Raw genomic sequence first — 121,896 nt, 5'->3', positions numbered from 1 at the left:
ACATACCCACGACGGGGGATTGGCCAGGGTTCAGTGAGGAGAGCCCAAAGAAGGCCAGTACTTGTTCATAAGGTGCGTAACCGCCGCGACCGACGCTTCGTCTTCATGAGAGCCTTATTCGTTACTTTATCTGGTCTTGACGCAGTTGTTGTCCGCAGTTTTCCAAATGCGTACTAGACATCTGCGTCTATGATGTCTGCCTCTAAATTTGGATCAGGAGTCCCCCGGTAGTCTGGCTGTATGGAACCCTCATCCGTATTTAGATAGCGTTCTGCTAGCTCTTTGATTAGGCCTTCTGTTGTACCCTCATATTTATGTATGAGTCGGTACACCTGAGTTTGTTGCGGGGGACTTGCTGGTTCTGGGTCAAGGAGATGTCTTAGAAGAAACCGTCTTCTTATTTCCGAGTTGTCCGTTCATGCTTTCACATAATTGGTTCCATTGTTGTGCTTGGAGTGCAAGTGCATGTTCTTCGATTCACCTGTCGATGACAGCGACCTTTTTGCGGAGTCGTTTGTTGTGTTTTTTCTTCTTCCAGAGTTTTTCGAGGCCTTTGTGTGCCTCTTATAGATGTAAAAGTTTTGAGTTTGCAATCTGCTCTTCTTTGTCAACTCTGTCAACTTTGTCAACGCTAGTGGAGCTTGCATCCTCATTCAGGGAGCTTACCCAGTCGCTAAGGTTAGTGATCTCATTTGGGGCTGTTTTGTTGCGAAGTTCCCTGAACTTGCCCAATCAGTGGTGCGTATTTATTTAGCTTTGTTTTTGAGTTTTGTCGTGGGGAAGGTAATGCTAAAGATGAAGTGATCACTGCCAAGAAAGATTTTGCCCGGCGTTGACCCACATTTCGTCCTTGACGTTTTTAGAGAGGGATAAGTCTGGGGATGTGTCTACACACGCACTGTCACCTATGCGTGTGTAGTCGCTCATTTTGTTTAGCGTAGTGAGCCCTAGTGACTGTATGGTTTGCCAGAGCGGCTTGGAGTTTTTCTGGTACGTAAGCAAGGTTTCGAAAAGACCGCGAGAAATGCCACACGCTCAGTAGAGGTATAGAAGAGGTTCAGGACATAGAGAGAAGTGCCATTTTTCTCTCCTTCTTCAAAGCTTCAAGCTGTATGGTAGCGCTCATTAAAGTTAAATTTGGATGTCTTTTAAACTTACAATATACTGCGTAAGCAGAAACAGCACATTTTTTTTTGTCCCAAAATAATTAATACAGTGTAATGAATTAATTTTTGTGCAAAGCAATAAGTACTAGTATGGTTGCGCCATCTCACGTGAAGACAGCGCAGCGCACACTTTCGGCGTTCCGAGGCGTCCCCTTCCTTGGCTCTGTGCTCTGCATGTTTGATTTTCGCTGCGTGCGGTGATAATACTTGTGCCAAAGCGTGCCGCCTTTGATGCGAGCGAAACCACTACGTGCCTCGACCTCGTCACTTCCTTCGAGCGTCGTCGCAATACGGCGTCGCCGCATCGGACACCGTGGGAAAGCTGCTTGAAGCGCTGTCAAACGCCGCTGCTACTGCTGCTGGTGCTGCTTACATCGCGATCGTGAAGCCCCTGCTCTCAGCATGACTTCTCATCTTAGATTTGCGCTAGTTTGAGAAAAATACGAGGTGAGCTGCGCTGCGGATATCGTGATTGCTTAATCAGATGCAGTTTCGTTTGGATTGCTAGTCGCGGATCAGCCTCGAGTCGTGCCAGGAGCCTTTGCTTTCGAGTTGCAGACAGCAGATGGGGAGGTTTACGAGGTCGGCGAACGGAGGCACTTAATAATACTCTTGGAGTTTCTCATACGCCTCCTTGTTCGATCCGCTTTGCGGCTTGTTTCGTCGTAATCAGACATCGTTCTATGGGCAACGGTGATCGGAGGCTTGTGCGGAAGCGTCCTCGTTGAACAACATCCGTCTTTGGGCAATTGGAGCAGATCGGCTCGATCAAACGTGTAGGTCGGCAGGCGCCTTGGGTGTCATGATAGCGAGATCGTCGCTTCTTAAGAGCCGCACTGCTACGGGAAGCCTGCGTTTTTTTTTGGTGTGTAAGCATATTGTGGGCTTTTTCACTTGATACACGTTCTCTACTATTATGAACGGGTGCGCGAGTGTTATTTCCGCTACGGTGGGACGCATTTGTTGGTGTTGTTTCATTTTTAGGCCTACGACCCCTCTTGGGCCCCGCGTCTGTATCGTGCGTGTTTTGCTTTTTTGGCGGCGGTTTCGCTCTCTCGGCGCGTGTTGTGTCAGTCGTGATCATCATGCAGTGTACGTTGTGAGAAACTTGTCCGGTTTTGCAAGGGATCGAGTTTTTTTCCGCGATGTGTGTGGGTTTTGAAATCCTTCGTTGATCGCGCTCGTGAATGTGAACGCTTGGGAAAGTGCGGCTTGATCAGCTGATCTTGTCACAGATTGCCGAAGTCAGCTAAGTAACAGCTGGCACCCCTATGTGCGGACGAACTGTTCAAAATCTGTATCATTTTGTTAAACGCTTGAGCTCATCACGGTTCTGAGATCGTGCAGATATTTTTTTTTTTACACGTCTTCTCGGTGTTTACACACTTGGTGTTTGCTTACTGTCATTTCCGAGCTCTTTTGAAACCGTCAGTCTTGAAGCTGATCGGTGTTTCTTTGAGCATGTAAATTGTGTGCAGAAGAAAATATGTGTGTAATGATGTAATTAAAATATGGCAGTCTGCAGTGCAGTGAAAGCACAGTGAGAAAATTTTTTAACTTTCTTTATAGGTGCCAGCCAGTTTGATGCTATACAATGTATGAAAATTTTCATCCTATCTTAACAAGCACCTTTGCTGTGCAAAGCATATCTTGTCAGTCATGACTGCCACTCATCGTTAACATTTTCTTTGGTCTTTCATCATTTGTGCCTATTCTCCGATTTGTCAGTATTGCCTACAAGGGGCTCATCTTTGTTCATTGCCAGTGGTTTAATCCTACTCGTACCTAGAGATGTAAAATTTCAAGAAATTTTGAATGGCATGAAAAAAACCGTTTTTTTTTTTCAGGGTTTTTTTCATGAAAAATTGGAAATTTTGCAAAATGTGACACAAACAGATTTATTTTCAACAGCACAACGATCAATGATAATGCTCCAAGTTCAGTCGAATATGCAGTTATAGATGTCATATTGTGAATCGAACTTCTTGTTCTATTACACCGAGGAGATAAATAATGATTTGCACTTCAGGCGAATATGGAGATATAGATATCATATTTGTGGAACGAACTTCTTGTTCTATTGCACCGAGAAATGGAACATGAAAACTGATCTATAAGTCACTCCATATCGCACTCAGAGTCACTGTCGCTGGGTGCTGCACTATGCGCAGCAGAACCGCTTACGTGCACAGCAGCCTATGTTATTTATGCCGTGTGTGTCGGGCTATAGAATTTGCAGCCATTTTGTTCTACTTCAGCCGTGACTTCAAATATTAGTGTGTTTTTAAGTCAAGCCTGGATCTTATATGTGACTTGGCCTTCAAACCGCGTACTCGCAGCACGAACGTTATAAAAGAACTACCTGGCACCGGCGATGACTTCTCTCTAATCGTTCAACGATGCACGCTGTAATGGTTTTCAAAGCAAAAACAAAAACTTAAACTAAAAGCAAGCAATCATAAAAACTTGAAATTTCATTGTGAAATTTTCGTTTTTTTTTTTTCAATTTTTCCTCATCTGAAAAAAACGATAAAAAACGTTTTTTTTTTCCAAAATTGCAGTGTTTTTTTCAGGCCTTCACATCTCTACTCATACCAACATTTCTGCCAGCAGATATAATATCCTGCATAGCTGAGAAGTTTGTTCGGCAGCAAAAGATGTGTTCGCGACAGAGCGAACCATGTTCTCCTTCATCGCGCCGCTTGTCGCGTCGCTCTCTTTTTCGCTTACATGCGTTCCAGGCTTTATTGGTGAGGAAATTGGATTTAGATATCTTCCAGCCAGCCGATTCAGACTCGTGGTGTCCTTGCCAAAAGTGCGCATTGCTACTGTTTTTGGTGTGAATGCTGATATAGCGTCCGAAAATCAGTGTTGCTACACATAATTTGCTCACGAAATTAGCCACTGGTGCTGACACGTGTATTTCGTTTCTTGGTCTTAGCTTATAAGAACTCCGTTTTTATTGAGAATGGTCTCTCTATGATCAGAACATGGTACCTTATCGATACACGTCAACTTCTGTTCCTCCTCAGTGTCTGTTTAACACTTGAACTTAAAAGCAGCATGAAACAATGGCATAAAGGTACACAGGATATCCGCCATATTTGTTCTTGCTTTGCGTCTGTGCTTTTTGCCATTAGCTTAAGACTATTACACATTAGCTATCCCAACTTACTACCTTTCTGAAGTTACATTACTAGCACAGAAATAGAGACCCCTATTATGAAGCCTTGTGTTACTTGTGTTAGAGTGCTTCTGCTGTTACTGTTCTGCTTATTGACCTAAATTGTGTAATATCATTAATGAATGCAAGTAATAATTTGAGTGTTTAGGCATATTTGGCACTTCACTGTGGGGCACTGTTAATCTTTCCACTCAGTGATGTTAGCAAACAGACCACTAGCATGTTTTTGCCACTTGAATGCATTGAATTCCTCATCTTTCATCGTATCATTTTATTCATTGAGCACTGTACGCAGTTTTGTATGTGTTGGTAGTGTCCACTTTTTTAAACATGATGAACTTAGTGTCAGTGTTCCATAGGTGTCAGGGAGTGAGATTCACAAAGCCAAGATGAGGCATACTGTGAAACCGTGTTTAGTTTGGTTTCGTTAAGTCAACCGAAAAATGCTAGATGGTTTTGACTCATGACATTGAACAAAAGGGCTGCAAAATTGACGTTTCACTTTTTGTACAACCAAATGATGGAAAACCGCACTTTTTTTTTTCTCACAAAGCCAGATAGCGCAAAGCTAGTCTGTGGAATTATTTACTGCCTACACCTGCTCTCAGCAGTGTGATAAGAAGTTTCTTGATGTAAGATTGAATAAGACTTGCAGTGAAAGTGAAAATTCGGAGAGTGGGTACGATGTCGTCTTGCAACAAACAGTGTGAAATAGCTCAGGTGGGCAACGGAAATGAAGAGGCTCGTTGTCCTGTCTTCTATTCATTCTCTTTCTACATTGCTGTTGCTCTGCAAAATGCTAAGATGAATCAGAGTCTTGTGTCCATTGCATCAAGAGTGTTTAAAGTGACACTGAGAACACCGCACACAATTTTTGTTTGAAGAAGTATAACCCAATTGTTTTGCTTTGCGTGGCAGTGCTATATTCGTTCGGAAGTAAAAAATGCATTTATGAGAAAATTGGACTTAAATATCGAAAATATTTTCTCTGGCGCTCGATTCAGACTCGTGCTGTCAGTAATGAAAAGGACTCCGAGATTGCTGTCAACAGCTTGGGAGTGAATGGTAGTGTGGTGTAGCCTCAGAGATGTACAGTCATATGTATTGACGCCATCTCAGTTTTCTTGTGAAAAGAGCCAGTGACGGTGATATCCGTATTCCATTTTATGGCCTTTTCTATGTTTTCAGTGAAACTTGCCTCTGTTATAATTATGTCGTAACCCATCAATACATGCCAACCTCAGTTTGTCCTCAGAGATTCTTTACTGTTTCAAACTCCCCTCTCGTGTTGTGTTGGTGCAGTGGGGCATGGTGGTTGCTCCTGAGGCCCCCCCGGCTGGGCAAGGAAGGTGATGTGCGTTGCAGCAGGGAAGCGACCCCCGGGGTGCCCCGGCCATGCGTGTCCCAGGGCACCCCTTTAGGCCGCGCCGAGAGCACCATGGGGGTGGGAGCGTCATCGCCGGACCCTCCCCAGGTACGGACACCCACATGCCTGCACCTGTCACCACATCATCTGAACTGAGTTCTTTAAATGTATAAGTTGCGGAACTGCAGCTGAAAATTTAAAACACCTCCCGTGCTTTGTTTCCAAGGACTGGGAGATGGAAATGCCCCCTGTCAGCTCTGGTGTCAGCTATCTGTTGCGGTCTTTGCTACTAATGAGCAGACCTGGGTAGTTCACATTAACATCACAGGGTGGCGCTATAATCTGCAAACTTATAAACCTTGGTCTTGTTGGATTATTAGATCATGAGAGATGGAGCTTGTGGGTACTTTCACAACTGTTATGGAGAGCTTAGGTGCAGAGGAGCAGGAAAACATTCTTTTTGGAATTAGTTCTAAAATCATGCGTTTAGAACGTGACCAATACAGAAAAATGATGATTAAGCTATTTTAAACTACCACAAACTAAAAACAATTGTTGCTACCCACAAGCTGGTTAAAACTAATTCAGGCTCCTTCACTATGCCTTGCCTCATAGCTTGGGGTGTAGCCTTGGCATGTGAAGATACGTCAAATGACTAATAATCTTCATAGTACTGCATGCATAGTACAGGTCTATAAAATTTGTTGTGCGTCTGTGGGTGTTATGTGCACTGTGCCAAAACTGCTCACTCTAGAGCTGTGAATTAATTCAACTGCAGCAAGGTAATCCTAGGGTAGAAAATTGCTGTTGGTTTCCAGGGGCATGATTAGCAAAACCTTTTTTTGCGAGACTCCTATTGAATTTTTTTTTGTGAAGGAACGTTTGGAAATTATGATAGGCCAATGTAAAAAGCGCCAGTGATTTGCCCGCATGTAAGAGAAGGTTTTGTAAAATAGTTTTTCCCGAGTTTTACTGTGAGGAGGTTTCATTGTGTTGGTGGAACTCCTCCGTGACAGCTTTGTGATGTAACACCGGGGTGTGCGAGTGTACAGTTGCTGTATATGACCGCGCAAGTTCATGTGATGGCATATGTGACAACGGCAGGCTGCTCCGGAGATGGGGCGGAAGAAGAGGGGGGTGGCACCACTGCTGACGCTGCGGAAACGGCTGGCTCGTCGCCGATGGAGGGCCAGCAAGGGCTTCGACCACGCGCAGGTGTTCAACGACTTCCTCAACTCTGCTGGCTGGACTGTGCGCGAGGTACGTTGACACAGAGGCCGAACTGATGCAGCTCCAGAAGCGCAGTGTGGTTTTGTTGGTCACCTCTTCATATACATCCGTGCAGAATAAATGCACAGCATCTCTTGCATAATTGCAATAGGCACTGAAGGCATGGCTCTCCAAGTCCGGAGCTCTCATTTGATGCCGCTGTGACATATTTTCATCTGCTAATAGGTGTTGCTCACATTTCTGTATAGAAGCAGCGCAGTGTCTGAAGCATGCTGCTTTGCTAAGCAGAAAGTGCTTTGCTCTGGTCTTGGATGCTGCATTTAGCATCAATTCAGTCTCCTTCCAGTACAGTCTTTGTTGTTATCAGAGCTTCTGTGGGGTTATAAGAATGGTTTTTCTGCCTGGTTCCTTTTGCCTTTGCTGCACAATATAGTGGGACACAGTGTCTAAAGTGAATGTATTCGAGAACAAGAACACATCACTGACCACCAAAATGCAGCGTTACTCTCTGCAGTGCTAGCATACTTGTCAACGTCAGTGACATTAACATCACGACACATTTGAGACATCATAGGTCTGTAAGAAGGGAGATGATCATAGCAATTGTTTTTATTACGGATGTAATAAAGAGATTGAACGAAGCCATCAGGAAAGGGGCTTTACTAGGATCGGTTTTTTTCATTTGTAGTGTGTGAATAGTCAAATAGGCTTTATGTCAGACAGACAGCAACGCTTGTGTGCCAAGTTCTGAACCTCGAACTGCCTGTCTTCTGCAGGTGGCAGCCCTGGTTCACGAGTACGAAGCCACCGCTGCCCTCCGTGAGCTCACGGCGCAGGCTGACGCCGCTCGGCTCCCCGCTCGGTCGTGTCGGGCCGACCTTGGACGTCTCCTTGAGTCCCGCCTCTGTGCTGATGTGACGCTCGCCTACAGAGGCACTGCATTCCCGGCCCATCGAGCCCTGTTGTCGGCTCGCTGCCCGTTCTTCAGGGACCTGCTGTCGGAAACGGGAGGAGGACCACGCCAGCAAATGGTAAGGGGAAGAAAAGAGTGCTTTCAGTTCCTTGAAAGGCAACTGAGAGGCTTACAACATATTCAGAGGTGATTTTTCGACTTCCTTTGAAGTAGGTGGCAGTTGAGGTTTCTGGCTTCTCATTGATGTGGACGTCAGCGGGCTGCATTTCCATGTGACTTTGCGCTGAAGCCAGTCTTACTTTCGCTGAACGGACCACACGATGTACAGTCCTGATCAGAAATCTTTAGGCCACACAGTCTGCTTTTGGGTTGCACAGTGGCGCACTCATGGCACTTTTAAAAGCACACTGAGTAAAGCTCCATCCAAGTTTTTGTTCTTCAGTAAAATTCCATTCTATAACTCTTTCTGGGCATGTTAATGTTTTTCCGGCAGCAAAAGATAAGTTTATTGCGTAGAAAATCACATTTAAAGATTTTTTCCCATCACTCAATGGGTGCTTGTGACATCTAAACCGAAAAGGACTCCATGATCATCGTGTTTAAGCGAGTGGCAGTTTAGCCTAGCCTCTGGGACCCGTGCCACAAAAACTGTATCGATGCTTCTCAAGTTGCTTGCGAAATCGGCCAGCGATGGCATCACTGGTGTTTCATTTGTTTTCCTTTTCTCAGCTTTTGAAAGCTCCGTTTTCACTGCAGGTAGCAACTTTGTAGTTATAATGCAATAATCTGCCGATACAGATGAACTTCAATTTGTCCTGAGAGTGTCCCTTAAAAAGCCAGAGAGCCTTGAACAGCTAGGACAAGGATTCCTCTTGCCTGAGAGGAGTTTACAGCTTGAAGCCGCCGCGGTGGCTCAGTGGTTATGGTGCTCGACTGCTGACCCGAAAGACGTGGGTTCGATTCTGGCCGCTGCGGTTGAATTTCTTTGGAGGAGAAATTCTAGAGGCCCGTGTACTGTGCAATGTCAGTGCACATTAAAGAACCCCAGGTGGTCGAAATTTCTGGAGCCCTCCACTACGGCGTCTCCCATAGCCTTAGTCCCTTTGGGACGTTAAACCCCATAAACCAAACCAAGTTTACAGCTTGATGGTTGCCTTTATTGCTCCACTCCATGGTTGGAAAGCAAGTCCTGTGACCTTAAGACCTTTGGCAGGGGGGGCTTTACAATTCCTTTAAAAATTGAAAATGTTGGCACAGTATTTTGTTATCTTTGTTTTGGGGTCAGTTTTGTTATCACTAGGGGTGCATGGTTACTACTATCATTTTCATCTTCGCTTCTAGGGTCGAGTTATCTTGTCATGTCAGGTTATCTAGTCATGTTCCCAGGACACAACACTAATGATCTGCAATGCCAGTGCATATTTCTACACTGCTCAAAACTTACTGTTCCCAGCTGCACATGCTTGCTAGATTATCTTGAGCATACATTGAGCTCCAACTCTTGGTCGCCATTTTCCCAGTGCTGCTTCACTTCTTTACGTGTCTGTGCACATACTGTTTATTGAAGGCTGTGCCTGTGCTAGTTTCTTTGCTACCCATGATAGCAACATCTTGTGATGTGATTGGAGAAAAACTGGAAGATGTCATCAAGTCAGGGCTGTTGATTGCCATCATCCTAGTTGACACATCCGTGCAATGCTGCCAGCCTCATTTGGACATGGCTGCCTCACTGAGAACTGAATGACAGTTAACTTTCCTGTAGAACAACCCGATTGATTGTGGAAGAAGGATTCAGTTACTGCTTTTTCATGCCATGCTTTTTCAGTACGTTGCATTAATTCATTAAAATTTGGTTGATATCATTTGCCTTGTTTGCTTCATAAGTCATGCTGTTCATCGTTTCTTCATTGTTTAAATTGAAATATAGCTTTGCCGCTGATATGAATAGAGATGGAGCGGGTGTTCTAAAGGATTGGAAGTGTCAGGGTTGACTGACGATCTCATAGAGTTAAGAGGTTGGGACTTCACTTGGATTGGGCATCTTGGACAGCTTGCACATCGCAAGTGAATCACAGGTGGCACATCACATGTGAGTCTTGATTATGGTGACCGAAAATTCTGTTAAAGTTCAGTGAAAAATGAAGCACTTTCTTGGATGTTGTTCGGTCTTGTGAGGTGAAGTGTGATGGCAGGTGTTCTTCCCTTCCCCTGCTGCTGCTGACTCCCAAACAGATGGTGGTGGAGATGGACATTCCGGGCGTCGGGGTGGAGCTCTTTGGGGACCTGCTGCGGTACCTGTACACGGGTGAGCTGAGTGTGGCCGGGGAGGCTGGCAGCAGTGCCGCCCTGTCCACCCTGCTGCGGCTGAGTGAGCAGTTTGGAGTGCCAAACCCACTGGCCCACGACCTGCGCAGGATGCTCGAAGGTGGGCCGCCCCCGGGGGGTGTGACTCTCTCTTGCATGCTCGAAGGTGGGCTGCTCCCAGGGGGTGTGTCTCTCTGTCTCTCTTGCATGGATGCAAAGTTGAACACGCTTGTCTCGTACAGCTTCCCACCAGCCTTACTGTACAAGTGGGGGTAGAAATAAAGCGTGGCGCAGCATTCTACCTGTGCCTACATGTCACTTTGGGGACTTGTTACCAGGAATAGTGTGTGCATGTGTGCACGGAGCAACATTGCTAACATGTTTGTACGTGGATATGTTGACACGTTGTGTGTCAACACATTCTAACGTGTTGACATTAGAATGTTAACATTAACATGTTAACACAAACGCTAACGTGTTTGTGTCTGAATGTGTTGACACAGGCACAGACTGTTGTCTGTGCCTGTGTGTTAGCTGTTTGTGACCTTTATGTCGAACTCCTCTAGAGCATACAGCTTGACACTGGTGGTTTTGGTGTCATTTTGACACATTTGGCCAAAGCCTATAGGCTCCGTTGTCAGCATGGTTCCAGCTACATCACCATTTGATGCCATTTGCTGATGCTGTGCTGCATCAGCAAATAGCACCTGGAAGGAGATTCTTCTGTGCTCCCTTGTGAGGCTAAGGTAGATAGGATGGCTAGCAGACACTGTACAAAAGCTTCAGCACTGCAGTATGCAAAATGCAGGGACTTAGCGTAGATAAACTGCCTTCTTAGCTAGTCACCACTGTTTGCTTTACTGAAATGTCCTTCAGCATGAAAGTTCCCTATCGGCATTCTGTGGCATGCAGGTGGGCACCTGGCGGATGCCAGCCTGGTGTGGGAAGTTCCGGGTAGCGGAGGCGGCGTGGAGCAGGAAGCGGAGTTTCCGTGCCACCGGGCGGTGCTGGCAGCGCGTTGCCCCTTCTTCCGTGGGGTGATCCAGCGACGGACTGCTTCTGGTAGTGGAGGAGGAGGCGGTGGAGACGGAGGGGCCACTCCGGGTGGACGCCTACGGGTGGTCCTGGATGCCGGCGTGGTCCCGGTGCGGCATGCGCGTGTCCTCCTGTGGGCCTTGTACCAGGACACGGTGGACCTGTCCATGCTGCCCTGCTCCTCGGGTGGATCCCTGGCCGAGGAGTTCATGGAGCTCTACCAGGTGGCACGGCTGCTGGAACTGGACTCCTTGGCCCAGGGTGAGTAGGCTGCGCTGGTTGCTTGCTGGCTACTGAGTGGTGTGGGAGCTTGTAACATGCCACAGTCATTTTTAACCATTGTCTGTGGTAGTCTTCATTGCACATGCATTTTCTTCTCCCCATTTTTGCTTGGCTCACGTGGTGTTTCAGCTTTGTTTGCTGGATACAACCATTTCAGAAGTGCTTAGCTGTTTATTCTGGGAGTTTGTTCACTGTTAGCCTTGAAGCACCTATGGTGACCAAATGAGTTCACGGGGGACCTCGTATTTGCCCATTGGCAGCATGCATTGCATGGTGCATTGACAGAAACATCCAGGTTTACAGCCCAACACAACTGTGCCTATCTGTAGTTTACTTCGCTGCCCTTTATGTCTGCCCGCAGCACTGCACGAAGTTGGCTAAGGTTTCAGGTCTCAACTTTATTTCATTGTATAAAATTTGATGCAAAAAAAGGCACGACATCTGCGGCGCTTTTTCTTTTCTTGTGTGTCTATTTCTTTTCTCATTTCTCAGTGCTGTGTTTCTTGTCAGTGTGAACAGTTTCCAAACCTGACAACCGTCAGCTTTGTTTTTGTGCAGTGTTGTGCCTAAGTCTTGTCTTGTTGAGTTGCGAGCAAACCTTTCTGCTTTGGTGTCTTGCTCCTCTTTGTGCTGCTGCCTTCAACATCCCACCACACCTTTGCCTTATGTGAGTGCAGCATGTGAGGATGCGCTGGTGGAGCTGCTGGGTCCAGACACCCTGTGCGGGGTGCTGCAGTGGAGTGAGCAGCCCCACGGCTCTCCCTGGGTGCACCGGCAGGCCATGGCCTTCCTGGCCGAGGAGTTCTCGGCCCTGGCCGCCACCCCGCTGCTCTTCCAGCTCACCAAGGGGCAGCTGCTCACCCTGCTCCAGTCCGACTTCCTGCAGGTAGCAGTGGGGCCCTTTTGGGGACCTTCCTGGCAGTTGTGGCGCCGTGCTTTTCTCAATTTTCTCAATAAGGGTGACGGAGTGGATTCGAAGAGAAGGGAAGCGTAGCAGGGGACGGCAGAAAGTTAGGGGGCGTATGAGATCAAGAAGTTTGCGGAGATACGGTGGCCACAGCTGGCTAAGGACAGGGTTAATTGGAGAGACTTGGGAGAGGCCTTTGCCCTGCACCGGTCGTAGTCAGGCTGGTGATTATGATGTTTTTCTTCATCTTGTGTCGTCTTTATTCTAGAGCGTAGCATTATTTCTAAACGACCTCTTGCACCAACTGGCCCAATCGTCTTGACTAGTGCAATCTTTTATGCAGCCAGTGCTTTTTTAAACATCTTGATTCTTGCTCTCTTTCAGAACTAAGAAGTGGCAGTGGTATCTGTGTGTGATCTGTCATGTGTGTAGCTACAAAGTGTCAGTTTTGCTTCCATGTCTACATATTTGTGTTGCAGCAAGGCACAAAATGCACATCACCTAAACTTGTGGCTAAAGCCCATGTTTCTACAGTGGAACCTCGATTATACGACGTTCAGGGGACCGCGCGAAACCGTCGTATAATCCGGGTGTTGTATAATCGAAAATCAAGCGTGATATTTTTTAACGTCTGAACTTCATCGTCATCTTTTTTTTTTTTTTTTCGGAACACAAATGCAGCACATTTTTGCCGGCAGAGGGCTAGTCTTCAACAAACGATAAAATGGCCGTTGAGGCTGCCGTGAGCAGTGAGCAGTGGGGCAGCGGCTCGCGCGGTTTTCTTGATAGGTGGAAAGATTAAGGCGCACCGGTTATCGACTGGCTAAAGTGTGCCTACCGTATCTACTCGATTCTAAGCACCCCCTTTTTTTCACGATCGCGATGCCCAAAGTGAGAGGGGGTGCTTAGATTCGAAAAATCTAAACTGACCCCCCCCCCCCCCCCCCTCCCCGGGCCCCTCTTTTCGCGGCGAAATCTCGATGAAACGGGCGCAAGAAAAAACATTTTATTTAGGAAACATTCAAAAGAAAAATAGCTGCAGACAGTTCTGAGCCGCCATCTGTCTTGTAGTGTCCGAGCACAGCCTCACCCGCTTATCTGTTTTTTCAGTAGCCTCGCTCCGGCTGCGATGGGCGTCTTATCTTTTCTCTTTATCTTTCCTCTGATCTTTTAACTCTTCTCTATCTGCAATTGGCAGCGGTGGTGGCTTGGCTCGAGCCAGTAGGCAGGCCTGTGCAATTTCCTTTTCATCCTTCTCTCAGTCACAACAACAACAACGCGCAGGCCGCGCCTCCTCGCAGGCTGCGCCTCCTCGGGACTCCGACTGCACAGGCTCGACGAAAAAGAGAGCAAGTGCACTTGGCGGCCTCGGCAACGCTCTCTTCCGCACAAAAAAGGGGGTGCTTAGATTCACATGCAAAGTTTTTTTTCAGAAATTTTTTTCCGAAAATAGGGGGGTGCTTAGATTGGGGGGGTGCTTAAAATCGCGAAAATCGCGAATCCCGGCCTGCGTTTGCTGACGACCTTTTTTGACAGACGGTACGAGCCAGACGTCGTACGAAGCGGGGCCCTTCTAAAATTTGCGTCGTATAACCGAGGTTTTTAATGCATTGTCTCTATGGGGGTTTTGCCGGGACCGCACAAATTCGTTGTAAAATGCAGGTCGTCGCATGACCGGGGGACGCATAATCGAGGTTCCACTGTATTTTAAAGAAAACACGACGTCAACGAAACAGCGATGAGAGTCAGCTCAAAGGCATCTCTGTGGAATGCTTGACGGGGACACTTATTGTGGAATGCATCAGCTGAAGCAAGAAAGAAACCAGGGTTTTTTTGTTCTTTTTTTTCTCCTATTGCAGGCTAGTGAGTTGGAGATCTTGGTAGCTGTACTCAAGTGGGGAGAACAACAATTGCTCAAGAGAATGGAGGAGAGAGGTAAGAAGGTGCAACTTTTGATAGTCAAGAGTTGAATATTTCTGTCACGCTAGTTATGTTGTCTGAACTCAGTACCGCGTTTTGTTTCATCGAATTGTGTATAAGCTTTTGACTAACACCTCTGTAAGGCTGGGAAATTCATTTTTGAGTGCTTTGTTTTGATAAAGGTTTAATTCTTTTCAGTGCTTGCTTGTGTTCATGAAAGGTAACTGCAGTAGCGCAGGGACAATGCTCACATTACGCAGTGACTCACTGTCCCTGGCCATACCTGATGTTTGCAGTCTTGTGATTGTTGTAGTATTAGGTGCTAACCAAGATCTCTGATGACGTGTTGATGTGGCTACGGCTCTTCTCTGCAGAACCGAACATAGTCAGCCAAACAGCGCACAGCGTTGCCAGGCGAGGTGCTCGCAGCCGTCGGGACCTGCTGAGTGACACCGAACTGCGGGAACTACTCTCCGAGCTGCTGTGCCATGTGCGGACGGCGCACGTGCTTCCCCTGGGCGCGGACGCCCTCCTGCAGGCCCAGAGGCGGGGCCTGTTTCCCCGCCCACCGCCATGCATGCTGGGAGGGGAGGAGCCTTCTCAAGCCCCGCCTTCGAGGGGCGCAGCCGCGTGGCTGGCCGGACCCCGGCCTCGCCTCTTTGCTCCTTATGTGGAAGAAGCCAAGGTGAAGACAGCTGCTTTCTTTTGTGTGAATTCGCATTTTTGAGCTGTGTGTCATTCAAGGTCATATCTCAGATGAAATCAAAGTTCATTAATGCGAAAGCATTAGATGGCTGTGTCGCGCCATCAAAACTTGTCCACATGATTGTGTCGTCCAGTAAAGATATACCTATGTGCAAAAGTTTGGTTTAGTTAGATAGCACGTGATAAGATCTTGCTGTGGGAAAAATTTGGTTCATGAGTTATGATTAGTTAATTACACTCGGACGTCAAAATAGCCACAGACGTTGATATAGTATGTGGGTGCTTTGCTTTCGCATTGCTCCAATGCGGGTCGCTGCAGTAATCTCAAAGTTGTTCTTTTATGTATGTTTAAATGTGTGTTTAGGTTGAAACTTTATTTCAAAATCTAATTCGTAAATTGTCTGAAGCATTGGATGGCTGTGTCGCGCCATCAAAACTTGTCCACATGATTGTGTCGTCCAGTAAAGATATACCTATGTGCAAAAGTTTGGTTTAGTTAGATAGCACGTGATAAGATCTTGCTGTGGGAAAAATTTGGTTCATGAGTTATGATTAGTTAATTACACTCGGACGTCAAAATAGCCACAGACGTTGATATAGTATGTGGGCGCTTTGCTTTCGCATTGCTCCAATGCGGGTCGCTGCAGTAATCTCAAAGTTGTTCTTTTATGTATGTTTAAATGTGTGTTTAGGTTGAAACTTTATTTCAAAATCTAATTCGTAAATTGTCTGAAGCATTGGATGGCTGTGTCGCGCCATCAAAACTTGTCCACATGATTGTGTCGTCCAGTAAAGATATACCTATGTGCAAAAGTTTGGTTTAGTTAGATAGCACGTGATAAGATCTTGCTGTGGGAAAAATTTGGTTCATGAGTTATGATTAGTTAATTACACTCGGACGTCAAAATAGCCACAGACGTTGATATAGTATGTGGGCGCTTTGCTTTCGCATTGCTCCAATGCGGGTCGCTGCAGTAATCTCAAAGTTGTTCTTTTATGTATGTTTAAATGTGTGTTTAGGTTGAAACTTTATTTCAAAATCTAATTCATAAATTGTCTGAAGCATTGGATGGCTGTGTCGCGCCATCAAAACTTGTCCACATGATTGTGTCGTCCAGTAAAGATATACCTATGTGCAAAAGTTTGGTTTAGTTTATGGGGTTTAAATGGGGAAGATAAACAAGTTCTCCCCGCTTAAGCGCGGCTGACATAGTTCAAAACCGCGCGGACCCCACCCCGTGGTCGCGTACGCTACTGAGCGCACGCCGACCACGGCGGGCCTTGCTCTGCGGGAACAAAGGAACGACACAATAGCTGACACAAACAAGGCATTTATTGCTATAGCAACAATAACGCCAGCTAGCAACAAAATACACTGAGGAATCGAGGATGTCCAACTCACCAGTACGGCTACGAGCGAACGTTCGCCCACGCTAGGGCAAAGGGAATATCTCCGAGGCCGGACGGGTCGAGCTGAGGGGAACAGGTTTCCACACGAGGTCGCCCGCCGACGAAGAGCGAAGCTGCGAGCGAAACGTCCGTTCGCTTCCCGGTGCCGAGCAGAAGAGACCAGATTTTCCCCCGCGCGCGCGCAGCAAAACGCCATCCGTGGCGCTGGTGTCGCTGCGACGCGAGCGCCCTCCCCTGTTAGTGGAAAGTCACCGAACCGAGAGGAGTGCTTTGCGGAGGAGCTAACCACAGGGAACTAGCGCGTTGAGGGAAAGCGAACGCAGGGGACAAAAGCGTCCCCACAAGTTAGATAGCACGTGATAAGATCTTGCTGTGGGAAAAATTTGGTTCATGAGTTATGATTAGTTAATTACACTCGTCGTAATTAACTAATCGTCGTATCGCCTGTGGCAGAGGACACTGCTGGTACCTGACAGAAGCTCATTTGTAGTAATTTATTTGGCCACAGGTTTGACCAGAAGCGTTTCTTTGGCCTCCCTTTGCGCTTTCAGCAGTGGTTTAGCATGTAGTCAATTATTTGACCACTTGCAGGCCTGGCTGGAAGAGCAGCTTTCCCAGGAGCAGGCCCTGGGTCCCGTGGCGCCCAGCCCATGGCCCCCGCACCTGACACACATTCCAGACACACTCTACATGGTGGACAAGGGGGCAGCGGGGGCGTTTCGGGAAGCCTGCCCATGCCTGCCCCATGGAGGGGCCACCGCACCTGCCGTTCGACTACCAGATCCCACACTGCCAGGTGAATGGAGGGAGGGCAGGTTTTGTGGCTCAGATACACAGCACTCGTAAGTCAAAGAAAAGGGATAAAAACACTGTACTGTCGGTACTGTCAAGTGAGTCTGATTTGAAGAAGAGGGTGCAAGTTTAGTTTTGCTTTTGTCATGCCGGCATAGATTTTTAACCTCGAATGCTTTCAAGGTCACTGTCATTAACACTAGCCCATGCCCTCTTTAACTGTTTTATTGGTCACAAAGATGTTGGATTTTGATGGTGGTGACTGTGTTGTGTGTGTGTGTGTGCAGTGCTAAGTGAGGAGCTGCTGCGGCAGATGCGCCAGCGAGAGCAAGAGCTGCGGCAGGGGGCTGCCCGCGCCTACTCACTGGGGGCCAACCGCTGCGCCATCAGCCACCAGCTGCAGCTGCGTGTGGTGCGGGAGGCGGGGCTTCCTGACCAGGCCGCCGCCCTCCTCGCCCAGGCCCCGCCCCCGAGTGATGACTGGGCCCCCGCCTCTTCCTCCTCCTCCTCCTCCACCACTGCGCAGGACCCGCTGGACCTCATGGTAACAAGGCCAGCGGCGTCAGCAGCAGCTGTGGCGCGGGCTCCGCCCAACCCCATCTTGGTCCCGCCCTCACGAGCCCCGCCTCGACGCCTGGCCCCGCCTGCCGACCTCAGGCTCCACAGGCAGCCGCATCTGGGGAGGAGAGCACTACGCATGACTGAGGTGAGTTCCCAAGCACTTCATGTTGTTGGAACGTGGTTTGAACATCCACCTTGTATGCAAGAGGTGTGGGGTTGTGCTTCTTGGTATCCACTGGGTTTTGAGTGGGTACAAGCTTAACATAAGAACATCACTGCTTAAAGAATTTGTGACAGATTAATGTCGTCTCCATAAATGTCGTCCCAGACTGAGTGAAGCACGAGACCTTATACGAATGTTCTTTTTTTCTTTCCTTCGTTTTCTTGCTGTCTCCCAGCTGCAAAGCGAGAGCAGCAATCTCAGCAAGATGATTCCAGACATCGCGATGGCGACAGCCACCCTGGAACACCTGGATCTGGCTGAGTCCGACAAGGACGACTACGGCTGCGAGGCTGACGACCTCTCGCCCGTACACATGCTTGTCTGACCCTTGCCAAGGCCTGTGCCGCCGCGGCGTCGGCACACCGGCCTGCAGCGCCAACAGCAGCAGCCTTCTCTGTTTTGCGTGCAACCGTTCCGGTCGGAGCAGCCTTCTCTGTTTTGCGTGCAACCGTTCCGGTCGGGTGGCGCCGGTCACTCCGCAGGACCAGCAGCCGCGCACACCCGAGAGCGAGAGCAGCACTCGCCGCTCGCCTCGAACGCTGTGGCAGCGTCATCTAAGCCGTCTAATGTGTTCAGCAACCACCACCGCGGACTGCCGTCGTCGTCGCCTCCGCCGCCTCCTGGTTGGCCGCTTGTACAGTCTCGCGATGACAGCTTTGAAGAACTGGAGAGGTGGCACGCTTCGTCATGGCGCTCTAGGGACAGTTTCTCTTCTCTGGGGCGTCGACGCCCGTCGTCCGTCGCGCACTTACAGAGACCGTGGTTTGCGGCCGCATCTGGAGTGTACGACCCGTCTTTTAGGGGCCGAAGACACTGACCGGACCTGTCTTTTCGGAAAACATGATGGTGGCTGGTTTTGTGAAGCTTTTGTTGTGGTTGCCGACATGTAAAGCTCCTCCTTTTTGTGAGAACTGGACTCTGCGAATGCGTGAAAATGCTCCTTTTGTTGCTGTTTTTGTGTGGCAACAGTTCTTTTTCTCTCTGTCACTGCTATTTATTTATGATTCAGTCTTCCAAACTGCTTTGGACTGTGCGTGTAAATTTGAGACCAGAACCTCGTTTTTTTTTAAAGGTTAACTCTTTGTTGTATTTGACATGTTGTACAAAGTGCAGATGTGAAAGCAGCCCTGGAGAGTGGTTTCTGCTGTGTAGGAAAATGTGTGTACAAAGTTGTTTTGGGTTTCAAGATACTTGGGCTCAAGCTTGAATTGCAGAGAGAGAATACTAACGACTCATAGGGTCGGAAAGTAGTTGCTACTTTCTTTGCCCATGAAAGATCGAACATGCTTCTGAATATCGCAGCTTAGAAGCAAAGAGTAATCGGTTGCAACGTCTGTGTTCAGTGCATAATGGCCAAGTTTGGTTGTAAAAAAATCCAAGACCCGAGTCTTGCTGGGGCTTGGTGTTTATCTGCAAAGCATTTGACTTTCTTGTGACATGTACGACAAAAAACAATGGTCCAGCTTTGACGAAAACTGCACCTGTAAAGGAACTGCACTCATTTTTTTCAGTCTTGGGAACATCGCTTTTGCTGGTTTGTAAGTTTGTGATATACTGAGCATATGGTTGAAAAGACGCTCTCAAGGAATCGTCTGTGTATAAAGGCTTGCTGTTGCAATGTAATAATGGTCACAGTGGCCATAAGTGTGATCTGCGACATGGTCGCTTTGTCAGGGGATGCATTTTAAGCAAACTGAGTTGTCTTTGCTCAAGGTTTGAGTACAAAGGCTGCATTTCTTGTTTTTCAAAAAAAAAAAAGTGCATTTTCTTTCTTTTATGTGTGCGTTGTGTTGTCTAACTGGTATTAGGTGAAGTTCCCATGCTGAAAGCATTTTTTTTTACATAAGGCGCCTTTACTCACAGTAGCAACTGTATATTGTACAGAGCCTATTCTCTTATTTTACACTTTTTACATTTACCTTGTTATATTTTGAACAGATGGTAATATTACCGGTTAGAATGAATGGTAAGGCATAAAAACCATTCTTTATATAAGCGCAAGCCATCTCTTGCCTCGAGTTTGTTTTTTTTGTAAATAGCAGCGATGCTTATCACGTACCAGGGTATTATCTGGAGCAATTGCAACGTACAGTGTATCTCGTATGGCTTGCAACGTTGCAAATATGCCTGAATTGAAACTCTAATGCGAGCATGCTAAAACAAAAATAGATGGCACGACATCGGTGTGTATAAAGTTTGGAGAGGGTATTTAAGCCTGAGCTCTGCATAGGCAGTTCATTTGCTGCATTAACGAGTGCGGTTAATGTAAACATGGCTGATTTATTGGCAGCATGGCATCTCTGTTTTTCATCAATATACTGCTGCAAGTGGAAATATACATGTCAGTGCTATCGCTTAAGTTAAGGTGTACATGATACCCTTGCAGTTGAACATGGCCGTAAACTGCTACAATGTTATCATCATTGCATTACTGTGCTCAAGTTCGAATTTGGGCAATTTCGTCGGAAGGGATGCTGTTATAAAACATTGATTAGGCACAGATAAACAGTTTATATTGCTGTTTAAAGGAACTATAGGCACTGATAGGAACGCTACTCAGGTTGATAGATTAATTTTATATAGAGTGTGCAGATTTGGTCAAAATTTGGGGTTTACTAAAAGAGAAGTTAGCATGAAGATCGGCCATTCATAGCGATGGGCCACGCAGTTCTTCACACTATGGGTGGCTGTTTCATTTTGAGTAGGTAGATTGGCGAGTCTTGAGAATTGCTTGTAAGGTATGACAAAACTCGTAACTTTTCACACTTTGTGGCTTGGCCTTTTTTTTTTCATGGTGTTTGAATGATAGAAAGTAAAGCTTAAAAAGCATGAAAATCACAAAAAAGGAGTACGGAGTGGCGTTACCACATATGGCCAGCGCGCTCAAAGCATACATCGGCAAGTTGTATGACACCACTTGTGATGCTCATTTCAATCAGTCACAAGTTGCTTTGTTGGGAAATACCTGAAAGGGAGAATTGCGTCTTGTTCAAGGCCCAACTGTTTGAAACAGTGTGCCCAAGACGCGAGGTTATAGTTCCTTTAATATAAGAACAGCACTTGCCAGCGTCCTTCAAAACATATATCATTAGTGTATGATGCAGTGCTCATCTAAGTCCTGAACTTGGAAGCTAATGAATCAACTAGAAATTTGACATTAGGACAGATCACCAAGCACTTTTATGAGTTTGCAGAATGTGCATAGAAAAACATGGTCAAAATTGATCATTTAAGAGATGGTATTGCCAACAGCAACTTAACATTCCAGAATGCAGAATCGCTTTTAGTTTCCAAAGGTAAAAACTTGCGCAAACAGTAGAAGAAGAAGGAGACGGTACAACAGGACAGAGCGCACACTTTTAGTCCCCTGTTGTGGCAACCGTACGGAGTTTGTTTTTTGAGTTGGGTGGGGGGGTGTGTCATGCCCGTGTACTGTTGTGCTTAAGAGATGCTTGTGCTATACAAGATTATACTGGTGACTAGTGGGCAGTGCAAATAAAATGAAATGTATTTATACACTTTTTGGATGCCCAAAGCGAGTGCATTGTTCTGTTCCAAGCTTTCTTTCCGGGGACTGCTGTTCTCTGTTCTGGCTGGATGGTACAGAACTGGTACGGCACTAGTACCAAATACAAGGAAGAAAAAACTGCACTCTGGTACCAAACAGTATTATAGTTGCTATTTCCTCCTTAGGCTTAGCTGTAGAACACTAGCTTTTGCGCAGCCTTTCTATATCTCGGAATGAAAGTGGTGCATTGTCATAGGATTTTATGGTCAAAGCTTATTTTTGTTTCTGCGACTTTCAGCGCACTGACATGTTGATCAAAATACTATATTGTGAAGTCTCTGACGTACTGCAAGGTGTAGGAATTGCGCGGGAAATTTTTTTCTGTATAGAGTATTTCCTCAGGCATCAACTGCTACATGGAAAGCATTTTAAAGTCTGGAGGTGAATCTCGTTTCCTTACTTGCGTTACTAATTTATATATATATATGTATATGATGGGAGTTTTGATGGAGGTTAAACACAAAGGATGCTTATGCGCTGTGTGATCTTGGTGCACGTAAAAGATTCCCAGGTGGTGGAAATTGAACTAGAGCCTATTACTACAGTGTCCCTTGTAGCACATGCGTCGCTTGAGGACATTTGAACCCCACAATTTACAAATTTGAGTTGCATTACTCTGGGAAACGAGGTGCCATATTTACCCGAACTTAGCACAACCACGATTTTAACATGAGAGTCATTTTCTCTAGCAGTAACCGGAAAAAATATTCTGTTATTCGATATTGCTGATTTAGTTTTAATGCAAGGGACGATATTTAATTTCTGTTGTCACTGAAAAGACTCCGTGTTACAGTTGAGTAAATATACAGTGGATGCTTCGCTCAGTGGAGACAGCACTATCTTCTGTCTCCACTGCCTGTGGTTTAAAATTTGTTAAATAGCCAGTGTTGTATTGACAAAATTAGTTCTGCTGGGTTGAAGTTTTACTGCACACAGTTTAATCGAATGGTATTAAAAATCTCCCACCATGCACTGAGCGATATGGCATACTTCAAAATTCCTGTAAGGTTGGAATAATCACATAAGGTGAAACTACTGTCTCTACAGGTATCTTTCTGTGGGAATGCTATTAGTTATTTGGTGCCGATTTTTACAAGGCAGCATTTCTTGGTAATTCTGTTGAAAAGTAAATGCGATAATTTTATACAGCTCTTGAGTAACAACTATTCTTTCTGAATAATGTCGTGGCGATCTTGAATGGCAGCAGGCACTGTTTTGTTAGTGCAAGAAAAACGGACAAAAACTTAAATGGAAAGTGTTGACAAGTCGCCCAATAGGCCATTCTTCTTAGCTTCATATTCCAGATTTCTGAATAGCAAATCAAATATTCTCCTCAATTTGTTGAACGAATCAAAAGTGCGCATTCAAAATTATTCGAAACGAACTGAACACAACCTCAAGTGTCCTCAATGCTGTAGGCTGTACAGGCTGCAGTTTTCTGGAATGGCAGTTTTCGAAATGGCTCACTCCGACGCTGTATAGCATGCTGCTGTGATTCGTCTGAGTGTTCTGTACTGCAACGCAGCATTCATAATGCTCATACATATGACATTCCAGATTAGCCGGCGTGACAGGATTCGGGCAAGTTTAGTTAAGCCATGCCTTCATGGAAGGCCAGGGCTCGCCCGAAAGACGCGGGTTCGATCCCGGCTGCGGCGGCTGAATTTCGATGAAGGCGAAATTCCAGAGGCCCGTGTGCTGTGCGATGTCAGTGCACGTTAAAGAACCCCAGGTGGTCGAAATTTCCAGAGCCCTTCACTACGGCGTCTCTCATAGCCCGAGTTGCTTCGGGACGTTAAACCCGACAAAACCAAACCAAACCATTAACCGAGATTTGGTGCAAGATTGTTCGCTGTCATCATCAGCAGCAAAAGGTAATTTCCTCTGCATATGACATTACGATAACAGAGTTTATATACTGACTTCATGTCGCATCTCCCTTGTAGAGGTCAGTGCCAAGTCTTTTAAAAGACAGCTTTTACTCCACGAGTTACAGCATTGCTGCTAGTGCTTGGCTATTCAGCATAAATATTTGCACAAGTGGAGAATAATCATGGGAATATTCGACTCGTATTCGATAAACTATTCTAATTCAACTTGGTTTCGAAAAAGCACTATTCGCATACCCCTGTAATGAATAGTTGTGGACTCATTGCTAACTACAAAACAGTAGCAGCATTTGCTGTTTTTGAAAGAATAACATGAATGATATTATAGTTCAGAGTTTGAAAAGTAGCAGTTGCACATTATTATCACAAGGAAGATAATGCTTGAAAGCATATATTCTGAAGTTTACTTGCATTTACACTCTTTCTCTTCAGCTTAAAACTCCACAACTAATATTTATGATCTTGCTTGATTTATTTGTCATGGCCAATACTGGCCCTACTTATTAGAATACAAAATATGTGTACTAAGGATCTGTTCTTAATAGAATAAGGAGAGAATTTAGCCTGCAGGAATGTTATAATTCACATTACTGATGAAATGTTCACGAGATGGGTGACATGAAACAGAGCAACACATTTTTCAGTGTGTTAGGTTCTCACACAAATGCCCCTTAACTCTTCATGATGTCTAGATGGTGTTGGGAACCGCAATATCCCTCTACAGAGCCCCATTTCTTAAGCACTTGCACTCTACAGACACTGTTTAAAGAAGGAAACAACGCCTTTACATATTCTGGTTCTGAGATGCAACAGCAAAACAGGACTTTTTTCTTTTTTAAAAACTTGAAGGTATTATACACATAAAAAGGACACCTGCAACCTCAGCACTCTTTTTTTTTTCACAAAGGTTTTCTCAGCAGTAGTGCCATACGGTGCTCAACTATCGAGAGTGAATTGTTTCACACTTTTTCCATACTCGGTAAAAAGACAGACAGACCTGCATCCTTTACTGGCTGCAATGCTTTCAAAAGAGGACAACTGTAAAAGAGACAACCAGACTCAGCTTTCCAATCCACTGCAAGGCTCCTTTGGCTGGAACCAGACAACACTAAGGTTTTGAATGCAAGGCACTTCATGCTGACAAATGTTCTCAACAAGACGGACAAACAATTTGTTTCTGTATGAAACTTTTTCCCAGTGTGCCCCAAAATTAACCCTTTCAGGCCCAGTGATTCTTCTAATTGGAACTGCCAAGCTTAGGGGCCACCAGTCTTGAATTGAGCGAGAAAGTCCTGCCGTTTTTGCAGTAGTTCCGACATTTAGCAATCCATCTACTTATTTTACCGGCCTTTCACCTGACTGACATATGCTAGTACGCAGGAGAGGGATATAAAAGCTGCATACGCTTTGCTGTCGCTGTTGCCATCGCCTGGTGCTATGTCCTCCCTTGCACCGTGTAGAAGAAAAATCATTTTTGTTTTTCTCTAATCATGTGCAAGGGTACAAGTAAGCCCAGCGTTACTCCTTCAAAATAAATTCTTTCTGCTAAACACATTTAGAAGTGCTAAAATATTTTGCAAATAATGACGATTCCAAATGAAATCACTGGGACCTGGAGGCCCTATTGTAGAACAATCAGTGCAGTCATATTTGAGGTACCTGTCATTGCTTCTGTCGTGCAAACGTTGCCTCTTTCGCAATCTATATCAGCGTAAGCACTCTTCATACGGAAAGGAAAATGTTTCAAGAGTAGCCCACCAGACGTGTTGAGGTGTCGATTCATTAGATGATGAAGAAGTAGTATTCATCGCATGTAGATCAGCAACAACAACAACCCAAAGACAAAGCATGACACAAAAAAACTGGACTTGTACAGAAAAATTCTGGGTGGCTTGCTCTTACTGAAGTGCGATAAGGCAAAAGCCATTTACGCCTCTGTTGCTGCCCCTGTTACTGTGGTGATGACGTCATAGGTGATGTCACGCGTATGCACAGTACATTTACGGTTACAACGTACTACGTCATTTGATGACAAATCAGTTTTTTGTTATTTTTATTTTGTGTTACGACATACTAAGCAATGTCAATGATGTCATCAGTCTTTATTTTTCACTAATTATTTTGACAAATTTTTATTAATTTCATGTTGCGACATACAATGCCATGTGAATGGCGTCATCAGTTTTTAAGTGATTGACAGCTAAGGTGTGACACTTTCGTGTTACGACATACTGCGCCATGTTGATGACGCAGTCAGTTTGACAGATAGGACGGGACAACTTCTGCGGGTGCAAACGGTGGTGAGTCATGAGCCTATGAAGGTTTTTGCCTTAATATCGCCCATGCCAGCAAACAAACTAAGACGATGCAGGGCCGAGCGGTAGTGCAACTACGCGGAATGTTGAAAGCCATACAGCTTTCAACCTCCAAAAAGCCGACCAATTCGCCCAACAGTCCGTGTTGTGCGATCAAAAAAGTTATCACATTGTAGATGCAGCACGATACTGCTGAACAATGCAGAAGTCACGAATAGGAACCCCCACTGAAAGGAACACCTTCACTGCACAAATACTTCAAATGCTTCTGTACCAACTAAATCTTTGAGATCTTTGAGGTCTTCGCATAACAATTTTTTAGTTTGTACATTAAGCAGATGCCGTGAGCTCGAGGCCAGAAATCTAGATACTAGCAGCGTGGCTGCCCTGCCTCTTACACGGCATGTCTAAAAATAACCAGTGCTTGTCTACAACCAGCTCAAGAATTCCACTTGCATAGGACTGAACAATGGCTTGCACACAATGAGAAAATAACAAAGGTACAAGCTGTGTCCCATGCCATTCACACATATTCTTGCTAAGAATCGTGGCATCCTCTTCTCTAACAAAAATTAGCAAAATTTCAGAGCAGTTGATATTTAAATTTTCAAAGAAATCGCAAACCTAAGTATTTCGCACCCTTTGTGTCCCAATGATTCCATTTGGAATCATGCATTAAAAGTTATAAAGAACCGATGAAACTGATTTTCCGACGCTTTAGAATTATCCTCCCCCTACAATGCTAGTTTCTGGATATCGATTTTCTTATATTGAACAGTTTTAAACTGAGACAAAAAGGGTTAAGGTACTACAGATTCGTACCGCTAACATCAAAAGGACACAGCAGTGCAACGGACACAAGGAGCATTTATTGCACCAAGCTCTTTGCATGACCAGAAAGAAAAAACAAGGCTGGAATGGCCAAAGTGGTATGGGTTGCGCACAATCGCAGAGCAGCATGATTATGCGGGCTACATTAGGTCGGGGGCACGTAGGTGGTGTGTGATAAACCGGGGTATCGTTGTTTCTGCTAGAACTCGATAATGTTGACGACAAAGTCCTCTCTCGTGTTGCACATACTGCCACTTAGTGAGGAAACGCCTTCATCGGTGTTTGTGTGTGTGCGTGGAATCCTGATCCATTCACACCACTTTCCTCGCAGCACCGTGACGGAGTCAACGTCTTTCACTTCTCCGAGGTTGGCCCGCCAACACACGGGACACCACGTGTGTGCTTTTTCTTATGTCCCGGGAATGTTCTTTACCCTCACTTTGGCTTCAGTTTCTTTCCAAACTGAAAGGAAAAAAGCACACAAACAGGAAATGAGGTGAGATTCTAACATATGCTGGTGGGCTTGTTAGTAAATCGCATAAACACGCATGACGATACACGATTCACTTGCACCGACTACCTTGAAAATGAACCAGAGTCAATACCCTAGTAAACACAAGACAACAAAAAGACATGACAAGCCAGGACTGTTTAAAATCGGCATCATGCAAACTATGACCACATGATAAATTGAAATGGATGCAATATGTAGTTGGCAAAATACACAGTTATGCCCACGTGACAAAAGACGCCATTAGAGAGTTTTAGCTGAGCGGGTTTACTGTCCGCTCCGCTCGCAGTTCCCAGCGGAGCCACAGCTTGCCAGAAAATGGTTATAAGTAAGCCTCTCTGATATATGCGTGAATAAATAAATAATAGCTGTTTACGTTTGCTGTATGCTTTCTGGTAACAACAGTGATTTGGTTTTAGCAGTGAAGCTTTCGCATTACAAAAAAAATTTAAATGTCTGCCACTGCGAGAGCCAAGCCAAGACACGCAAGTCACCCCTCGCAGCGTGCGCGTGTACGCATTTGTAGAGTTGTCTAGCGTGTGCATTCATCCTCTACGCGTGCGAGCGTCGATCGTGATAGAGTTAAATTTGCAAGTTATCCGACACCGCCTGCAATCTGTTCGCCATGCCAAAAAGTACCCGGCAAGACTGGCGCTGGTGGCCGCCATGTTGAATGTTTATGTTCAGTTCGGCCAGCGAGAGCCCAGAAGGCTTTGCGCGAGGCCCGCTCGTCGGGCCGCTCCGTACTCCGCTTGGCTCGCGCGGCGTGCTTCGTGCATGCGCAGTAGCGCTCCCACTAGCTCGCTGAGCGGAGCGAGTGCACAAACCCGCTCAGCTAAAACTCTCTATTATGGAACGACGACAAAACAAGTACATCTTAGCCCATGCAATGCTTGCAACTATCCAGTGGTGAGAAGTGCGATAATGGGTCCTTTGAAAAGGTGCTTTTGCATTAAATAGGAGGTAGCTAGGCCCGTGAGATATGCGCCTTATAAACGATGACCTGCAAGGAATAGCCTTTAGCCTCTGGTGTGACAGAGCGAAGAGTGGGCGCAGAAAATACGGACTCGTGCTATTTACAGTGCGTAGCTTCTCATGTGAACTGAACCTAAAAAAACTTGCAAGGTAGTCAAGCGATTTACTCAAAATGCTTTAGACCTGTTTTCAATTTTTTTTTCTAAGCCTTCTAAATTTTTAATTTTGCACACGTGCACTTGCACTAGCATAATAGTACACAGTCTTGAGACTAAAAGCATTTTGCAGTCCATCATCATCATCAGCTCAGTAACCTGCTAATCCAGTCCACTTACATGTTGCACTTGTTTACAGGCTGAGATATGCTTTTCCCTCTTCCCCCCAGAATGGCGACAGGCATTAGCTGACAACAACTGCATCAACAAATGCCACAAAATCTTCTATGAAACTGTGCCTCTGAAAATTTCGACTGCACCAAGTCACCGGCACAACTTGGCTGTTTCAAACAAGCAGGACGTACAAAGTTTCATCTGTGGTTACTTGAAGCTAGTGTCACGTACAAAAATGTGCTATGTGCTCAGCTTTGATAAAGTATGCAGCAAGTTTCTCATCAAGTTTTGGCTTGGGCATTGTGAGTTCTGGCTTCAGTTCTGGCTGGAGCTTCAACTCCTGGCTCTGCACCAAAATACAAAGCCCGGTTCGGAGTAAATTTCTAAGGACACCCGCAGTGAGAGCCAAGAATACTCTGCACTTTCTTAATGTTTTTGACCGCTCCTGCGTGAGAGCGACAGGTGACGCCCGACGACAGCAAGCGCACAGAACACGCGGACTTCCCCACAAGACGGGCACGGGGTGTTACGCAATCATGGGCACCTGGCGGCAGCGGCAGCAATGGGCGCTAGTGTGCAAAGCACCGCTTGAAAATGTTGCTGTCGGCATGCAGCAGCGCTGGCGGCCGCACCTTGGTCGAGGAGGAGGACGAGGAGCTGTGCCGCAGGGCGTCAATCTCGTCCTTCTGCTGGGTCAACTTCTCATTCATGCTGGCCAGGTGCTCACTCATGGTGCTCAGCTGGTCCTCGTAACTGCGCGCCGTCGACCGCATCTCGTCCTATCGACGTGAGAAACCCGTTCAAGTATGGCAGGGGGCAAAAGCTTGTTTGCAGACCACAGTAATGTTTCCAAGCAGGGCGGACAAAGATAAGTCCTTCTGTTGAAATGTTGGCTGGAGAACTAAGCCTTTCGTCCAGCTCCTTGTTCACTTAGTACTGACATGAATTCCATCTTTTATGCCCTCTCTCTACCAGTGACGTTTGCAAAGCATATCTGCAAGGCATCATAATATCTGTAAGGCGTCGCATGTCTGTAAGGCATCGTAATGTCTGTGAGGTATGGTCACGTCTGTGAGGTATGGTAACGTCTGTGAGGCATGGTAACGTCTGTCAGGCATGGTAACGCCTGTGAGGCATGGTAACGTCTGTGAGGCATGGTAACGTCTGTGAGGCATGGTAACGTCTGTGAGGCATGGTAACGTCTGTCAGGCATGGTAACGTCTGTCAGGCATGGTAACGTCTGTCAGGCATTGTAATGTCTGTGAGGCAGCGTAATGCCTGTAAGGTATGGTAATGTCTGTGAGGCATGGTAATGTCTGCATGGCACTGTAATCTGCCGAATGGTGAAGGTTCTGGCTTGTTAGAGCACTGATGAGTTGAGTAAAGACAGCTACTAGACTAGGCAAAAAACAAACAAGCACGATATGTTGCCCTTATACATGGCTCTGCCAATACATTTATATAATCATGGCCAAACAGAAACAAGCCCCGCAGAACTCCGTAGAAATAATCACATCTCGTTCCTTGAAATTTTTGCTCTGCAACTGAACCAACATTCAGCAAAAATCTGCAAAACTTATTGCTAATTCATGTGTACATTCTGAGGCCATTATGCTCTACTTGGAAAAGACCATACAGAGTAAAGACCATGCCACAAGTTAGCCTGACAATCATTACACAGTGCTGCTGCCAACTAGCCACATATTTTAACTAAAACAATAAACAGAAGACTTGTTGAAAGCTGAAACTTGAGTCTGTTTGGCCAATCTTAGAGTAACTGGCAAGTCACTACTCAAAGATAAAATGAGCTTAATTTGTAGCCTTGTGGCCAAGAATCATCAATAGGTCAGTACAACCTTCGATGTGCCAGGCATGACAACAGCGCTCTTGTACACTCAGTGGAACACCCAAAGGGCAGTGGTCGTTTACCCTGAGCTGCTGTAGTGTCAGCTGTGTGTCCTGAAGCTGGTTCTCAAGTTCAACCCTGTGCTGCTCTGCCAGGTGCAGCCTCTTCTGCAGGGCCTTGCACTGAAAGAAGAAGACACTGGTATGATTATAAGATGAATGATATTAAGGGAGGGGAAGAGGGGGTCATGTGACCACTCCAAGGACCGACAGACTACAGACATCCATTCAGCAGAACAGCTTTATACTACCTACTTGCTGTAATTCGTTTGTTTGTGTAAACCAAATGTTCCCTTTCATATCGAAGCAACCTGTACCTGTCAAACAGCTCTGCCCCATGAAAGGTTGGCATCTGCCTTTTGCAGCACAGTGACGTACATGGCCAGGAACACATTGCGCACAAACGCAGAACTGTGTTTTTGCCCCATGTGCAGTGCTTTCTAATCGCAATGATTTGCCAACTCATCAAACTTCAACTTCGGGATACACGAATCGCAATATTTTGTTTTTAGGAAGTCAGGATTTTGAATTTTGATCACAGGTTGGGAATAGCTTCGAGATGCATCAGAAGCAAGCTTGCCAGCCTTGAAATGAAATCAACACAGCTCCAGACCGCCCCAGGTCTCCACACCTGGCGCATGTTACTGGCTTGTACTAGCTATCTGTTTCCCTGATTGCACTAGTCACTGCCATCAAATGAGTTATGGGTGTTTAACATCCCAAAGCAACTCAGGCTATGAAGGACGCCGTAGTGAAGGGCTCTGAAAATTTCGACCCTCTGGGGTTCTTTAACGCGAGCTGACATCACACAGTACACGGGCCTCTAGAATTTCGCCTCCATCGATATTCCACCGCCGCGGCCGGGATCAAACCCGCAAAAGAGTCGGACCGCTTACCTCTGAGTAGTAGTAGACTGCTTTGCTATCAGCCAGTTGGTTCTGCCGAATCATCTCCTTCATGCGCGCTTTGAAGTGCTCCGCTATCACCTGGCCATCATGGCCGTCCCCTGCAAAATGTCAGTGTTCAGTTGCTGACCCATGAATCACACTTCTTAACATCGAAGCAGTGTCGGCAAAGAAAGGACACTAACCTTCGCCTTGATTCAGCAACTGCCCAGACACTGGTAGCATGTCCTGCAGAAACGTGAAAAAAAAAAAAAAACGATACTAGATTGATAAACCTAGCATCTCACAGTGGGCTAGTCAATATCCTGCTGTGGCAGTGTTAAAAATTTGTGATAGAGGGCCTGGCTGAAATTGTATCCCTGAATTGAGCCTGTTTCTGAAGCAAAGATGGCTTGCGAAGGCAAATATGTGTTCCAAATCGTTTAGTTATTTCATTAGTATCCAGTTCATTAGCCATCAAGTTATTAAATCACTCAAATAAATCAGTTCCTTAAGAATGAGTGTTGCGAACTGAGACTTTCAATCAATTTGCAACTGTTCACAAATGCCAAAAATGTAAAATTAAAAGATACAAGACAAGCACATGATGTTGCAGAGTTGGTTAAACAGTGAAAAATTATATAACTATCCATGCTGCAAAAGTTGCAACAAGTGGCTGGTACAGGCACTGACATTAGTTAATACTAGCAGCGTTGTTGTGTGAGCATAAAGCAAAACACTGAAGATACTTCAAAGCCGTTTTAGACATCTCTTTGTGTTTACTGTTTGCAATGCTCAGCGACTTGACTGTGAAGCTCCCTCTCAAGCAACAACATAGCGCCTAATCGTAATTTCTCTGCACAACACCACTCTTGCATGCTCTGTCGAGGTGTTCCCATAAGACAGCAAGTGAAATCAAAACCCCATTAGTCCAATGTGTTTAGAACAATATCGCCAGGTGCAATCGATTTCAATCAAGAGTGCAGTTACTCAACAGCATTCACCCGAGCACAACCATACAGCTACAAAGAAAAGACTTGCAGCTTTCTCATATTTTGCAGTTTAAAAAAAACTTTGTCCCGGCTCGAATGATCATTGTGAACCTGCTTATTTTGAAGTCCTTGACCACCATCAGAAACTGGCTACACAGAGCAAAACCCCAACTTTTCTCAATAGAAGTTTAACACAAGTACTATGTTACTCACGAGTTCCACAAGTGTAAAAGCTTTACATTCAGAAAGTACAGGTCCAATTTTAGAACAGCTTGGTACATAATTTAAGATCTGCTCTTATGAGAAAGCAAATGCTTACAGTCGGGGATGTGTTTCACACTTCGATAAGTGACGATCTGAAAAATTGTTAAGCCACGCCTTTCGTACAAAAAGTGCTAGTCCTTTTAACCAATCTAGCCACCTCAAAATTCACAGAGACAAAAATACAAGCATCTTACCTTGGCCTGTCTTTCATACTTGGCCTGCATTAGTTGCCATTCCAGCATCCAATGCTCCTTTTCCTAAATTCACACACAAGAGCACATACATACGCAAAAAAAAAAGAAGAAAAAAAAAGCATAGTCAGAAATGCTTAACACACTGCAAGGAATGCTCGAGCAGAATCTTAACAGCAAAGGCTGCTCACCTCCTCAAGTTTTCGAACTTTGTTCTTCAAGCTTTCCAGCTGAAATCAAAACGAAAGGAAAAAAAGTCGCAGATGATCAGTATAATTTATACACCAGGATATGCATTAACATTGTAAATTACGGTGTGCAATGTTGTATCTCCTCGCCACTCTCCCCACTCCTCGACTGACTGGCAACCGCGGTTTCCCTCTCGCTACCCATCCTCTCTCCACATTCCTTGCCCTCTCCCTCTCTCATTTCCTATGCCTCCTCTCCCCGAAGGCTTCACACACCAAACACTTTCTACACTAATGAGGGTTCTAATGCCAATGCATTAAAAGGAAACAAAAAATAATTGCATGTGCTACAGTTGTAGGTTATGCTTGCAACTTGTCTTTATTTTGCATTGGTGAAAATGTAAGCACAATTAATAGTACAAAACTGTAGCCAAGAATTAAGGGGGGACCCTGGTCTTGAAAAAAACATTTTTATTAATGAAGTCACAGTTATGAAATTTTCAGGCCACATGTATTTTTGTGCGCTGATTTTAGATATGTCATTTAATTTTGTGTAAAACAATTCCTTGAGCACTTGTGCAATTTTTATGCGAGTATTTTGGGAAAAATTTTGCAGAAAATTTGCTGCAGGAAACTCGCTGAAATGCATGCCATTGGGTTCTCTTGACACCAAGGAATAAAATAAGGGTAAAATTATCATCCTGGCTATCATAGAACTTGAATCATAGAGTTTTGAAGTTATCGCTTCAGAAATGTGAAGAAAAGTGTGTATTCCTGTTTCTGAAGTGGCAGCTTCAGTACCCTATAACTCAAGTTCTATGATAGCCAGGATGATAATTTTACCCTTATTGCATTCCTTGGTGTCAAGAGAACCCAATGGCATGCATTTCAGCAAGTTTCCTGCAGAAAATTTTCTGCAAAACTTTTCCCAAAATACTTGCATAGAAATTGCACAAGTGCTCAATGAATTGTTTTACACGAAATTAAATGACATATCTAAAATCAGCACACAAAAATACATGTGGCCTGAAAATTTCATTACTATAGTATCTAGATTAATAAAATTTTTTTTTTCAAGACCAGGGTCCCCCCTTAAACTATGGAAAAGGGCACGAAAAGTTCAAACTAATAGAAAGTTTTCGTTGGTGCATAGTAAAACTCAATTCTTAAAATGACCGCAATGGTGACAAAGAGACAGTACCTGCTGAGCGAACGACTCCTTGTTCTCAACGTGGCTCTGAAGGGCTCCAGAATTCTCAATTGCAATTCTATATGGTACAGAATCTGGGCTCTTTGTGTACTGTAAACATAAAAAAAAGAGAAAAAGATGGAATGAATTACACATAAGCAGGTAATGAAATTTTACGACAGAAATGAATCTAGATATTCAAAAATGAAAAAAAGAAGTAAAGGCTGGCCCTAGAGATAGAAACCCACAACCAAATATTCCCTCCTCCTAAAAATTACAAGAAGAAGCATGAAGATGACAAAACCATCAACAAATCTAACTACAGCCTTCAGCACGCATAACAGGTGTTTATACCTGACGTAAACAAAAGAGTGTTCAGTTTGACTACATGCAGCTAAACAGGTTAATAACACCTCTCTTACATTATTAAGGAAGGTGACCACCATCCTTTCATCATCAAAATCCTAACAGCAAAGTGATAAAGTATGAGCACATGACTAAACATGCAGAAAGTTTAGTAGATTAAGCATTGATGGAAGAGTGAAGGTCACCTTCTACAGATGACTCTCAAAAGCGAAACTGGATGTCCAAAACTGGATGTCCAAAACTGGATGTCATGCAAGCACAGAGAGCTCCACAAAGAAAAGTCTCATAGTTAGGCATGAAATCCGTTCTGTGCTTGAATAAGCAAACATTCAAACATCATGGACACAAAATTCTCAAATCAAATACAGAAAAAAGTTTGATTGATACATGAAACCTCGAATTTTGTGGGTCCCTGAAAGTCATCTCAGATAATGAATAAGCTGGCTTGCAACGTTTTCCATTTTTCTCAAAACTTGACGAATACAACCGCCCAAGCACTTCAATATGACAAACGAGAGAAGCCAAGAAACTGGTAGGTGGGCAATGCCCTGGCCTCCTCCTAATGCATTCTACGGGAGATGTGAGACATTCATAGCGGCAATGAGAGACAAGAAAAATTGATGACTAGTTGACACGTTTGTGAGCCTACTGACCAGCTGGCAGGTTTTGAGGTAGGCAGTACCCCTCTGCCTGAGCAGTGCCACATGAGGTCCCAAGTGGGACGTGCAGAGGGTCTTCGCCCTGGCAAGGCCCCTGCACTGGTAGGACTCCCCAGCAAACAGCACCTTGCTGTGATTTTCCAGTGCTCGGGACAGCTGCGTCAATCAACACACACAAAAAAGAAGAAGAGAAAAGAAAACACCAGTCAGTGCTGTTGCTGGAACATGAGCGTACACACAAAATGCTTTGCCATGGGTACCTTAGCACCGTCTGTTGCTAAAAAAAGAAAAATGCAGACTGGCTGTGATGTATCTTATCAGCATTCCTCCACATTTGTTAGAGTTCCTGCACAGCTCTCCAAGTGTTTTTTTTTTTTTATGAAGAGCCAAAATATGCAATTAGAGCTTGAATAGCACAGTTGCTGAGTTATAAGCAGTTTTGTGATTTTAACTGGTCTCCTCGTTACAAGCCATTAGCCAAAAAATATTTACAAATTATTATTTGAAATGTTTAAAGAACTGAGTCACCCAAGATTCAGTTTGTGTGATGATGCTTTTTTACTTGCCTCGGCGATAATACACTGGCAAAAATACATATGAATACAACATGCAAAATGGGTTGGCTGGTAATTTAGGAAGGCAATAATTAAATTTAGTGCATAATGTAAATGGCAGTGAAAATAACATCGCCACATAGCTCTAACCCTCCCGAATGAATTTATACCAAGACCATTTCAATTCTCCAAGACAAGCCAGAGAAAATGCCCGTGAGGCAGAGCCTGTGTTTGTAAAATCACAGAGAAAACGAGGCCTGAAGTCTGTGTGCACATACTGAGTTGCAGGAAATCGAGTCGCACAAAAACGTATGCAGCTTTGGCTGCACTAATGTGATGCCATCTTGAGAGGGGTCAAATGAAAGGGTGAAAAATGAGCTTTCAAACGGCAGCAAAATGGCAGAAATCAGAGAGCAGTTTCGAAATTGCAATCGTGTGAAGCGGAATGTCAATTCGAAGCTCCGGCTTCATTTTTAATTCGGGTGACTCTATAAGTACTATTTTTTTTTTTTACTATTTGATTGTCTTGTGCATAGATATTTTGTAGAGATATAGTTCGAAGTACATTTACTACAAAAAACTTTTTCGTGATTTTTTTGTGTATCCCCGTATCCCCCATATCTCCCTCCTATCACCCTCGTAAGGCTCGTATCCCCTTTTAAGCAGCTCCCATTTCAAGCAGAAACAAAGAAAGGACCAGAAGCTAGGTTAAGCCTTGCTTAAGCTTGCACTGCTTGAAAGACATGGACAGATAAGAAGTAGACAACATTCATGCTATTCATATATACACCTACACTATGTGTCTTTCAAGCATCACAAGTTTCGACATAATGAACCCACTCATCTGAACAGCTACCTTGGTCGCCTTGTGCTTACCTTTTTGCAGCTATTTGAAACAGACGCGAGGCTGCTGACAAGGCAGTCATCCGTTGTCTTTGCTTCCGATGACACTGTCGGCAACTCATGCTCGAGCAGCATGAGGGAGCTCAGCTGCCTCTTGACATCTGCGGTGACAACCAGATGCCAGTTGGGTAAGCAGAATAACGCAAGTCCAAAAACAAGTCTTTGAGGGTTTTGTAAAGACCCAAGAAGAAGACAACTCGTGCAGTCTTTCAGCAGAATACTAAATGCAAGGCAATAATTACACCACTGCCACCAAAAATGCATTCGTTTAGAAAAAGTCATAATTCACCTGTTGTAAAGTGAGCAATGAAATAACCAGATTTTACAGTGTATAAGTGGTGTTTTCTTATTTCTAAATTTTTTGCAGGTGCATTATATACAATGGTGCAACTTATATACAGCCAAAAATGATGCGCCATCACATGTCATCTTCAGTCGTACCCAGTAACTATGTTTGAAAATAAAATAGATGCGTAAAAGAGAAAAAAATCTAATTATTTTTAGACTGTTTTCTTGAACGTAAAATCAGACGTTCTTTCCACGGCTGTCACCGCATCCAGTCCAGCCATGTTCTTGAAAGTTTATTTTGCCATCAGTTCCGTTGGCATTCAGGATAAATTTTGACAGAGGAATGATCAATGCAATGAAAAATGCATGCAGATTAGAAAATTTAACAATGGAAAAAAAAAACTTGAAATTTGTTAGCAGGTTCTATTTCCCAGTGGTCCTCTCACTTCCAGATAAAAGCGCTGTGAAAACCACGCAAAAAAAAAAAAATTACATTTTGACATTGACAGTCGCATAAGCTTTTAAATGTCTCGTCAAGCTCGCCAAAAAGCTTTAGCGGGGCTCAAGCTTTTGACCCAACATGTAACTAACAACCATGCTGAAAACTTTTTTCATTTTTACAGCACTTTAAAGGTCTGCTCCTCTAGAATCAACACAACATGAAAAAGCGCATGCAATGTTGTCACCTTCAAAATCCTCCCAAAGGCACTTGCTGATGCCCACCAGCTTTCCAATGACCGCCAGGTAACCCGCACAGTGGCACGCTTTGGAGCCGGGCTCGCAACCTGCAAATTTGATGCGAGATGACGTACTTTTCACTCTTTCCACACAATTTAAGATTATAGATAGGGCAGGAAGCATGCAGATCTCGAATATACTTCCCCTTTTTTGTGACAGAGGAGATCACCAACTACATTAAAGCAAATTAATACAGAAGCACCAGAAAGCACACATTACTTTGTGATCATCAGAGCAAGAGCCTGTATCCACTGTTTCAGATGTTTTCAAGTAATTAGACAGCATTTACTTCATACAAAAACTAAAAATTCCATTCAATGAACACATATTTACAATAGTTTTAAGTCATCATCATCATTATCATCATCAGCCTGACTGCACCCACTGCAGGGCAAAGGCCTCTCGCGTATCTCTCCAATTAATTCTTTCCTTTGCCAGCTGCGGCCACCGTATCCTCGCAAAATTTCTTAATCTCATCCGCCCACCTAACTTTCTGGCACCCCCTGCTATGCTTGCCTTCCCTTGGAATCCACTCCGTTACCCTTAAAGACCAGCGGTAATCTTGTCTTCGCATTACATGCTCTGTCCAAGCCCATTTCTTCCCCTTGATTTCGACTAGATGTCATTAACCCGCGTTTATTCCCTCACCCACACCGCCAACTTCTGATCTCTTAACGTTACACCCATCATTTTTATTTTCCATAGCCCACTGCGTTGTCCTGAACTTAAGCTGAACCCTTTTTGTGTTAGCCTCCACGTTTCTGCCCCATAGGTGCGTACCTTTAAGATACAGCTGTTGTATACTTTTCTCTTGAGGGATATTGGTAAACTGCCATTATTCATGATCTGAGAGAACCTGCCATATGCGCTCCACCCCATTCTACAGCCCCAGAATTCATTCACATGCTCACCCTTTGATGACAGCAGGAGCAGATACCGGCTCATTTTGTCGAACTTGACTACCACGCGACCGACCACGTGTCCAAGCTTTGCACGTAGTTCCTGGCACTTGGTGTCTGAAGTTGGAGAGCTTGCACCAGCTTTTAAACTGTCATGAACAGAACAAAAAAAGAGCACCACATTCACACTGTGCATTTTCACGGCTACTTCCTGGACTGGACATCAGCCGCTGGAAGAAAGGAGTACTTACCTGAGAGTAACGTAAGGCAAAAGCTTGTTTAGGTAACCTACATATCTTGAGAGTGCAGCGGACAAGGGGGAAATTGCTGGTCCACCGTCCTGAAAATTTTTTTATGTAATTATTAGTCAATGCTTTTGCAAGAAGTGCAAGTGAAACGCTGCTGTAAAAACAAAAGCTTCTGAAATGCAGATGAAGTATGAAGCAAAACAACAGCTACGCAAAGAAATAAAAATTTTCTGCCACTGTTGCCTAATTTTAAGAGCGTTAGCTCTTACTCATTACGTTTCGAGATTTCGTGGGGTCTGCTACCACCCTGAGATCGCAGCGCCATCTGTGGCAGCAACTAGAAAACAGCACATCTTGCATTGAGACTTGTAGCGCCATCTACAACAACACTGTAGAAACTACCACCTGCCGCGTGCGAATGATGACGTCACAGTCCAATATAGTGAATTCTAGTAAACCAAACAGCTAGCGCTCGCTACTTCAACGTCTTCCAGACAGTGACGGCCTTTTTTTATGTATAGACAGGCCACTAGAGAATGAGGCCTTTCAAAAATGTAGCAGCTTTAGGTACTTTTTGGGTTATTTCCCTTGTACCTATTACAAACTGCGCACATTTTTAGTTATGGACAAATGCTGAGCATGTACTTCTTTAATAGGCATCATGAGAATGCAGGTAGACTACACTTACCAAAATGTAAAGCTCCCGTTGGCAAACTGAGTCAAAGTATGCCTGGTAAGCTTCCTCAATGGGCTGCAGGTATGCTACATTGCCGTGAAGATGCTGGGCAAACTGCAGGAGAGAACACGAAGGGTTGAAATATTCACTGCTCTTTTTTCCTTGTTAAGTGGGAGCTTTCGTCAGGAACATACAGGTGCAAGTGAGAAGGTACAACAGCTTGGGTCTCGAAACTGCATGTGCGCTTGACGCGTCACATGCAGTCATGATCAAGATTAGGCATGAAATGCTTTCAGCCCCCATACTTGACAAACTAGTGTGAACAACGAAGCCAAACTTATCTAAAATATTCCAAAATTTTTCAATCTCAATGATATCCAACAGAAAAAAAATTGCCACACTATAACATTCAGAGTGAGATTCAAATAAGCAGTGGCACAAACAGACCATTTTGCGATGCCTTAGACCACCCAACTGCTAAAGGAGCCCCTTGCACTATGTGTTCTAACTAGTAGCATCTCAAACTGTGTGTTAGAAACTGTCATCTTCGTAATCTTTCATTCATTCATTCCATGCTGCAAATGTCTGCAGAGGCCGCTGAAGACCGGGGAAGTGCTATGGCACATCAAACACCAAAAGCAACAAGAAACGCGGAGTGTGCCAACCAGTATGAAAAAGAAAACCAGCTGAACACAGTCTCATGATGCACCAAAAGCGGCGAGTTGAACAAACTGTCTAGCTAACAAAGCACGATGATGGCAGAGGCTCTAAAAGCCACAAAGTATTCAGGGAGACCATGTGCTGCTTATCTTGAGAAACAGAAGCGGGCAGAGAAGGGGGTCATGTTCAGCAGCCAAATGAACAGGGCAATACCTGAGTGCGGCTACCACCAACTATAAGCATCTAAGAAATGCGCTACACCTTTCCTGCAGGTCTTTCATGCTTACCTCTACTCTTAACGACAAGACAGAAAACATATTTTTTGTGCCTTAGTATAAGCTCAAAAACTACAAAAACTTCTACGCTTCCTGTTCAGTGAATGCAAAGTAAAAATACAGAAATGAGCAGAGTTGAAATGCCACAGCACACTTTGTTCATTCCCGAGTGAGCCACATGATTTCTATTACATTTCGGAATGTTTGTCTAGGGGTGCCAAGCAAGAAGGCAGACTTATACGAGTGCAGCAACATCCCTCCTCCTCAGAGATACCAGAAAAATGCAATCTTCTTCATAAAAGTACAGGATATACAACAAAAAGTTAAATTGCACATAAAAATGTGTTTAAACATCTGTTTTCCGTCTTATTAACTGCATGAAAACAGGACATGCATGACATATAAGCTAAGGCAACACAAGAAACTTCACTTTACCGGATACTTTCCGGTGATGTAGCATACATCACAGTTTCCGCAGCAGTACACTGAACTGCATGAAAACAGCACATGCATGATACATCAGCTAAGTCAACACAGGAAACTGCACTTTACCGAGCACTTTCTGGCGATTTAGCACACATCACAGTTTCCGCAGCAGTACATTAAGCTGGCTAAAAGGGAGTACAAAGCCAAAGGAGTGGAAGGTGTAAAGAGGAGGGAGGATTAATTATGAGAGGGAGTAGAACAACTCACCTATAAGGACTAAAAGGGAGGGAGTAAAAGAGGGAGTAGAACAACTCACCTATAAGGAGCAAAAGGGAGGGAGTAAAAGAGGGAGTAGAACAGCTCACCTATAAGGAGCAAAAGGGAGGGAGTAAAAGAGGGAGTAGAACAGCTCACCTATAAGGAGCAAAAGGGAGGGAGTAAAAGAGGGAGTAGAACAGCTCACCTATAAGGAGCAAAAGGGAGGGAGTAAAAGAGGGAGTAGTACAGCTCACCTATAAGGAATAAAAGAGGAGGGAGTAGAACAACTCTCATAAAAAGAGTAAAAGGGGGGAGGGAGCAGAACAACTCACCGAGGAGGAGTAAAAAGGAAGGCAGCAAGAGTAGAAGTGGGAACAGAAGAACTCACCACCTGCAGTGGTCCCTGTGCCAGTTGTGGGTCCAGCCCACAGATGGCACCAGAGAGGAGTAGGCGCACTCGCTGTTCGGCGTAGGTGTGCAGCGTGGACAGCGCCTGGCTCACCTCGGGCACCAATTCAGCCAGCTGCCAGAGCAATGCACGCACGCCGTTCTCGTGGGACTGCCGCGTCACAGGCACGTCCAAGTCCACAGCACGCCCATCCCCTGTGTCAGTCAGGGGTGGCACGCCAGAAATGTCAGTGGCACAGAGGAATAGTAGTACGTTGGAAAAAGAAAACTAGAAAACAGCACAGCGAGTGAGAAAAAACTTTGAACACTGGTGACCAGTTTAAGACTCGCAGCACATACATGGACGGAGGAAAGGCCAAGAATGAACAAACACAGCACTGTGTTAGTTCATCTTTCTTCATTCACATTGTTGACAGAGTGAATGTTCAGCATAGGACGCCAACTAGCCCAGTTAAGAATGAAAGTTCAAAAAATGACGGAGAGCACTAATGACTAATGTGTTTCGAATGCGAAAGCATTTTAAAAATTTTTTTCTCTTCCTTCCTAATAACACATCTATTCATTAGCATACAGTCATAAGGCAACGCACGTACTAGGTTCACCTCTTTTCGCCAAGTGGAAGCGTGATTTTGCGACCTATGGGTTGCGGTGCTCACGTCGCAATCTGAAAGTCCTGGGTTTAATTTCCCGTACCTTCAGAAGAAGTTTTATTTTTCTTTGATACCACAATGATGTCATCTGGGATTTTGAAGACCACTGCTGCTGGTCAATGCCAATGCCGGGTTTCGTTGCCGATTAGCCATACAATGCTTTCACATTAAAACTACTCAGAAACTACCACAGGTTCTAAAATTTATATGCTCTGAAATGTGTCAGTAAAAAAACAAAACCAATGGGCAATCATAAATGAGATGCCACAAATTTGCCTTACCAGTAGTGGTTGTACATTTTACTTCTGGTGATAGGTGTAACGTTATGAGAGACTGCAAGCGGGCAGAGTGGGTGAGGTAACAAATGCGGGTAATGACATCCTAGTTGAAATCAAGAGGAAGAAATGCGCTTGGGCAGGTCATGTAAGGCAAAGGCAAGATAACCAATGGTCCTTAAGGCCGGTTCACATGCAAGCGACTGAGCGATTGAGCGGCGCGTTGCTGCGAAAATTTCCAACTTGTTGAAACCTCGCCGCTCGTCGCAGCGACGACTCAAAACAGGTTTTTCCATCGCGGCGGCAGGATTCGCTACCATATTCGCTTGCATGTGAGACAGGCTTTAAGGGTAATGGAGTGGATTCCAAGAGAAGGCAAGCGTTGCAGGGGGCGGCAAGAAAGTTAGGCGGGGCGGATGAAATTAAGAAGTTTGCAGGGATACGGTGGCCGCAACTGGCAAAGGACAGGGTTAATTGGAGAGACATGGGAGAGGCTTTTGCCCTGCAGCGGGCGTGATGACGATGATGATGATGATGATGGGTGGGGTTGGGTGACATGTGAGGCTTTATATAAAGCCGTTTTGGGGGAATGATGCTCATGCTGCTAACACAGTAAAATCAGAGGGACATAAAGACAAGAAGCGCTTGTTGAGAGCTGTGCAATTGCTAGTTGCTAACCAGTGCGTGTCCTATCTTTGCCTTTTTAAGTGTGCATCCTGCTTTCGTGTCATTCTTAATTTTACACTACAATGTTTCATTCTAAAGGCTAGTAAAGCATTAAGTACTGTTAGACGCTAACTTGAGAGAAGAAGCCAATATTTCATGACGACCATGAGAAATATGTTGTATAGCGGGGCATGTTCAACTGCACAACAACTTTAGAAAAAAATAGTGGGCACAAGAATCGATATTCACCAGCAAGTCTTTTGCAAAGTGTTAACAATAGCTACAAAATCTGTCCACGTTTCCCTTACCTGCATCTCTGAAATGAACATTCTGTTCAATAATAGTCTTTGCTTCTTCTAGTCTGCTTCCCAGGCTCTCTGTCACCTCGGCCAGCTTTGTTTCACTGGAAGAAAATGAGGCGAAGTTTTGCATTTACATTTCTGAAGATTTTGAGACGATGAATCAGTCTCACCTCTGTTCATTTCTCATGGATACCTCCTTCAGCTCCTTTTCACATGACTTTAGTTTCAACTGTACAGATTGAAAAAAAAGAAAAAAGCACATTTTGTACAACAGTTTCCATCACCGATTCCTAATGTGCTTGACGTACAGTGATGGCAATGAGAAAGATATTCCACGATTATCACAAGTTAAAACTGTTGAAGGAGTATATACAAGGTAACTTTTAGGTGCGTGCTTTCTTCTTTGTAATTATGCATGGATTACCATGCAGTATTCTCCTACGACCGCTAAATAATTTATAATCGAATTTCTTTCTTGTGCTGTTTCGGTTTCAACAGCCGAACAATGACTGTGGCGTCAAAGTGTGGTTATAGGTCACATGAGGCATCAAAAACTGCAATATGATCACTGCTTACATTGTCATTCCGGTTCTTGAGCAAGGCTGGCTTCAACACTGTAGTCAATTAAAATGATGAAGCATGATGAAATGATGAAGCTACTGATGGCGACACCTTTAATTCTGTTTTCGTCTTTTCTAGCTAACAAAAGCTCCGTTTTAATTTATATCTATCAATACGGGCAAACTACAATTCGTTCTCACTGTTCCTTTGAAGAAAACACAATAGTCCAAGGTCATTTAAAATGAATAGAATAAAGGGCAAGAAGTTCAATCATATAACGAGTATAAAATATTTAAGCAAGGGAGCTAAGAAATTCTCAGTACCATAAATCAATGTCTTAAAGGGCAGCTCAGTGTTTATTTTTTTTCGAGGTAACCATATTTTAATGAACCTTACACTGCTATGTTTTTGTCTCGTTCCTAATTATACAAAGTTGTGCGGCTATGCAGCATCTCAGTCTTGTGCAAAACGATTTTAAGGTTTCCCGTTTCCATGGCCTCAGTTCAGATGATTTCTATGGGCAGCACTGCATTTTTGAGGTCAAAAACATGGCCAGTACGTTAATACCCGTTACTCGCTTCACTGAGCGAATTTTGAGGCTTCTATTATATCACCTCAGCCATTTTGTTAAAAAGTTAACCTTTTGGGTTGCTACTTCAGCCATTCAGCACACATACAAGTGTTTCGGTTCTGATTTTGGTTTTCATTTGCTGTTTTAAAACAGTTCGACTTGAGAAACAGTTTATTGTACCAGATAGGGCGGACTATATGAAACAATCAACTCAAAAAGTTCAAAAAACCCTCGGAGTTGCCCTTTAATGAAGTCATAAGTAATAAACGAAATCACATGTCAAGAAGTATTATATGTAATTTATATAGATGCCTTTAACAATTTCCGAGTCATTCAGTCCAATGCTGGTACCACAGAGTAAACAAATTTCACTATGGTGACAAGCACAGCAGCAGAATTTCTTCAAGCAATATTAAAACTTCGTTTCACATCAGTCTATTTCACTTACAACTATGTATGAGATTATGATAATATGCAATGATAATCTTGTGTGTATGAACCATAACAGTTTATTCATTTATTTATTTTATTTTTATTTAGTACATACTGCTAGCCTCATGCCGAGGCTGTTGCAGGATTGGGGCATATTATACAAAGGGAGAAAACAACAGTAAGAAAAGTACAGTTAAATTATTGTTATACAGTTCTAGTTGGCACAGTTTATAGTATATCTGAGATTGCAGTCTCATATTATCACTATACCTTTATGGTTCAGGTTGATCAACCAACATACCAACACACATCTGCTTCCCCCAACCCAAGAATAAACAATCATTGCGTATCTTCCCCACGAAATATCAACCAGTCCGAATGCAAGCTTAATTATCTGGCCTCTCGACTCTCACGACAATTTCAAACAAGAACCCCATATCAAGAAATAAAAAGAAAAATTTTAGGGGGAGAGAGCAGAGCCCACCTCAAGCTTTGCCCGCTCCTGCGCAAGTCGGCCTATCTGTTCCTCTCGCTTGCTGACTGCCTCATTGAGCTGGTCCTCGTGAGTGGCGAGTGCCTGACGGAGCTCTTCCAGCTCCGATTCCAGCTTCTGCACTGTCTGCTTGTGCTCCAACTCCGCAGTTGACACCTGGGCAAGTCAAGGAAAAGCAGGGGCAGGTTTATGGCCCCCTCTTGGGTGGCCCGTCTATATGGACACACACACACACACACGCATGCACCTTGCAGAATAAGCCAGTGTGTACAGTACTGAGGCTGGCTAATGGGTGAATATAATTACCACCTTATGCAAATAAAGTTCATAAAGACAACTGATACATAAAATATGTCAGTATGCAACACAAAGTGCTCCTTCACGCTACTGTTTTACTTCGGGAGAGGAAGTCAGTCTCTGTAAAGTAGGGTGCAAAGTTATTTTTGTGGGCAAAGTACAAAGGTAACAAAATAGAACGTCAGATAGAAAAAAGTGCAGTGTCCTGGGCACAAGTGAGGTATATCAGCCAATATGGACAGATTTCCTTGCAAGATAAGCAAGCCCCTTGCAAAATTTGGCTTTCAGAAAGCCAAATCGTTAGTTTTTGAATGGAAAACTGTGATGGTAAATTTTTTTACATGCACATACAAAATATTTGGAAACTGTAAGAGTAAAGCACCAGGATTTCTGAAATCAACATCCTAGGGATAGTGGAATCATTTTATGTTTCGAAGGTGCACATCACGAAAGAAATCCAGAAAACAAAACAGACATTAGTACTGACGGCAAAATCTGTCGGCAAGAAAATAGCGGAAGATGTGCAACCAAGGCTCACTGTTTTGCGAAATATTTTTTGCTTTGTTTGTTAGTTGGCATAAAAAAAGCACCCTATCGACAAGATGAAGGATTCTAAATTTCCCTTAAACAAAGAAATCAGAGCTACCTAGAGCACACTCAGAAAAAGCTGCAAGCTCGCAATGTGCACAACTGTGTAAAAAACACCTTAAAAAGCGTTAAAATTCAAATGATGAGATATCAACTAGCCTGTCAAGCCACTTCTTACCATTCAACTTTTCAACAATTATAAAGCTTATGCACTTATGCTCTAGCAAGCAACTCATAGCACATTTTGGCAGGGTAAAAAAAAAAGAAAAAAATTTGTTCAGCCACGAGAGTGGTCACCTGGGCTACGACTGGCAATGCAATGCCAGAAACTCATCTCCCAGACAGCTAATGGTCTCCTTGTAATTTTAAATATTTCCAGCAACACAGTTACACAGACCCAACAAGAAAGAGAACATAAAAAGAGCAAATGCAAATGAATGCTGTGCCAAGCAGAGGCTAAACATCCACAAAAGAAAGCTAAACAGCTTTTCATAAAGCCACCTAAATGTGGCGAGAGAGCACATATAAGCCCTACGGCAAAGTATTTTTGACATAATGATATAAAGTGTTTTGCTTATTTGACACACCAGATGCATTACTTATCTTGTGTATTACGTATGCGAAGTTTCACCCAGGACAACATACAGATTATGAATATAGTGTGTTAGCGGAATAGAGCAATGCGAAACCAAAAGGCATCCGGTACCTGCAAATGCAGCTTTTCGTTTTCTTCAATGCGACTCTGTAATTCAGCGTCAATGATTCCCTGGTGCATTGGAGATGCTGTGGCCGCTGCATGGTGCTTTTTCTAAAGAAAAAAAAAAAGAGCTCCTTATTGATTCCGCAACACCTGACACATGCTGACACGAAGTCTATAGTATGGCTGACACTAGAAATACTTGGACGGAGCTGAAAGTCAAGGCAGATCACATAGGTGTGTTTCACTTCAAGAATACTGCAGCTCAATGCAGTAGAGAGGCTTGTGTTGGAAAGTTATTCAACATAGACAGCACATAAGCTCGATGTCCGAATGTGAACATCAGGAAACATTCACATCACTCTGGAAATGAGCCCAGCTGAATGGTATCAAAAATGTTGCATGACAACACACGTCTTCATGTTTGTGATATCTCACATAGTTCAAATGAACTTCTTCAAAAGACAGAACGAAACAATTTTTTTAGCTAATATTACAGAAAAGCCCAAACTTTATTCAACATAAAAATAATTAGAGATTATTTTCAGTCAGTGACCAGGTCAAGTACAAAATTATTTAGAAAGTGACCAATACTGCAAGATTTTGCCGTCTGACAGCTTTACCTACGAGGCACCGAGCTGAAAGTTTTACATGCCTCTCCTGCAGCAAGTTATAATGAAACAAATAAGTGAATGCACTTGCGAGTGCTAAAGGCCAGAAACTGCACCAACCTCGAGCATCAAAAGCATGCGACATATCACCTCATTAATTTGCTGCTTCCAGGAGGCATGTAAACATGCGTTAACTAAGTGACTGTCCAAACCACCCTTACATCTAGACTGCTGCTGCAGATCCCTGCTGTATACTGCCCTTCTACATCTAAATAAATTGTAAATTCTGGGCTTTAATGTCCCGAAGCGACACACACGCTATGAGGGATGCTGTAGTGGAAGTCTCCGAATTAATTTATACTGCCTGAGGTTCTTTAACATCCGTCTAGTAGTGCAGGGGCATTTCATAAAGCTGGTTCATGCATTAAGCTTGATCAGTAAAGAAAAACGATAATTTGAACTTAGAGAGTGTAAAAAAATTAGTTAAATTTAGAAGGAGCATTTTTAATACATGTAAAGTTCGTGGGACCATCAGTTCGAATAAACCGGAAGTTCGAATTAGGCGAGTTTTGAACTAGCGAGGTTCCACCAGCATAACGCTGCTGATATGTAAAAACGTGCGCCGTTTACCTTGTTCTTTTTAGAGCGATCTTCTTCGAGTTCTTCCTGAAGGAATCCGACACGTTTCGTGAGCTGCTGATTGCAGAAATTCAAGCTTTCTACTTCCTGCAGTAGCTTGCGCATGCCCTGGTCCTTGTCTTTCAAGGCATCCTGCAAACGTCAAACACCGCTCGCACGTGTTCCCAGGTTATAATTAGCTTATCGAGCTCCCACAATGCCTCACCTTCAGTTCGGCGCTCTTTGCTTGCTCATCCGCCACAGCTTTCTTGAGGACTTGAGCTTGCGCCCGTAGCTGTCACGGAACAATTGCGAAGCACGATAAGGGAGCGATCGAAAACACGGGGTGCGAGTTGGAGTGAGTAGTCGGCGTACAGTGATATCATCTATCTGTTGGCTGATTGGAACAGCAACTAATTCTTTTTCCTCAAAGGCATCGCGCTCGCCGGGCGCGGAGTACAAGAACACATGTTCGCACAGAAGACTTCAGAAAGCTGTACTGTTAATCGGCAAACATAGCTGCTCGCGCCAGCATTTAACGCCTTTATTTATTAAGGAAAACTTGGCTCGCTTAGTCTGATCACTACACAACGCCGCCAGCCGGACGGCAATCTCCACCCCCTTCATTCATCGCCTAGGCGACGCCACAAGATGTGTTAGCAGACCGTTCAACACGACACAAGGACGTCGGATGGTTGTGTAACGGTAAAGCAGGAAACGAGCTCAGCTGACGCGAGCGTCATAGCACAACCGGTGCGCACACACGCTCACGCGACACTTGTTTTGACAACAGCGCGAAGAGGGGTGGTGGGCTGGGCCCACGACACTACCTTGGAGTATTCGTAGGCGAGCTTCTGGTACTTCGCCGGCAAGCCACCCTCGGGAGACGCCGTCTCGTCCATCAAGCCCACGCGGCGAAGCGATCTCACGCCGCGGACGAGTGGCTTCGGCCGCTTTGGGCCTGGGCGGTTTGTGTGGCCCACCGCACACACACTTCGCCGGATTACCGTGTCTGCAACACGCACCACAGGTGATAACTGTCCGTAGCGTGACGGAAAATGCGATCACCGCGGCCTCTTTCTGTACAAAATAAAAGCCTATTCGAGCCGTGCCGGTTAAGATTCAAAGCCGACATGAGCCACTTGCTGCGAAGTTTAGGTTTGTGTTGGTAGAGCCGAAGAGTCTATGAATATTTAGGCAGTAGAAACTCCATTGTTTAGATCCACGCTAGCTGACATGACAACGCGTCGCTCGCGGAACGGAGCGCAACAGGAGTTGTGACTGTTGATAGCACATACTGACATCTCTAGAGAGCGACAAGTGAACACACAGCAGAAAACGCGTTTTTCGTCCGGTTTGGGGCCCTAGCCCCCTAGCTGAACGGCAGCTCCAAGCTCTGCCTAGACGAAACTTGTTAGGAACAGTCAAGTTTAGTTAGTTTAGTTACTGGTCGTACGTACTCATGTACGTACTACAGGCGGTGACATCTCGCGAGCCATGTTGGAGGTCAAGCGGGTTTCGACGCCGTCACCATGGCGACGGCTTTAGTTTCGTCCACGTGCCCAGCACGCGAGTCGAGGCCATTGAGGCGTCGACCTGACGTCGGAGCCCTTGCGCCATACCTTGCGCAACTGGCAACGGCTCAACAACGCTTCCCTCCGCGCGGCCGCTGCTCTGTTGCTGAGGGCTGGGAATCGACGTACAGTACACCGCTGTAGCTATTTTGTGCGGTCTGTGGCCCGTGGGTGCGGCCTGTCCATACGCGCTGCGGCACTGCGTAGGTGTCGGGTCACGGCCGCGCGTAGTGTAGTGTAGCGCCTGCGGTTTTATCACATTCATGGCCCAACGTAGTAGTACGAGCTGCGGAGCGCCGGACGAGTCGATCTGCGCAGTGGAGGCTGTTGACAGCCTCGCGAGGACGTCCGGTTCGCACAGCGGCGGTTCTCCGGAGGAAGCTTTAGAGATGCCGAGGTTTACGGGCACCGTCAAGCTGAAAATATGCGAGGCGATGGATCTTCAGCCGACAGACTTAATTACCCGCTACGCTAATGTGCTCTGCTCGAGTGTCGAGCAGGTGCTAATAGACCCGTACGTGACAGTCAGCGTGGATGATATGTTCATGAGTCGCTCCAGCACGAGACAGCGCACTCTGAAGCCCGTCTGGAACGAATGCTTTGCGGCCGAAGTGCACGGAGTTCGAAGCCTGGGATTCATCGTGTTTCACTCCGCGATACATTCTGACGACTTTGTCGCCAACTGTAGCATCGCTTTCGACGAGCTGCTTAATTTGACCAAGGAGCAAGGCAGCGGCGAGACAGACGTTTGGGTGAGCGCGTTCTTCAATTAGACGATTTTCTGCAATTCGTGATGTTTCGACCTTCCTGTAATTAAGTGTCGTTGCGGAAAAAGATTAACACATGTTAGTCTTCACAAATATTTAATCATATAGTTGTTTGTAAGTATTATAAATATTTACACGTACTTATGCTGTGCCGTTATGGTATTACGAATTTAATCTGTAGCAAAATTTCCACTGCATGTTACACAGTAGTCGTCGTACCCAACAAAAATACACCTGAATTGTACGTACACACCTCACGCACTACATAACTTGTTCAATTCCTTGAGAGAGGATTTATTGCAGATGTTTGTTCTGGACTCGGAGGCACTTCTGATGCATATCAATGAACTGATTGCTTTTATGTCCAGTAGCAGTGTTACGTGACCTGTTTTAATTTCTCAAGGATGAAAACCAGTTCCGAGTTTCATTAAGCTGTTAAGCTGCATGCATGGTTAGGCACTTGCATTTAAAGCTGCATTTGTTTGTGCATATCTTGTATGAAACCTGTTTCAGAGACTGCTTTACACATTTAAAAAAGAAACAGAGTTCTCTGATAGATACGTAGGGCACTGTTTCTAGGACTGCTGTAGATTCATTCCACTGACTATGCACTCAAGAAACCAGTCGGAACCCAGTGGACACTGAACCTCCTCTGGACGTCCTGGGGACATTCAGGATGTCTTCAGGACGTCCAGGGGATGTTCAGTGTCCATTGGGAACAGTGTCCTAGTGTATTTGATTACTGTGCATTTATTTTTTGTCAAATCTGGCAGGCATTTATTAGCACTTATTTTATGCCACAGAACTCTGATCACGTCTTTATCAGCATTTACTTAGCATGTTTGCCCTTTTGGCATTCTGGTCGTTTGCTTTTATTTTTAAATGCAGTAATTCACAGGTAATGAGAAACAGAAAATGTTCTGAATTAATATGTAACAATAAAATATTAGTAGTTGTGATTGCTGAAGAAAGGAACATATTGTTTAGAATTGCAGCTTGAATAAGTCCACGAAGTCACTCATGCTAAGCCTTTGTCACCACACAGCCACACTTATCTCGGTTCATTATTCGAAAAGTTTCACTCCACATTGGCACAGTACACCGGAAGTGTGAGTAGATAAATATCACTTCTCAAAAGTGGAGCCACCATGCATGTGCAGTGACTTTTCCAACACCTGCTCACATTTTCCTTGACTTCGTAATGTAACGAGTAAATTAAGCTTCAAGTATTTAGTGCTGCCTCCACCTTGATTGTGAACGGATTCATGTTGGGGTTAAGAATCCACCCTGGTGGGGGCTATTTGGGTTAGCTTTTTCAGTGCCGCAAAAACTTTTTCCAATATCAGGAAAGTCATGGTTTATACCAAAATTGCAAACTATAGACATCAGCGGTTACCCATTAGCATTTGTTGACATGTACCTACCCAAAAATTCATATTCTGGTTATCGCCCAACATAACTGTGCATGATGATGGCCAAGGAGAGGACAGTCATGCACAATGCTGACTTGTAACCAATGCAACCTTTTTTTATTCAAAGTAAATATATTCTCAGAAGGCTTAAAGACTTTCTGTAGGAACTTAATATAATTTTTTGTAAGAGCTGAAATGCTTTTCTGGGAACATTGGCACAAAATAAATCAGTAGTCGTAAATTGTTGCCGAGTTTATAATGGCAGTTAAAGTGCAGTCAAAATTGTGGCACAGTACAATAAAACATCAGTACAGAACAGAGACGATAAACTTCCGTCCTGTTTTCTGTTTGCCCCTGTAAACAGAATCGGTGAAGAAGGTGTTGCTGATTTATTCTTGTTTGTGTCCATCTTTTTCACCTGTCCTCGTACTGTATCAGCCAGATAGCCTGATCTACTACATTAGTAACTGTTATTATGTCACAATTTGCAGATTGACCTTGAGCCAGCAGGAAAACTTCACTTCATCGTCGAACTGTTACCCGGTAAGCCTGCTCCATTAAGAAATCGGCATTCTTCGTTTGTTTTCCTCATTGTGTACATTTAAGTTTCCAGCTAATGGTACTTTGCTTTGCAGTTAGAGAAATATTATTAAGACATCCTAACTGTATAGGCTTATGGTAACATCAAAATTACTGTCACTCTAGCCTGCTAGTCCAGACAGACAGGATCGTGCATTTTTATCATGAAGACTTTTAAAAATTTTCCTTCCTCAACCATTGGCTTGTTTGCAGTGAAACTGTGCACAGAGCTTGTGTATTGTAGTAATCTTTGTCTCATAGCAAGTTTGACAGTGGTACTTACTTGTTTCAGCCACGTATGTTGCAGACGCGTAATGTCTACGTAGAGATCGAAGAACCAAAACCACAAATGCCATGTTAGTAGCGCCTTCTGTTGTCTGCAGAAGAAAGCAGTGCAACGCAAAAGGCGCCGAGGCGAGCATTGCAACATGCATGGGTCTTTTGATGCCGTCATCACCGCCCTTCGGCGAAAACCCAGCGTTTGTGGCTTTCGGTTCCTCAATCTCGGCACAGACAATCGCGGACTTGCATCATGCGTGACCGAACCAGTTAAGTGCCGTTGTCAAACTTATTACGAGAAAAAGAGTTACCATAATACGCAAGCTCGTGTGCAGTTTCACTGCAAACAAGCCAGCGGATGAGGCGGGGAAATTTTTTAAAGTCTTCGCAATAAAGTTGTACTATACTGTACTTTGTCACAGTGCTTGTTATGAGTTTCTGCTGGCCCAGAAAAGAGGAATGTACCATATAAACGCGTGTAAGGGCTGCTCTTTTTTTTCCAGATTCAAGGGCCAATTTTCGGGGTGCGGCCCATATACGTGATGTACAAAAAAAACTTTTTTTAAAAATAAAAATATACCAATCAGAGAATGAGTGACATTTATTCTATGTTCAGTCGTCACTCGCAGAGTCTTCAGACTCCAAGCTGGTGCTGTGCTCTGGTGCATGTTTATCCCACAAGAAGTCGCACAGCATGTCCGTTGTCAACACGTAGCCGTTGTTCCGCTCTTCCATCACATAGCAGAGCAGCTCTTCTTCCAGTTCAGGAAACTTGCACGGCTTGCCTCGGAAGGCACGCTTTTTAGAGCTTGTGTTCTTCAATGCATCCTTTTGTTTGCTCCATCGTCCACAACTGCCGTGGGGGCAGCACGCCCCAGGTCTCCAACTGCTTGTGCTCAGATTGGATTTCTGACAAAAGCTTCAATTCTAGAACTCTTTCAATCTAAAGCACAGTGGGGCTAAGCCATTAGGCTTTGTAGCCAGCCGTAAAACATTTCGTTTGAGTGACGTGAGCCAATCATGTACTAACAAGACATTGGCTTTCACACTCCTGTTCATGAGCGTGATTTGCAGATTTGAAATGGATGGTGCACAACTCTTTTTAAAGCAGTCGGTCACTCCATGTGTGTACACCTATAATGCTACCCATTTCAATCAGTTTTAAATTGTGTAAATTAAGCAGGAAATAAATAAATAAATTGGTAACATAGTGGATTCCAAGAGAAAGTAAGCATAGCAGGGGGCAACAGAAAGTCAGGTGGGCAGATGAGTTTAAGAAGTTTGCAGAGATACAGTGGCCGCGGCCGGCAAAGGACGGTGTTAATTAGAGATACATGGGAGAGGTCTTTGCCCTGCAGTGGATGTTGGTTGGTTGGTTTATGGGGTTTTAGCGTCCCAAAGCGACTAAAGCTATGAGAGCGCCGTAGTGGAGGGCTCCGGAAATTTCGACCACCTGGGGTTCTTTAACGTGCACTGACATCGCACAGTACACGGGCCTCTAGAATTTCTCCTCCAAAGAAATTCAACCGCCGCGGCCGGGATCGAACCCGCGTCTTTCGGGTCAGCAGCTGAGCACCATAACCGCTGAGCCACCGCGGCGGATTGCAGTGGATGTAGTCAGGCTCATGATGATGGTAATGAAATAAATAAATAACAAAGCAGACTTGAACTCTTGCCCCCCCACTAAAAAAAACAGTTCAGGAGTCCCTGATGTCATTCGGTCACACTTGCAGAAAGTCGCTCACTTGCTTACTCTATTACTCTCCAATTCAATCACTCATTCACTCACTTACTTCTTCACTCGCTCACCTACCCACGTGGCTTTTATACAGATAGACACCCTTTGCAGCGAATTCTTTTATGCTTTTATCAGTGTTGCTTGTCTGATATGTTAATGCTGCACAGAGGAGAATGTGGCGGAAGAGGAGCAACATGAGTGCAGAGAACGGCAGAGCCTGATCCAGCCCAGTGGAGCCATGCGGCCTAAGGTCCACCAGGTGAACGGGCACAAGTTCATGGCCACCCTGTTGCGGCAGCCCAGCTTCTGTTCCCACTGCCACGGATTCATCTGGTACGGCTTGGTGCTTCTTAATTGGGCCCCAGTGGACATTTTCTTCTGACGAAATGCGCACCAAAATGGTCTTTCAGGACCCATACCATAATCTTTCGGCTGAACAAAATACTGCACCAGACGAGTCCTACTTACTGTAAACCGGACATGGAAAGCCACAAAACACATGATGAGCTGGACTTAACATAAGCCAGAAACCACTGTCTGTTAAGGGGTTAGTGCCAGTGTGGCCAATTTTGGAAAGCTGAAGTTACAGTCCTTCCTCTTGGGTAGCCTTTCTTCATGTGCTGACATGCATTTCACAATGAGTCTTGTCTTAAACTGTAAACTCTGGTTTGGTTTGGTTTACAAGGTTTAACATCCCAAAGTGACTCAGGCTATGAGAGACATCGTAATGAAGGGCTCCGTCGTCTCTCATAGCCTGAGTCACCAGAGGCTTCTTAAACTGCATGCATTTCAACGAAGCCTTTACTTGAGGTAAATGCTTTCGCTGCTATCATCTATGACATACTGCAGAGCCGCTCAGTGTTTTGTTTTGGTGCATGTTGCATATATACGGTAGCCCATTTTGTGAACTCAGCTGGACTTATTTCTACTGTCAGAAGTGTGTTTGAAACAACAGAAATATTACCAGGCTGTTAATATCTGCACTGTACTTGCTGAGCAAAAAAAAAATGTTGAACTTGTTTTCAGTCATTTCAGGCATTACACATAAGGTGCAGCAGTATGCAGTTGCTGATTTATAGTATATTCAATGTGTTCACACGAGTTTTGCTTTTACTGCTTGTTAGATCCTAGACACTCCCTTAAAGCCTTGAGCAGTATAATGTGATTGTTATATCAAAATGTTAAATGCACCATTGAAGTTACTATTTAAGGGGGGACACTGGTCTTGAAAAAAATTTTTATTAATGAAGTCACAGTTACGAAATCTTCAGGGAATATGTATTTTTGTGTGTTGATTCTAAATATGTCATTTAATTTCATGTAAAGCAATTCCTTCAGCACTTATGCACATTTTTTGCTAGTATTTTGCGGAGAGTTTTGAAGAAAATTTGCGTCGGGAAACTCGCTGAAATGTATGCCATTGGGTTCTCTTGACACCAAGGAATACAGTAAGGGTGAAATTGTCTTCCTGCCTATCATAGAACTTAAGTTACAGAGTTTTGAAATTGTCGCTTCAGAAATGAAAAGGAAAATGTGTATTCCTGTGTGTGAAGTGGCAGCTTCAGTACCCTATTACTCAAGTTCTATGAGAGCCAGGATGATAATTTTTCCCTTATTGTATTCCTTGGTGTCAAGAGAACCCAGTGGCATACATTTCAGCGAGTTTCCTGCTGCAAATTTCTTTCAAAACTCTCCGCAAAATACTTGCATAAAGAGTGCATAAGTGCTCAAGGAATTGTTTTACATGAAATTAAATGACATATCTAGAATCAGCGCACAGAAATACATGTGCCCTGAAAATTTCATAACTATGAATAAATTAATAAAATTTTTTTTTCAAGACCAGTGTCCCCCCTTAATGCCTCTGTACGGGTTGCGATAGGAGAGTTGCATGCATGTCTGTCATCTTGCCAAGCAGCCGTGGTGTCATCAAATCCATATCATGTTATTATGTCCAATATTTTAGTACATAGGTTTAGGGCAATAAAACATTGTCAAGGACCTCTTCAGAGAAATGACCTTTTCTGTGTCTTTCTCCAGGGGTTTTGGCAAGCAAGGCTACCAGTGTCAGGGTAAGCATGCAGCTCCAACTTCTTTGAAATTCGTCTTTTTTTCCAGTAGTTTCATTCTCTAAAAACCAGTGTCTGAAAATTAATCTAGACCAGCATGCAATGGGGGGCTGAAACCATTACATTTACGACCGCTGCATGTTCAACTACCAGTGAGCGAAGCTTGTTATTACACCTTTTATTGCGAAAGCAATACTACTTGCACTTTCACGCCGTTTTGTGCCGCGGCCGGTGACCACCATCGTGCCGCGGCCGGTGGCCACCATCGCGCCGCGGCGGTGACCACCATAGACCTTCATTTGACCTTGATTGCATTACATTGGATTAGATTAGATTGGACTGGATTGGATTAGATTACATTAGATTAGATTACATTGGATAGGATTGGATTGAATTGGATTGGATTTGAATGGATGGGATTGGATTGGTTTGGATTAGATTAGATTAAATTAGATTGTATTAGATTGGATTGGATTAGATTGTATTGTATAACCGATGCATCACCACAAGTCTAACCACAAGCACCACCACCAGCTGAACCATGGCGTAGGTACGGATATTGCTTTCGCAATTACCAGGCTTAACCAAGCTAAGCCACAGCGAATTTTTTTCATTAAAACAAGCGATAGCACGTATTATCGAACACGAAGGTCTCCAGGATGTACAGAGAGCAACCTTTACACAGAGGTGCCACTTCTGTCAGCCATGACCTCATTTTACAACCGTACTTTAGTAAAGCGGGCGAGTCCATCTTTCGCCGCTATAAGTGTGTTCCTGAGCCACTGGCTAATAACAGAGTATCGGCTTTCGACTCTGATTGTGGATCACATGTCCTGGAGATTTTTCCTGCCCAATATATATTTCAATTTGGTCGTCTCTGAATTGGATTAAGATCGAGGTACTCTGTAGTATCGCTCGGAAGAGTTGGCTTTTTTTAAAGACTGACGGACATCAGTTTAGGACACTCGTGATAACACACCTAGTGCGTCCTTCTTGAGATCCTGTTTTGTACAAGAGCTTTGTTCACACATACTGTGGCGAAGTTTGGAATGCTGCTGTATAGATGCGCTCCGGCAGGGAGTGTTTGTTTTTCTGGTAGAAGCCACAAAGGGCGAGGACTGATGACCTGTTGTTTCTATGCTTTCTTCTTCTTCCTCCTTGCTGTTATGCAAAGTCATGCAGCTATTCCGTCATTTCGCACTGACCTGCAGGGACTAGCATGGACTCTTCTTTTTGTTTTTATGTACAGTGTGCACATGTGTGGTCCACAAGCGATGTCATCAGGACGTTGTCACCAAATGCCCAAACATGAAAGGAAACAGTGACGATGAGGTCAGTGGCACGTGGAAGTTGTTCTGTAGCTACCAAAAACTTGTATATTTTCTGCCTCCAGTGCTAGTGCTGCTTACATTGACTGATGCTGCTCTTAGTAAAAGTAAAGCATGGTAAGAGAGATGGTTAGATGGTTCTTGATAATCACATAGTGAACAAAGGAGGGAAAACCTCAGGGTGCTTGCCAGCATTTCGATAAAAGGTCGAAGAGGACTCACCCAGACGAAGAAAAGTAAACGCCGCCGCGGTGGCTCAGTGGTTATGGTGCTCGGCTGCTGACCCAAAAGACGCGGGTTCAATCCTGGCCGCGGCGGCTGGAATTTCTTTGGAGGAGAAATTCTAGAGGCCCGTGTACTGTGCGATGTCAGTGCACGTTAAAGAACTCCAGGTGGTCGAAATTTCCGGAGCCCTCCACTACGGCGTCTCTCATAGCCTCAGTCGCTTTGGGACGTAAAACCCCCATAAACCATAAACCGAAGAAAAGTAAGCCAGTTACTTAGATGCATATGGTATCATTTGTCAGTTATAAGGCAAGAGTGAGTGTTTGTTGGCAATCTAGTGTGTGCAATCAGTCACGGACTGGTGTTTGTTTTCTTCATGCAGGGGCCTGTGCATGTGATTAAAGAAAATTTAGTGCGCTCATTTTATTTTTAATGGGTCACTTTTACAAACGGTATGTTGTGCAAAGAAACTGTTTAATGAATCTGATATCTTTTACCGTTTTCACAGTTGCATCTATTTCGTCTCTTCCGTTGGCATCCCAGTGGTCAGCATATTCGCGTCTGCGCTGGACCTTCTTAAGAGCCTTTGTACAAACACTGCCAGCATTTTGATTCAGCCTCACAGCTTTCTTTTTAAATGCACAATATCCTTGGAGAAGGACGTCGTTAGTGGGTCGCACTCTATACAGTGATCCCAATGAGATGTCTGGACAGTACTAGTGTTCTGGCCTCTCATTTGAAAAGCATTCTTTTTGAAACGCATTCCCAGATTAAGCCATGTCATGAATAAAACCAGAAAAGAAAATTGCCGAAAGCACTGCTCTAAATTAACTACAAGGCGTTCTCTAGTTTTTGTGCGATGTCTTTAACTTTGTGCTGTAAAACTACATTCTACTGAAGCCAGTTTTCAGGTATAAATGAGAATTAACCGTTTTAAAGAAATCTGTTCAAGTTGTAGGGATCGGTTGAAACCGGGTTTTACCTGGGGAAGGAAGGGTGTGCAATGCACAGCAGACAAGTGCATTGCAAAATGTGCAATGGACATTTGCATTGTGATTGCACGAAAAAGATGCAAATTCTTTAACCTTCACTCATTGCCCTCATAAGTTATCTTTAACTGCAGCTTCTGTGACCCTGGCTATGTAAAGCACTACTTTGCATTGCCTGCTTCTGGTACGGTAATGAATAAATTTGAATGTGATCAGAAATGCTAACTAATGTAGCTGGCCTCGCGACAAGATTGACTTAAGTGAAAAAATAATACGTGTTGAAATAAAGTCTTGAAGGCTGGCATGCCTAGAACAGTTGACAACAAAGCAGTTGTTCCTGCAAAATATCTGCAGTAGAATCCCATATATGCATTGCCCTGCTTGTTTCCACTACATTTCAGTGTGCAGCGAGCAGCCGGTTTAACATCAACGTGCCACACCGGTTCATTGCACAGACCTTCACGCGACCAACCTTCTGTGACCACTGTGGCTCATTGCTTTACGGCCTTTTCCGACAGGGCCTCCACTGCAAAGGTACGCAGGTTATTGTAGAGTTCAATTGCACAGCCATGCTATGACTTGAGCAGTGTGCACGGATGACGAATACTTTCTCAGGACACACATTTGTTATTACTGTGTCAGCCTATAGATGTTGTAATGCAGTCCACTTGTTCGGCTTCAGGATGTGTTTAAACACCGTGAAACATGCCCCTAAAGGCCTCTACAGTATAGTGTAGGGATATTAGAGCAACCATTTAAAATTCAGAATCGACTTCATTGGGCATTGTTCAAGGCAACATTGACTAAAATTGTGCAACTTTTTTTGTTTTAGTTATATACTGCATGATATACATTATAATATATACATTTGAAAGAAGCCTACTGCTGTTGAAAAGAAGGAAAGCATAAAATAATTTTTTTTTTACGGTGGTGGTCACTAAAGTGGGAAATTAGTAGCATTTTTAGATGAAAGGTAACTTAACAAAGTAGTAGACAAGACAACCACGTGCCATCAGTGGGATCCGAACCAGTGACCTCCGCTTGTCATGTATGGTGCTTTACCAACTGAGCTACGGCAACAGCTGTATAACCTTCTAGTTTTTGAATGTATTTGTGCTCCATATAGACTGTCCTTGTGCTCTTTTATGTTATAGCACCCTTGTGGGTACATCCCCTTTGAATAAACTTAGTTATTTCAACATAAACAGGTTTTTGTGAACTTGAACTGGTTGGATATGAGTTTAACTCAGTTATGTCTGCAGCTGGACGTTTTTGGGATGTCCGATGAGAAACCTCTGGATCCAGCCAGCTAAAAACCAAGGATCTCCTATTAAGAATGTATTCAGTGTACTAATTGCGTGCTTAGGTTGTTTACTTTGAGATGAGAACATTCAAATGGGGTGAGGATGTCCTCAGGATGTTCTATGTTGTCTTTAGTACTACTTATAGTCACAAGAAGCTTTGACAGAGTGCCACTTTCCTCTTTTCCACACCTCCAGATATGGAACGTATATTGCTGCTGCTCGGTAATCACCTTGTGATGCCCTTCATATCTGCCTTCACAGCGTGTTGTTTTAGGTGATGATTTAAAAGCTGGTATAGTTGGCACAGCTGAAATCGATGACATTGGGAAATAACGCTAACAATAAAGAGGAAATTTGAATTTTTGAATCTCATTTAAGCAGCCCCTTGTGCACTTATGTAGGTCCTAGAGGACACCCTAAAAGTGTTGGAAGGGTGCAGATTACTTGTAAAAGCTCGTTCCACCTGTTCTGGCAACACTGGGTTGTGGCAGCCATATGTCTTCCATATGCCTGCCGGCGCGGGTAAAATGAACGCTGTACTTAGAAATTTTTTCGTCACTGTAGTACTATTGCAAGATAGAATTTATGCAGTAGGCATTGTGTTTACTGTTCTGTTTTTCTTTTACACAGCCTGCAACATTAATGCACACAAGCGTTGCCAGAAAAATGTTGCCAACAACTGCGGCATCAATGCGGTGGAAATGGCAGAGGTCCTCAGTGCCATGGGCATTTCTGGTGACGCGCTGGCTGAACGAAAGAAGAAAAAGGTGAGAACTCTGATACAGGCTAGAGAGGAATATACCGTATTTTCCGGTGTATAAGACGCGGCTTTTTTTTTCAAAAATCTTACTGGTGCGTCCTATACAAGGGTGCGTCTTATATGCAAATTTTTCGGGTTTTTTTTTGCGAGTTTAGAAATTACTCAGGTTCATGTTCAAGCTTTTTTCACCAGAAATTATCGCTACTAATAACGCGGTTGTAACACGGCTATAATACGACGGCCGCCGTGCGCAACTTTTTTACGTGAACTTTATCATGAAACAGCGGGGATGATGACTTCCGGGATCATAAACGCGCTGCCGTTTTGTGGGCCCCAAGCAAAAGTAATGTGAAATGCCAAAAGATGGCGACAATCACGCTTCTCGCCATTGTCAAGACAAGCCAAGACAAGCTGGCATTGTTTTTGTAGTCACCCTTTGCAACTTTGTTTGCTATGTGTATGTAGTATGTGCGTAGTGCAAAAAGAATGTTTCAGCTGCATTGCCTCCAGAAACGGGCAAACTTTTTGACAGTGCATCCGAAGATGAAGACTTCGAAGGTTTTAAGTAAAAATAAAATGTTATGGATATAAGAAAAGTTCTTTCGTTTTTTTTTTTGCTAAAACGTGGGCGGGTATGGCATGAGTGTTGCCTTTTTCAATCACTTAGCATTGCTTAAGAACTTCTCACAGGTACGGTGCATTTCACGATGGTCACACAAGCATGTTTAATTAAGCCTCACTAGCCTAACTGGTTAAATTGGGGTGCGTCTTATACACAGGTGCATCTTATATACCAACTTTTTCAGTGACAGCCTGCATATATGGCAGGTGCGTCTTATACAAGGGTGCGTCTTATACACCGGAAAATATGGTAGTATTGCCGCAGAGCTTGCCAAAAAAAAAATCACGAAAGGCGTTGCTTCCTGGCTGTTAGATCCTAAACACTTTGAGGTCAATAATGCATAGAGTGGGTAGAATATGTAGACGAAGAAGAACAGTGTTCGGTTCCTCTGTGTTGATCAGAAAGTTCATAAGGATCTGTGGAAGTTGAATTTCCTCACATTTTCATGAAATTCCGGCGCCCTGTGGGAATTGGAAGGTATCGCATGATGCTTGGGGCATGGTGACTGACTACTCTCTTGATTGTAAAAAGAAGTAGTTAACCTCGTTACATGCACATGGTGTCATGAAAGATGCCTCTAGGGTGAATAGTTTTCCAACCATATGAAGTGAGGTTTCATGGCCTGAAAAATTATGAACAGGAATTTTCTTTTAAGGTTTTTCATTGGCATTCTTCGCATTGTCTCATTCTTTGAAATCTCTGTGTATACATGGTTTTTGTATGTAAAGAAACAAAAATCATTTCTTTTTTGTGTGTGTGCTTGGCTGCTAATTTATCATTTGTGCCTTTATTTTTTATTCTGCCTCAACCCTGCATTGTCTAGTTTCCGTCCAGGAATATCCCGTATGCAAGAGAGATATGATAAGGTATGTATGCATATTTATGTCTTCCTTCTTGTTGGCACCTCTCTGAGCGCCATTATGTGCACAGAATAACCATATTTACTCGCGTGACGAACCCACTTTTTTTTCCCGAAACGTTGACATCAGTTTGGGGGAGGGCTCATTACGTGGGGATAATAATTTTCCACTGATTTTTTCATGAGAGTCGAAATTTCATATACTCCTGGCCATCAATCATCAACAAAAGCATACGGTCAGTCGCGTTCATGTTGCTGGTGTTAACATTGTTCACTTTGAATGGTGTTTGCTGCATCATGGCGTGATCCAAGGATTTTTGGATAGTTGATGGCGCCGGCCATTTGCGGCGAATTAAAGCCAACATCAGCCCTGAAGGTCAGGTGTGCATTTTTTATGGTTACGAGTGTGTAATACGAATGTTTAGACATTAGCTGAGGTGTGAGAGGGGCTATGCATTTTTGCTCCCGATCTTGAGCTCGCCAGATCGCTTGGATGTCTGAAGGTCCTGCTTTCTCCATAGCATTTCAGTACAGAGGATATTTTACACTGTTCTGGTTTAAACTGCTGCATTCCTCTCCAATGCTCAGTGCTCGTCAGCTTTCTAACAGACACTGGCATGGCTGGGCGTACAGCAATGCGCTGAGCAAGCCCCCCCCTTTAGAAGCTCCTCCCGGCAAATAAACACGCCACAATGTTATCGGTCGGCACGTAGCATCTTGGCACGCTGCCGGTGTCTGCGTTGTGGACATGAAACTGAGGAATGTGCTAAGAAAAGCTAACGCTGTGAAGATAAATTCAAAAATAAAGACGGGTGGTGGGTTCATTATGCGAGTAAATACGGTACTGTAAGTTTGCAGCCCACAGATTTTTTGAAAAATGTAAATTTTCTCACAATGAGCGTATAGAGCCGGGGAGACTGCACCTTCCCGATGCAAGACTGCAGTCTGCACATCTCTGTTCCTGGCTGCATTTGCCTTTATCGTAACCCTTTGCGAAGTATTAGTTAACAACACAAGAAGCATTTTAATTCATCCCATGCACATATGCTTGTGGTACAAAGAGCCTGGAATTTAACTGGTTCCCACTGAAGCAATGTTCCTGCCTACACGTGACATTGCTTAGTTCAAACAGCAACCTTCATATTCACAATAGCACAGCACAGGAGGCTGTTAGTTTGGCTTGTTCGCAGGTTTTAGACTTCAGGGACAGCCGTATTTAGGGTTTTTCATTTTCGGAAAATGCTCCTGCCAAATAATGCTATGGAGCTATTGGAATTTATAAGCTCCTGCAGGCGCAAAGTGCTGCATATTAAAGGGACACTGAGGAGAAATTGAAGCTGGCTTGTATCGGCAGAATACCAGCTCCTGATTACAAAAACGCCACTCATACTGACAACAAAGCTCTTGTAACGTAGAAAAGAGCAAGAACCAAAATACAGGTATCGCCGCCACAGGCCAAACTCGCAAGTACAAGCGTGATGACATCATAGGACAAGACAGTGTTGCTAGAACCAATGCTTCTAGTAACACTAGGACCCGAGAAGCCACAAATCACTGAGGCCAAGCCAATGCATGTGCAAATCTCCTTGATGTCGCCAGATGGCGCCACGTGCCCGGCAGCTACGCATGCGCCTGAAGCATCGGGACCAATCAGCGCCTGCTCACCGGCGTTAGGGGGGCTCCCGATATTTCGCTAGCGGTAACAAGGTACACGGTATGCTAAAGATGTCTATTTGCTAGAACTTTGTTGACGACTTCGAGAACGAGATCCATCGTAACGCTGGCAAAATGTCAGTGCAAATGTAAGCGAAGCGACTGTAGCGACGGCCGCAATAGCCGATAGATGCCTTCAACGTGCGGCCGGCGGTAGCTTTCTTTTTGGCTGCTGCTAGGCCGCACTGCTGGCCGCCAGAAATCACGGAGTCTGCGTTACGTCATGTTCATGTCATGTTTCACATCACTTAGTCCTGTGTCGTCATAGGAGAATCCCAGGTTTGAATCAGAGCGGCGGGAAAAACTTTTTCAACTTCGAATCCAAATTTCTTAGAAATAAATGTATCTTTAGCTGCCAGCCAAATGGCAACAAAGCCATGACATGCCAAACTATCGTATTTTTCTATAAAAAAAAATATTAATAGTGCTCTCCTCACTGTCCCTTTAAGCATTAGTCTGGCACTCTAACTTGTTCATTGTGCAGATGAGTGCTTTTTTATCAGAGTCTGTTGGGAAAAAATTCATTAGAAGAGCTGGTCTGTTTGTAGCTTGAGCTTTTATTCAACCTACAGACATACACTACTGAGCCACGCAGGAAGACAAGGCCAGATACGCAGCACCGTAGATAAAATTAATTTTATAATGGCTAAGAAAATTTCTGGGGACTAAAGCTGGAAAGTTGGTGAAGGCTGCAAAGGTCATGCACATTCATAGCTTGCATGTAAAATTAGGCCTCGAGTTATAGCAAGGCGTTACATACATTGTTAAAATGCACATGTCAACTCAGGCCAGAGAAATACATGCAGATTGATAGAAAGTGAAAGTATTTTATTTCATCAGATTTCATCATGTCGTTGCCAGCATGTCCAAGCTGGGTCAGCTGTTTCCAACTCTATCCCAACCTATCTTTTAAATTTATTTATGCAACGGCTGCTCCAGAAAGCTTTGTTGAGGGTTTACTCTTCTATAGTTTTCAGTTACAAGCACTACTCGATTTAGTAACAAGTACTTGTTTAGATCTGAGATACATTTTGCCAGATGCAGCGCACAGCGGTACTGTAAGCAGGCACACCTTTGTGCGCAGTCCTAAAATATGCTGATGTATTAACAACAGCTGATCCTAGGCATTATTTAATGGCCAAAGTATTGTAAACTTGTCTTAAGCTGCATTTTCTTCTGAAACCAGTCTAGCCAACATGAAGAAATTGCAGCCAGTTGGGAACAAGCAATCTAAATGGCTTCTGCTAGTTGGTGTTTGACATGTGCTAGTTGGTATGTTGTCACAGAGATAAGGTGCCAAATAATATTGTCATGTTTGTCATCACATCGTTGTCTGCTGATATGCATTAAAACTAAGTCCAACTACGGAGTGCTAAAACAAAGGACCATATTATTTGGCTTGTATTGCTTACGATAGAGCAGTAAATTAACTGAGTGAGAGAAGTTGAAAAGTGTTTTCTCTAAGAAGTTAAGTTTTATTCTAGAGGAGGCACTAAGAAAACCTCTTATTGACTGGCTGATGAGCTTTGCTTAATGGCACAAGATGAGACTACCGAAGTAAGTTGCCACTTATTGTAGACAGAGAAAGAAATTAAAATTTGGGTTAGTTTCTCCCTTTTCTGAATGCACTAGTACAATTGTTAATTGGTAGATTAATATGCAAGAGACATTGTCATTGTGGCCATTTCTGTGCTGTGTAAGTTCTTGTTGGGGGAAGTTGCGTGCAAATGGTTCTGGTAAAGCTTCCTCAATGGGCTGCAGGTACGCCACATTGCTGAGCAGGCAAGGCGTTGGGTGAGATGCGGCAGCGAGAAGTCACCGCACTTTTGTGAAGCAAGCAAGCCTGCTTGTAATAAGGTCCCTGCATCAATCCATTTTTGTTGTGCACTTTATTTTTATGTCTTGCAGGAATGAGATGTTCTCCCAAACTGCACATTATAGTAGCCTGCAGACGGGTTTGTGCACTGGATGAATACAGCCAATCCAATGTGTATGGCGCATGGTCATGATCATTTCGATCAGGTTGTTACTGAGGCAGGCAGCGTAGAAATTCAATTGCAGGGATGTGCGACTCTCTCAAGTATGGCAGCATTTGTGTCCATCACTGCTGAAAGCAGTAACGTGTCTCTGGCATCTTTAGCGAGAGCAACAATACAATGATTTTACAAAGTTTTTGTAGCGGGTAGCAGTGCTGGCAAACATTACACATATAGATTGGTTTATTGGGGGTTAACATCCTGAAGCAACTTAGGCTATGAAGGACGCTGTAGTGAAGGGCTCCGGATATTTCGACCACCTGGGGTTCTTTAATGTGCACTGACATCGCACAGTACATGGGCTTCTGCAATTTCGCCTTCATCAAAATTCAGCCGCCGCAGCCGGGATCGAATCCGCATCTTTCGGGTCAGCAGCCGAGGGCCATAACCACTGAGCCACTATGGCGGGTTATTACACATATAGATGTCACAGACAAAAAGGGGAGAGTAATTTGTGTGCATAACAAAAGTAAAGCAAATAGAGGCAGAACATGCTGTCTTTGCTGGCAGTGAAATTCTTCTCCTGAACCGCTAGTGACATCAGTGGTGCTGCTTTCAGCCGGAGTGCAGTTACTGGCTGCAATAAACATTGTAACTTATGCAATCGTGAGAAAATGTCGCAGGTTCCTCAGGACAACTGGCTCGCAACTTTCAGGCACCAAGAGTTTGGCACGAGGGTGAGTGTCAAGGGAGTACAGAGCAAGCATAGAGCTAATTACTAAGTCTCCAAAAAGGCCGCAACTCCGCATTTAAAAAAAAAAAATTTCTCATAGGTAAAAATTTTCTGGACAGTGCTTTGAAACATGCAGTAATAAAATTGCTGACTGAAAGTGGTCAGGGTCCTGCTTGGTTTTCTAGGAAGGGACAAGGAAATTAATTTGAGCAGTCTAACGACAGCGTCTATCCTTGCAGCAGGACCATCGTTATGCCACTTGCCACGGTGATACCGAACGTGCAAGCTATGATTATCACTTACTTTGCATTTCACTTCGCATTTATGGATCTTTAAATGCATGGAGAAAGGCAGTAATAAACACTTCACATGCGAACCGTTTCTTGTGTTGCCTTCAGGTTCCACTAACGTGTCATCACATTTCCCCCCACAAGCTTTCTTTCTAGCTAGGACTGGAACAAAAACAAACAGTTCTACTGCTATGAAGGTGCAGGCTGTGCAGCCCAGAAGCTGCTGGTATATATCTGGTGAGGTTTATACATAGTGGGCATGCTTAGGGTGCATCTTGTAGATCATAGGTTGCTTTAGAATGGAGCAGCAGTTTTTGTTTTGAAGCATTACTTCTTTAGCAGTAGATTAAAGTAATGTAGGACATTTTTTGAGTGTAGATAAGTATGTTTCTTTGATTTTGCAACAATTGTTTTGGTAGAAGTTGTACCTTTGAGCTTGTGTTATTATTATACCTGTGTCAGAAAAAAAAAAAAAATTCCGTTCATTGAACTTCACTTAGCTTGTTTTCAGTTCCTGCATGTTTTTTTTTTCCCTTCAGTTGCTTATTTGTGGCTACCAATGTGATCCCCACCTCCCATTACCTTTTTTTTATATTATGGTCACAAGTAAGTTCCTTGTTTAGTGCTGTGATGTTTGCAGCTCATAGAAGTTCTTGGATAGTAAATGTGTGCGACTTTTGCTTTCAATAAACACTATTATTGTCATCATCATTGTCTTTATTGTGGCTAACTGGTGTTGTGGTCAATGGTCAACAACATGCAGGAAGGAATGAATGGGAGAATCGGGCTTGACATCATGCAGTCAGCCTTCGCATGTTGACTAAGAACCTCCTCTTTCTCCCTAGATGACCTCCATTGAAGCTTGCCAATTTGGCTATTTCTGTCTGGCTTCCAAGCTCATCGTAATATAATTGGAGGAATATACTATCTGCACAAGCATGATTTCAGAATATTTCTCGTGCTGCTATTTGTCTCCACAAAGTTGTGTGTGATATGCTCTCACGGGAGGCTGGCATACGGTGTACATGACATGAATGGGGTTCTGCAGTGTTATCACACTACATGACCTCCCCCCTAGTATTTTCGTTCATATAGTTTTTGCTCGCCAAGTGCTTGGATCTCTTCCCAGTGGCTTGGTAAAGTTCTACCGCCAGCTCTCCCTCATAGTTTTCGATTGCGAGGTGCAAAAATTCTTGAGGGATCGATGCGAATAATGCGGAGGGGATTGCGTGAGCATGTAGGCTCCGATTTCGTAAGTGCACTACCTCGTGGTGCCCTCTTTGCACAGTGACGCAAACTAGCACGTGCGCCATGGATTTGTGGCACCCTCTGTGCACTGCTGTGCAAGCCATAGCACGAGTGTGAGAGAGACTGGCATGTTTTTCAATTCTTTGAAATCGTAGTGAAGGAGTGCAAGACGGAGAGGGGGCGCGCTGCAATAGCGCCCCTATGGGAGCCAGAGGAACTAGTGCGCGCACCGGAGCCATCGAGCTAGAGGAGAAGTGTGAGGGAGAAGGCAGAGGTCGCGCGAGTACACCGTGGCGCCACCTCTCGGCAGCGCTGGGATCGGTGATAACGTGTCTGGAATGCGTCTCGGGCCATTTAGTTCTCGCGTTTATGGCTTTGTGCTCATGTTTACAGTCCGTCTGTCACATTAAATGTCCTTTAGGCAATAAAGCACCTCGCCGAGTGAACGAGCTGTCGCAGAGTGACACGGGAGAATTTTATCCACAGCAAAAACAATGCAGCGACCAATGCTCCCCAGCTGTCAATCAGTGCATATGTTGCCGCTGTTATGGACAACACCGAAACTGCTACGCCAGTAGAGGTGAGTGTTCACTAGGTCACTGAACTTGTACATGGCAGGTACAGAGCTGTACAAAGTGATGAGGCAGTGCAAATCAAATGCAGGCTAGTGGGTTTAGGTTTGTGCTGGCGGGTGCGACGCAGTTCGATTGCCTCGTTGAACTATATAAGAGTAGGGTAGTGTGGACAGAAGGTTTGGCACGACACAGGAATCGTTAAATGCTTAAACGTTGAAGGGGCGTTTCAGCCAGCCCCATCAACGTCGGCTGCTACTTATTCGCAGTTTAGTGATGCTTTCATTAATGAATTCTTGCTCCCTGCAATGCTTGCTGCACACACGACAGTGAACTCACTTTTTGACCATTCTTAGCTTAACCATGTTTCTCGCAGCTTCCAACCTTTTGGATCAAAATCGGAGATTGCACCGAGTTCTGTCGCATGCATCTGGCATTGAGGCAATTATAAGCTCCTACGACACATGACCACAATGTGCAATGCCGGCACTCGCTAACATGGTAAATTAACCGCAATAATACAACCTGCATATTTTAGAACACCCCTAGGAGCACCCAGCACCTTCTCCTTCCGCAGCAAGAGGGGTCACGTAGTCCCCCTTGCGGCGCGAGATCGGCGCTCGAGAGTGCCGTTCGCACCAGTGGTGGAGTTCGCGCCCAGTAGCGTTTAAAGGGCAACTGCAGCACTTTTTTGAGAATTTCGCGATATTCAAGAATTCAAATCTATATAGGCTATAAGTGAAGCATGCCAAGTGTTTTTGCACTAGCATTTAAAATAGTGACGTAATCGATGATTGAATTTTGCGCTTCTCCTCAATGCACTGGAGGAGTGCAGGGAAAGTCAGCGTGACGTCACGGAAGGTATGATTTCAAATTACCGCTGTCGTCAGCCACACCCCACCCTGACTCTCTAGAAGCTGCCAAAGAACTCTCGGCAGGGGTCGCCTTCGGTGGCGTGGGTTTTTTTTTTTCCTTCAAAGCCGGCGTTTGTGCGTTGGAAATGTACCGATACCTTCGATGACGTCATCATGCGCCCCCCCCCACTTGTCGTTGTGCGCTGCGGAGAAGCTTGAAGAGCGTCCGGATTTTAATCGGCGATTTCTTCACTATTTCAAGTGCTAGCCCAAAAAGACTTCGCATGCTTTACCTGCAAGTTTCACGCATTCGACTCTCTTAAAGGGCCCCTGCCCACCCCATCGTCCCAAACACTCTCTACCTCACTTTGAGCGAGCCTCCTCTCCTTCCATTCCCTCCTCGAAATTTTTCTCTCCCGCTCCTCGTCGAGTAGGCTCGGCAAGGCAAAATCACCCCTTCCTTCTCCGGTGTAAGCCGGAGGCGTGGTGTCTGTGGAGTGCGTCACAGGGCGACGTCATGGCCCCGCCTTCAATAGAATTCTTTTCTTCGTTTTTACATTTTCTCCGCACACTGACCGATCGAGAGGCGCGATCGGCTCGACCACCTAGACTTGTTAGCGAGCGCATCCTTTCATACATCTGTTTGTCATTCCCAGTTAACGAGCCACCTTTTCATTTTCTTTTAGGCCTCCCCACCGTTTCACGAGCGGAGGGGCGGAAGTCGGTTGTGTTCGAAACACACGGCGAAGCGCGGACCCGGCAACCGCCCGTTTGCTTTTCTCCATGCGTGTTTGTGTTCTGTGTGTTTGTGTCTTTTCTCCGCTCCAAAGCATATGTCATTTATTGGAGTCAAGGCGTACGCAAGATGCACGAAAGATAAGCGGTGTGTGTGCGGAGCGGTCAAGTGGGCGAGCGAGGGAAAGGCTCTGCTGCACTAGTAATTAAAACCTTGTTTTGGGGGGCTTGCATAGAAGAAAAAAATCTGAGAAGGGAGCGCGTACGCAGAGCGTCTCGTCAGGTGATCACGGCGGGGGGAGGGGGGGGGGGCGAACCAACTCCCTCAGTTTTACTATTTTTTACTTTTTATGGCAAGGGTTCAAGGCTGTCGCCGCACGCTCCCTCCGCAGTTTTTTTTTTGTTGTTGTTCCTTCATGCGGGTTTGTAGGCATGAGCCAGAACAGAAGGCGCTGCGGAAAGCGTTGTGCAGACGACGCGACGCCAAGGCTACGCCCAACCTTCTCCCGTCAGTCAGAACGATGCACCAATGGAGTGCCTTTAGCGAAAGTAGCCCCCCATGACGTCAGCGGGGTTCAGAGTAGTGGGCCGGGCCCGTTTTTGTTGAAGGAAAGAACGAGCGGGCTTTGATTTGACTTTTCGCAGCTTTTCGGGGCGCGCATGGCTCTAGTATTTTGCAGAGGTTATCTTCGATGCCTCATCTATGCAGTGGGCTTGTTTTTCAAAAATGTCCGGACCCTGGGCAGTGGCCCTTTAAGCTCGTTGATTTCTAAAACCTATGCAGTTTCCCTTTAAAGCAGTTCCAGTGACCTTGAAAGCGTTGTGCGCAGGGCTGCGGACTGAGTGCGAGGAGGAGGAGGCGCGCTTTAATAGCGCTTCTAGCGAGAGCAAAAGTTACTACCGCGCGCGTCATAGCCACCGTTGCAGTGAGTGAGAAGGGATGCAGCAATAGCCGCAAGGTCGGAAAGATGGATTTAAGGGGCGAATATTAAACGAATGCGAAAGAAATTAAACTGCTGATGCAGAAATGCTGCATCGCGTTTGATGTCAGTTTTCCACAATCCGGGCACACGCTATAGCGTCTGTGTTCGCCGCCAGAGGCACCGCCCATCTGTGTGACGTAGTCAGGTGCAGAGTATGAAAAACACAGCTTGTTCATCTAGGTGACGTTTGCAACGCCGACTGCCAAGAGAAAGGGATCTAGCGACATTGAGAACAGGTTCCGTGCACTTCTAAGCGTGAAAATGCGAAACCACGTCAATGTGGAAATGTGAAACTATGCCTAACACGCGAGCTTATGGCGTACGTGAGAGCGCGTCTGATGTGCCACATGAGGAGTGTGCGTGTTTTAGTGATCGCTGGTTTGACAGTCTGGGTGCGCGCTATAGATATAGCATAACGAATAACTGACAGTTGCTTCGTTTAGGCGGCTCACGACGCACTGATGTTACATTCTTTCTCCCGCGTTCAACTGAAGACCGTCCGATTGGTCGAAGCCGCCGCTAGGGTGCCAGTACTCCGGGCTGTCTTCGAGGTGGGAAGGCTAAAACCTTCCCTAGATCTGTTGGACAAATAAAGTTTTACAATATAATCCCGCTTTCGAGTGTGTCGCCGAGCCTTAGAAAATTCCTCTCTTTCGAGACAGCTTTACACCGTGACAAATTAATCGCCGGCAGCTGGACGGAAGCTACAACAGCTAGGCAACGGCTTTTAGCCCTGCGAAGCTCGCTCGCAAGCGTGTGAGAGGAGCACACATTGTGCGAGCTGTCGCCTCGCTCTAGCTTCCACTCCACTGCTAGCAAGTTGCGAGACGGAGTATAGCTTTTAGTCAGGCCATGGACAGTGACCGCTTTGTGTTTGTGCACAGGGCCACTCAATTTGAAAGGGAACACGAGAGCGCGCGACCTTCGCGCTTCGCGAAGCGCTGCTGCCGAGAGTTGGCGAAATTGGGCGGCACCATGAGCATGCAGGGGGAAAAGCAGCCAGCCATGTTTACTGCGCCTGCCTGCGCCTTTGCCTCTCTGGCTGTAGAGTCGCTTGATAATATCCAGCGACTCTAGCCAGCTCAGAAGAGCGTGTTGTCGGGCTTATATACTCTAGCCAGCTATCTGTGGCAGCGCTTAATTCGCGGAGGACGGCGGCCTCACGCTCCCTGTTCCCTTTCATATCGAACGACCCTGTACATGAAGCACTTCGAAATGCCGAGTTTTTGCCTAATCGGCTAATCGCCACCTGCTGCGTTGACTTGCATCGCTGAAAATGCGCATTGCACACCATAATGGCGCCCGTCACTTCAGGTGCTATACTTTGTGTACTTGATTGGGCTTAGTTAAACATGGCGTCTGAAAGCAGTGCAACACACGAGAACGAAGACAAGGCACAGATTGGCACTTCGAATGTGAGAACGCCGATGGTCGGTTCAGAGTAAGAAAGGGCTGACCCGCAGGTGCTCAGCCGCACGGGGTGGTCACTGTGCGTGCGTGCGCGTGTGCGTTGGGGGGGGGGGGGGGGGAGGTTGCACGTCGTACAATTAATTGAAGTTCGCTAATTAAAGTGCGTGGAATGTGATACCGAAACTGCGTTTGAAATTGTAATGTCACAGATGGCGTCGTCAGCACGTTGAGTGTTAGTTGAGTGTGGCAAACGAACGATTGCGATGTGCTCTTCTCTTGAGCTATAGATAACCGTACATGTGCTGGAGGAATTCGCTGCACGAGGGAAAAAATTGGATTGGGGGGGGGGGGGGGGGTTAACGTCCTGAAGCGACTCGGGACTATGAGGAAAATCGTTGTTGAGGTCTCCGGAATAACTTGCAGTACACGGGCGTTTTTTTTTTGTATTTCGCTTGCATCGAAATATGGCCGCTGCAGCCGGGATCGAACCGCGACCTTGGGATCAGCCGCTGAACGGCAAAGCCACTGAGCCACCGCAGCAGATTCTTGAGGGAAAAAGTACTCGCGATTTAAAATCTTTTATTCTGTCGACACGTCGAAGACAATAAAAGCAGCAGTCAGAATAGGACTTTGTTAACACGCATCCACCCTCACCCATCAAGCAGCCCCGTCTGTGCAAGTCGCCTGAAACCTTTGCGACAGGTCCCACAACCCTGCCAAAGCACACCATCTCTGCTAGTGTTTGTTATTGATATAAACTGCGGTCAGGTCGCTGCAGATCGACATGCTAGATCTGCTGACTTTCAGCTATGCCGAAGCCCGGTGTCTTTCGGCGATTGCACGTCATTCTGTCATCACCGGTAGAGTAACACGTCGCGAAGCTTCAGGTAGCTGCTAATGGCGAGCCAGCAGTCCGCATTTAGGGCGTCTATCTGCGTGACGTCAGCGGGCCAGCACGTGACGGAGCTCTTGACAACTCCCGCGGAGCGCAGAAAATTTTCGCGCATGCGGCCAAAAGCCGTGCGGATCGCCGTTCGGGCGTCGTCCTCCGTCCCACGTGTCACTCTAGTGATAAGGCTGAGCAACGACTTCTTCGTCTGTAGCAGCTCAAACGCTCGAGCGCACCTGAAGGAAGAGTCCGTACCGATGACGAAGCGAGCCGCGTCGTTAACCCTCGTTCGATTCCGCGTCACCGTCCTGGAGAAGATGTAGTCCCTCGAGTCCTGCACAGGACCATCGATATCGATCTCCACGACGTACGGATTCAGCATCAGGCCTGTGGCCATTACGTCGAAAGCCCTCTCGCCGCTGTAGTGATCCATTTGCTGGGAAACAGAGAGGCTGACGATGCTCTTGCTGTTTTTGAGTACGGCCACAAGCCATACAGTGTACTCTGAGCGGTCCAGATGGTCTGTGCCGAGAATGGTCAGGTGCGACAGACTCGGACTGCTCCACACAGCATTGGACAAATCGGCAAGGTCCTGACAGTAGGCGCCCAAGTCGCAGCACTTGACGTCATCGGCGATTTCGAGCGACTCCAAGGAACTGTTGGAGACGAGGATGTCCTTGACCGCGTCCTTCATGCAATGCGGCCAACGTTGCACAGACTCCAGAGTCAGACTCCTTACGGGAGCTCCGTCTGGACCTGCGAGAGCAGAGCGGAGTGCCGATGCCTGCAACGGTAGGATGTCGTCGACGATGAGCCACACGTCCCTAGGTGTCGCCAACGGGGTAGCCAGCATGGGCAACATGGTCAGGAGGTCGCTGTCGTCCCAACGCTGCACTTCGATCCGGTGGCTGCATTCCAGGGACTCCACCAGAGCAGCCAACGCCTCCCTTATAGTTGGAAAAAGGAAGTGCGCGTAAGGGATAAGCACAGTGGAACGGCAGGTTCCACTCAGGTCACGAATGGCAGTTTACCAATATCCCTCAAGAGGAAAGTACACAACAGTTCTATCTTACCGGAACTCACCTACGGGGCAGAAACGTGGAGGCTAACGAAAAGGGTTCAGCTTAAGTTAAGGACAACGCAGCGAGCTGTGGAAAGAAAAATGATAGGTGTTGCGTCGAGAAATCGGAAGCGGGCGGAGTGAGTGAGGGAACAAACGCGGGTTAATGACATCCTAGTCGAAATAAAGAGGACAAAATGGGCGGGGCATGTACTGCGAAGGCAAGATGACCGCTGGTCCTTAAGGGCAACGCAGTGGATTCTAAGAGAAGGCAAGCATAGCAGGTGCGGCAGAAAGTTGTGGCCGCAGCTGGCAAAGGACAGGGTTAAATGGAGAGACATGGGAGAGGCCTTTGCCCTGCAGTGGGCGTAGTCAGACTGATGATGATGACAGTGGAACGCGATACAATGTACAGCAATGGTCAGAAGTTTGCGGGATGCGGTTTCACGAAAAAAAAAAATCGGATACGAGCAAAGCAAGTCAGTAAAACGCGTTGAAGCACAAGGGAACATGCTTCCACCATCCTCTGGAAAAATGATAGCTGACTCGCTAGCAAGGCACTGCAGAAATAATATTCTGATCTGAATTTGCATCCCGCCAACATTTGTCCATGTCTGCCCAAGATACTGAACCGTCCGATCCGACGTACAGTTTTTGTTCCACTATGCACACCCACTTATGTGCTCCTATGGTATTCCAAAAATGCGTGTTTTTTTACGTGCTGAAGTACACTCTGGGCTGTTTTCGACCGTGTGGGGTTATCACTTTCACTCAACGTTACTAGATTGCTTTCACCGACAAGGAATGGACACGGGAGACAGTTTTCGGAGGCTCGGCAGCGCGTATCACGTATATCGGTGTCGTCTTTTACTTTCTTTTTGTTGCGTTCGCATCGTCGCGTAGCCGGTAGGCACGAATGGCTTTGAACAGCCGTTGCCTAGCAACAGTTTCAGCCGAGCTCCGCCAGGTGGCGTCGCCAACGTATACAGGATCAAGCTAGAAAGTGACAACGCGCTCGAGAGACAGCAGAAGAACGCGCTGCACGACTCGGAAAGCGTCGCAGCTAACGCAGCTGAACAGGCTTAGCCAGAGCTAAACTACGGCAAATGTTTTGCTTTAAGTTTGAGCACTAAGCCTCCATTTCGTGGTATGTTATTGTATTAGCTTACCGTGATACTACAGGCAAATTTAAATAGCGCTTTTCCCACATACTCATTAATTATCGTCTGCTAGCTTATTGTAGGCTCAGTAAAAAACGCACGTTAACTTTATATCAATGAGAGGCGTTTTCTTTTTTTGTCAGGTGTTGCCGGCGGCCTAGAGAGCTGAATGAAGAGCACTGGAGCAGCTATCACCTTGTTGGTGAACGTCAAACGTGTTGCATAACCAAAACAATCTTCGCTCTAGCTCAACTAGCACAGTAGTGGATTGTTATTTCGAGAGACGGCGCTGCGGGCTCAATATCAATAAGGTACCTGGATGGCCACTCGCCTCCGATTATCAAAGCGAAACAGACCAAAAAGCGCACACCGGTGACGTATACATGACCTGTGCGCACTGCCGAGCCCGAAAATTGTCTCCCCACCGCACCGCACAGGGCCAGGCTTTGACGATTCGCGGCCAGAGATGCCACAGCAGTGGGTCAAAGTGCAGAGAATGAGCACAGTCCACCTAACCGCTCAGGAGAACCACGACTTCGTTTGCAAGAAGGTAAAGCCCCTCTAACTTTGTACCTTAAAGGTGCACTGAAGAGGAATCTGAACTACTAGTTTTACCCCGGGAACTCGATCTACACGTTCCGATCGTTCGTAGAAACTACGAATTTTCCCTGTGAGGCCGATTCCCCTAATTTAAATCCGATTAAACGTCCCGGCTCCAGCCTTTTTTTTTTTTTTTTTTGAATTCCACGCAGACGGTGGGAGGGGTCGACCAACCTTTCACCCTGTCCCGTGGCGGCTGGACGCTCTGCCATCGGCGGAGTGATGCGTAGTGATCAGCGGAAGCAGAGTCCACGCGTATTTTTGTTTCCGTGGGCCTAATTTGCAGCTATGTAGTCTCTGACTAGACCTATTTATTCACGGAAACCTAAAAGAAACAAAATAAAAGCGAAAGCTTGCCGTCCCGGTTAGCTCAATTGGTAGTGCGACTGCTCCGGTGAAGCGGTGGTCCCGGGTTCGAACCCCGGACCAGGACGAATTTTTCTTTAACTACGAAGTTTCTGAGAAAGCTGTATAGCTTTCCTTTGTAGCCGTATGGCTGCGATCGGGTGGATGCCAATGAATAATTACTCCCTTATTACAAATCTACTCCACCTTGGGGATTCCCCTAAACATTTGACCGAAAGCGAAGGCAAAGTCGCCCCGCGACTGCCTGAAAGGCACTCCATGCGTTGGTCGACCTGCTCCCACCGTATGCGGGGAAATAAAAAAAAAGGCGGGAGCCGGGCGGTAATCCGATTTAATTAGGGAAATCGGCCGCACAGGGCAATAAATCGAAGTTGCTAAGAACCCTGGGAACGTGTAGATCGAGTTTCCGCGGCAAAAAGACGAGTTCAGATTCCTCTTCAGTGCACCTTTAAGCAGGTTGGCCCGCGAGACGCGGGATGAAGGCAGTCAAAGAGAGGGAACAGTTTAGTGAACAGGAAGCAGATTTGCTTGAAGAAAACCCCAAACCAACTGTTCTACTACTTGGGCCTTTTTGAGAAATTATTGCGAGAGAACGTTCCTGTCGATGTCTCGTTCTGACATTATCGCGATAGCCGTCATCGAACAACCGAAGAAAGGCACAGAGCTCATCCACACTTGCACTTTTCTTAACACCGCAAAAGCAATGCACGTCACTATAACGGCGTTCATATGACGTCACTTGAAAGCCGTCTATGTGTTTAGTGCTCAAGATACAGCAGTAATGATGTTACTGCCTAAATACAGAGGTCCTTCAAGCTTTCTGAAAAAAAGGTTACGCAACGCTGCGATGGTATCTTAAAGACAGTTTTAGCTGAGCATTTTTACGGCCAGCGGAGAGTAGCGGACAAGCGCAGACGCCACAGCGCATGCGCACGTCGCTGGGCTGGCTAGCGTTTTTACGGAGCGAAGCTTACGCCCGCTGGGAAGCCCTCTTCAGCGGAGCGATAAGCAGCGCGCGAGCGTGCGTAAGAACGAGCGGGCGTGTATGGGTAATAAGGATGGCAGCCTCTTTTGTACATCTAAAACGAAACACTTACCAAATAATTAACTAAAAACACAAAATGTAACTTTACCAAACAGTTTCAGCGCATTATTAGCCGGCTTAATTTATATTCTTTTCACTCTAACTCGAATTGTGACCGACAGGTGGAGCAGCAGAGCAAGAGACTCTAAAGCGACTCTACTCCGCTCGAGAAGACGGCTGATCCGCCCGGCTAAAACTTCTCATGCGCCTCTGCGCTGGTGTATCCGCTCGCCCGCTCCGCCCCGCTGGCTGTAAAAACGCTCAGCTAAAATCAGACAACGCGCACACGCGTGATGTATGTTCTGTGGCGTGAAATAGATCAGAACACGTGCCAAGAATTCAACCCTTACTTGTGCATACTGGATCCGAAGACTGCGTCCACCTGAATGCGCTGTAGGGTCTTGTTCCTCTCTAGAGCAGCGACCAACACAGAAACCACGCTGGCGAGCATAGTGCCGCCCGAATCACACGTGAGGAATTTCAGCGAGGCATTGCCACCCAGAGCATCGGCGACGCTTTCCGGATCCTCGATGAAACACCGGAAGCCCTCCAGAGTTAGCGACTCCAACACAGTGTTTCCACGCAATAGTGACGCAACCTCGTCGTCCGGTGTCACCAGCTGGCCTTGTGGGAGTATACCGGCAAGGGAGAGGTTCTTCACTGAAGCGTTCTCCGTCACAGCGTCGCAGACGACACGGAACGCCTCGAGGAAGGGACTGCCGATGTGAAGTTCGAGTAGAGTCCGGTTCTGCGCCAGTGCATCAACAAAAGCGCGTTCTCCGTGCGAGTAGGGCGGATAGAAAAAGCTCAGCTTTCGTAGCGCACTGCAGTCGTCGGAAGACAATATTCGGGCGATCGCCTCCGGCATAAATATGGCGCTCGACAAAGCAACGTCCAGGTCCACTAACGAATGGCACAGGGGAAACTCCACTAACCGATCGCAGGCGTCCCAATGCGCCGACATAGAGACGCTGAACGTCTGCAATGTGCCAGCCGAACGACGAACCAGTTGGCGCAATTCGTCGGGAATCACCACCTGTGTCTCTTGCTCGAACGACACTACCAGCGTTTCCAACATGCTGACGCCCTCGTGGAAGAAGTCGAGCACGCCCCAGTGCTCGAAGCACATCCTCCATACCACGTTGCGCAAGTGGCACTGCTTTCCGGCGCCGAACCTGCTCTCCTCCGCCGCCAGGTTCCACACGGAGCACGGCACGCCTGGCAGGTCTCTACGGACGGTGAGGAAATGGACGCAACGGTGCTTCCTGGGAAGCCATGTGAGGAAGAAGACGCAACACCAGGCTTGCCGATTGAACGGGCTGGCGAAGTGCATGTTCGGGACTGCCTTGAAGGTGGCCAGCTCGAGGCGGCCGGGTTCCACTTCGGAAAGGTTCAGACCTAAAGGGTTCAGTACGCCGTTCCAGGGGGGCAGCTCGAAGCACAGCCAGCACTCGCGGCCGGTCTCTCCTGAAGTGCATTGCCGGTTGAAGTCCAGGTCCGGTGGCTGCCAGCCCAGCCCGTTCCCCCAGGCCTGCGGGGGATGACCTCGAAGAAATATGTAGAACTGTGCATAGTAGGAAGACTTGTCCATGAGGGTTAAAATGGGGGGAGCGTCTGGAGGACGTTACAGACTTTGTCAACTAGCTGGAAATGGTGTGGTTGTCTAGGCTCCGGGTGTAAAGGCGCAGTACAAGCGGGAAACTGGCAGTGTGCAGCTTTAAAGCATCGTGATTAAACGAGTTAGCGCATGCGCAGTCGCTCTGCGCAGAACCCAATGGGAGGCACCGAAGCTGCTTTATCACTTCGTATCGCTGCCGACTGAAGCGCGTGTTCTTGCCAAAAGACGAGAGGATCTTATCTTGATGCTCGCGCTTAAAGGGCTGGACATTTTGCGCTTTTGGAGGATGATTCCAGAATAGTGGATGCTTTGTTGGAAACGTTAAAACGCTACCGTGACTGGAACAAGCAAACGCCCATCCCACATGATAGCACCGAGAACGAGAAAAAGAGAAGGGCGGTGATAATCAGCTGTGTGTGTTCGTGAGAAGAACGAACGGTCACGGCTGTCGCGTGCTATATAACTGAAGTGCGAGAAGCAATTCTTCGCCACGCCGTCTGGGTGCAGCATGGGGCAACGTGACTATATTAGCAGCGTCGGAAACAAGCAAGCAAACGAGGACGCAAAAACAAAACAAGAATCAACAATTGAATCTTCTCAGTCACTGCTTCCGCTTGAATTGTCCTGATCGCGTTTTATTCCATGTGCGAAGTCATTTGTGGGGCTTGCGAGACACAGGTTGCTTTTCTCGTGTACACCACCTGCCACGGACGCAGACGAACCTGGTCTGGTGACGTCACTTCCGGTTTTATGATGTCATGTGCCTCCAGCCAATGCAATTTATCCTCTCTGGTGGCGTCACTGATGACTTCACCGTCCGCCAGCCAATCAGAATTTTTCTGGACAACGCCGGACGGCCGCCGCCGGCTTTTTGCTCTGGTGAGGCTTTTATATGCTACCGCATAAAATAACTCGAAAGCAAGTGCAGGCGGAGTTGAGATGTTCGAGTAGCGGTCGCCGCGCTGTCGGAGTGATAGTGACAAGCACGCGGATATTTGATGTTCTTGAACAATAGAACCTTCCCAGCCAGTGCTTCCGCTTGTCGTTTTATTCGCCCAGTGCATAGTAAAAAGCCGCGGTATGTAATTCAAAAGCAGCGGGTCAGCTCATCTATGGCGATTGCGAGATTGTCGTGATAATCGACCATGATTTTGACTAAACACAGTCGCCGTCGATGGTCTCAACGCGCATTTCAACTCTGACGGAACTATAGTACGCCGCAGTGAAGCTTCCTTGCAGGACACATCGGTTCGTATGAAACACGGTGCTGGCAGCGCTGTCGTGGCTTCCGCATTCTGCCGCTTGAGAAACAGAGTTCTGTTACTGGCAGCGGATTGTTATGGAGACTTCAGTGGGAACGGAAAAGCCGGTCTGTTGTCGCCGTCGCCTGAAGCCGTTACACCCTGTGCGCGACTACAAGCGTGGCTCGCAGCGAGGGAAGACGTGAGGATTATCACGGTGTGATGGGAGTATCGGTACGGCACGCCACCATAACAAGGGTCAAAAAAGAAATTATGACAACCAATGTGACTGAGGCGGCAGACTAGGCGTTAGCTTTGGTGTTTTCCGTGGACGGAGCGGCCGCTGCAGCTGATTGGTTCAGACCATGCGAGCGGGTGGCGTGATCAAGTCTGTCAATCACCGTGTGACACGCAGTACCCTCTCTCTAGTGCTCTTCTCCACCTGCCACCTCTCGCCCTCGCTCCGTCTCTCCTCTCCCACTTTCCATCCCCAGGGAGATTTCTCGCTCTCTCCACTTCGTCACCTGCCTACCGAGGCTTTAGACGGACAGACGAACAAATTTTGTCGACATGAGGTTCTGGCGGTAGCTTATTAAAAAAACATAGCACGACGATTACGGCTGTTTGTCTTCTCGAGTAGAGTGCCCGTGACGTCGCTATACTGTCGCTGATGACGTCACTACGTTGCAGTGGCGTCATGTGTGACGTCATTACAGGCTGACCAATCGGCTCGGCGGGTTGCAGTGGCGTCATGTGTGACCCCACAACATGCTGACCATTCAGCGTGGCGCGGTCAACGCAATGCTAGGCGGATTTTGTAAGAATTAAGAAGTACCAGCGCCTGTGGTCGAGAAGAGCTTGGCGCTGTACCGCGGAGCAGTCAGGGGCCCTGGCAGAAGAATATCTATAGATTCTTCTTTGACATTCAATAAAGTCTTTTCTCTGTATTTACGGGGTGCGCTGGTTGAGCTCTGTCTCCGTGGGGTGTCACAGTCTTTATTTTTTTTTTACTGAGCGATGAAATTGCAGACGTCTAATGAAACAAGCGCGGACTCTCATCTTTCACTGCAACTCATTGCTTCTCGATGTAGTGGCGCTCCATCGGCGATGAATTTTTTTCATGCTGTCGTATAGCAAGGAGGATGGCTGTTGGCGATATTCACGGCGTGCTACACTGGAGACCTCTTTGTTAGGCGCGAAGCGCTCACAGCTTCTCAGTGTTTTAGTAATATCACGGTAGGGTTGACCGGACGGTCCTTGTGTGTTCCGTACAGGGTCGAAGTGGTGAAACCAAGACTTACTGAACTACAGACCTGCCCATATATCGGGGTCATATGGAGCAGCGTTCGCCAACTTTCGTTAGGTTTTTGGCCGTTGAGGGCGCTCGGTTGCCGTGTTCGTCTGCTACATCATCAGCATCGTCTGCTATTTCCTGCGAGCTATTTCAGCACATTTACTTTGTGTTTCTCTGCCTTCTCAATATCAGCAATGCAAGCAGCCGTAAGTACAATTGTTTCCGCTCTTGGGCAGCAAACAAAGCGTTTCTCATTCTGACATGGTCTTGTGCCCTGTGGGACTGGGTGGGGGGCTTAATCCTCAACACTTCCTTGTTTTTGCGAGCACAGTCCAGTTTCCACCATGGCGGCGCCCTTAGACCTCTTTGTTTCAGTCCAGGAACCGAGGCTCTCGACTAACGAGGCAACAAGGAAGCCATGCAAGAAGGTGCATCCATTTCAGCTTCATCCGTCCTCGCTTCGGCGCATCGCAATACCGTCTCGACTCCAGTACAGTGGTCCGCTTTCTCAAGCATTGCTTTGGCTCTTCTATAAAAGGTTTTGGAGCAACAGCTGAATCAGTATTTTGCGGAGTTTGCGTACAGGGCTATTTTCATCGTGCTTCATCGCAGTAGTGTCGCATAATTGTCATAGCAAAACACGTTCGATGACGTCGCTATTCCGGAATCGCGTGATCGTCTTCTGGCCAATGAGATCATAGAGCATTACGGTGTTCACCTGCTTGAGTTTGGGTCGGGATTGCCATTTCCCAGTGAGGGAGTGAAATGCGAGGAAGTTTTTTTTTTCTTTGCGTTTTCGCCAGAATGCAATGCCACGTACGTTATTTACAAAAGGTAGGTGGTATATCCCTGCTTCTAGTTCCTAAGGCCCTTATAGGAGTGCAAAGTAATTAATTTTTGCGATACAGATGTGTAGTTGAAGGAAGTAAGAGGGCTTTACACACATGAAATGAAACTAATTTAGACGGAATGAATCGTGGGCATGAGGTACAAAATAATATAAGCAGAGGAAAATTTTATCAAGGAAGCTGCCTCGATCATAAAATAAATTATACTACTGCGGAGCACGAGTTCCTGTTACCGTGTCCAAACGTACTGGACCTAGGGGAGCAAGCAATCCCAGCAGAATACCCCATGCTGCCCAAGCAGAGTTGTTGAAGTGGTTTGTCTCGCAATCGCCTCCTTACGAGAAGCTGCAGCGACAGGACAGCAGAAAGCGATCAATTATTTCAGGTCCCGTAGAATGCGTCAGTCTGCGATAACTGTCTTCATCTTCTTCTTGCATCGAAGATTTCTCGCTAATCCTTTCCCTGCCTCCATCCGTTTTCGAATCAACTATCCACGTCATCCTAATCGCGCCGCTGTGGTGCCCTTATTCAGTGCTCGCGTCTTGAATGACAGCAACGATCGGGCTCGTACGGTGTGTGCGGTAGAGTGCGGCCAACTAATCCCGTGTCCGACATGAGCAGCAGCGTCGACATGCGGCTCAAGAAGGCCGAGACGAGTCCTGAGGATGGCGTCAGGCAGCCGGAGCCCCAGGTTGAGCAGACCCTACAGCGTCACACGAGCTCCGGGGTGTTGACTCCGCGCAGCCTGTTCCACACGGACCCGGTGACTAGTTTCCGACGGCACTGTGTCCTTTTGAACAACGGTGTCTGGATGCCCATGATCGGCCTGGGAATTTGCGAGGTAGGACAAGCCTGTGGTGTGTGGTGTGGAAATCGTTTTGCAAAGAATTAAGTGCTCGCGAGCAACGATTCCGAATAAAATCCCGCGTTAACGGTGCAGGGAACTTGTGGTCGTAAATTGGACATCCTTACAAATACTACAGTGGTGGCCCAGTCGTTTGAGAGTCCGTCTCGTAAGGGGTTCGATCCCCAGTGCCGCCGGGTATACTGTCAATTTTTGAATGGTGTGACACTTTTTATTAACAGCCTTTAGTTAGGCGTTCAATAGGTCCTGGGCCAAGGTGACGAGGGCGCGTTGCAGGTTCAGGTCCCGGGAGGCAAGCCAGATGGGCCACGGTGGGGGTGGCGGGAAAGGATAGGCGGGGGACTGGAAGGCTACGTGGCACTGTGTAAGGCAGTGTTCTAGAGGGGGTACCCAAAAGAAACCGGACTTATTTTTGTTTGAACTTATTTGTTCGCATTTTAAGCACAGACCTTCAATCTCCTTCAAAGTATTCCCCACTTGCAATGATACGCTTGTCGAATCTTTCATTCCATTTCTCAAAACATTGTATAAATTCATCTTTTGTGATGCTTGACAGTGCCTCCGTCGTTTTTTTCTTCACCTCAGCAACATCAGCGAAACGCTTTCCGTTCACCTATTTTTTAATTCTAGGAAACAAAGAAAGTAGCACGGGGCAAGGTCGGGAGAGTATGAGGGTTGAGGAATAGGGGTCATGCCATTTTTGGTCCAAAATTGTCGTAGAGACAAGGCTGTGTGAGCAGGGGCATTGCCATGATGGAAAAACCAGTCACCCGACCGCCACAAATCTGGCCGCTTCCACCGCACACTGTTGCCCAATCTTTTCAAAACATCCAAGTAGAAAGCCTGGCTAACTGTCTGACCCTGCGGAACAAATTCTCGATGGACGCCTCCTTTCACGTCGAAAAAACAAATCAGCATTGTTTTGAGGTTTGGTTTCACCTGACGAGCTTTCTTGAGGCGAGGTGAATTTGATGTTTTCCATTGGCATGATTGTTGCTTTGATTCAGGATTCGATTCAGGAACACTTGAGTTGTCCCCATAGCATCGTCCTTGTACGTCTTTCTTATTATTTGAAGAGTTTCCATTCAACTTTTTCCGAGCAAAAATCAGAATTTCACCGGCGCACGCTGCTCACGAAAATCAGCCATTGCAAAATAGACATTCACACAAAACAGTCGTCACTCTAAAACTCTGCCTAAACTAGTCTGACCTCCTTCAACGACGGCACTCGGCTTACTGACTCTGGAATGTTCGTTCTATGCGCTCCTAGTGGCAAAACGCGGTACCACAGAAGCTTTGCCGACCAAAAAATTTAGTCCGGTTTCTTTTGGGTACCCCCTCGTATGTCTGCATATGTGTGTGGACAGTTTGGGCACTGAGGTGTGGAAGTGTAACGGTACAGATAAAGTTTGGCTGGTGTACGTAGGAGATTAAACTGTATTCTTCGAAGAATGCGAGCTTCACGGATCGATAAGAAATTTTTAATGAATACAGTCTCGGTCTCTTTGGCAGTGAACATGGGAGCATGTGGCAGATAGCCTCAAACCCTACTTGTGGCGGTACGCGGCGGCCGTTTTTCGCTGCAAGGCGGAAAGGATTCTGCAGTTTAGCCTTCTGCCGGCACTCCCACCAGTGGCGATCTTCTGCTGAGTCGGCCGCAGAAAAATCGGTAGCATTGCATACGTTTTGACGTCAGGGTAGTACAAGCAACATTATGAACCAGACAGAATCTTCACATAAAGTAATGGAATGAAGATGTACAGGCGGCAATGTATATCACTGCACTAGACCTCATTGCTAATTACTGCGATACCCACGTCGTCTAGACACACGGGCCCGGTGGGGAGTGCCAGCAGTTGATAGAACCACACCTCCCTCTCCATTTTGTTTTTAAGAGGGGCCACCGCATATCAACTCGAGTGCGGTTCGAGGCTATTCGCCACGCGGTCTTGTATTCCCCGTCAAAGAGATCGCGACTTTACAAGCGTTCCCTTGGCTTAATTCCAGCCAAAGACCACGCAGCCGACCTGCCTTCAGGAGTGAAAAGTGATAGAACAGGGCCCTTAGCAGACGCGCCACTTGCAAGGGCGCAGCGTTCAGTTCGATATATCGAACGACCAGTGAAATTCGAATTCGATATACTGCACAACCTTCCTATCCTTTTACACAAGGTTTCAAGGGGATATTCTGTGTGTTCGTATATCCAATAACCAGAAATATCTAAGTTCGATATATCTAGGCTCGAATGTATACTATAGAGCTCTGCACCATTAACATATTCGATAGAGCATCAGTAGTACACAGAGCTCGTTAGTACGTCAGTAGCACGTCCAGTGCATCCGGAACAGACGACCACGGACGCACCGTGCTACGGTCAGTCTCCGAAGTCCGACTGTAGCGTTTGTGCCGCAGAGTGACGCGGCAGTCGTGGAGAGTGTGGTGGAGGCCGCGGTGACCGCGGGCTACAGGTACATCGAGACCTCTCACGCGGCCCACAACGAGGTGGCCATCGGCAACGCGCTGCGTCAGGTCATCTCCGCCGGGAAGGTCAAGCGCGAAGACCTGTTCATCGCCACAAAGGTAAACGCTGTGCATTTCCCTCATAACATGAGTGACGGGTTTAAGCACAGAAAGCATAAAACAGCCCTTATACAAAGTTTCTACTGTGCTACACTGAACGGGTCGTGCATGAATGGCCGTGTGGCGGTACCTTTGTGCTTTGGTTACGCACAGCTCTGCACCATAAAGCAGGCTCTCGACGAATACTGAAGCATGTATCTACTGAAAAACATTCACGTTGGTTAGGCACGAATATTGTTTTCTTGAATGACTTGCCTTATGCTTGTATTCTTTTGTTATAAAATTGCATGTATTGCTTAGAATACTTTGTCTAAATGGTCATGTACTAACAACGACCTAGTTTCTTCCGCAACCCAGAGTTCAAAGAAATAGTATTTTGTACTTAATTGCAAACCTTGAGCAGCTGTATTCTCACCATTTGTATGCTTGAGTTTATGACTTAAAATCTGTGTAGCTGTATTACAATAATAGTTGTAAACTTTTAGAATAATGATGTATCATTGTACCCTTTGTCCCACTGAGAACTGTCGCGTTCCTGCTCTTTCCTGGCCATTTCAAACTCTTTTTTTACGGCTTTCTTGTCAGTTGGCATTTTTAGGGCCAGGTTTGATGTTTGGAAGATGACTCCGAGGTAAACACAACATTGTCCAACGACTAGCAATGCGTCCAGTTGTTTTCATTCCTCGTCTTCGTCTAAACGTTTAACCTGGCGCAACAACTGCAAGCGAACCAATTATCTTAGATCTGGGCTAATTTCGCACGGCGGCCATAAACATGTCCACATGACCACATGACATAAACATGTCCACATGACATAAACATGACCCTCATGCGAACTCACGGTATTGAAACATTACAGCTGCGGCGGAAAATTCAAAGACTGAAACTACTTTTCTTACTAAAAAACCATAAACTGTCTATGAATGCAGACCCCTTCCTCAAACCTAACACTACGCGCCAAACACGAAATCATCATACACAATCATTAACCCCTTACAGTGCTAGGATTAACGCCTTTAAATACTCATTTTTTCCACGCACCATTGAGGAGTGGAACAGGTGTCCGCCAGATCTCTTAACCAGAGCTGATTCTTTTGACTCTATGTTTTCTTCACAGCATTTAATTTGAGAGCCATTTATTTCTACGTTTACTTTTTGTATTTTGCATCTGAGCCTTGTATTTATTGCTGTATTTTGTGTTACAACTTGTATTTAACATTTTTCAATTTTGCTAAACCTGTTCTTTTTTGCATATATTATGTATTCGCCCCTCCTGCTTGGGCCTACTGTAGGCCTGCAGTATGTTCTATATAAATATATAAATACATACGTTGTGACAGTGCCTCCTCTATTTCAATGCCAGCCCATCGCTCGCTCCTGAATGGGACCCATTTGGACGTCTTCGTTCGTTTACTTGCCATGATGTGGCGCCACCTATGTGGAGCCGTGACTTACGTCATAGCACCAGCTGCTGGGATGTCTACTGTCTGCCGGAGGAAAAAAAATCACAGGGACACCTAAATACATTACGTGTTGACAGTACAGAGGGCAAAACGCTTGCCTAGAACACGATTCGAGCAAACCAGTTCCAAAAGAGGGATGCTGCTTTCTCATTACTATACTTCTTGAAAAAAAAAAAAAAGTTGCTTGTGGAGTTCTTTCCACGCTCGGCTCGGTGCGAGCGACCGTCCCTTTGGTACCCGCAAGAAGCGACCGTCGATGGACAGACGACCAGGTAAGAAGGGATTAACCACGTCTGAGAGGAGCTGGAATAATTCAGAGGAAGCCAGCGCAGCTGCGGCCGCGGCGCCATCATGCCACACCTGTGTTCGATAGACACGTGCTGTTCGCAGTAATGTTGCACCGCAGTGCAAAAGAGCCGCAGACGCGTTTTCTCCTCGCCATATTCCCACGTGTGGACTCTGCAACAGGTGCCTCTGTTTGCTGTGTTGTGTTGTGCCGACCTGTGCGTCGTGTTGAATTGCCACCTGGTGAAGGGGTGGAGCCTTAGGGTATATAACCAGCGCCCTAAGTGAAAACGAACGCTCTGGGCCTTGGGTAATTGGCTCATCCAGTCGCTCGACGTCATGAACTCTTGAAATTTTTCTTGATTCTTTGCTCTTTTTTGCATTTCAGTATGTAAATAGTTTCTTGCCATTAAACCCACTTGTTTTCGTTTCCCAAACTCCGAAGTTTCCGACTTTCCTCAGCCCGACGACGCAACACGCTACCAAATGGAGCCCGGGTTCGAGCTTTCCTGTGCGCCACAACAGCGTGTTTCAGGCTGAAAACGCGATACCTAACGATAACATTTGGTTAAAAATTGTCTGGATCTAAGCATGTGCAATTAAACTCATAGTATTTCATTCTAATTATTTGCCTTCCTATTCGCAGCGGCTTTGGCAGCTGTGGAACACACAGTTTGGTCGTTCTAGACGTGTGTTTTGCCCTCTGTACATTAGAAGCTGTTTACGCCTTTACCGGGAGTGACTTTACTTCTGCTCTTGTGGTGTCAACCATAGAGTTTCTTACTATTACCTAGAGGGAAAGCTGGCGGCGCTGCCCTTCAGCCACCATGGACGCTCAAAGCATCATGGGGCGGTGAGCTACTTGTTGCGAGACAGTCGTAGTTTTTCGGGAACACGGAGTGGCACTACTAAAACATTTCATTCCGAAAACGATGTTCGTGTGTGCTCAGACGACTTTCGCGCTAACGCAGTGTGCAAAACCCATAGTAATGAAAACGCGACGACACACGACGCCAATAAAAGGTTTCACTTTTCCGAAATGCTATTAAAAACCTGTTATAGTGTTTAAGCAAAAACATTTTTTTGAAAACATATTTACTTTTAAAAGTGCGTCCGTTAATTACGAAATATTAGTTTTTATTGTGTTCATTACTTGGCCAATAGGAGAGCGAGTCGTCTCTTATTTTGGGCAAACTTTGCACTTAGATGCTATTCTGCTCGTTTGTTGCAATCATTAGACAAAATATTGAATGTTAGGACGTTTGTAGTTATCAAACAGCTTTATTTCTTGATTTTTTTTGGCCAAAAGTTGCAATTCCGCAACAAGTAGCTCACCGCCCCATGATGCTTTGAGCGCCCATGGTGGCTGAAGTGGTCTCGAGGGGTCGCCATGCAAACTCCCATAGACGGGCTGCCAGCTTTCCCTCTAGGTAATAGTAAGAAACTCTATGGTGTCAACTTCTTCTATAGTCGGATACAACTTAAGAAGGCAGCGGCTTTTCCCCCTCAAAGAACCCCCTCCAGCCAGTGGCGTCTGCCGATTCTCATGGCCCTGCTAGGGTGACAATGCAGGGAGCGGTGCCACAATGGAGAGAGGGCCGGGTCTATCCCGGACTATGGACAGAGGGGACTCTCCCCTTTCATCTGCCACTCCCTGCATTGTCACCCTAGCAGGACAATGAGAATAGGCCAACGCCATTGGCTGGAGGGGGGGTTCTTTGACGGGGAAAAGCCGCTGCCTTCTTAAGTTGCATCAATGGGTGGATTTTATGACCGACGAAATAATTTGTTTCTCAATTCGCATTAAAAGAGGCAAAAATTAGTTCGCCAATTTTTCTCGGTAGGTCGCTAATTGTGGGCGCTGCATTCTATTCACAGCACGTACACACGTAGCAGATACGAAGGCTAGCAAAAAGGGGGGGGGGGGGGACGGGGGAGAAATGGCTGCATAAGAGGTCATGACTTCGCCAGTCGGCTGATCTGGCTGGTACTGAAATCAAGAAGGCGTTGGCTGTGAGTAAAACCTGGATCGGGCGTAACTAAACTAAGCCATCGCCGTTTTCACTGCGGTCCAGCTGCCGTGCGAGGGCAACCGACGCGAGAAGGTCCGCAAGTACCTGCGCTCGTCGCTCAAGAAGCTGCAGGTGCCTTTCGTCGACCTGTACCTGGTGCACTTCCCCGTGTACGAGCGCGCCTTCAAGAAGAACCGCCACCGGCAGCACGCCGCCTGTGCGGCAGCAGACGACCCGCACCACCTGCAAGACCAGCAGCCCCACATGGACCATCTCGGCAGACCTAAAGACAACGATTCGCCGGACAGTCCCTCAACGGAGGACGAGTCCGCAAACCACTTGGCCACCGCTGCGGATGTGACCGACATCGTGGAGACGTGGAAGGTGAGGGCCTTGTTTGGCTTGGTTTGGTTTATGGAGGTTTAACGTCCCAAAGCGACTAAGGCAGTGATGGACGCCGTAGTGAAGGGCTCCTCGACAGTGAAGCCTCCTCGACAGATTTAAGGCAGAAAGCAGGGCTAGTTGGTGTTTGGATTGAGATGACATAGTAGCAGCGCTTAAAAAACAAGGACGACAGGGTAGAGAACAGGGTAGAGAGACGACAGGGTGTCTTTCTCTACCCTGTCGTCCTTGTTTTTTAAGCGCTACTACTATGTCCTCTCACTCCTCGACAGACTTTTTTGTATTTCTGTCCAAATAAACACATTCATTCATTCATTCATTCATTCATTCATTCATTCATTCATTCATTCATTCATTCATTCATTCATTCATTCATTCATTCATTCATTCATTCATTCATTCATTCATTCATTCATTCATTCATTCATTCATTCATTCATTCATTTATTCAAGTCCAGGAGGTGCCAGTTACGGCTCTTAAGATTTGTCGCTACGAAGTATGTTTGTGTTCGCTTTAGTTGTATGGCGAACTACTTTTTGCGTGCGGACTTAGCCTGCGCAAACAGGTGCGCTAGCTTTGGCAGCGTTGCCTGCTATGTATGAAACGGAGTATAGGTTGCTCTTGCCGAGCAACATCTTGCGATTAATTGAACTGCCATCTGCCACGGTGGGCAGGTTTCTAGCTGTATATACCAGGTGTCCTAGTTAAATGTAACCAATTTTTTTTTTTTGGCAGGAAGGGCAGGGTAGGATATGGCGGAGGACAGATGGACAACGGCTAAATACAGGCAATTCCCACTATAAGTGCTAACGCACTAAAATGAAAACCTACTCTTGCATTGGCGTAGCCTTTTCCTTGGATTATAAGCAACTGTAGTTTGGACCATTCGATTCCTCGGGATCGATTGGATTATAAGCAACTGTAGTTTGGCCCGTTCGATTCGTTCGCCTAATGATCCCGTCATCATTTTCATCGATTCTTCTTTGACTTGGGCTTCTTGTCCTCCTTGTCGGCTTGCCATCCACAGGGAATGGAGGACGCAGCCAACATGGGCATGACGCGGTCAATCGGCCTCTGCAACTTCAACAAGGAACAGGTGGCCAGGATCCTCCGTAACGCGACCATCAAGCCGGCCGCCTTGCAGGTAAGAGAGAACACCTAGAGAAAACCACATTTCCTCCTCTCTATTTTCGTGCGTTTCCAGAAGTAACGTCCCTGTTCCGAACCTATAGTACCACGTTGGATCAGTTGTTAGGGAGCTCAATCGGCTGCTGAGCTGGTGGCCGCGTTTCGGTGGAGGCGAAACGCAAAAGGCGTCCATGTACTGTTTGATGTCAATGCACGTTAAAGATCCCCAGGTGGTCGAAATTATCCCGGAGCCCTCCATTACGGCACCTCTTTTACCTTGTGATGCCTATGTTATACCATTGTAACCTGTTCACACATATGCATGCACACACTCACAATAATCTACTCCATTATCATCATTATCATTACCGACTGGGTTGAATCAACTGCAGGAAAAAAGGAATCCGCAGTGGTCCTTGTACCAACCGCTGTACTATCCGAGCAACTTTTCTGTGCTCTTCGCCTTCATTGGACATGTGCCGTTGTCATCCACCTGTATGCCTTCCTACCAATCCTGCACAAATGTCACTTATAATCTCTAACGATAGCTCGTAGGGCTCCGGAGGTTATTTTTACCTCACAATTATCGTCTCCTCGTCAACAGCAACGTGTGCCTCTTTTTCTAAGGCGGGCCCTCTCTCGTCAGATGCACAACCCGTAGGCGCGAGGAGCTCTGTGAATCCGAGTTGTCGCAGACGCTCAGAAACCCTTGTATAAACCTCTTTCTTTTTGTACAAACTTTTATACTAACCTTTTCCTGGCTCAATAAGTCCGCCGCGGAAGACACAACGGTAGAACGCGGCCGAAATTGGCGCTCTCGCTAACGATGAAATCTCGCGGACCATTGCGGTCATTTACGGCTTTCTTCCCACTCTCTTCTCACCTAATTACCTCTGGCGCTAATTACCAAAAGGTTTGGCTACTTCCTGTTAACAAAGCGTACCTCATTACGTGCCTCCACTGCGCATGCGTGAACAGACACACGGTTGGCGGGAAAGCACAATCGCTTTGGAGCTAATGGGTGTTATTTTTGTCGGAAACCCTGAGTCGCGACCAATGGTGACGATTAGCGGCGCTTGCAGTCTTGCTGTGGAAGGGGAGACGGATTTACAGAACGTAGTTGCCACAGCGCCCGACTTGAACGCCACCACCGGCGGCAAAGAAGTTACGCGCAACATAATTTCACCGCCACAGGTCTTTTTGCTCATTTTTTGTTACATTTTTACGCGACAGCGTATACAGCTCGTTCGGTGGAAAAGCCGTCGACGTCGTAGTTGTAGTTGTCGGCACCCCGCGTCGAAAAAAGTCGTATCATTCCAACCGTTTGCCGCAGAAAGTTCAGGATGGTGTAATACTATTCAGAGTTTCGTGCAGCATAAAATTACTAGGTAAGTTAGAGCCTAGCTTGCGGCAGGAATTCGAACCGGCGACCTGTAATCGGGGGCTGCGGATGTCCACCGAGATATGTGAGACAATTACTGCGTCATTTCCGCAATACCAGTTTTCATTTCCTTCATTACGGTACCTCTTTCTCCTTTCACTTCCACCTTCTTCACTTCCCTAACGATGCGGTTCGGGTGTAAACCGATATGTGAGACAATTACTGCGCAATTTATTTTTTTTAAGCTCACATTAAGGGCAACATCCTGACTGGAATGTTCCTAGGTAGTTAATCTGAGAATATATTTTGACGGCGAAATAGAGTGAAACGGTCTACATGGCCAGTCTGCCCCCCCCCCCCCAAAAAAAAAAACAACAACAAAGAAGTATTAAAAAAAAAGAATCGATGAATTACCACTAAATAATACACCACTTTTGCATTTTTTGTACTGAATATTTTTGGTGCTGACATGAGGAGTATAACACGCCGTAGAGAGCGTATCTTTCGAATACTGAGGTTAAAAGAAATTGTACAGGCACTGAAAAGAAATTAAACACTGAAGGTAAGATGTTGTTCGAGCTAATGGTCAGTGAAATCAAACTTGGTGCTGCGGAAGTTCATATTAGTGCGTGACGTCACCGCTATTACTGTTCATGACTACTACAATTCATGACGTCATCACCACAGTAACTGGGGCAGCAACAGAGGCGGAAATGGCTTTCACCTCATCGCAATTTAGTAAGGGCAAAGTGCCCCCAGAAATTTTTGGCTAAGACGCCGCAGCGATTGCATGACGTCACTCGTACCGCAGGTGGAGTGCCACGCTTACCTGAACCAGAGTGAACTGCTGAAGTTCTGCCAAGAGCACAGCATCTGCCTCACGGCCTACGCGCCGCTGGGGAGTCCCGAGGGCAGCAGACACCACTACAACGCGACAACGACAGCGACGACAACAGCGACGACGACGGCGATGCCATCTAAGGACGAAAAGTGAGCCTGAGAACCGATCTGACGCGCAGCCAAACGCACTTCCATATGGACTTTCTTCAACGGGGTTTTAATGCAACCACAGTTGGGGACCTACTCATGTTTTACAACAGCGTAAAATTTTGAGGTGTGAATTACGTCGTATTATCCATATTATATCAATATTAATCCATATTATATCCTATTGGTATTTGCTGTGTCTTTGGAACCTTGAGTAAGTAGTGAATTTATTGGTTTAATGCAAATGTATTGCATTCTTGTATTGTTATATAAGCTGCTTCATTTTACTGTCTTTTGCGTTTGATTATAAGAGGTCCCACTACGGTGCCCAACTCTGGGACCCCTTTTTATATCCTCCTCTTAACGTGTAAGCTTTTTATGTATTTTAGAGCGATAGCTCTAGTAGTAGTGAGTGGTTTTAATAAACATGATAAATGGAAGAAAAGATTATTGCTAGCCCCGGCATCTGCTATTGCTGCAGGGAGCTGGGACAGCAGAAATGAAGGATAGCAGGCAGTGTGTAGAAGTGAAATGAAAGAGATGAGGGGATAGTTAGAAAGGACAGGGGGAGGGGTACACTGGGCATTAAATCTATTTACATATTAACACAACTCAGTGCAAGACTCGACTTTCAGTCCGGTGTGCATATATGACATTGAAGTGACCTTCGGACGTAGCTATTTCTTACCAACAGCCTTAGGGCAGATGACGAAGCATACTTTGACTATGGCCAATGCGATGGTTCTTCAAATTAGACCCAGGTCTTTTCCAAAATGTTGCCCATCCCACTCCCTAAATTTGGCCCACCCCACCCTCGAAATTGGACTTTCATCGATTTGAACCAAAATCGATCTCCAGGCTAATTTGAATTTGCTCAGTACGATGGTAGTCTCCAAATTTGACCCGAGCTACTACTAAATTTGGCCCAACCCACCCGAAATTTGGGCTTCATCGATTTGGACCAATATTGACGTCCATGCTAATTTTAATGTGCTCGATACGGTGGTAGTTTCCAAATTTCGACCGGGCCACCTCCGAAATTTGACCTCGGCTGATTTGGACCAAAAGCTATGTCCAACCATAATTGTGCGCACCCGACACGATGGCGACTTCCAAAATGCTATCGCTCGATGTTTGGGTACAACCGTAGTTAAACCCTGTCTATTTGAAAAAACAAACAAACAAACAAACAAACAAACTTTGAATGCCGTAACCACTAAGTGAAGGCGGCTTTTGTCGTTTGCACCTGCTTGCAGGGCTCACGAGGGACCTAAGCACTCAGACCTCCTTCACCACGAGGTGATCCAGAAAATGGCGGACACCTATAAGAAGACGCCTGCGCAGGTGAACGGCCACGTTCTGGCCCTAACCATTCCATTATGATTACATAGTTGTTAACCACACTGAAAGGCATTCTATTACTACTTATCACGACCTGATCTGCATGGCTTACGACTTGACAGCCGAAGTTGACCTGTATTAACCCCCTAGCAGACTTGGACGTGACAGGCTCGTCATTAGTCGATTGCCATTTCTGGCTAATGACGAGTCCAGCTTGTCGCATGTTTTATGGCACACTCTTTCCTATCAAAGGCGAGAAGGGCTCGTCAAAACCATTTCTTTTTGGCTTACTGACAGATGGTAGCACGGAGGCTGAACGACCATTTTGCATCGTAACATTTTCGAGAGAAAAAAATAGCACTCCGTTAGGGGGTTAAATGATGCCAGAACGACTGTGCCTGGTATCAAAGAAATTGATTTAACATCGCGTGCTGCGCAATAAACAAAGTTCTTTAAAAGTTTAAAATTCTGCCTGCAATAAGGCAGTGACGAGAGAAGTTCTTCAGAAATTGAGCATAACGAACACTGATGCCTGCTCCCACTGAACACGAAGGCTGTTCGGTGACTTTAGCTTACGTGTATTTAGCTTTTTAAATAAGATATGAACTTGAAAAGAGTGACATTCAAGCGAAAATTTGAATATTCGTCTTTCGGAGCGCACTAGTCTTTTATGTGGACATAAATAACGACGAAGCAGTTCAGCCAGGGGTACACCGGTTTCTGTGCGTGCCGACTGCGTGTTACTTGGACCCTATATGCTCACGATTACGCGATTTCTGGAGAATGACACTTAGAAAAGACAGTTGGCTTGTATCGATAAACTACGACATTCTAACGACAAAGTGACCACTCTATCTGGAAACAGAGCTGTTATAAACCAGAAAAGACCAAGCAAATTAAGGCGAGGATTGGCATCACCGGCCGATTCCGCAACTAAACTGCATGCGTCAACAGCACTTTTTTTTGTCCGAATCTCAGAGTACAAAATGGCGGCAACCAGTTTTTCTCGGTGTGGTCGCTACGAGCATAAACACACACACATATATATATATATATATGTTTATGCCATGTGTGTGCCATGTTCACTGCTATAAGAAGACCCTTCCATGCACTGTATGATCATTCTTGAAAAAGACCAGTCCCTGGTCGAAACGTTGAATAAATCTGTTAAGTTTTTCAATGTGACTTCCCCAACTTATTATATTTTTAATAAGTTGCCTTGAAGATTTTGTTATCCCTTATATATATATATATTTTTTTTTTTTTGCTACCGGACAAACGTTATCAACATACCGCGAGAAAGACCAAGAGAACCAATTTATATTTAGAATAATAACTGGATGTTGTCGTCTTTGGCGTCCCTTCAAGCTATAAAGACGTCAGAACGTGTTTCAGCTGCGAAAGGAAACTAATTACATCGCACATCTTTCTTTCCTCTCCATGTAAGAGCCGTAAACATAAGGTTCTCTGCTTTCACCAAAAGTCCCCTCGCCGTCTCGGCAACGTTTCTTTGTTTTTGCCGATGGAGGAAGGAAGACTTAGGAGAGGCCCTCGCTAACGGCGTCGTCTGCTGCATTGTCGGCTGCGGATGCGCTACCGCGCCGAGACGGCGGCTAAGTAGGGGGGGGGGGGGGAGGGGTGCGCAGGGGGAGCCGGCTTCAAAAAATATGACTTAACCGCCTCTCCTGAGTTCTTTCATTCCTCCACGTTTTAGAGACGCTTCTGTTGTAGTTCCATCGTTTGCCGTAGGATGGCGTTAGGGTGGCGCCAGCGCAGCATGCGCCTCATTGATCTCGTGTTGGATCTGTGCGGTCGATTGCTCTGCGTCGGAGTCGTCTGGAGAAGGAGGATGCAGAAAAAATGGGAAGTAACGAAAGATTTGCGACCACCGCTCGATGAAAGATGTAGCAGGCCAGTTTGATCGCCGGCTATTTCGGCTGCGCCTGGCAGCTAGCGGTCATTCTTCAGTGGCTATCAAACATGCCTGCAGCGGAGCGCAGAGAAGGCTGCGGACTTTAAATGATGGCTTCGTGGCGCTGGTTCCTAACGATTTTATCCACATTTTTCGCGTCTCCTTTTCTTTGTTTTTTGGTAGAAAAAGAAGAGAATGAGAAAGAAATGCCGGCATTTTCCCATTCTGTACTCATACGCAACAGTTCTGGACAGACCGTTTATGCAGAGTGTATAGAGGACAAAACGCTAGTCTAGAACACGTTTGGGTGTGCTTGTGGCTGAACACCGTGATATCTAGCGAAAACATTTGGTTTAAAACGGTCTGGATGAAAGCATGTGAAGTTAAATTCATAAGATTTCATCGTCATTTTTTCGCCTTAGTAGTCGCAGCTGCCTTGGGAGCTGCGGAACACAGAGTTCCATTGTTCTAAAGATGCGTTTTGCCCTATGTACTCATAGGCTGTAGTTCTGAATAAGCCGTTTATGCAGAAAAAGCAGTACGTTTATTGGTCTTCGTCTCCGGGATTCTAAAGTGACGCCATTTATTTAGAGAAAGCAAACAGGATTGGGAAGGCCGTGGGGAGAAGGACGAATGGAACGGGCGGAAGCGTGGCCTTCTTTGATGTGCTCCACGGTGTAAGATATATACGTGGAGACACAACGCGGATAAGTACATGTATGCTGGCAGCCAGATAAAGTACCATTCGCGCACTTCCAATACGGGCCTATGATCTGGGCGTCTTCTATTTGCGGAGCGGCGAAACTTCGCCGGCAGAAAAAAAAAAGTGTACATAAACTACCATGTTTCCATAGAAACTAGACGTTATTGCTCGGCAGAGCTTGTTTCTTGGCATCTGGCCAACCGGCCGCAGTTCAGCTCAACCACGCTGTGCACACGCGGAAAGCGTTATTGTGTTCTTGTTTTTTGGCGGTAGCGGGGGGGGGGGGGGGGGGGGGGGCGAGGGACGTGGATACTGAACTGGGCGCGCAGTGACGGACGTAAGGGTCGGAAAACGAAGCAACGAGAAAACGAGAGGGGTGAGTTAGTGCTCTTTCATCAAGGCGGCGGTTCTTACCCGTGTAACAGGTTCAAATAGCGCTCGAAAGTGGGCCGCTTAGCGAAGAGTCATCTCGTGGCACCTAAAGAAACTAGGGAATTTTTTTTGCGAACACCTCGAACCTGTGTTCCCACATATATAGCTTATATGCCTTGTGAATGAACGCGAAAGGACGGCCGTGTGGGGTCGCGCTTGTTCCAGTGTACGGATCGGTGACTCGTATAGCTTGAAGGCCTCGGATGTCCCGGTGCTGACCAGAAAAAGCGCCACCTTTACGAAGTGGGTCGGCTGGGCACACCCACGCAAGGTACTGACCGATGCCTCCCTGCTCAGGACCCAGAAGAATTTCCTGATCAGGACTCAGAAGTATTTCTTGGTCGGGGATCAGAAGTACTCCCCGGTCAGGGTTAAGCAGTATTCCTTGGTCGGCGCTCAGAAGTATTTCCTGGTCAGGGCTCAGAAGTGTTCCTTGATCGAGGTTCATGAGTATTTCTTGGTCAGGGCTAAGAAATGCTATCTGGTCAGGACTCAAAAGTATTTTCTGGTAGAGGCCTAAAAGTATCCCTTGGTGAGGGCTCATAGGTATTCCCTGGTCAGGACTCAGAAGCATTCCTTGGTCAGGGCTTAAAACAACTCCTGGTCAATGCTCAGAAATATTCCTTGGTCGGGGCTCAGAAGTATTCTCTGGTCAGGGTTCAGAATTATTCTCTGATCAGAGTTCAGAATTATTCCCCGGTGAGGACTCAGAAGCATTTCCTGGTCGGGGCTCAGAACTATTCCTTGGTTAGGGCTCAGAAGTACTCCTTGGTCAGGAAACAGAAGTACTCCTTGGTTGGGGCTCAGAAGCATTCGCTGGTCAGGAATCAGAAGTGTTCCCTGATCAGGACTCAGAAGTGTTTCCTGGTCGGGGCTCAGGAGTATTCCTCGGTCAGGGCTCAGAAGTACTCCCTGGTCAGAAAACAGAAGTACTCCTTGGTTGGGGCTCAGAAGCATTCGCTGGTCAGGAATCAGAAGTGTTCCCTGATCAGGACTCAGAAGTGTTTCCTTGTCGAGGCTCAGGAGTATTCCTCGGTCAGGGCTCAGAAGTACTCCCTGGTCAGAAAACAGAAGTACTCCTTGGTTGGGGCTCAGAAGCATTCGCTGGTCAGGAATCAGAAGTGTTCCCTGATCAGGACTCAGAAGTGTTTCCTGGTCGGGGCTCAGGAGTATTCCTCTGTCAGGGCTCAGAAGTACTCCTTGGTCAGGAAACAGAAGTACTCCTTGGTTGGGGCTCAGAAGCATTCGCTGGTCAGGAATCAGAAGTGTTCCCTGATCAGGACTCAGAAGTGTTTCCTGGTCGGGGCTCAGGAATATTCCTCGGTCAGGGCTCAGAAGTACTCCCTGGTCAGAAAACAGAAGTACTCCTTGGTTGGGGCTCAGAAGCATTCGCTGGTCAGGAATCAGAAGTGTTCCCTGATCAGGACTCAGAAGTGTTTCCTGGTCGGGGCTCAGGAGTATTCCTCGGTCAGGGCTCAGAAGTACTCCTTGGTCAGAAAACAGAAGTACTCCTTGGTTGGGGCTCAGAAGCATTCGCTGGTCAGGAATCAGAAGTGTTCCCTGATCAGGACTCAGAAGTGTTTCCTGGTCGGGGCTCAGGAGTATTCCTCGGTCAGGGCTCAGAAGTACTCCCTGGTCAGAAAACAGAAGTACTCCTTGGTTGGGGCTCAGAAGCATTCGCTGGTCAGGAATCAGAAGTGTTCCCTGATCAGGACTCAGAAGTGTTTCCTGGTCGGGGCTCAGGAGTATTCTTTGGTCAGAGCTCAGAAGTATTCCCTGGTGAGACTCAGAAGTATTGCCTACTTACATGCTTTGAATGCGAAAGAATTTTTTATTTTTCTTTTTCGTTTTATGTTTAAATTTTTCTTATGCTGTCATATGAGACACCTACTCATTAGCATACAGTCGTGAGGCAACGCATGTAGTAGGTTCGCATTTGTTCGCCAAGAAGCAACGCGGTTTTGTAGCCTATCCGTCAAAAAAGCAAAGAAAAAGTTTATAACCTATGGGGTCGCTTGCTCACCTCACAGTTTGAAAGCCCTGGGTTCAATCGCCCGCCCCTTGCGAAGAAACTTTATTTTTCTCTGATACCATGGTGTCGTAATCTGGGATTTTCGGGACCGCTGCTGGGCAATACTGACGCCGGGTTTCCTTGCTGATGAGCCATACAATGCTTTCGCATTGATAAGCAGTAGAATAAATACGAATCACGGAAGAGATGGTTGCGGCTGGCACTGGGCTGAGGGAGCACCGCACTCGTTAATCTCAGCTTTTTAAACTTAGAACAATGCCGCAGTTGACCACTTCTCTGCCAGGCGTCCGTGTCGAACCTCGGCATCAAAATTTCGCCACTCCGCGCCTCTTGCCACTTTCTGGCTTCTAGTGGTGTCAGTTTGCACTTCTTTCGTGACCCACGCGCACCCGCACGTAAAGGGAAAATAGCCTACGTCACTCACACCACTCCGGCTGGGTTTTAAAGGATAGAATCTAGCTTGTTTTTCTTTTTTTATTTCCAGACATCTGCTCGATAGCGTCACACCACCTGCCACTCAGAAACGCTATCAGGTGGCGTGCTCGAAAGCGCCTTTCGAGTGGAACCTCTCGAATCGCTTCAAGGGCCTCTTAGCATGCTGGGTCCGTCTTTGTTGTTTTTATTTTTGCCTCTCGCATATTTTTGTGCACGTCCACTTACAAGATAACCGAAAATGTTCAAGTGCATGGTGATGCGATGCAGATGGAGCAATCGCTGAATAACTTTACCCCTGAGTGACAGCTGCGATCTTCGACTTTTTTTTTTATTGGATGCGAAGGAGAAGAGCGGAAGAAACTGTGTGTATGTAGATCCCAGTTTCGTGAGTTCTCGGCTAACATCAAAGGAGAAGCTGGACTCTGGGGACTTCCGAGCAGGAGGCTCGGACGCTCTGAAACGATTTTTTTTTTTTTTTTTTGCCAAAGGGGTTGAGGCTACTATTTCAACTGCCGTCCCTTTAGTTCACAGGAGGAATGTCATTGCTATATAGTAAGTAAACGCTACGTAAAATGTTCGAGCTCCTGCATGAGTTTGTTGTTGAGTATTTTTTCTGCGCAGTGCTTTTTTCTTCGTTAAGATTTATACTGAAAGTACACTGGCAGAGTCGGGAGAGTCTGAGGAGACGGAATCTGAGATCACAGCAGCCAGTGACTGAGGTATCACCGTATGTCACATGCTATGCTGCCTTCAGTTAGGTTCGTCGCCATGATCATTATCATCATCATCATAACCACCAGCAGCAGTAACCATATTACTTCCAGTAGAGGGCAAAGGCTTCCACCTATTGATCTCAAATCAACACCATCCCGCTGCGTCAGCTGCGACCACAGAATATCCGAAAACTTCCTGATCTCCCCCCCCCCCCCCCCCTCCCTATTCTCTGCCGCCCCCTACTGCGCTTGCCTTCTTTCAGTTATACACTGGGTTATACACAGTTATCTATCGTGGGACAATCAGTCATCTGCTGCCCGGGTTATAATAGTATGCCTCCCAATTGCATTTCCTTTTCAATATCCTCGATGATGTACTCGCTTCAGTTATGATTTCACTGAATGAAATGACGCTTGCGGTCAACTGCAATGGTTCTAGAGTTCTACAAACCAACGCCTCATGGCTGAAAAAGAAAATAATATGTATTTATATTGCCGGTAATTTAAGGGAACCCCTCTCTGTGATGCAAAAGATCTGATCATATACTTTGTCGTGGAGATGAAATCGGCGTCAACGTTTTATGCGTCCTTATGCATTTTTGTAGAAGGTGTTGCCTCCCGCTGTGACGTCATATGCCACGATGAGGGTTTTTTTTTTCATCGGCGTCACAGTTTGTAGTGGCATCACTTTCACTACACCGCGAAAATTTTTTCGTACGTTATTCGGTGACAGAGTGCTGGTGAATGGTGTCAGAAATCATGAAACAGCGGGAAAAAAAAATCAAATAAGAAAGACAAACCACTTGAACTCATGTGTTGGCTTTTCTATCCGTCCTTGTTCTGCGCGCTGTTTCATGTACTTAAGCATTTAAAGGCAGAGAGGTAGTTTCAAATACAGAAACAGTATACTGACAGATTTACTATCTCCCCATAATTGTACCTTGGTCTGAACACGGATTCACTCACACATTTATGTTAGATCAGCGTTCACTTGAACAGTGTATATGTTTGAAGGTGTCCGCTCTCACGGCATGGAGTTCTATTTCTCTAAAAAACCTCTTCCCATTTTCTTGCAGCGACGTTTTCCATTAATGAGCGTTGTGATCTCATTTCTTGTATCCTACTAACACAACCCTTTTTGTAAAGTTTCGTTTTCGCTGTTGTTTTATTTATACGTCCGCTCTCGTTGGAAGACGATGAGCTTTGACGACCGGAATCCTTGTGACCTTCAGACGCATGTTCACGAAATATGAAGAAGGCATACCAGCGTAGAGCTCGAGCTATTATTCTTCATTTTCGAAGCGATATGCTCCAGAAACTAATTTTCTGTTTGCAGTTTTATGGTACCACTTTGTAAATATGTATAGCCTAGTGCTGGCACATTAAATAAAGCTCACTGAAATATACACAATAAGTTGAAAAATAAATCTTCTCTAGCATTGTGAGGTGCTGTGCTGGTCCCAAATTAATGCTGCGTTGGAAATGAATGGTAGAAGCGAGGGGTTATCTCGTCCCTTTCTCGAGGCTGATCTATATTCTGTCAACGCATACCGCGAAGCTTACTGGCGCAGGCGTCGTACAAAAAAAAAAAAAGAAAGGGGGAAGGGTGGTTCAATGTCATGGTTTTCAAAGTCAAGGCTTCCCTCTTTCGTTGTGCAAAATCTTAGCGAGGAGTTTTTTTTTACTTTTTTTTCTTTAACGCCAGGATAGAGAGAACATGAATTATGGATCAAATGTGAAATATGGAAGCTGGGGTCGACGGGTCATTCATTGCCGGGCGATGAGGTGTCATATTATGTTCGGCCTGGTTCGAGGAGGGCTTTGTCGCATAACATGGCGGCATTTTTTCTTTTTGTAGGGTATCGAAACCCCTTTAACGTTGTGTCTTAAAACGACGGGAGTTGAACTTTTGGAAACGCGCGAGAAGAATGAACTAAAGATGAACCCCCCCCCCCCCCCTCCCCCCGGTTGCGCACTTTTTTTGTAACTAACGCCAGTCTTACACGAATCCGCTGTAGAACTGTTGATGATAAAAGCCGAAAATGAGTAAACTACCTGAAATAGAGAACGTCAGTCTGGTCGGCCATTTGCAGGCTGCGTTTGTCGATGATGATTGGATTTCAGTGGTGAACCTGTAGCTTGCCCGAAGATCCTTGCGGATATATAACGTTTTATCTGCATGATGTTTTTTTTTTTTCTAAGCTTTTGACCCCAGGGGAGCCGAACCCCAGGCATGGGGAAAACTTACACTTATTGAAAAACCAGCGGATAACCGGCAGTACTGGGGCTTGAACCCCGCACTTCCCTCATACAAGTAGGATGCTGAAACTACTCGGCCATGGCTGTGGCCTAATCGCTGAGATATATAAAGAAGAGACCCCATAGACGGCAATGACAATTGGTTGAGCTCAAAGACGTAAGGCAATGTTCGAAATTATTACAGTGAAAGTTTGGCCTGTTGTTAACTCTTCTTTACGTGTAAAAATGTACCGGTGTGGCCAAAATAACACAGGACATGCTTCAGCGTTTGATCTTTTCTCACGCGCTCAGTGGAGGAAATATGGAGACATCGTGGGCTTATACGCGAGCGTACCGGTGTAGAACTTACAAGAATATGTATTAAGTACCTTTCAGCTAGCTAGGTAAGACGTGAGAAGAATTTCATCGCCGAAGCGCGCTCTGTAATACCATGGCCGCCAATGTGTTCGTACAGCGCCGTGCCGTATGAGTTTCATGCATGTCAAAAATTCTTGGACAAAAATCTTGGATATTGAAAAATTGTAAGGTACTCTTACGGAAATATTGAAGGTAATAGTCCATGCTTCTGATGCGTAGCAAAATATTTGTTTTAAATTTATTTTATCGCTCGCATCGAGCAGCTAAGTCTGCCGTAAAAAAACGATGGTGAACACTTTTGACTATAACAAAAACATTAATAGCAAAAAAATGCAAGTCTGCCGACGGATGATCTGCGGATATATTAAGTGTTATAGTGAAATCCTACAATATATAAAAAATTGCATTCATAAACGTTTTCTCGTTCAAAAATGTTTTTGTCCACAACTACTGGGTATGTCGCTTGGCACTGTCAGGACCCAATATGTCCACGAAGCCATGCATGCTGGCAAGAGCATTCGCGCAGGTCGTTTGTCTCAATCAGGCAGAACGGCTGAAGTTCGCTAGTAGCGCCACGCGTCGATGTCGAGTCGAACCGACAGAGCTCGCTCGGTCGCCAACGAAAACACGTTAATCTTTCTGGGTCTCAAGGTCAACGGGTCGGGCTTCCGAGTAGGGAGGGACGTTCGGTCCTTAATCCTCTTTAGCTTCAATCCGCTTTTCTTCTCCCCCACCTCGCAGATCCTAATCCGATGGCTGCTGCAGCGCGGTATCGTGGCGCTGCCCAGGGCCACGTGTGCGGTCCACATCCGAGAGAACATCCAGGTCTGTGGGGCCTCGACCACGGTTGAGTCTTTTTCTCCATGTTCAGCGTTTGTGCAGCCATGACCGGTGATGTATGTTTGGAGATGATAATACCGTGACCTTCAAGGACGATAACAAATGCGTGAGCGTGAGAACGCCCATTATCAAAAAAATAAAAACAAAATAGCAGAAGGTTTAGCAATATCGTGCAGTAGCACTAGTTACGGTGGGTACTTGAGGTCCTTACGTGCTAAAGGTCCTTACGTGCTAAAGTACTTTACCATATAGGCCTTTCGCCTAAATGCCTTCTACCTAAGAGCCTTTACCCGTAATGCATTTACCACGAAGGCCTTCACTCTAAAGGAAAGGCTTTTACCCTAGGCTCTTATACCCGTGCCACATGCGCACAAGAAATGGCATTAAATGATTAAGTCCTTTAGTTTGTTAATGCCATTATTTTAGGAGTTGGTGCTACACGTCCACATTTAATGCCATTATCGAAAGTCACGATAACGCTTGCAAGGTAGTTTCATCTGAATATAAACATTGCTAATGAGCACAATATATCGGAATGTTGTTCAAATGTAACTTAAAAACGATTTTCCAGAAAATACGGGTGTTCCTGCTTTACAAGTCGAAAAAGTAGCCATAAACTCGCATGTCAGCACATAAGTCGAGAGTACCTGTCAATCATCGAAAATGCGGTATAGATGCCTCGATCATTTGACTGAAAGTTAAGAATTAACCATTTCCTACTGGTTAGGAAGTTGTTACTAACAAAGCTGCATGCTCTACTGCGCGTGGAATGGGAACGAGAGTACACATTGCACGGGCGAATGAGTTGTGGCGAACTCAGTAGGTCGCGAATGGCAGTAAGTCTAATGCCATTAAATTTATGCATGTGGCACCGCACGAATGCTATTAAAACTTAAGGCAGTAAGCGCTTAATGGCATTAAATCTGTCCGTGTGACAGGGATATTATTCTAAATCCTTTGGGTAAAGAATGGGTATAGGCCTAAAGTCTTTCACACAGGCCTTCACCTGGCAGGTGCCCGAAGGCATTTACCATGGAGGCCTTAAAAGGCCTTTGAGTAAAGACCTGGGTAAAGTCCTGCTAGACAGAAAATCGAAGATCGAAGCAGCAAGAGGAAAAGCTATACGGTTGCACTTCGCTGCTGACGTAAAAAACAAAGCGCTACTTTTCCTGTGTCAGAAAGCGTATTCACCTAAATAGGAGAGGTCGTCACTCCTGCCTCGCTAAAATGGGCACACCGATGCATTCGTCCATCTACAACGACCCCAGATCTAAAAGAAAAAACAAAAACAAAACAAATAATAGCAGCGATGAGTGTCAGTGCCAACAGAATGCAACGGTGAGCGAGCAATATCTGAAATGTCAGACCCATCGAAAAAAAAAATCAAGCAAGGAGGGGACTTAGTCCGGTTGTCTTATAGCTCGGCATGCACATCCTGTCACGGAAAACAAATGTTGTTTACACTGGCGTTCCCCTCTGAGTCGGCGCTTTTTGCTTCAGTTACGCTGACGCCCGAGCCAGCGTGATATTAAATTTCTTCGGCCAGCTCCTGTAGAAGCAAAGGCAAAAAGAAAGTCGTAGTAACCGTCGCTGGCCTCATCGCCTCCGCTGGCACTGACACAGGGCAGCGATGATGAAGGTAGGAGTGGCTCAGCTCATCAGGGATCAAAACTGGCGAAACGAATTCTTGGAATAATTTTTTCTCCCGGTTCCGCATTTTATCGTTACTTCTGGGTCGTAAGTGTGCCCGTCGTAGTACTATTTTGCAGCATACCTTAAAGGTGCAGTGAAGAGGAATCTGAACTCGTCTTTATGCCGCGGGAACTCAATCTACGCGTTCCGAGCATTCTTAGAAACTTCGCTTTATTGCCCTGTGTGGCCGATTTCCCTAATTAAATCGGATTAACGTCCGGCTCCCGCCTTTTTTTTTTTTTTGAATTCTCCGCGTACGGTGGGCGGAGTCGACCAACGCTTCGTGGAGAGCCTTTCAGCCAGCTCCGTGGAAGCTTGCCGCTCTGCCATCGGCGGAGTAATACTTAGTAATCCGTAGTAGCAAATAGTCCGCGTGTATTTTTTATTCTGCGGGCTTATTTTGCGGCTATATTATCTGCCAATGAAACTATTTATTCACGGAAACCTAAAAAAACAAAATAAAGCGAAAGCAAAGCCTCCACGGAGCTTTCTGAAAGGCACTCCACGCGTTGGTCGACTCCGCCCACCGTACGCGGAGAATCCAAAAAAACAAAAGGCGGGAGCCGGACTTTAATCCGACTTAGTTAGGAAAATCGGCCACACAGGGCAATAAGTCGAAGTTTCTAAGAATGCTCTGAACGTGTAGATCGCGTTCCCGCAGCAAAAAGACGAGTTCAGATTCCTCTTCAGTACACCATTAGGATACCGCGCATTTCTGAACGAGATCTGGAACAATATCCTTCGTTTCCGAAAAGGCTCTGTTAGTTAAAACATATTTATTTAATTAATTTATTTGTTTTGTTTGCAGAGGCTTGCGGATAACTTCCGCTCATGCTGTAATTGTAAATGTTCGCAGGTGTTCGACTTCGAGCTGTCGGAGGATGACGTCAATACCCTCTCTGGACTCGACAAGAACCTGCGCCTGTTCGCCTACAACGTTCACGGGTACGTGCAATGGAAACGCGGATAAAGCCGTTCAGGTTTCCGAGGCAGCGCTCTTAAAGGAACAGTGCCAAGTCCTATTATGCGTTAGCACGGAAGTTTCACCGGAGCGAAAAGCCGGCGGCCACCGTTTGGTGTTGTCGAGGAGAATCCTGATTGGCTGGCTGGCAGTGACGTCATCACTGGCGTCACCAGGGTCGAGAAATCTCATTGGCTTGAGACATATGTGACGTCACTAATCTGGCAGAGGCGTCGCCAGATAGGAGAATGAGCACTGGGGGAGGGGAATTGACGTCACGAGATCGGCAGTGACGTTACCGGACCAGGTTGAAGCCTCCACCTGCCAACCGTAGCAGGTGACGGGTGGTGTGTCGTTTGCAGGTGTGCCCTTTCCTGGAATCTGCGGTTTGAAAATGAGTCAAATCGCGTAAATACGCGGAAGGAGCTCAGCTGATTAGTTCACTGCACAAATTCATTGTCCTTGATTCATCGAACGCAAGAAAGCGATATTCTGTGATTTCATTTGAACTGACTTAAATTTTCTTCATGCAGGTTGCCGAGCCGGGCAGAGTACCCGTTCAAATAAGTCGCAAGACGTGCCGAGGAATCATCTGTACATACCTCCGCTACTCACAGGGAAGCAGGAGCGCCGTCGAGTGCCCCTTTCATAGAGCCCTTTTTTCTTGCCTGAGAGATGTTGCCTGATGTCAAATAAAAAGAATTTCGCACAGGTTTGAGTTTGCGCTTTTATCGTCTTAGCTCAGAAGAAGACCAGGAAATAATTATAATTAAAAAAAAAAATCATGCCTGTAACTTTTGCATTCGGCTTCACCTCTTGCATTTTTGTCTAACAGAAAAGAGACTTTGCGGTTCTACTTGTAGCATTGTGATAAAAAGGTTGATTGGTTTGGTTGGTTTATGGGGTTTAACGTCCCAAAGCGACTAAGGCTATGAGAGACGCCGTAGTGGAGGGCTCCGGAAATTTCGACCACCTGGGGTTATTTAACGTGCACTGACATCGCACAGTAAACGGGCCTCTAGAATTTCTCCTCCAAAGAAATTCAACCGCCGCGGCCGGGATCGAACCCGCGTCTTTCGGGTCAGCAGCCGAGCACCATAACCACTGAGCCACCGCGGCGGCTGATAAGAAGGATTTCGCGCTAATAGAAAGGTGACATTGCAGATTTTCCTTTCGAATTCTGAGAGCAAAATCAAATATAGCTGCAAAAACACGCTCATACTTTGCGTCTTTTCTGCATGCCCGATTGCCGTTATCAGCGACTACTAGCAATTTGGCTACTTTCGGATAACAGTCTGTTCATTCATTCTTCACGTGCTGTAATGATGACCTTGTTCATGTATTTATTCTGCAAATATTTCTTTTGGCGATTGCAGACCTGCGAAACCACAAGATGCCGAAATACATGTCCGGTAACTTTTCAAATAATGTTCAAGCGTGATTTGTCGAGGAGGGGGCAGGAATGGCCGAGAGGCGTTATCAGGCAGCTCACATGGCAGAACCGCAGTCCATATTCAGTTCAGTGCACTAATACCACTTTCCAGTATGCTCAGGTTTTTTTCTATGAAACGAGAATATTATACGTGGCGGTTGTAAAATCGGTTGTAATCGGTTGTATTATACGTGGCGGTGTAAAATCGGAGCCGAAGCTGAATCTCATTGCAGGATTAGGTTGCATTCCGCAAACAAAGAAAAAGATCAACAACTGTCAAAGCGTGACCAACAAAGGGTTATAACGATCGAAGTCTTTCCAGGTACTGGGATAAGAACACAGTCCTTTAAACAAAAACAATGCATGCTAAAAGTAAGCGTAGGAACCTTGCGCAACGTATTAAGCGGCAAAAGCCAGAGACTCGAACCTCGGCTTGTGTCAGCATCTTACAGAAATAACGGCATGGCTTCAACTGAAAAGTCCGCTGACCTTGAAACAGGCCACGATCTTATATTGTTGCTCAAGACGCTCAAAGACAAAATCAATCAATCAATCAATCAATCAATCAATCAATCAATCAATCAATCAATCAATCAATCAATCAATCAATCAATCAATCAATCAATCAATCAATCAATCAATCAATCAATCAATCAATCAATCAATCAACCAATCAATCAATCAATCAATCAATCAATCAAAAACAAACGAACGAACTAAAGAACCAACGAACGAACGAATGAAAGAGCGAGCGAACGAACGAAAGAACAGAAAACAAATAAACAGACACAATAAATGGAAGCTTTGACGCAGATGAGCAAACCCCAGCGCAGCAGTAAGAAAAGGCCAACGAAATAATCCCTCGCCGCAGCAGGCGAAACTGAGCTCCGGTGCCTCGGACGTGATACACAGTGTTGCAGAACGAAGACGTTCGAGTTCCAATAAGAACAAGCGTCATCCATCAAACGCGATGAAGCGGACAGGAGCACCGCTGAAATCGTCGCAGCAGTGGAGAGAACATCAAGAAACTGAGAAACTGGGGGGTGGAAGGGAAAGATGAATCTTTCAGGGAGACAGAGGCTGGGGGAAGCCGCTGTGTTCTTAATCAACGCTCCGACAGGATGGACAAGCAATTCTATTACTTACGCCTCTTTCCAGATCGGATTTCTAAGACAGTACCCCTTCGTTTTTTCCCCCTTCTATGCCTCTCTTCTATGCCTCTCTGAGCTTGGTCAAGCGAAGAGCTCAGAAAACGTGGACCGTCATGTTTTCGCATCACCTTCACCACCGCCCCAGCGTGGCAGGGAGACACGGCTTTCGCGGTGTGTCTGGGTGAGGAGGAAAGGAGAGAAGTCCTGGAAATAAAAAGGAAAAACAAAGCATGGAAGAGAATTGCTTTCCCTGGCCAAGGACGCGGGCCTGTGGCTGCTCAAGCGAAGGGGGAGCACATACAACAGCGCCCCGCTCTGGCCTGGCCGTTTTTGCGCGTGGCGGCGTTTGTGTATGTGCACGACGCGCCAGTGTGGCCTCCTAGGCGGGGGGTCCGCCGTGACGTCATCCCGACGAGAAGGGCGGGCGGTATGAGCAGCCCTGAAGTGGCTCCGTGCCTGGTAGAAGGAGGTATGTCGGCGGAGTTTTGTTCGCGCCGCTTTGTTGCCTGCAGGTCGAAGTAGCATAAAAGAGAACACCTGATTTTAGTGTATCTTATACCCAGGTTGATTAACAATGCTTTCTTTTTTTTTTTCAGGTTATACAGGGTGTTCGAGGTTTGGCTTTCAAGACTTTAAAGAAAATACAAAAAGCACTACACAAAATTTGCTTTTGAACATGGGATATGCCGCCAGGCGGACGCAAACTGAGCATAGCTGTCATTGTAATATAATTAATTAACTAAATGCAATAATATTCTTTTTATTCACTGCAGTTAGCATGCATGTTTCAATATAAAACTTTGAGATAGTGGCATTTGATGGCTATTCTATTTGCTACAATTTTAGTAACACGCCTATGTCCTGACATATGGGCGTCAAAAATTTATGCCGAATCCATCTAATTGCGCATCCTATACTGCGGCACCCGGCATGAAGCCCTTCCCTAAGCTCCTATTTCTATGGTATTCGGTGTTGCTTAAATGGCCTCGTGAAAGGGGTTCGAGAGTTCAAACGAATAGGCTTTCACTAAAATATTAAGAAAACGAAGCCACATAACATTTTATAATTTGCTTCTTGTTCGGAAAAGGATGTCTTATTTGTTATTTTATTCAGATGGAAGAGAACGATATTTCTTTCCCAATTACTGCTGAACAACGGAGTTTATACAAGGTGAATGACGTCGGCTCTAGTGTCGTCGACATCGTGAGCTTATTCGCGATAATTCGAACTCCAAGGAGGCCATCAAATGTGTTGAAATTATGCGTAATTCGAAATAATGGGATACTTTTTAAAGCACCTGATGCTGATGAGACCAAATCGTTATTTAGAATAAACCGGCAGTACGAATTAACCGAACTCGAAATGACGTGAGCCCACCTTTATTTTTTGCGTTAGGAGAGAAGAGAGAGAAATGAATTTTAGCGAGAGGAAAGGAGGAAAAGTCGGCCGGTGGTAACATGGGCCTCGCCTGCTACTCCACACAGGGGAAAGGGAAGGGGAGGAAAGGGAAAGTGAGAATGAAGGTTGGTGATGGCATAATACAATGAGTATCATGTGTGATGTCTACACACACACACACACACACTGGTTGGCACTCGCACGTGTTCACGTGCTTTGCAATAAATATGCTATTCAGCTGTGCGGGAAACGGTCAGGGTAAGCTACAAGAGACGGAAAGAAGACTTTGCAGCTGTCACTATCTCCTCTTGACCTCTTAAGAGGGTGAGAAGGCTTATCTTTGCCTATTATTTTTGACGTAGCAATTACCTCTTTTCCTTCGAACATATTTTGCTCGATATCACAGAAAAACATTTGTGTGAGTGCCGTGCGTCGCCTCTGCGGTGACCACTTTACAGGACAGCCAATCCCAACGAATCGTCTCGACGCCACTCCGTTTGGACGCAGCATAACACCAACTGCTACCCATGTCCAGCCTAACGTACGTCCCACGCCACCGGTGCAGCGAAGCAGAATGGAGCAAGCCTTATTGTGTCCAGATCTCCCTTTTCTTCCACATCACTCGCTCTCTCTTCCTTGTTTCTCGTTCCCTCTCTTTCTTCTCTTCCTCTCTCACTCTTACTTTCCTGTTATAGAGCTTGCTTCTGGAGCACCTTCTTCCGGGCTCGGAGTTCTCGCGCGGGTCTACTTTATTTACTGCATCTTCTTTCTCTTTCCTCTAGCCCATCTTCTGAGTAATCGATTCTGGAAACCACTCTTCTCCAAACCGCTTACCGTGGCTCCCACAAAACCTCAGCGAAGAAAGCTATGGCTCACTTACAACGAACGGCAGTGAGAAGAAAAAGGGGTTAGGCCTAAAGAAAACGTCGACTGGGAGTGTGTCTTTGAGTGTCCTGTCCTCCGCAGACACTTTCCTTCTTAACTGCTTCCATGTCGACCAAAAGTGGACACCCGGCAACTAGGCTGTGCTATCTTCGAAATTCAGGAGGAACATTTCTCTTTCTTTCTTTCTTTCTTTCTTTCTTTCTTTCTTTCTTTCTTTCTTTCTTTCTTTCTTTCTTTCTTTCTTTCTTTCTTTCTTTCTTTCTTTCTTTCTTTCTTTCTTTCTTTCTTTCTTTCTTTCTTTCTTTCTTTCTTTCTTTCTTTCTTTCTTTCTTTCTTTCTTTCCTTCTTCCTTTCCTTCTTTCTTTCCTTCTTTCTTTCTTTCTATCTTTCTTTCTTTCTTTATTTCTTTCTTTCTTTCTTTCTTTCTTTCCTTCTTTCTTTCTTCATTTCTTCCTTTCTTTCTTTCTTCTTTCTTTCTTTCTTGCTTTCCTTCTTTCTTTCTCTCTTCCTTTATTTCTTCCTTTCTTGCTTTCTTCCTTTCTTGCTTTCTTTCTTTCTTTCTTTCTTTCTTTCTTTCTTTCTTTCTTTCTTTCTTTCTGTCTTTCCAACGCCGCGTTCATGTGACCATAAGTGACACATTTTCAAGGACGTCCACTCAACGTCTCACAAACTGCATGACCATGAATGTCCACTGAATGTCCACTTAATATCCACTGGATGTCCACTGGATATGTACCTGAATAACACGTGCAAGCATGTGAACGAGGCAGTGTTCGGTAATGATAAATTACGCTATTCCGTTTAAACCACACAAATGCGCGAGAAAATAAAAGAACAAACCCTAATATGGCCGTCCCGGCATGCAGAAACAATCCAGGAATAAAGCTTGACAGGTTCAGTTGGAAGTAGGCGGATATTACATTAGCATTGCAAGGTTCCAGGTCGGTATTGCCGGCGGATGGCGCTGGCGCTGACTTATTTCACAAGGGCTCGGGGCTGCGATGTGTAACTCTTCCCCTGTCTGCATTTCAACTCCCTTGCTCTACTTTTTTAGTTCTTCATACTGCCGCTGGCCCGCTACTCTTCGATAGGACTATCATAGCTGCTGCACTCCCTGCGTCCTTATTCTCATGCCACGGGCAGTTCTTGGGCAATGCGTTATACGAGAACAGGGAGCGGGCGTGGCAATGCAAGCAATTTTTCGGTGTGCTTGTGGTGAAGCAACTCGCAACTTCGTTTATTTATTTATTTATTAGATTACCTACAGTACCAAATGTGGCATTTTTTTTTTTGGGGGGGGGGGGCGGGGGGGGGGGGTAGGGTACGGTTGCACAAAGCACGAAAACTTGTGCAAAAAAAAAGTAAATCACAATAATGATGCAATCATTTCATTGTCAGTAATATTAACTAAAGAAGAAGATAAGGCATTCCATTCTTGAACAGTGTGGGGAAAAAGCGATGATTTGAACAAATTTGTTGTAGCCCTGAATACACACAATTTGTGATTGAGATAGCCATATCTATTCGACTCGTTTCCTCGAAGAGGACTCATTCATTCATTCATTCATTCATTCATTCATTCATTCATTCATTCATTCATTCATTCATTCATTCATTCATTCATTCATTCATTCATTCATTCATTCATTCATTCATTCATTAAGCCGCCGCGGTGGCTCAGTGGCTATGGTGCTCGGCTGCTGTCCCGAAAGACGCGGGTTCGATCCCGGCCGCGGCGGTTGAATTTCTTTGGAGGAGAAATTCGAGGCCCGTGTACTGTGCGATGTCAGTGCACGTTAAAGAACCCCAGGTGGTCGAAATTTCCGGAGCCCTCCACTACGGCGTCTCTCATAGCCTTAGTCGCTTTGGGACGTTAAACCCCATAAACCAAACCAAACCAAACCATTCATTCATTCATTCATTTTAAAGAAAAAAAGGGACAGACTCCTGGGCTCAAAGCTGAGTAAGCAGCTTGATGGGGCACAGGAGACCGTCAGATAAGGTGCCTTGACGTTGGGCTTCAGCTTGGATTGTTACATCACCGTCAGTGTCGTCATCGCCATTGCTATCATGATCAACAACATAGTAGTTGAGTCATCATCATAATCATGATGAGCCTTACTACACCCACTGCAGGGTGAATTCCTCTCGCATATTTATGCGATTAACCAGGTATTTGAGCCGAGCCCATTGCAGATCAAAAATAAGATACTAGTGACAGCCAAATATAACCAACTTTACGCCAGTTGAGGTAGCGTTAATGTAGCAAATATTTTGACTCGTCATTCTATCTGGCCACCTTCGATTGCGATTTTAATGTCTCGGTATCCTTCCTGACTTAAAGCCTACCATAGAAGTACGCGAAGTGCAGTGCTGCCTCATTAAGTTTAGCAAAGTGTATCGATGAAAAGCTATATTAAAGAGATAAACTTGAACCGGCCCTTCCTGATATAGATAATAAAATTGCGTTATGTTTCGGCGAGACAGGCGTAGCAGGAGTGGACGACTATGTCAGGTTATCGTTGTGTTCGGCGCCTATCGTGGACGAAACTGAACAGGAACATTTCCGTTTCCTGTTAAGACAGAACAAACAAACGAAGTTGAAACTTGCTACCCGCTTTTGTCACACGCTTGCCGCGTTTGTTCCTTTAGTTCCTCATTCTTGTCTTTTTCGCCCTTGTGATAAAGTGCGCTGTCTTGCAACACAACCAGAGAGCATTACGAAACCGGTTTCAAAAGTCAGTGGAGAATATATATATTTCGAAAGTGCCAGCAATTCAATAAATTGCTTTTTTTTCCTCCGTATGCCTGCTGCAAATAAGGAAAGAGCGCCAAACGTACACAGGAAAACTGGGTTTATACAGAGTTTCACTCTACAAACCAAACAAAAGTATCCGACTGAATAGAATCAATTCAAGTACACCATCGTTGAAATGCAAATGATTGGGAATGCACCGGAATACATTTGTACGAAACCAAAAAATTGCCTTGATTTTTACTAGAAGTCAAGGACAAGATTGCTTCGAGTTCAACAGTGCGACTCCGACGCTCTAAGCAAACTCTGTTACTTTTAATTCGGTCGACATTGGACCGGGTTTTCCAACGACACTCCGCCGGAGGTGTAGTACAATGCACAAGAATGCGAGAAGCGTTAAACAAGATGCGCTGAAAATGTGTCACCAGAAACGTTCTTGAAAGAATATGTCGGCAGGAAATTTAATTTAAAATTCTAAAATTGTCGCTCCCCCGACGCAAAGAGAAGGAACTCCTGCATATTCAATGAACAACGCCGCAGGAAGTTGTTTTGCTGGAAGGCCACGTGAAGACGTGATTTATAACGCTGTTTCCGAGTTATCGCATGCTGAAAATTGTTTTGCATTTCCTTCCGCTTCCGCTCCTCTTCCGCTTTTTTTTATTTTTCTTCTGTTGCACAGGTGCGTGTTCTCTCAACGGTTGAGAAGGCTAATCAGCTCGCGCTGTTTTCTACTGCGTCATTCCTTTCTTCACATAGGTCTCGGACAGAATAAACGCACCTTTTTTATTCACTTGTGAACGCACAAACGTAATTGAAATTATAATACGGGAACCTGAACTCCTCGAAAGATTGGCTCGTCAGTAGGAACTGCAACAAAGCCGTGTAAACATCCTCCCGTTTCCTACAACTCCTAGCACTTTTTTTTAGGTTCATTCGTTCTAGAAAATTTCCATTCATTTCTTGTTAGGCCTAACGTTGCATGCGAACATGCACCTACATAGCCTGAAAACTTGATGAAAAACTATATGTGCGTATCAGGCGAAAATGAAAAGTCATGGCCGTAGCTCCAGCAGACGCGTGCAAGGAAAAATATCTCAAAGAGAGCACTCAGCGCTGACCTCGAAGTCCGCCTGCATAATATAACGCCCGAATCACAGTGATGCCCGCTCTCGTAGGCAACGGCCAGCAATTTCGACCCGGAAAGCATGAACAGCTACGCGCATTGGAGGGAGTAAAAAAATGTCATAACTCTAAATAAGTGTTTTTACTACCACCATTGAGCGTAGACACGAGATGACGAAGAGGAAATATGCGCGTAAGCGCGAGCCGTTTAAGCCTGCATAGAAGACCATGCAAATGATTTATGGTTTATGAGGGTTTAAAATCCCAAAGCGACTCAGGCTATGAGGGACGCCGTAGTGAAGGGCTCTAGAAATTTCGACCACCTGGGGTTCTTTAACGTGCACAAACATCGCACAGCACACAGGCCTCCAGAATTCCGCCTCCATCGAAATTCGACCACCGCGGCCGGGATCGAACCCGCAGACCATGCAAATAATTCTGGAGTTACGACTACAAAAACAGCGGTAAATTTCTTCTTTTTTTTGCGATGTATGCCATATACTGCGGACCACGTCATCGTGGCAAAACGACTGAAACCTTATGTATGCGAGTATACGCTCGATGTGCAGTTTCGGTCGCTCCTGCTTATGCCACGTCTCCTCTATCTGGATATTTTTGGTTATTTCTGGCATCAGCTGGAAAAGGAGAGAATAAATTGGAGAGACATGGGAGAGGCCTTTGCTCTCCAGTGGGCGGAGTCAGGCTGATAATTATGACATCCGTTACTTTCTTTCTCTTTCTCTTTATTTGTTCCTTTCTGTTACAGAAAGCCAGAGTGAAAGCTAAGGGCTGCAGTGCCTGACAAAGGCTTTCGCTCCGGATGACGTTCAGCGAGCAGGTAAAAAGCACACAAATTTGCGCCATGCATGAACACATAAATACTTACAAAATAGACTAACATAGAATTGCTGATTGCTTTGCAATAACAGAACACGTTTCGACGTTCCAGTTATCAGACAATGGCGATGCGCTTTGTGTAAACGACTTTCGGTCCAGTCATGCCGTGGGAAGCATGATTTCTGGCCGTGCAGGATATTCTGGTGTATTTTGGGAGAAATTAAACGCTTAAAGAAAGTTCTAGAAAACTTTTTCTATTCATTCCTAGTTGCAAGATTAGGTTCGTTTTTTGGAGGAGCAGTGCCGCCGCGGTGGCTCAGTGGCTATGGTGCTCGGCTACTGACCCGAAAGACGTGGGTTCGATCCCGGTCGCGGCGGCTGGAATTTCTTTGGAGGAGAAATTCTAGAGGCCCGTGTACTGTGCGATGTCAGTGCACGTTAAAGAACCCCAGGTGGTCGATATTTCCGGAGCCCTCCACTACGGCGTCTCTCATAGCCTTAGTCGCTTTGGGACGTTAAACCCCATAAACCAAACCAAACCGATTTTTGGAGGACCAGTGCTGGCGCTATAAGCTGTGCGACGTTTCCGACATGTTTACAAAGTTTCATCCGTTGCATGGCGAGAGGGCGGTGAAATATGGTCAACGCTCCCATGCTTTTTGCTCTCGCCAAAGAACAAAAGGCGCCTCTGCAGGTCCACATTCCACATTCGCAGTCAGCTGAATTCCGTACGTGGGAGTGACTATATTGGCGGCGGCCCGTCCAGCATTGTGGCACCGGGAGTTGGGAGCAAGCTCTTTGTTTCAGGAAATTTCTTTTTGCGTTTCCTTTGTACACGACAATATGCAAGACTGCATTGGATCCTGGAATTCTCAGCCTCTGCTATACTGCTCATTTAGCGTGGTGAAAAAAAAAATATTACTATTTCTAGCGGACCACGCGCATTTAGACTATCCATGCCCCGTCTACTCTGCAGTGAACAATGCCGGTCATTTTTAAGCGGACAATGAAATCTTAAGATGCAAGTGCTTTCGTAGTTCGTCTCCATCACAGCGCGTCCTTCAAGTTCTGCAATGAAACACAAAGTCTCGAGTTCCCACACAAACGTACAGCCCCGGACAAAAGTTTACGGGACGCAGGTTCATGGAAGAAAAAATTACTCGCGCGCAGCGAGGCAAAGTAGGCAGTGCGTATAAAACATTTATCAGGCAAACCTTGTAATATGCAGATCTGATCTGGAGAGTCCCTATCAAAAAACCTTAATTAACAAATTAGAGCGCATACAGAAATTAGCAGTACGGTTTGTCTATTCAGATTGCTCTAGACAAACTAGCGCTACCAATTTATTCATTCGAAGAAATTTACAAACACTCTCCCATCATAGAATCATCCCTAGATTAAAGTTTTTATACATCCTGTATCACGGCCGCTTTAAAATATCGAATTCACTATAGTTGCTGGCACCGTCCTTTTAAACACTCAACTAAAACTAATCACAGTAATATAGTCTCTCAACCAGTTAGCCATGTAAATATCCACAAGTACTCTCTGTTTCTTTCTGCCATTTTCGATTGGAATAAATTGCCAGGAAATGCTGTAGAGTGTACGTCGGTTGATTCTTGGTTAATTTTTGTCAGAACTGTCACTCTGCTGTGTATTTATCCTCCTTAGTTTACGTGTACACGTTTACAGATGAGAGAATGTCCATGTTTTTTTTTGTGTATATACATGCTCTCTTTACCACAAGAATGTTTTGTAAATATCTTGCATGGGCCCGAAAAGGGCTGCAGTGTGGTTGAATAAAAAATTAAATGAAAAGTGCAGAAGCATAGAGAGATGGAGACAGATGAGAGGACATGATATAGATCCATCTCCTGGAACAAACAACAACTGAATCACTAGCGAGGCTATGAATCCCCATCGCGCGAACATTCTTCGATGACAGTGTATGTTATCACAACATAGTGATTGTCATTTTGAATACTATCAATCCTATATTTATTAATATAGAATACGTACACGTATTCTATATACTGAGGGCACACATACTGAGGGCTTACCTGATGTAGCGGTACAGATCACATTTCGTAAATTGCAATTAGGCGTAATGCGAAAAGATATTTCAATTTCAAATTTTCTAAAAGATGTTTCGAAAACTAGTTTCTCAACTGCGTGATTGATGGGCTGTAAGGCGTTGACATGTACAATCGCTGTCACGTGCCTTTCACCTGATTCCACATGCCGCTGGCAGCCGGGGACGGCTGTCCAATTAGGCCCACGCATCCGGTCCCTTTTTTTTATTGGTGCCGTCTTTACAAAAATATACATATAAAAAAAACGAAAAACAAAATGATAGGGAGCCTCGACCAGTAAGGTATTTCTGGGCTCAAAGTCATTACGAGATAAATGAAAAGGGGCTAAGTGCTAAACAAAAAGCGATTTGAAGGAGAAACAGGAAAGTAAAAAAAAAAACGCACCCCTTCGCGATTAAGTTAGCTCCAGTGCATCAATACACGCTAATTAGGAAAAGCAAGGCCTCGTTATTTAGTGGTGACGCAAGCAAGCGCCCTTTCTTTGTCTTAGAGTTAACTAGAGCGCTGGGCTCTAGCGTTAACGAGAACAAAGCACCCCCTTGCGGGGGCAATAAAGTTGCCCTTCACGACTTCAGACCTCGCCTTTGATGTTCAACGAAAAGGTGATCTCTCTTTGGGGACCCAGCCTCCCACCTTCCTGACAGTCTCGCTTGTGCCTCGACAGTGCCGTGTAAGTTAGAACTTGCGTCAGCCAGTCTGGAGCTCGGTTCACCGGGTAGTTTGCTCCTCACTGGCTAGTAATCGCGCGATGACTATTAAATTATTACCCCCAATGCGATAGCCGAGAGATTGGTAGAGCGATTTCGAGATGCATACGGCTTTAGTTTGTCGTTCCTATAGCACAGATTTAATGACACTCAACACAGAAAGGCAGAAAAGGCAAGGCTGATACGAGTGCGTCCGTGGAACCAGAAGGTACGGGATTAGGGATAATCCCGAGATCAAACGATAATATCATCGATCGGTGACCTGGCTTCGAGAAACGGGACACTACGCTGTTTCGTGGTGGTATAGGTAAAGCGCTGTGCGCAGTGACCTGAAATCGAGGTTATCTAAGGCGGCGAAGGTAGGACGCTACACGCTAATGCCGCCTCTGGGTTGAACATAGCTCGTTGGAGACAGCACTTCGGGCTGAATAGTGGCTGAAAACCTCTGGGGAGTGCGTGGACCGTCCTTGGCATTTAGGTTGAAAAAACAAACAAACATCATCGGCATATGGATCAAGCGGCTTTCCTTAGTGCCCTTGACGTGTACGACTTAATGACCCGCACGTGACCTAGTAAGTAACCTAGGCATGCACTGTGTTGCGCTTTATAGGTGCCTGAGAGATGAAGAATTCCTTATAGCGGAATAACTTTTATTAGGGCGAAGATTGTTCACAAAAGCTGTAATATACGCTTCATTTATATATTGTTTACCATGTCAGACCGGGAGTACAGTTGCATAACGGGCATAAAGCCACATAGTTATTTATTATACGGCCTGCGATACCACGCTAAATATGTGCTTCAGGAGCGTGACCAGCTCGTTTCATCTCACGGACATAGAAAGCTGTCAGGCTTTGGCGCTGTAAGTTTACGAAAGATAGGATTTACGAAACGATGCGAAGGCTTATTGTTAACTGCCGAAAGTTAGAGTACGCTTTTCTGTGAAGACGAATGCAGAACGTAGAACTGAGATACCCTCCTCCTCAGATATCTCGTGGAATTACCTAGAATTAAACAATTTCATTTCCAAAATTAAAAGAAAATCTCCACGCTTTCAGACAAGTGTGGTTGACTGTAGCCGCAATTTTAGGAGATCACCTAATTTTAGTCAAACGCATAGAGAAGAGATTGCAGAATACCAAAACTAAGAATCATGCGGCCAAGAACCACCAGCCGTGGTGTCTCAGTGGCGAAGGCGCTCGTCTGCCGAGCCGGAGTACCCGGGTTCGAACCCGACTCCGGCGGCAGCGTTTCGATGGAGGCGAAACGCAAAAGGCGCCCATGTGCTGTGCGATGTCGGTGCACGTTAAAGATCCTCAGGTGGTGGAAATTATTCCGGAGACCTTCCGCTACGGCACCTCTTTCTTTCTTTTTTCGCTCCCTCTTTTATCCCTTCCCTTACCGCGTG

General features: G+C 45.6%; 5 protein-coding genes across 6 annotated transcripts; 3 read left to right on the top strand and 2 right to left on the bottom strand.

The window, feature by feature from the left end:
- The first annotated feature begins 1,302 nt into the window (after positions 1-1,302).
- Positions 1,303-21,533, top strand: LOC149332157 (BTB/POZ domain-containing protein 7). Of its 2 annotated transcripts, none has more exons than XM_089557102.1 (12): positions 1,303-1,613; positions 5,653-5,824; positions 6,821-6,976; positions 7,723-7,977; positions 10,092-10,284; positions 11,076-11,459; positions 12,158-12,366; positions 14,247-14,322; positions 14,682-14,992; positions 17,014-17,218; positions 17,502-17,920; positions 18,174-21,533. In XM_089557102.1, exons 2-12 carry the CDS (start codon positions 5,789-5,791, stop codon positions 18,321-18,323), a joined length of 2,394 nt encoding a protein of 797 aa, XP_089413228.1. In that variant the 5' UTR covers positions 1,303-1,613; positions 5,653-5,788; the 3' UTR covers positions 18,324-21,533. The 2 variants fall into 2 exon arrangements, with proteins under 2 accessions (XP_089413228.1, XP_089413227.1); XM_089557101.1 differs by having other exon boundaries at positions 10,080-10,284.
- Positions 21,534-26,617: 5,084 nt separating this feature from the next.
- LOC149332156 (protein phosphatase 1 regulatory subunit 21) lies at positions 26,618-49,208 on the bottom strand. The gene is made up of 22 exons (XM_089557100.1): positions 48,979-49,208; positions 48,375-48,443; positions 48,161-48,301; positions 46,929-47,030; positions 45,329-45,493; positions 43,451-43,509; positions 43,287-43,381; positions 41,368-41,582; positions 39,373-39,474; positions 38,688-38,776; positions 38,449-38,585; positions 37,486-37,584; positions 36,485-36,612; positions 35,049-35,210; positions 34,042-34,140; positions 32,844-32,882; positions 32,656-32,718; positions 31,412-31,454; positions 31,218-31,327; positions 30,346-30,444; positions 29,049-29,195; positions 26,618-27,063 (listed from the first exon to the last, which is right to left on the bottom strand). The coding sequence occupies exons 1-22, from the start codon at positions 49,048-49,050 to the stop codon at positions 27,037-27,039; spliced, it is 2,262 nt and encodes a 753-aa protein (XP_089413226.1). The 5' UTR covers positions 49,051-49,208; the 3' UTR covers positions 26,618-27,036.
- A 541-nt stretch (positions 49,209-49,749) lies between these two features.
- On the top strand, positions 49,750-68,076 carry LOC149332155 (calcium-independent protein kinase C-like). The gene is made up of 9 exons (XM_089557099.1): positions 49,750-50,474; positions 52,393-52,444; positions 54,665-54,830; positions 56,538-56,569; positions 57,816-57,898; positions 59,510-59,642; positions 61,043-61,179; positions 62,618-62,660; positions 66,128-68,076. Exons 1-8 carry the CDS (start codon positions 49,986-49,988, stop codon positions 62,654-62,656), a joined length of 1,131 nt encoding a protein of 376 aa, XP_089413225.1. The 5' UTR covers positions 49,750-49,985; the 3' UTR covers positions 62,657-62,660; positions 66,128-68,076.
- A 5,653-nt stretch (positions 68,077-73,729) lies between these two features.
- LOC149332154 (uncharacterized) lies at positions 73,730-81,988 on the bottom strand. The gene is made up of 2 exons (XM_089557097.1): positions 78,677-81,988; positions 73,730-75,003 (listed from the first exon to the last, which is right to left on the bottom strand). Exons 1-2 carry the CDS (start codon positions 79,915-79,917, stop codon positions 74,022-74,024), a joined length of 2,223 nt encoding a protein of 740 aa, XP_089413223.1. The 5' UTR covers positions 79,918-81,988; the 3' UTR covers positions 73,730-74,021.
- A 1,952-nt stretch (positions 81,989-83,940) lies between these two features.
- Positions 83,941-108,783, top strand: LOC149332153 (1,5-anhydro-D-fructose reductase-like). The gene is made up of 9 exons (XM_089555707.1): positions 83,941-84,168; positions 86,605-86,772; positions 90,596-90,916; positions 91,963-92,079; positions 94,256-94,434; positions 95,688-95,775; positions 105,357-105,440; positions 108,004-108,092; positions 108,642-108,783. Exons 1-9 carry the CDS (start codon positions 83,941-83,943, stop codon positions 108,673-108,675), a joined length of 1,308 nt encoding a protein of 435 aa, XP_089411833.1. The 3' UTR covers positions 108,676-108,783.
- Positions 108,784-121,896: the final 13,113 nt, after the last annotated feature.

Source organism: Amblyomma mixtum, chromosome 8 (assembly GCF_055824585.1).
Source record: "Amblyomma mixtum isolate Tamu chromosome 8, ASM5582458v1, whole genome shotgun sequence".
NCBI classification, from domain to species: domain Eukaryota; kingdom Metazoa; phylum Arthropoda; class Arachnida; order Ixodida; family Ixodidae; genus Amblyomma; species Amblyomma mixtum.
The sequence above is the reverse complement of the archived record's forward strand: the minus strand, read 5'-3'. Positions and strand labels throughout refer to the sequence as shown.

Excerpts from the sequence above, each read along its gene's own strand:
- LOC149332157 (XM_089557101.1), top strand. The coding sequence starts at position 5,789 with ATGGGGGTGGGAGCGTCATCGCCGGACCCTCCCCAG. Across the intron at positions 7,978-10,079 it reads GAGGACCACGCCAGCAAATG|ACTCCCAAACAGATGGTGGT; the intron begins GTAAGGGGAAGA and ends CTGCTGCTGCTG. Across the intron at positions 11,460-12,157 it reads ACTGGACTCCTTGGCCCAGG|CATGTGAGGATGCGCTGGTG; the intron begins GTGAGTAGGCTG and ends ATGTGAGTGCAG.
- LOC149332156 (XM_089557100.1), bottom strand. The coding sequence starts at position 49,050 with ATGGACGAGACGGCGTCTCCCGAGGGTGGCTTGCCGGCGAAGTACCAG. Across the intron at positions 36,613-37,485 it reads CCTTTGGGAGGATTTTGAAG|ATGTCAAGAGGCAGCTGAGC; the intron begins GTGACAACATTG and ends TTGTCACCGCAG. Across the intron at positions 29,196-30,345 it reads TGACACTACAGCAGCTCAGG|GACGAGATGCGGTCGACGGC; the intron begins GTAAACGACCAC and ends TCACGTCGATAG.
- LOC149332155 (XM_089557099.1), top strand. The coding sequence starts at position 49,986 with ATGGCCCAACGTAGTAGTACGAGCTGCGGAGCGCCGGACGAGTCGATC. Across the intron at positions 52,445-54,664 it reads CATCGTCGAACTGTTACCCG|AGGAGAATGTGGCGGAAGAG; the intron begins GTAAGCCTGCTC and ends AATGCTGCACAG. Across the intron at positions 61,180-62,617 it reads CTGAACGAAAGAAGAAAAAG|TTTCCGTCCAGGAATATCCC; the intron begins GTGAGAACTCTG and ends TGCATTGTCTAG.
- LOC149332154 (XM_089557097.1), bottom strand. The coding sequence starts at position 79,917 with ATGGACAAGTCTTCCTACTATGCACAGTTCTACATATTTCTTCGAGGT. Across the intron at positions 75,004-78,676 it reads TTCGGATCCAGTATGCACAA|GGAGGCGTTGGCTGCTCTGG; the intron begins GTAAGGGTTGAA and ends TCCAACTATAAG.
- LOC149332153 (XM_089555707.1), top strand. The coding sequence starts at position 83,941 with ATGAGCAGCAGCGTCGACATGCGGCTCAAGAAGGCCGAGACGAGTCCT. Across the intron at positions 84,169-86,604 it reads TCGGCCTGGGAATTTGCGAG|AGTGACGCGGCAGTCGTGGA; the intron begins GTAGGACAAGCC and ends TTTGTGCCGCAG. Across the intron at positions 90,917-91,962 it reads ACATCGTGGAGACGTGGAAG|GGAATGGAGGACGCAGCCAA; the intron begins GTGAGGGCCTTG and ends TGCCATCCACAG.